The 144,179-nt window shown below is 39.8% G+C and overlaps 4 protein-coding genes across 4 annotated transcripts; 2 read left to right on the top strand and 2 right to left on the bottom strand.

Annotated features, from left to right (window-relative positions):
• The first annotated feature begins 40,186 nt into the window (after window positions 1–40,186).
• LOC128734095 (uncharacterized) lies at window positions 40,187–99,129 on the top strand. Its single transcript, XM_053828109.1, has 8 exons — window positions 40,187–41,081; window positions 87,394–87,504; window positions 87,571–87,671; window positions 87,735–87,956; window positions 88,022–88,113; window positions 88,265–88,375; window positions 88,455–88,620; window positions 98,829–99,129. Exons 1-7 carry the CDS (start codon window positions 40,549–40,551, stop codon window positions 88,500–88,502), a joined length of 1,218 nt encoding a protein of 405 aa, XP_053684084.1. The 5' UTR covers window positions 40,187–40,548; the 3' UTR covers window positions 88,503–88,620; window positions 98,829–99,129.
• LOC128734094 (uncharacterized) lies at window positions 99,018–101,080 on the bottom strand. The gene is made up of 2 exons (XM_053828108.1): window positions 100,794–101,080; window positions 99,018–100,347 (listed from the first exon to the last, which is right to left on the bottom strand). The coding sequence occupies exons 1-2, from the start codon at window positions 100,961–100,963 to the stop codon at window positions 99,198–99,200; spliced, it is 1,320 nt and encodes a 439-aa protein (XP_053684083.1). The 5' UTR covers window positions 100,964–101,080; the 3' UTR covers window positions 99,018–99,197.
• Window positions 101,081–123,474: 22,394 nt separating this feature from the next.
• On the top strand, window positions 123,475–125,082 carry LOC128734711 (syntaxin-17). The gene is made up of 2 exons (XM_053829025.1): window positions 123,475–124,018; window positions 124,101–125,082. Exons 1-2 carry the CDS (start codon window positions 123,697–123,699, stop codon window positions 124,706–124,708), a joined length of 930 nt encoding a protein of 309 aa, XP_053685000.1. The 5' UTR covers window positions 123,475–123,696; the 3' UTR covers window positions 124,709–125,082.
• On the bottom strand, window positions 125,020–125,764 carry LOC128734712 (protein LLP homolog). Its single transcript, XM_053829027.1, has 2 exons — window positions 125,485–125,764; window positions 125,020–125,418 (listed from the first exon to the last, which is right to left on the bottom strand). The coding sequence occupies exons 1-2, from the start codon at window positions 125,653–125,655 to the stop codon at window positions 125,125–125,127; spliced, it is 465 nt and encodes a 154-aa protein (XP_053685002.1). The 5' UTR covers window positions 125,656–125,764; the 3' UTR covers window positions 125,020–125,124.
• Between the last annotated feature and the right edge of the window lie 18,415 nt (window positions 125,765–144,179).

Below are 144,179 nucleotides of genomic sequence, written 5' to 3'. Positions count from 1 at the left end.
TTTTGTCGTAGTAATAATTGGAAGGGAGGAACACCAAAGAAAGTCTCTCACTGTCACTTACGTCCTTTTGAAAAAGTATCCTAAAATTTACATTTGATGATTTTTTGCATGATTCCTTGGAGTGTATATATTTTTCTAAAATACACTTAATTTCCAACAACTTTACGTTTAACGTCATATTGATCAAATAAGTCATTTTCAAGGTATCATTTTCTAAATAATCTTATTTTTATAAATACGCCATTTTGAAAAGTTACGCTTGACGCAAAAAAAAGTTTAATGGAAAATGAGTTCTTGTATAGTATCCAACATATCAGGAATATTACATTCCAATCAAAAATAGTCGAGTCAAAAAGGGCTTTTTCGGCGTTTGGGCTGGAATTACTCAATGGTGAAAGTTATGTCACTAAATGACCAAAATAATCAAAAAATAAAAAAATAATTAAAAACAAAATTAAAACTTAATATTTTTTCAGAAAAGATTTTCCTGGATATCCAGGGGATTTTTCTTGCATTTTTATGAAAACACTAGTTGAGTGCCCGATCATACTCGGGGCCCCTTTGTCTTTCAGTAGTTCGTTTGTACATCTCTTATTGTAACGAAGATTCTTATAATGCAAAACCCTTTTCTTCATTTGAATGTTTGAGTTGTTTGAGCAATATCCACATTGTCGAGTACAGTTATCTTTATTAGGTCTATTCAAACAAATTTACTCAAAGTGTTATCCCTCCTCCATTTTAATAAGACATCAGAGTCTTCACACTAGGGTGAGATGTTTTGCAGCTTGTGTTTCAATATACACCTAAATCGAATAATCCAACCGGTTAAGATCCGCACTGTTTGCACTGTTTGGACCGGGCCCGCAAATCTTTTAGCCAAAACGTCATGTTTTCCATCAGCTATCGTTGAGCCCGATTTGACGTGTGACATGGCGCTCCTTGTCCTGTTGTAGGACAACATGTTGATTCTCAGAGAAGTTGACCTTCACCCAGGGACGCACTTGGTCCTTCATAATACCAATATAAACTTCGGTTTTGATTTTAACACCAGCATCAATGAAAACGGGTGGCTCTTTTAAACCGTTGGACGCCACCGAGCCAAACATCATGGCAGCAGCCGAATCCCGGGTGTTCGGCTTGGAACTTAAACTTTACTTTCTCAGGAACATTCTCAAATTTTTTATCTCAGAGTATAACTAGAATAATTTTACTAGAAACTAAGATGGATTTTCTCTAAACAACTGGTTTTCAGAAATGGCAAAATTTTGATGGCGCCTTAATTTTAGCCACTTATTCCAATATACACGTAAAATTTAATGCGCATATGGTGTACAGTTAGGGAAACTGCTGAAAATTTACTAAATATTCGTTGGAATATATGATTATGGTCGCAGTAAATCAAATCGGTCCAGCGCCTCTGCGGGTGTTGTGGGTTCGAATCCGGTTATAATCTCAGATTATAGCTTGGTTTGACCCATGCACCTTCCAGCATTGGACAAAAGGTAGGAGTCATAACACCTAGTTGTTAAGCATAGCTACCACTAACCCTCTCCCCCCTCACCTTTCCTTTCACTCTTTCCTCTCCATTCCAAAATTTTTTTTATTACTTTTCCCTACTGTCCCTTCATCAATTGTAGAACCCCGTTTCAAAAAATATTACTATATATGCTTGACCGCATTTCAAGGTCAAGACTAAAAACACGAGGTTTGTCTAAATCAAATCGATCAGGATGATCTGATAATAAAACTTTACCTTTCCTGCTCACGGCTATATATTTTCAAGTTAATAAAGCTGCCTAGGTGATATAGCTTTTAACGCAGTAAGTTTCATGCTGTATAGCTTTGTCGAACAAAGCGAAAAACTTTATTAGATTATGGCGGTTGCCGTCAAGCAGCGAAAATCATAATCGGTTTTATTGCTGCTTTCAGCAGAGGAATGAAATTAATGGAATTTAATTGTGAAAATAGCACGCCTTTTAATTGTGAGATTGTTTTAACCTTTCTTTCGTACATAGGGGGACAACTTTGTGTATCAAAGTGGGTTCTACTATTTCCTACTGCTTCTCCAATCGTTCTGGAGATCCGCAAGGCAGCAACCTGGGCCCGCTTCTTTTCTTCATTTTTATTAATGACATTTCGCTTTTGCTACTGCTTGGCTGTCGACTGTTTTATGCTGACAATACGAAAATCTTTAAAGTCATCACGTGCCAAAGCGATTGTGTGGACCTACAGGAATACCTGAATACTTTTGTTGACTGGTGTGCCGCAAACTGCTTAACGTTAAGTATTGACAAGTGCAACATAATTTCATTCTGTCGAAAGCGTGTGCCAATTGAGTATAACTACACTATTTCCGGTCACAGCCTCGTCTACGAGGCGTTAGCGTAGGTGTAATATTCTTATAGAGGCTGTATCTTGCGCTGCTGACTATCTAGAAAGTTGCGGTCTTCGGGAAGGTTACTCAAATGACTGTCACCTTCAAGATAGAGTGATAAACAGCTTGAAATCGAATACTCAACCGTATCCCAAGTGATCAGAACGTTCAAAAAGCATCAGTCTAACAAGCGGAACAATGACAGCGGTAGGAAACCCGGAGAAAAAGTAAACGAGACATTCCAGCACATTCATCCTACTTCCTAAATCAGCTCCTTTTTCAACAAATCCCTAGGCTACAACTGCAAAACAAGGATCCCTTTTGTCACCTATCTTGCAAGCTATTTGCCAAAAGTTTAGTAAAACAGGAGCCAAGTCGCACATTATTTAAAAATGGTTGCTATATGAGTCCCGTAACGCTGGAATGTGTCAAACGCGTTGAGAACATTTCGTTTTAAAGGCTATTTCCTAAATTCAGCAACAAATCGATACTATTTTTGATAATATTTATCCGCACTTGGATTTCAGTGACTTTTTATACAAGCTAAAGCTCAAACTTTGAACCGTATGAAGATGGCGTTAAATTGCTGTATTAGATATATTTTCAATTTGAGCCGTTTCTCAAGTGTATCCAATTATCAAACTTCACTAATCGGTTGTTTGTTTGAAAATTTTATCAAATATTGTTCGATGCAACATTATTCATAAGAATACTACACCATATCTCCAACAAAAGTTTAATGCTCTAAGAAAACAAAGGGCAGACAATTGCAATTAAAGCGTTGTAGAATTTCATACTACCGAAACTCCACACTCAAAATAATTTTCTCGTCGAAATTACGGGAAAAGTTATGGAAATATTTTCCATCCAACTTTTCCCGTACTATTTACGTAAATTCCACGTAGTTTGCATTAGTATGCGTGCATTTACGAAGAAATCAGATAGATGTAATTGTATTTTCCAATAATGTTCAACTGAAAGTCACGTAACTCCCTGTAGAGAAATTTGCATGATTTTTCACGTGGAAAGAATGTGTGGATTATTTTGCGTGCATATTTGTAAGAGGCAGGGCCGGCGCTAGCCAATTTGTCGCTCCACGCAAATTCTCAAAATGGCGCCCCAAGAACAAACGAAAAACAGCCGGCGTTGCTGTGTTCAGACATTCTACTACCTACGCACTCACAGTCTCGTAGTCTAAAATTAAAAAAGAAGAAAACTTATCCAATTTAATTCTACTATGTATATTTTATTCACGACCAGGCTTGGCATACACTTTTCGCCTCGATTTTGCTCTTTTGATTGCTGCACCTCAGCGAAACAGAATTTGAAAAAGTGGTGTATGGGGCATTTGTAGAGCTGGTAATTATCTATAATATTGCTGAAGAAAGTAAAGCTTTATCTTTAGTATTTACGCAGCTGTAGGGCTGCAATGCCGTTGGTAGCCAAAAGAGCGCTCTTTTTGCTACCAACGGGGTAGTAGCCTTATAGCGTCACAAATACAAAAGATAGAGCTTTACTTTCTTTAGCAATATTATAGATAATTACCAGCTCTACAAATGCCCCATACACCACTTTTTCAAATTCTGCTTCGCTGAGGTGCAGTAATCAAAAGAGCAAAATCGAAGCGAAAAGTGTATGCCAAGCCTGTTCACGACAGATACGTATTTCGCCTACGACTTGCAGGCTTCCTCAGTGTCTGTTTTCGAACACAGACACTGAGGAAGCCTGCAAGTCGTAGGCGAAATACGTATCTGTCGTGAATAAAATATACATAGTAGAATTAAATTGGATAAGTTTTCTTCTTTTTTAATTTTGGGTTTCGTATTCTACTAAGACTCTCCAAAAACTTCAGTCTCGTAGTGTCTTTCTGCATAACCACTCGCGTGGCAAACAACTCGTGAGCAGCCAGCTACCTGTGAGGTCTAGCGGCACACTGGTATACAGATTTTGCATTAAATTTTGTTTTCTTCTTCATCTTACGCCCTCGATTCTACACGCGGGTGGGAGTGCGAGTCCTCGCGGGTGATCGGTATCAGTTGCTCAGGCTGTAATAACGTGCGAGAGTGACGACCATGGCTGTTAGCTAAATATACATTCACAAAAGTCGTTGCAGTGCATGAATAAACAAGAGCGGGAGTCCGAAAGGAATGCTCATGCCGGTGTGTTCATTAGAACGAGTACGCGTGTGAGAGAAAATTAACCCTCATAAGTGCGGGCGGGCTTCGTAACACTGGTCACAGTCAACCGCCATTTTTTTTTGAATAATTGTCGGTTTCTTGAAACCCATTATTAGAATGATGAACCTTCAAAAACGAAAAAGTTCGGTTCAACTTCCTGTTGATTCAGAAACTTCGTCCTCATATCTAGCTACTTCATCGAAGATGAATTTCTAAATAATTTAATATCACCAATGCCACTTTCCCACCACGCCTATCTGAGTGTTTTGATTGTTGTGTTTTATTGCGGATAGATTTTTATCAGGGGGAGGTGGAACGCAAACGGAAAACGAAGAATGGCGTAGGGGTATGAACGATGCACTTCCGGCAGTACTTGGAATGATTCTCAAAGTACACTTGTCGAAAGTTGGGAAAGTACAATGGGTCGCAAGAATACCGGATGACCGTGCAGTGAATCTGTTCTCTTCTAGACCTTCATCGGTCTTAAGGGCCTCATACATGTACGCATATGTTGGATTGAAAACAAATAAAATGGTGGCGGGTCATTCAGGTCGAGTGACAAGCCCAACAGCTTCTTTTGCCTGTTTGGTTCGTGGCGCTCATACACACGCGAGAGTGGTGACCGAACATGAATTCACCAAAATTTTCGGCCAACATGTTCGTACGCGTATGAGGGTGTTTAGAAAAAGAGAAACCCAACTTACTAGATGACTCGACCAGGTTGAAGCCGATTTGTTTGTGTCGAGATGCTCAACGAATTGGCGGAAAATAGCCCAGGACCCAATACAGCGGAGCGTAACTCTAATTACACCACTTACCATCCCGGCTTTATGCTACTAAAGGAGAAGAAAGTTTTTTATTAACCACTTATTTATTTAATGCTACAGTTTTACCTTTGTTATACTATAACAAAGGTTTAAAAATTGGTCGAAAAACATGAATTTGATGCCAAGTCACATACACCAATCGATAGGGTTCGACGATTTGAGCAATGTCTGTGTGTGTGTGTGTGTATGTATGTAATGATTTTTTCTATCGCCTGTTTCTCAGAGATGGCTGAACCGAATCGTTCGCTATTACTTTTGTTTGAAAGGTATTATTGTCTAGTAGATCACTATTGAGTTGTTTCGTGATACGACGTTCCGTTTAAAAGTTATAAGCAAAAATGTGAAAAATACGTGACGCGGGTTTCTCCGGAACTACTCGACCGATTTCAACGATCTTAGTATCAAATGAAAGCCCTTATTAAAACTAAATTGTTCAGAAATTTTTAATTGAAAACAAATAAGTAGTTTAAAAGTTATGCTTAAAAAACCTGTTTTGACAAGGTAATAATTATCGCCTGTTTCTTAGAGATGGCCAAACCGATTTATGCACTATTAGTCTCATTTGAAAGATAATATATCCTAATAGATCACTATTGAATTGGTTTTTGATTGGACGTTTAATTTGAAAGTTATGAGCAACTGTATATACCACACCAAAATTAACAATAATTTATAATGATTTTAATCAAGATAATTTACCTAATTTTAATTATTTTAATATCAAACGAGAGGTTTTGACACTACGAATATATAAAATTTCATAAGAATTGGTTTTATCGGTTAAAAGATATTAACACTCGCGCCAACTTTTATAACACAATTACTCGCACGCACAATAGCCCCAAACCAAAGAAAACGTGTGCACTAGAGTTTTAACTGGGAAAACTTGGTTTTGGGTTTATCGAACCTTTGGAAGAGTTTCTTTAAATTGAAAGCTCTATCGTCTGGTGGAATTTAAATTTTGATTAATCCCCCTAAAAGTGAAATAAAAAAATATTTTTCTTCAGTGTCAATATAACACATTGATGTGTTCTGCAAAGTTATAGAGCATACTATTACAAGAAATTTTGCTGAAGACAGTAACCTTCTATCTCTGCAGCGATGATAGAAAAATCTTATTTATTGTATATGAATTTGTAAAATCAGTTTTTCTATTTTTGCTCTTTTTGTAATTGTTGTATGACTTTTTCATGTACTACAAAATTGTACATTCACAGTAAAAATACACAACTTTGCTGAAAATAGTATACCTGTATGTTTGCTTGTTTAGGAACTGTAGAACTTTGATTATAAAGAATACCCTAATTTTGACTCCGAATTACTCGACTACCAGCAGACGGATACATTTTAAACATTTTACATTTGCTGATAGTTTTGCTGCATACATTTTCCTAACAATTAAAATTATTAATGCATTGAATAATTATGATATTTTGCTTACAATAAGTTTGTTGAAGAATATACGTTAGTTAAACAATGATTTGTAACTTTATAACAATATGGCGTTGAAAAACGTACACGTGTTGTATAAAATACAACAGCGTGAGTTAATAAAAATTGATGAAAATTATTCAAGAAAACACTATTGATGTGATTCAAATAGAATGGCATTACAAGAAACTATGCATAGTTCAAAAACCTATAAACTAGACCTTTACTAGACAATGTATATGTTAGGATAAAGGATAAAATTTCCTCTTACAACTTACTTTTATTTGAACTTACTCAGATTAATAACAACTTACTTATCCTTACTCAGCAATTTCATGAAAAAAGGATCTATCAAAATTTAAGTGTTCCTATTTTGTTCAAATTTTGTAAACTTATTCAATTTTCAAAAATTTCATGTAAACCAACGCACTACGCAACGATAACCAATAGATGAATTATGTTCCGAAGACGTGTCGATTTCTATCACAAATAGCAAGTAAGACTGTATAACAAAGGTTCTTTTCACCACTAGGTGGATTAAATCGGTTTTTTTTAACGTAGGCGAAATGGCGCCCCCACGAAGTGGCGCTTCAAACAGCTGCTTGTTCGGAACAGCTGCTTAACGGAAGCGCCGGCCCTGGTAAGGGGTATTGTATCGTGAAGGCACCTAATTGCGATTACCTAAGGCATCATTCAACTTTAAGCCCTTACTAAAAGTAATTACAAGTTATGCATTTTCGCTTAGTATTTTTGATTGCATTTCTTGGAAAAATATTATAATACATAAATTATTTACCGAAAGTAACTAATAGTGGATCGAAGTTTGATGTATCAGTGCACCTACTTCCGATCAATAATCATGGGGGTGATTCTAATTCCGATCATAAGTGTACTTAATTCCGATCATGCCATGAAATGCTTTTTAAGCATAAAATTATTATCCAACAGTACAAAATGGATCTAAAATGTTTTCCCCCTAGTCCTCTCGTTCAGCTTGCATTAAAGGCCATTATTTTTTGTTTCCTGTTTTTATCACATGCTTCTTCTTGATTTAGTAACCAGAACACAAAAGACTGATTTTTTTTAAAGGAAGAATTTGACTTTTAATTTTTTAAATATTAAGCATAAGCACAAGCATAGGATACCGCCCGTGTGCTTGACTTTTGATATTTAAAATATTGTGTAAAATGTATTCTAATTGAAGTAACTTAAATATGAATCTAATGCAATTAAAACACTTTTTGTTCCCATAAAAAAAGCTGTAAAAGTAATTTTGTAAGGCCGGCATGTTGATGCGTTAGCGTGATATCAACTTACAACAATTTTTTTTACAGTATTTATGCTCTTTTTCGAATTAGCTACGTGAGAATTAGTTTTTAGATGGACTAGTAGTTTTCCGGCTAAGATCGTAATAATCGTGAAAAATCCACCAATCATTCAGCTAATCCACAAACTAATCAAAATCAGTAGAGATGTGATTGTAACCATGGTATTCTGTTTTAATTTTAGTTAATCTCAAACAGCGTGAGAGGATTCAAGGTCTCAAAATAATTTTATTATTTTCCAGGTACTTACAATAAAAGTTATATCGTTCTACTTTTTCACCAGTTGATAATTTTCTCGTAATGGAAAACTCTTCCGAAGTCTAAGCACCGAGTAATATAATATTATTGCAAAACTAAACGAGCTGCCTTTCTGTTGGCCTTCGGCGGTGGGAAAATATCGCCATTCTAGCGGGATGCACTTCCCTTTCCACGTTCGGTTCAGTATAAACTGCACTGCTCCTAGTGCACACCTCCAGAATCTTCAGCCAAACAGTAGCGTAGTGACGCACTTGTTGACCTGGATAGTAGTGGTACGATACCATTCGACGCCACATACAGGATGGCATTCAACACTCGTTCCTCGGTCGGTGCTGCTTGCTACTGTTGCGGTCGGTCATGATATTCCAACCGATTTGAGGCAACATTCGCCTTCATGGGCGTCGCTTTATGCTCACATCACCGCTGATGCTGTATACAGTCAATGGAGTGGAAAGCATCACTCCCACAGAAATCTGCGCGGAAGTGTCCTTCGGGATAGTGACAAAGGGGACTCCCGGCCGAAGTGCGGGGACCATAATAATGAGCATCACTATCCTACGACGGTTGCATCATTTTTCGTTCGCCGGCTGCTGGGCAGTAGCTTTTGTCAAGCTTGTCGGAGGTTGGCTGGAGGCGTGCGAGCTGGGAGGATCGTGAAACTCCTGCAGTTTCACATTCGTTTTCATGCAATGTGGAGAAATGGGAATAGTCGTACCAATGGGGAAGAATATAAGTGTATAAATAAGAAAACGGTAACTGGCAACGTAATCGTTCTAAAGCGGAATGCCTTCGAAACTTATGAAGTTTGAATTTCACAGCATCCGGCAGTACGATGTGAAAACTATCAAAATCACATGACAATTGGGTAAAATAATCTAAAATCATAACATTTTCAAAAAATTCTATATAAATAAAAAACTTTTCATATATTCAAACTCTTATTTTACTGTTTCAAGTCCCTTTTTCCGCAACAGTTTGACAATGTATGCACCCCTTTTGAGTGGTGCATGAAGGACGATCCGGAAGTAAAACGCTTCCGTTAAAAACTAGAAAAGATACACTTGACAAAAGAGCGGCAGCAGCTAGAGGCAGTACCTACATCAAAAGTTCCTCCATCCACAATCAGTGACGTCATTCCGACCCGGGAAAACCAGCAGAGCATAAAGACAAATCGGCGGTCGAAAAGCTGCGAGCGCGAGAGCTTGCGACTTTTCCGTCGCCGTTACGTTCGTTGGGAGACGTATCAATGAGAGTGAGTTACGCCCTGGCACGCCTGCTCTCGGGAGGAAGAGTCCAGACAGGACCCGAGACTCCAGTTTTCCACGTGGTTTGAGTTGTTAACGTCGAGCGTGTGAGGGAAGGCTAACAAGCCAGCTAATCAATGGGGATCGTGTGAAAGTGAACGTCGCCGCCGTCGTCGTCGTCGTCGTCGTGAGTTCGCATGGGCGCTCCAATGGATTGTGTTAGGGTTAATCACAAACTATTAGAGAGCATTTCCACTGGTTTGTGCCTATGCGTGCGTGTAAAAGGGAATAATATAGAATATAGCTGTTATTATTTGCTAGGACTGTTGTTATAAGAAAACTGGTGGCGTTTACTGGATACATTGATTTTTCTTTAACACAATGATATAATTTTTTGTTTATGACATTTTAGAACTCATACTTACAATTTGTTTCCTTCATACTAAAGATTTACCGCCAATTTTTAGTATACAACACCATCGAAAGAGGAGTTCCACGACGCCACTGACACTGAAAAGTACGGACGACGGCTAACAATTTGTCATCATGTTGAAGCACAACAAAAAAGATAAATGGTTGTTTATTATTTTGCTGTGTTACTTTTATGACACATTACTCACATACAAAAAAACAATAGCAAGAACTTTGGCCGGGGTTGCGATTCTCGATAATGGTTTTATTGGTTAGTAGACCAAATGATGATTGTTTTTTTTCTATCTAATTTCTTTTTCGTAGAATAAATAAACGAGTATATTGACACGGTTCGAATGCAAAGGCTCAACGGAGCCATATTTTTTATTGGATTTAGGAAAGCACGCGAGAACGATAATTACAGCTCATATCTTCTCCTACTGGATAAAACCTTTTTAACCAGAAAATAGAATTTATTATACACAAGTTCTACGAACAGCTGTCTGTTCTACGGCAATATTTGCAATTTTGTAGACCGATACTGATTTTTAGTGAGGTGCCTTTAATAACATAGGTTGTTCTGAATCAAATTGCATCTGCACAAAAGATTCGACGAAATGCACCCTTTCAACCGTCCACTTTTAGTGAATAAAATAAAACATATTATCCATATTAATTAAATTTCATCGCTATAATCATCATCCATCCAAGTACATAAACCTTCCCCTTAGCACTACTCATAAGAAGTTGTACAACGTTTTCACTATCTCTTTTTGTTTGAAATCTATTTTTTCTTCATATCTTTCTCCGATTTCACTTCCTAAGGATGTTTCCGAAGTGTTTGCTTTATGATAACCCAATACTTTTCAATTGACCGCAGTTCCGGTGCGTTCGGGTGTTTAAGATCCTTCGGCATGAAATTAATCTCCTTTGCCTTGTACCACTCCAGAACATCTTTTGAGTTATGGCAGGAGGCTAAATTCGACCATAAAGGCCCAGGATCATTGTGTGATCTCAGAAGTGGTGAAAACATGTTTTTTTGACAAACTTTTGACATCTTCTGCTTTCTAACGTCCTCAGGAATGTCCCACTTATGATGAGCAGTGAAAAAATGGAGCCCTGGAAGCTGCCAGAACCTGCCTCCATCGGATGGCTCTTTTTTACTCCATTTCCCAGCACTATGAAATCGACCGCTGTACTGCTGCTACTGTAGTAGATGTGACACTTGAAGTAAATGTGATCCCTTTCTGTCCCTCCTCTCTTAGTAATTTGGCCATCGAATCAGCTGAATCGCTGCGATTTTCTTTCTTCCTTCTCATGGTTGCTCCTGAGCTAGCCTTAATTCGCTTCCGTGGTCTTTGTCGATTGACCTTTTCTGAATAATCATTATCGCTTTTTTCTGATGATTTGAAACTTCGGTTTGAAATCTAGGGTATAGTAGACTAGATACAGCAGTTGTTATTATTTAGGGGATTGCTCCAAGACAGGAACCACTTCTGAACTGTAGTACAGACACTCTGTTTTGTAGGCCAGGATGCAACGGGAGAAAGCGAACTTCCTTTCAATCGATTCTTTATAGGCTCTTTGATAGGTGATAGATATCACAAAAATTTTCACAAAAAATTAACAATAAATATTCTGAAAACTATTTATGTGAACAAACACAGAAGACATACTTTTACTTTTGTAATTCGATTTGATTGCAAATAAGCTTGGTGTACCGCAAGGTAGTCCGTCAGGACTAATTTTGTCCTTAGTATTATATAAATTAAATAGTACGAGCTGCTTGATTCTCGGAGCCACGTAACAAGCCCAAACGAAACGGTATTCTAGTGTGACAATCAACTGGCGATCGCCCATTCTGTGGTGGAATGAACAACCGACAAAGACCTGGATATCAAAGACCTACGCATATCTGTCTCATTTGGAGTGATGAAGTCACCACTGTCAAAATACCGTTTTATAGGCCGATGCAATCACCGGTCCATTTTTCTTTTGAAAATGGTGTCGACCAGACCACCACTACAGGGTCATGGTCACTAAATTTTTTGTATAACAATGCCCTTAATATGGATAAACTGCGGTTTCAAGTAGATGGTTCAACATGCAACACTGCGCTTGCCCTGACACAATTGATTTATTGAAACAAACGTTCGGCAAACGAATAACAACGAATAATTTTTCGTGAAATGGCGTCCAAGTTATTTAACACTGTTGAACTATTTTCTAACCCCACTATGTGAAGACTCTGCTGCACGCCGATCAGCCACATTGGTTCTTTAAAATATAAGATTCACCACGCTTTCAAAAACATACAAGCTCCATGGCTGCAAGCGAAACTTGCACTTCCCGTGTGCTGCTGGATACCGCGGATATGCCAGAAATTATGTACAAGCTCTAATCAGTCGCATTAGTTTCTCCGAAAAACCGTTCTCGTGCATTATCTACCGTAGCTGGTCTCGATCGATTGTATCGTATGCTGCTTCGAAGTCAGTAAAGATTGGCAAGTTGCATTCCTGACATTTCTGCAAGATCTGTCGAATGGTAAAAATTAGGTTAGTAGTTGCTCGAGGTCCCATGAAGTCCGCCTGGTAGCTCCCTACGAAACCTTGTGCTACCGGTGAAAGCCTGCGTAACAGTATCCGGGAGAGGAGTACCTTGTAGGTGGCGTTTACCAGCGTTATACCGCGATAGTTACATCAACCGAGCCGATCACCCTTTTTGTAGATGGCACAAACGACTACTTCAAATCCTCTGGTAGCTTGAGCTTCTCCTCTTCTCAAATATTGGAAATAATCTTAAAGCTGTTGCTAGCGTATATTTTTGTTGGTCTTCAGCAACCCGATTTCTCGTTTGATTTCTTGGAGGTTATATGCTGGGACATTATTATCTTCCATGCGCATTCCGCCTCCTTCTGCAACTTCACCATTGAGGCGCACATCATATAACTGCTTCCACATATCGACTGTTTCGCGTTCGTTTGTGATTAGATTCCCTGCCTCGTCCCTACACATGTCAAGTTCTGGTTTGCAGTCCTTTCCTTACTAGTTTGGTTCACTTTCTCGTAAAACTTGTGCGTGTCAGCTACTTAGAATACTTGTTCTAATTCTTCACGATCTCTGTCCTTCCTATGCTGCGTTTTACTTGTCAGGATCGTGGTCCACTGGCTCCTTTCTTGTCGGTATTAGGCCAAGTTCTCTCTAGTGGAAATGCTCAAATAATTTTTCCAACAAACAAACAAGACACAACACTTATGGTTCTTATAAAAAATTAAAAGTACCTTTTACGCTAACCAGTTTCGGGTTTGATCCAACCCAATTTTTTGTAAGAACCATAAGTGTTGTGTCTTGTTTGTCTGTTGTTCAGTTGTTCTTACGTTAAGCAAAGAAATCAGTTTATAAGTTAATTTTCCCAAGCCATTTTCTTTCTCTCCGCCGCTTGTTGGTATTCCTCATCAAACCAATAATTTTGGGGATGTTTTCGTAGTGTCTCGGTAGCGGCCACTCCGATGGCTGTGCATATTCTGCCGCAACCGTATTCGAGATTTGAAGCACTTAACTCCTCGAAAGAAGACTGTGCCTCGTCCAGTAGTTCTCGACAGAGTACGGGTTATCTAGCTGTCTGATGTTTAGCCGAGGAGGACAGCTATGACGTGTCTGGCATACTTAGATGTTTGAGAAGAATTGGCTATCTATGAGAACATGGTCAATCTGGTTCATTGTACGTAGGTCAGGTGATCTCCAGGTGGCTTTGTAGATATCATTGCGTAAGAAAAAGGTGCTACGGATCATCAGGTCTCGGAAAGCTGCAGAGTCCCAAGCAGCACACTTTTCGCAGTTATGGTTGCAGAATCTTCTTTATGACTGAATTTAGTTTCATATCGGTTGCCGCAACTGATTTGTAACAACTGTGCTAGTAGAGGTATATACATCGTTGGCCGTTATCGTTCGTGTTAGTGTGCAGGCAAGGCGAAACGAGAGGCACGATTTTCACCATGGCTATCCAACTTCTACGTATTGTAGATGACTTTGATATCATAGCCTGGAATTCTGCAACGCGGAGGCAATTTACGCCAGAAAACGGAGTCTAGGAGGATTGGGTTAAAAATAAATTCGTCGAAGCCCAAATACGTGAAAAGAAGAGGCTCAAAGGAAACAAACGCATGCCTCCCACGGACGGTAACCGTTGACGGCGACGAACTAGAAGTGGTAGATGAGTTCGTGTATTTGGGATCGCTGGTGACCATGGGCAACAACACTAGTAAGAAGATCCAGTGGCGTACTCAAGTGGAAGCCTGGCATACTTTGCCCTTCGCAAAACGCTACGATCGAGAAACGTACGCCGAAGTTGACAATGACAATGTACGAAACCCTTGTTAAACCGGTAGTTCGTTATGGACTTGTAGCTGTGACGCTGCTTACGGAGGACATAAGCGCCCTCCCGTGTTCGAGCTGTAGGCACTGCGATATTAGGCGGAGTATAAACTGAAAGCGGGCACCCACTGGCACCAAGACCAGGAGGGCTCAACGTGACAAATGGCCTGATCATGTCGAAAGTGATTTGCGACTGTTTTTCCTCTATGGGGCCGTGCACTAATTACGTAAAGCATAATGTGGGGAGGAGGGGTTCCGCGAAATCTTACAAAATCTTATTTGGGGGGAGGGGGGCTTAATCATTTCTTACGTAAGATTTTCACACACGAAAAAATTTATGTTTTTATTAGCAACTCATGTTACTTGTTACAAAAAATTTTAAATTGATGAGTCAAGTTGTGAAGTTTCGAAATCCTTCATGTTGCAAGGAAATGCGTAGCAACCTGCTGAGTATTTTAGCTCTGTCCCCCTGAGTGGGTAGCACTTGGCCTACTTGTTCCAGAGCAATCTGATGTCATCGGTTTATGCTATTAAGTATTCCTACATATTTTGTTGCAATTGCCTATCCAAATCCCGCAAGGCAGCCACAAAATCCCTTATGATATCATGGGAAACATTTATGTTTAAAAGCAGCTTATTCAACTAACGTATAGCTGCACCAATGGAACAAGTGGTTGATAAGCTACTATACAACAAAAATGTTTCTGGGGATGTATTGTTCTTCTATATCCAAAGATCATGCCTGCCGCATGTGACCAGAGTGGGGTCAGTATTTTGCGTCAAAGGACACCGCGGATGGGCATTATAGATCTGTACATTAAACGCAACGCTGTGACAATTCCAACTTAAGACCATGTCGCGTGTCATCTAGAAGAGGCAAAGAAGTTCTTTGTACGCTACTTGACAAGGACACGTGTTCAGACGATTTAGAGTGGATCAATGTGAATTAAGTGAACGCTAGTGAGTTTCTGAGCATACACCAACATTTATTGACAACCTCAATGCTGAAATACGTTCTGTTAGTGAGTGGGCCATAAAGGGATTTACAACAGATAATTGATATTGTTTGTTTTTTTTATGAATTTGTTTGAATTTTGGGTTTTATGAACTTGTTTGAACTTTATTGACTGTTTCAATATTTTTTCAAATTCAATGTCTTTTTAAATAAAACTTGAATTTTGATGTTTCCAAAATCTTACTAAGATTTTTTACGGGGGGGGGGGAGGAGGTGGTATTGGCCGAAATCCTACAAAATCTTATATAGGGGGAGGGGGGGGGGGGGGGTTCAAAAATGAGGAAAAAGCCCTTACGTAATTATTGCACGACCCCTATGGACTCATCACTGCGACCAGTATCGTTGATCTATTGCAATAACGCCCGGGTGTTTGCTGTATAACCCGCACTGCATTTATTTTTGCTATAATCGCTATTGATTGAGCGATATGCTTATTGAATTTTATGCATGTGTGTAATTGGGTACCCTTCCTTCAATGCTTTTCTCTACTTTACCCACCTCGTTCCATATGACAGCGCGCGGTCCCCTATTATTGCCATCCCTGGCGTGGCTAAACCACTACATTTTACTATAAGAGTCATTTTTTTGCACTCTCAATAGGCCATATGGGGATAATATAGAATTCAGCATGAAGGATGGGGGATGAGGGGCCTGAGAATAAACCCATGCTTAAGTCACTTTGACATCGAATGGCCTGATTCTACTAAGATTCCAACCCATGACCATTCGCCTGTCAAAACAGACTCGGTAAGCTTGCGGCTACAGAGGCCCCTCGATTTGCGACTTCTGAAATTGGTGACGAGTGGTCCAGAATGAATGGAGACGATTACTTGAAGCCTCCCCGGCTCTATACTGCTGATGACGACGACGTAACTGAATCAGTTAAGGTAACATCCGGGGTTCCACAGGGCTCTCATTTAGGTCCTTTGCATTTCATTTTATTTGTTCAAAATGTTACCCTTGTGTTGAATCGTCTCATAGTACACCCAATTCTTTTTTTACACGGGGGATGCGTTCCGTGTAAAAAAACCGTGCAAAAATAAACCGTGTTATTTCGAGAAACCGTGTAAAAAATCCGTGTTATTTCGAGAAACCGTGCAAAAAAAAGTCGTAAAAAAAAATTCCGCGTAAAGAAATCCGTGTAAAAAAAGAATGCAGGATGCACAACTGTTGTTGGCGAAATTTTAGAAAAACCGTGTTATTTCGAGAAACCGTGCAAAAAAAGTCGAGCAAAAAAATCCGTGTAAAAAAAATCCGTGCAAAAAAAAGAATTGGGTGTATTGATTTATACCAATGATATGGAATTATTCCAGCAAGAGATCGACAGTTTTTACTCCTGGTGCATCAAAAGTCTTCCTGTTTAGGGATGGCAAACATATCGATACTTATCGATAATATCAATATTTCCGAGGCATCGTCGATCATCGATAAAATTTTCGGATTAACGATAATTATCGATATTTTTAAACTCTTGGTTATATGACATACCCCCCCCCCCCTATTAAACACCCGCATTCACTTCTTCACCATGCGATTCACCCTTAAGGTAGGCTGACCGAACGTCCCGGATTATGCGGGACTGTCCCGGATTCGGATGGCACCTCGAATTCCTCATCTGACCAATGTCGCTGGTGACTGTTCTCTTCATCTTCAGCTTTTGCTGTCATCTTCAGTATTGCAGAACTGGACGAACCCGGGGACAATTTGGTGCACTCAGATCTTTTGAGATGAACTGAAGTCCAGTGTCCATTGTAGCATGCATGCTGAAACTGCGACAGGCTTCATGGGACTTAATGAAGGGCAAAATCCGCCTGGTAAGGTACCCAGTGTATCAGTGTACAGATCCCTTGCCAAGTCATGACCTTTTATCATGAACCCATCCCCAAAACCAATCTTGAATCTGCTAAAAATCCTAGCCAGAGCATGAAGAATTTAACCCGTGGGTTTGACTGAAATCAGCTTTATTCATCATCGAGTCAGACACATGCATCGCGTTTCGTCATCACTCGGCCGCACAGCTCACGAGACCGGATTTTATCCTTTGTTTATTGTTTGAGGTTTCTGTTATTCTTGCTCGGTAACACCTGTAGTCATTCCCAGACGGATTTGCAATACAGTCAGAATTCAGTTCTTTTGCCAAAGCACAATCCGTGATGCTGAGATCAGCCTTGACTTTTCAAATGTCCCTCAACCGCAGTTGCTAATCAAGAGTTCAACTCCAACGTCTGGCCTGCGCCTTGCCGCCAGCCTTGAGAGTTTACCTGCACCCCTCAATTACTCACACTACAGCTGTTTTAGGATAATCCGTCTGTCCCGCCAACTCCCGACCCGACGCTGGATTCTGCACATGACCGCACACAATGACTTTCATTTCTTCTCCTGCATGATGAATATCTCGAAACCACGGTACCTTTAAACTGCGAAAAAATATACCGAGTAGAACTGTTTACAAATAACTCAATATTACCAACCGATTTAGCAAATAACCCAATCAATATGTCCCGCATTCATAAAAAAAAATCCGGTCACTTTACCTTAAGGCCACCATTCGTGTACAAACTTAGAAAATTTTGTCTAGAATGTCGACGAGTTTAGGCTTTGCCAACATGTTCAACATGGCTGACAGAAATCGAACAAAAATTCGGCAGAAAAATCTGGGCAAAACCGCGCAAGGCAAAGTTTCTGCTAGGTTGTTGCCTTGCTGCTTGATTTCACGGGTAACAGCGGGAAAATATTTGTCAGAAAGTCTGAAAGAAAAAAGTTTTCGCTGCTAGACATTTGGGTGGATTTCGCATAAGCGGGGTTCAGCGCTCAACTAGAATAACCTAACCAATCAAGCTCAACATATTCATGTTGGTTACTGTCACACACATAGAGTATAAGGAACGCTGCCAGTGCCTTGGTTGGCCTCGCCTGTCAATATATGGTTTGTATTGAAAATTATCGATAATATCGATAAAATGACGGGAAATATCGATTGTTATCGATAACCATTTTTGGCGATAATTGCCATCCCTCTGTTCTGAATATTAAAATATGCAACATCATATCATATACAAGAAAATATGTACTAAATGACTTCAACTGTATTCTTGGAGAAGAATCTGTAAAGAGATGTGGTAAAGTAAGAAATTTTGGAATGATTTCTGACACGATTGTTAACAAGACCAATAACATGCTTAGATTTAATAAAAGATTTAGCAGCTTGGGGCGAACCAACCACCGCACTGTGGGCAAAAACGAGCGAAAAAACAGACGTAATTAATATACGGCCTGCAGGCTGATAAAATATAGGTGATCTTATGTAAAATATTCCGGAGAATCTCGTGGTGCCCCATTTTGCTCATTTTCCCCTATTTTTACCATATTTATACACTTATTGAGCTATACCAAGCAAAGTTTTGAGAAAACAAAACTGAAAAACCTTATAATTTTGTGTAAAGAAGTTCGCAGAATCGAATAGGGTTTAACCTATTTATTTAAGAGCACAATAATTTTTTTGGTTGAACTCGCGTTACCAAGCCGACCATGCCAAACGGGAACTCAACCAATAAAATTAATGTGCTCTAAACTGATTGGGGTAAACCTTATTCGATTCTGCGGATTTTCTTATACAAAATTATCAGGTTTTTAAATTTTATTTTCTCCAAGTTTAGCTTGGTATAGTCCAAAGTGTGAAAAAATGTTAAAGATAGGGTAAAATGAGCAAAATGAGGCATTTCCCGATGGCAAACAGAAAAGGGGTTGGCACCATAAGATTCTCCGGCTTTGCTTTTTAGAAAAAATTGTCAGTATTTTTTGCCGGGTTTAATTAAAAATGGGTTTATCATAGATGTATCTGCACATCTTTCGTTTAGAGTGTATTCAAATGTCAACACAGCTTGCAAGTTTGTTTTGAATTTTCATTCGTTTAAGAGTCGTGGTAATCATGGACGCAAAAAGGGAACTTGTGATAAGTCTGTTTTTGAAAAATGTTCGACCATGAGATATTTTAAAGAAGTTAAAGCCACTAGGAATAAACGAAAGTGTCGACTTTTGTACCATCAACCGATATAAGGAAACCGACTCTTGGAAAATACTTCCCAAGCCTGGCCGTAAACGTACTGTAAGCACACCGGAAGCCATCGAACGAGTTCGAGACCCCCAAGGTACTGAGAATTTTGAAGTCAACCTTGCAGAATATTTTGAAAGATGATCTTCGATTAATTCCATACATAAAACAACGGGTGTGAAATTGTGAAATTCTGTTTCCGGACGAAAAAATGTTTCTGCTAAGGCATCACTGCAACCAACAAAAGTATCGGAAATATGCTTTCTGAAACCCCTCGGCACAAACGGGTTGTTCAAAGGTTCCAGAATGTTTCCGGGGTGATGGTATGGGGATGTTTCTCAAAAAATTTGAAGGTTCCGTTGTTGTTCATTGAACCTGGTGTTGAAATCAACACTAAATATTCCATCGATAGTGTTTTGAAAAACCGTTTGCTTATGATATTATGATGGAGCGATTAAACTGAAACTGAAATTAATCGAAACTTGATGTTATTCCTTCCTACATCGCTGAAGCAGGCTCAAACATTTTCTGAACAAGAAAAGTAGAAAGATTTGCAACATTTCATTAGCTTACGCCACGCAGCGAAATAAAACCCGCGGGAGTGCATTATCTCACCTTGTTTATCAGTTATCTAACGCTATAGGCAACAGCTTTCGCACCAATGAATGCAGTTTGAGCGCACGACGCGACGTAACACCATAGTTTGAATTCTAATAACATTAATCTGCAAACATTTACCTCCCCCCAACAAGTTCGCACACTCTTCGTCGGTTGTGTTTTCCAGGTGAATGTTGTACAGCTATTATCAATTAGTATAGTATCGAACGAGTAGTTCCTGTCTTCTCCTAAAATGGACTGCTTGTTAAAAGCAAAATACAATTTGCACATTATCAAATCAATTTGTAAGTTATACGTCCGTTGCAAGTGGCACTTGCCACTGATAATTTTTAATCGACAGTTTAAATCATGTAAATTGATTGGCTCAAAATCGCTCGCATTCACTGTGATCAGCTCAAGCAAGACAAAACTACTTCCTCGACGCCCTGATCTAACGCAGTAGCTAACTTCCAAAACTACACTTCCTTAGACCATAAGTGGTCTTGACAATCCGACATCGATATACCGTAATTGAAAATGAATTCATCAGCAGCTCAAACCAGTTTCATACCGTCGTCGTCCACTGCCGGGCGGGCTGCAAAAAAAACCACTTGCCCAAACGGAAAAGAGGCCCAACTCTACTCGACACGGCTGTTCACGGTCTGTACAGGGGCCGATGGCTGTTATCAAATTATTTTCAATCGAATTATTTCCGTAAAAGGTCCGAACCACATCTTCGCTTGGCTTCGATGACCGTAGCAACGTCGTCGTCGTCGTCGTCGTCGTCGTCGTCGTCGTCGTCGTTCAGTTCACCAATGTCGTGGTCAGTCTCCTCAGCATAAACACACGGTAATTGCTGTCCATGCAGCTTGGCTACCGACATCGTGCGAGCACAATCGGTATTCGGAGGATTGCCGGCAGTTGAGACTCTGAGGACAAAAGAGATACATGCAAGATATCGGTTGGCTCCGCTAATGTAAGGGTTCCACCACCAAGCCATTGCATTGGGCATAAAATTGTTTGCCAACATGTGAGCAAGCAACGACTAATGTATGTATGCTTCAATTTAATTTTAGTAGGTATGCATTAGGACAGTATTGAGTGTGTCTGACAGCGCGTTGAGATTGAACTTCAGAGCTGGCAAAGGATACACCAGAACGAAGGTCAATGACATGCATTGAAATAATTTTCTTTCCTCTAGAATATCATCATTTAAGATGTCTTCATTTAAATTCTCGTTTAATTGCCACAAAACACCCAGTCACGAGATAATAAAATTCTGTTTAGACTTTATACAGTTTGAAACTACTCTGAAAAAATCAACATCACAGTCGTAACCAAGGTCTCCAGCCAGGTGCAATCTACGGCAAAGCAAACAAACAATCATCCCTGGCAAACTATAGACAAAAACAAAATAAAAACAAACTATAGATAGACAATCATCATAATAATCGCAACCTTCCTGTGCATCCAAGTGCGTCGTGTATGCAGAATTGCAGACGACAGTCAGTCAGTCGATTTGCAAACAGGAGACAATAAAGTGTAGTATTTTCGCGATCGAATGGAGCGATTAAACTGCCCACGGCGGCGGTGCACGGATGCCGTTCATTGTACTGCCGAGCCGCTGCTCTGTCCTGTCTGGAAGACAGTGCGAGTGTGTACACGCTGCTATTTACGAGCACGGAAGCTGCCTCGGGTTGACATGCACCGCAGTGCAATTGAAGTTTCGCCATAAAATTCAGTGTTATTGTTTTTTGATGAATTCTAGCAAAAGCTATTTTACGACTCATGAGCAGATTGGAGTGTTGAACAGCAAAATCGATTATTCCGCAGGATGCAAATCAATGGCAACAGATGAAATTTGCCATTACTGAATTATCGCTGCAGTGCTGCTGGCATTCAAATATTGAGTTAAGCGCTTTACAGGTATGAAATAGGATTAAAGTGTAATAAAAGTTTTATTAAATGCTCGCCTTTTGATTGCAGTACATCACTATTAAACTTACCGATGTTTTACAATCCTAAGTTATACGTTCTGATTTTTTCTTCGTTTGAGGATCGTCAAAAAATGTTCTCGGATCGAATCTTAACGAATTTACTCGCATTGTTAACCTTCTTAGGCGTGTTCTTTTATCCTTTTTTTGCTTTCTACTGTTGACCAGATAACAGCAAAATAAAAATCTCATTTACATATTACGGCCTGTTCCTTACAGGACGATATGTCTAACAGACTTTGTGAAGCACCACGAACAAACGGCATTCAGGCGAACATATATCATACATGAAAAAATATCAATAAAAGTTTATTACTTTTTCTGTCAAATCGGTTTGCGAAGTATTTCATTTAATTTATGAGGACGAGAAATCGAACTGATCATCGCATACATTACCTTATTTCAAATATAATGCGATTTGGCCCTAAAAAAATATTTTCCCACCAACTCTGATTTTTTTGATACCTGATTTTTAACGATCCGACCAGAGGGAAAAAATCACAAAACAAACAATAATAGTGGCTCATCTTACCAAGAAAATCTCCGTGGAATCAAGTCGTGCGCAATTAGTCCAGTGTTATTAGCCAGTAAATCACTATTCGTAATTGTTTTGACGTTTCGTCATAAAGTTATGAATAAAATGTAAAGACCTTACAACACGTTTTTCTTCGAATTACTCAACCGACTTTAACAATCTTGGTAATAACCGATTTCATTATCGCAGTTCGCAGAAGTATTTATGATAAATAAATAATTCAAAAGTTATGACTAATATTATGATCAGAGTATTAGCATTAACTAGTCGCAGGTTTATCACCATCATCAGACAGTCATACCACGATTCCTCAAGCAAGTGAGTGGTTGTACCCCAGGATAGGAGCGGCTCACGACAGCGTTTGATCCGCGGGCGGGCGGTTGAATTAGGAAACGGGTAATCCGGCATTAAACTGAGATGGTAGCCCCTTTGCGAGACCCGGGAGAGTGGCTCTAATAAGGACACCTACCTAAATAAAGTTACTACAAACAATAAAAAAAATCGACTCGGAACATTCGGCATGAACAAAGGCGACGCATTAGGTACATGGAATGGAAGCTTGATACTAGGAATCCCGACGGTTCGGCATTGTGGCACTGCAGAAGCTCTGTCGCCAAGGTGAGACAATATGCAGGATCCATGGAGGCAAGGCCCAATTTTACGCAGCGTGGCAGTGCAACCAACCATGTATTCCAAAGCCAGTTGGTTTTTACATAACGAAATTAATCATCATCATTACCTCGTTTTATTGTGGTATTAAGCAATACCAAGAGGATACGAGTCAAAACACACTTATAGCTAGTTATAAAACCATAATAAAACCGTTATTAGAGCAAATTTATTGTGGTTGCTTACATCTATACCTATAAAAATGGATTTCTGTCTGTCTATCTGTCCCTATGTTCCATATAGAATCGAAAACTACTGAGCCGATCGGCGTGAAAATTTGCATGTAGGAGTTTTTATGGCCAGGGAAGGTTCTCTCTATGGCAAAAGACCCCTCTCCCCACTAAGAGGGGGGGCTCCCATACAAATCTTCAATACCTATAAAAATGGATTTCTGTCTGCCGTATGTTCCTTATAGAATCGAAAACTACTGAACCGATCGGCGTGAAAATTTGCATGTAGGGGTTTTTGGGGCCAGGGAAGGTTCTCTCGATGGCAAAAGACCCCTCTCCCCACTAAGAGGGGGGGTGCTTCCATATAAATCTTCAATACCTATAAAAATGGATTTCTGTCTGCCCTATGTTCCTTATTGAATCGAAAACTACTGAACCGATCGGCGTGAAAATTTGCATGTAAGGGTTTTTGGTGCCAGGGAGGGTTCTCATGATGGTTAGAGATCCCTCCCCCCACTAAGAGGGGGGCTCCCATACAAATCTATACCTATAAAAATGGATTTCTGTCTGTCTGCCCGTTTGATCCTTATAGAATCGAAAACTACTCAACCGATCGGCATGAAAATTTGCAAGTAGGGGCTTTTGGGGCCAGGGAAGGTTCTTATGATGGTTAGAGACCCCTCCCCCAGCAAGAGGGGGGGGGGGGGGTTCCCATACAAATGAAACACAAATTTCTGCATAACTCGAGAACTAATCCAGCAAATGGAACCAAATTTAGCATGTGAGTGTTTTTGTAGGCAATCTTTTTTTCTATGGTGAATTGAGACTCCTCCCCTCTTTAGGAGGGGAATAATGACCCCTCTCCCTTTTAAGAGGGGGGGCTTCCATACAAATGAAATCCAAATTTCCTCATAACTTGAGAACTAATCAAGCAGATGGAACAAAATTTGACATGTGGGTGTTTTTTGGAGACAATAATTTTTTCTATGGCGAATTGAAACCTCTCCCCACTTTAGGAGGGGGGATCCTTTACAAATGAAATACAAATTTCCTCATAACGCGAGAACTAATTAATCAAATGGAGCCAAATTTAGCATGTGGGTGTTTTTGAAGACAATTTTTTTTCTATGGTGAATTGAGACCACTCTCCTCTTTAGGAGGGGAATAATGACCCCTCTCTCTTTTAAGAGGGGGGGCTTCCATACAAATGAAATACATATTTCCACATAACTCGAGAACTAATCAAGCAAATGAAACCAAATTTGGCATGTGGGGGGTTTTGGAGGCATGAATTTTTTTATGATGGTTTGAGACCCCTCATCCCTGTGGTAGGGGGATAAGGACTCTCATACAAATAAAACAGAAATTTTTGCGCAACTCAAAAACTAATCGAACTCGAGAAATTTTAGACTCTTTTATAAAACATTAATCAATAACAAGACCACTAAAAACTGTCAATAGTAACATTAGACCTGCCGTCGGAAGCGCCGGCCACTGCGAGGGGCACCCCTCCGTAGAGATCAGCTCTATCTAGGTTTATTTATTTTCCTAGATCTACTGACCTCTATTACTTTCCTTCAGTTGGGTCATCCCTGTGAAATGGTACTTTCTACGAGAAGATTTTCCGTGAAGTGGTACATCCCGCGTAAGGTATTTAGCGAAATGGTATTCTGCGAAACTCTATATTCCGCGTTAGGGTCAACCGAGAATTGGTGTTCCACAGAATGGTATTCGGCGAAATGGTTTGTAGTGATGGCAAATATTTAAATGCTATCCGCTTTATTTTATCAGACTGAGCGATGGGGGGAGTTGTTTTCTACTTTACTGTGAGAAAAGTTTGTATATTAAAATACGCATGAACTCTCCAGAAACTTGCAAGACTCCAGATTGTGACAAAGGTCATCCGAGATTCACGATTTATGTACAACACAGTTTAATTTGTGGCAATACGAAGTTTGTCGGGTCAGCTAGTACTATATATTTATCATAAGTGTGGCGTAGCAATACAAAATTGCGCACCAATCAAAATTGATCTTATCGCGGTTGCTTGTCAAACTGCCAGAAATCTGTTAGTTTTATAGAGCTATTATAACGGTAACACCTTGACAAAACGGATTTATTGTTGCTAGGTATTATGAAGAACACTAAAGTTCAACACCCAAATCATTTTTTTATGCGAGGCCATATTGCCATATTCCAGTTCGCAAAAAAAATTCATCAAAGCCAAGTGTTTTGCAGAAAGAAAGTTATTATCAATCGGTTTTCCTGCCACAGGAAGCAACTAAAATGATTTTGCTAGAAATTGAGGTTGACTAACTGAATATATTTATTTTGTTAAAACAACCAGTTTTCGAAAAATTTCAATGGCGCGTTGATTTTATCCACCTGTTGTATCAATATGCACGATAAAATTTAATGCGCATATGTTGCAAACGAACTAAGATTGCTCAAAATTTGTTAAGCCGACCCGACAAACTTCGTATTGCCACAACTTAAACTGTGTTGTTCATAAATCGTGAATCTCGGATGACCTTTGTCACAATCTCGAGTTTTGCAAGTTTCTGAGGAGCTCATGGGTGGTGAATTCATGGGAGGGAATTCTGATTACAAATGAACGCGATACAGATGGAAGCATTTCGTCGATGGGCACACTGAAGTCGCTTTTTATGCGGTTCGTTTTTTACGTGACTATTTTTATATATCTAAACGACTATTTTATATTTCGGAATTTACGCGTTTTTTACGCGGGACGTATCCTTCGCGTAAAAAGCGACTTGAGTGTATTTGAATGGCAATGTAACAAAAGGAAGTGGAACCGAAGTTAACCTATAAATTATTACAGTGCGCCTGCTCCCGATCTCGAACAGCTGAAGACTAATAGAGTCACAGGAGAGGATCGGTTCCCGACAAAACTGTATAAAAATAATAAGGAACCACTAGTAATGGCTCTTCACTAGATAATTCAAGGAATTTAGCAGAGGAGAAACTACCGATGGAATGGATGGATGGAAGTTGCGGTCTATCCCGACGACAAAAAGGGCGTTTGCTCGATTACTGTAATAATCGCGACATTACGCTGGTCAGCGCTGCATCTAAGGTGCTCTTCCAGATTTTGTTACGTCATCAATCCCCAATAGCAAAAGATTTCATAGGGCAGTATCAGGCGGGTTTTATGAGGGCCCTTGTTACTATTGATCAAATTTTACTCTTCGACAAACCCTCTAGAAATGTCGCGAGTATAACGTGACCACGCATAATATTTTCGTGGATTTCAGGGCAGCATACGATACAGTCGAGCATGAACAGCTATGGTGCGAAAATGGTTTTCCGGATAAAGTGATGCGGCTAATCAAAGCTGCACTAGAGTAAGTAACTACGTGTGTATTTCGGGGGTACTCTTGAGTTCGTTCGAATCACACTATTCTGATGATCGCTTTTTAAGGAATCGAAATGAGTATAACGATCCTCGGCAAAAGCAACCAACTTCCAGCGTCAAAAACCAACTATTTGGTAGAAAAGGGCTCTAGCCAGAGAAAATGGCGATATCTTACGAAATTGACGTAAGATAAAGCGAAGAAAAAACACCTTATGAATTCCAAAACTACGTGTAAAATTGAACGCCTAGGCCACAATCGTGAGAATTCCATTGCGAAAATAACGTAAAAATCCGCGTAAATTCCAGTGAAAAAAAAAAAATAACGTGAAAATTTCAAAATCGCGTAAAAAGTGACTTCAGTATATTCCAAATTCAACTCCATTTTCATTCAATCACAAGTACAATTTTAAGTCGAATTTCTGTCAGTTGGAAGTAAATTTAAATTTAAATGAATTTAAGTCCAATTACATTTCAATTTCAAGTCCCGCTTCAAATAAAATCTCAAGTTCAATTTAGTGGCCCATTGTAAGTCCAATTCCATATCTAATTTCATTCTGATTTCAAGCGCAATTTCACACCCAATTTTAGCACTAATTTGAAGTAGAACTTAAATCCAATCCAAATTGGGCCCAATTTTAAGTCCAATTCCATGACCAATTTAATGCCTCTCTTTAAGTTCAATGTCGTGTCTAATTCAATTCTTCAATTTTACCTTAAATCAAATTGAGGTCAAATTTAATGACTAATTTTAAGGACAAATGGTCGGTGTTAAGTCAGACCGAACCAAGTGACAAAACTCTAATTTCGTGAAAAACGCGTTCAAAGTTTGGTGCTCTGTACGGTTTATAGCTATCAATCGTTTGAAATCATCTCATAACTCTGGTTGTTTGCAACATTTATGTACTCTGATTAGAGTAAAACGTAGCTTAGAAAATTCTTGATCGTTTGGTGTCGTTAGCTTATTTTTTTAAATTTTGCGACTTAGTCCGGTCTGATTTAACACCGACCAAATTTAAGTCTAATATAATTCCTATTTTAACTCTGATGTTGGGAGTTCAATTGAAAGTGCATTTTGATGGCCCATTTCAACTTCGAATTCAAATATAATTTAATACCATTTTAATTCCGATTTGAGGTCCAATTTCAAGTGCAATTTTAAGTTCTAGTCTGATTTATGTCCCATTTTAAGTCCAATTTCAAGATTCTAATTTCAATTCCAATTTCGAGTGCTGTTTAAACTCCAATTTCATGTTTAACTAAGAAAAGTAGAATTTCGAAATTTAATTTTAAGTGCAAATTGAAGTCCAATTTCATGTTCGATTTCAAGTCCAATTTCAAGCTTAATTTAATCCCAATTTATGTCCCAATTGAATCCCAATTTCAAGTCCATTTATATTTTAATTTCCAGGTACAATTTTAAGTCTAATTTGAAGTCCAGTTTGAAGTCCCATTTTCAGTTCAATTCTGAGTCCAATCTGTAGTAAATCGTCAAGTCCATGTTCAAGTTCGAATTCAAACTAGAATTAAAATTTTTTTGCAAGTCAATTTTGTCTTCTCTATAAAATTTATTGTAAAAATATGTTTATGATGGAACACAGAAGTTCGGAGTTTTTAACCTAAACAATCGGTATTTTTTCCATAAGTAAATTAATTGCATTAGAAAATGCTGCCATCTTAGGATTACTTGATTGCTTTATGGCCAAAACATTAAAAGATCGGCAGCTAGTAAGTTGGACGGTTCCAATACTGACAAACAGTACTAGTCTCTCGATTTCATCTGTCAACTATCTAAAAGTGCCAAGAAAATGTGCTAAGTAGGTATACTTGAAGACTGTTGTGCAAAAACTTTTAAAATCGAATGTCATCGGCATCGCTAATTATTAGAAGTTAGTGGTGAATGGTGTGAAGTAGTATGAAGACAGTTTTTAAACAAAAAATAATAAATTTTCTCACTTAACCAGGAATTGAACGTTTTGCAACAGTAAAATCATTTTCAGAGAAGCTATTTTTGGTTACGGTAGTTGTGATTTCCAATTTTCAAACTGTTCGTAGGAACGAAAATTGAACCCGCACATACCATGGTTCAATAAATTATTGATTGGCTCCGTGGTCATGTGACTCGCCCCTGGAACAGAGGCTGGTTTCGCTGACTAATGTGGCGAACACAGCCCATAGATCAGGCTGGGCGTAACGTTCGGACATGCATTTTTGTCCCCGTATCTCGTGGCAGTAGCCCATTCCTGGGGTGTGACATGTGCCAATCTGATACCATCTATTGGCACGAAAAGAACACACCGTATATTTTCAGTGAACCGATCGAAGCGGGGACTACCGAAACTAACCTTCATTTTAACGGGACTGGAGATGTAGAGAAAATAATGCGCTGGAATGCAATGTTCCGACTATCTGAGTCGAATGGACTGTTGGTGCGCTGTCCAGCTTCTGGTGTGAATGTGCGTCAGTTTGTTTGTATGAACTTGTCAGTTCAGGGCTGCATGTCTAAAGAGCTCGAACTATCCTAAACTGGTTAGTCAGTCACAATAAATCTAATATTGGCTTTTCAATTTATTCCAGTACGTTATTCTCTCAACTCCCAAGTTCGTGATATGTATTTGTTGACTTTTCGTTCACACGAAGGCAGCATGCATTGCGTGCAATTCTGTGCATTGGAACAAAGAACTGTTATTTCTGTTTGGTTCGTGACTAATTGACGTCTTTTCTAGGAGTAAATTGAATTATTGCTCTTCAACGAACCCGTGTTTTTCGTTGCAGGAACTTCCCTTTCGATAATTCATCTACAACAATGTAAGTGAACATTCACTCCACAGCTACGGATATCGATTAAACATTGATGAGACAGTGACCTCCATTACAGCCTGTGTTTGCAGTAATATTCTCATCATTTTTATATTTTATCGTTCTAAAAGAATCATCTTGGCAGTGCATTGTCTTCTGTCTGTAAGAGAGATTGTAGAATAAAAAAAAACAAACACAGAGCGAATCAGCACAAACTAAATGCATGTTCAACAAGTGAAGGGAGCTGGTGTAAAATAATTCAAAATGAAATGAAAATTAAATTTGAGAAACATAAACGTTCAAGTTTGAATTTTAGACTTTAAAGGTGAAAAGTTCAAACTAATGAGGGAAAATGTGCTATCTGTAGGATGTATAACCCCGCTCTACTCTTTGCTGTTTTGTGATGAGCTTCAATCCTCGTACTGTAGTCATATGAGATCCGGAAATGCTGGCTAACATCAGTGCCGTTCAGTCTCATACGAACGAAAAAATAAAAGAACAACTCATTTATGGAACGAGTCTCGCAATTAGCATCCCTTTAGCTAGGATGGGATTATATGATTGCATGCAAAAATAATGCACGATGCACCAAACTCGTACGCTCGGAACGAACTTACGACAAAAAAGTTTGGTGCGAAAATTTGATAGTCCTAGTTGAAATGTCAATATCTTAGATTCTAAAATCGTTTTGCTCGCTCACTTCCAAAACATAATTTTTGGTTTATGTTTCCAACCGTAATCAAGCATGACTTTTCATGGAATGGTGTTTCACATGTTGAGCAATAAAGGTGCAAAATTTAAAAGGGGTCCACCTCGCCTCTCAGTGGGTGTGATCTTCGTGTAACGCAACCGGCATCGTGTCGGCCGTTGCAGCTTTGCCTTGGTTACAAATCATACTAGACTCTCCTCTCTGCTGCATGTTTACCGACAGATTAACAGAACTGCGGAAAAAATAGCTAATAAATATGTTACCTATATGTATGTCGCGATGTGGGCTCGGGCTTTTCAGCTATTCCGCGACAGTCATCATTTACAACCGCACGGTTTTGTTGAAGCTCACAGGATACTTTTGTTGGAGAGTGAATTAAGTTATTCTGATTGCAATTTGAACATTTTTTTGGGAGCAGTTATTTTTCTTCCTGTTTTCAGATCAATAGTTTTATTCCATCAGGAAAAGGAGCCTGCTTTAGCACATGCTGAAAATCACGTTCATCTTGTTCTTGAATAATATACCACACACCATTCTGTTCTGATCGGAAATTTTCGATTTTGCGCTCAGTTTGTTCGACATGTCTTTTATCACAAACGCTATCAGTAAAGGCGATCTTTTCCTTCACGCTTATTCACTGGAAATTTAATGTCTTCATCTGCAAAAGATCCATCTAAGGGTATTGAGGTATCTTGACCTGACTATTTTTGTGTACAGTTTTTGCCTCGAGTTTATAATTCGATCGGAATTTTTCCGATGAGAAATCATATTCTGAAATTCGATTGACGTGTGTTATAGCACACAATTTGATTCTGATTGGAACGGTTCTGATCAGTATGCAGAATTGAGTTGTATAATAGCTTTTTTTAACATAAAAACTGCGGAGGATATGCTCCGTTATCTCTTGCATTGTGACATTATTCCTCCAAGTGGACCTGGACATTTGGGATGAAAATTCATTATAAACCGAGTGTTAAAAGCGCGCTTGAGCTAAATTTGTATTTTCAAGATTATTATAAAATGGTTATTTTGCAAATATTTGGTCAACTCTTCGATTGCTGTGTAATAAGGGTATACCCCATTACCCAAGTAGCACACTTTAGGTCCATTTAGTTAAAGCAACCGGATTACGACTGAAATTAGTCATATTTCGGTTACCACAACAACTTTGTAACAACAGTGCTAGTAGGGTAGGCATAGGGATGATAGGCCTAATTGACGTTAGGCATAAATATATTAAAATTAAATGTAACGTGATTGGCATAATGGACGTTGGGCATAATATGCGGAAGGGATAATGTATGGTAGGCATAATTGATGATAGGTGTGTTTTGTGCTATCCTACCGTTACCTTGCAAGAGACTCAATCATCAGTTAAAGAAGTTCTTTCTTTTGCACATAGGATAAGACGATTCCAGAACTAGAGAAAACAACCTAGACAGGTGGCGCTTCAGACGGCTGGTCGCAGACAACACTCGCGGTTTGTGGCCCTCTTCCCCTCGTCTATGGAATGTCGTAAAATAATTTTTAAGGAATTCTGTCAAACGGTTGTTATTTTATTTTATTTTATTTTATTTTATTTTATTTTATTTTATTTAACATCGCCTTCGATAAAAAATCATACAGACTGAATATGCTTATAAACTATGTTTTACTGTGTAATTTCACTGATTCGTTTTTTAAAAAGTGATTTTGGCATGTCGAAGTCAAAAATTTCACCAACAGCGTTGAAGGCTTGAAGACATGAGTTTAAAGCGTTGTTCTGGCCAAAATGCGTCCGGTGGAAAGGTATTGCAAGTAACTGCGTATCGCGAAACCGACGAGGAGGTACGTTGATTGGCACCTGTTCTAATAATGCTGGACAGTCAATGTTTCCCTGCATTAGGTCAAAAACGAACATTCTTTGTTGATTGGTACGCCTACCCGATAGTAGATCGAGTTTGATCAGCTGACACCGAGCTTGATAATGAGGAAGATTGATCGGATCGTTCCAGGGCAAATTGCGCAGAGCAAAACGTAAAAAAATTTTCTGTACTCGTTCGATTGCAAGGGTTTGCGTTACCTGATGCGGGCACCAAACGACAGACGCGTACTCCAAGATGCTACGCACCAACGCGCAATACAACGTTTTGAGTGCGTAAATGTCACTAAAGCTGGAAGCATAACGTCGTATGAATCCTAGTGTGGTGAATGCCTTCGCGGTGATAATTCCGATGTGCTCGTTGAATCTGACTTTCGAGTCAATTGTGACGCCTAAGTCGCATATTGAATAAACGCGATCTACAATGTCTAACCCCAGTGAGTATTGATGGTGTAGAGCATTATTGCTTCGAGTGAATGTTACTATTTTGCATTTCTTGTAGTTGACGCGCATGCCATTGCTGTCGCACCAAATTAATAGTTTGTTTAAGTCCTCTTGCAGTGCCACGCAGTTATGCCAGATGGTGCGTACTGCGGCGTACTGCCAAAGATCATTATGCCAGCCCCTTTTTTCATTGTACTGTGACGGAGCGATGATTAGCTCAAGTGTGACATACGAAAGAGAAGTTTTGTAAATTATGCCTAACGTGCGTTATGCCTATCGTCCGTTATTTCCATTGTCCATTATACCTATCATTATTCCTAATGTTCATTATGCCTAAAGTGCGTAACGATATACAATACAACGAAGAAATAAGGTTAAAGCGATTGAGATGGCAGTTTTAGAATTTGTGTTTCCTGAATTCATAGCAATCAATAGCGTATTCAACTAACTGCACTTGAACAATTGTATGTTTACTCTAATATAGCGCCACCACAATAGATCAAAGAACTGATCGCAGTGGTCTTAGGTTCCCAACAAGGAAAAATAGCGTTATTTAATGATCTTTTACTTCTACACCATGGCACAGTGGACTTGTTCTGCAATATCTTTAAATGACGCTGAACTACATTCAATCTTTTGCTGTGAATAGAAAGATATTTTTACAGAGATTCCAATGGCGTGCTGCTTGCTCCAGGGACGTGTCTGTTTCTGTAGTTTTCGTGTCTGTAGCAGTTTTGGCCAAATTAAGAGCATTTTACTCTACTTTGTTCGCATTACAGAGATGTATTGATCAATATCTCGAGTACCCGCTGGGATTAAACCAATCTATTTTTGCCACAAGAAAGCTATCTTCATGTAGATTTCGATGGCAGGGTATTTGATTACGAAAAAATTAGTATTATTACCCTAATTTTCTCAGTTAAGGTCGCGAAAACTGTTGCATGACCTTCATTTAGCCAAAACTACGAAAAAGTTTTTAGCTGCCTTTTTCTCAGAAATCATTATATTTCGCCAACAGTAAGAGATAGATAGATACTGATTTCAACCATGTTGCTCATTTTAGTGAATTCTACAACTTTTGTGAAGGCACGTAACAAAACGAATGTTTGCATCACCCTAATAGGTGGATATACGGTTATCCTAATAATGTAAAAGGATTATCTATATTTTATTAATGGTTTTCCTTGAAGACACAATTCTTGAGAACTAGCGCATCTTTACGCTATAAAAAACTATTGTGATTTTGATAGATTCGTTCCACTCATTAGGATTGCAGTAAAGTTCCAATTTTGTCAGCTTTATGTTGAATTTTGGACTGACAAAATGGAGAAACTGACAAAAAAAAATTTCCAAATTTTTTCAAAATTCAAGACTTAAGACCTTGCAATATCGACCACTACTATTAAAAATTAAATTTTAGCCCTCAATTGATCAACCGATCAATCAATTGATCACTGCACAGTGGTCCAGAAGGGCGAAAAGCAGAACGTTTTTTTCTAGTGTCTTTTGCTTTCTTTTTATCATTTATGATCTTCAGCACTTTTGTTCGTATGAATATCCCCCTTAATCTAAAACTGTCAAAAGTTAGCCAATGTTTATTATAATGAAAATAAAAAAAAAATATTTTTTGTGTTAGGAAATAAAGACATAGTTTATTCGACAAACTTGTAAACATTGTAAGAATAAGCAACTTTGCTGAAGAAATAAAATTTCTATCTTTATCGAGTGCTGAACTATAGGATATATTCTTTGAAATTTGTTTAAAAATTAGTTTTTCATTCTTAGCTATCATTAGTTGCATTTTACAAGAATACAATATTCTTCGGCAAAGTTATAGAAACTATAAAGGTAAACAATTTTGCTGAAAAAATTACATTTCCATCTCTATCAAGGTCAGAGCTATAGAGCATTTTCTTTGGAAATTCTTTAAAAATAAGTTTTTTCATATTTAGCGTATGTTGGATGCATTTTACAAGAGTTTATGGTTCTGGGCGATTACTGAAAGATTCAAAACACATGTTTTTGCAGAAGGTTGCAAATCTCTAGGACCTTTCCTTAGAAAGTTATCGGTTATTTAAACTGTGTTTTTCCTTAACTTCACGTGCCAAAAGTGATAACTTTACATGAAAGGTCCTAGTGATTTGCAATCTTCTGCAAAAACGTGTATTTTGAGTCTTTAATTAATCGCCTAGAACCATATATTCCTGCAAAATGCAACCAACATAAGCTAAGTATGAAAAACTAATTTTTAAATAATTTCCAAGGAAAATGCTGAGCTATACTGCCTTCGATAGTGATAGAAATGTCATTTCTTTAACAAAGTTGTTTGCCTTTATATTTTACATAACTTTGCCGAAGAAACCATGTGTCTATCTACAAGCAAAGTTGCCACATGCACAGATTATTCTGTGTTTAACAGATATTTGAAAGAAATCGCCTGTACAGAATCTGTATGTATAGAATACAAATTTTCGCCAAATTACACAAATTAAACAGATTTTTGAGCTTTTACATGAGAGTGAAAGAGACGGAAACAGTCAGCAAAATGACTCTCTATCTCTCAGAGTTTTGCATTGGACAGATTTTTGCACAGCGATAAATATTTTAAAAGCTAGCGATAAATATTTGTTAGCTCGTATCACCATAAAAAACCAGAGGTAATCATTAATACCGTTGTAAAACCTTCATAAAAATCGAATGAAATCAAGCGGCTTTAGAATTGTTAATTGGGTTATTTAACGGGTGACAACGGCTTTCCGGGTAAGCTTACTAGACTTATCATGGCTACGATGGATGGGATCCAGTGCTGTGTGAGAATCTCGGGTGGATTGTCGGACCCATTCGAATCTCGCAGGGGACTTCGACAAGGAGATGGTCTTTCCTGCCTGCTATTCAACATTGCGCTTGAAGGTGTTATAAGGCGAGCGACGATCGAAATGCGGGGCACGATTTTCAATAAATCCAGTCAATTTATCTGCTTTGCTGACGACGTGGATGCTGTCGGCAGAACATTTGAGGCGGTGGAAGATCAGTACACCAGACTGAAACGCGAAGCAGAGAAGATTGGATTGCAGATAAATACGTCTAAAACGAAGTATATGCTGGCGGGCGGGACCGAGCGCGACAGGGCTCGCTTGGGCAGCACCGTGGTAATCGACGGGGATGAGTTCGAGGTAGTCGACGAGTTCGTATACCTTGGCTCGCTGGCAACAGAGGACAACAATACCAGCCGTGAGATTAAAAGACGTATTATCAGCGGAAGTCGGGCCTACTACGGACTCCACAAACACTTGCGGTCGAACAATCTGAGCCCCCGTACAAAGTGCACACTGTACAAAACGCTAATTAGACCGGTTGTCCTCTACGGGCACGAAACGTGGACATTGCTAGAAGAGGACCTACGAGCACTCGGAGTTTTCGAACGGCGAGTGCTAAGAACCATCTTTGGCGGAGTGCAAGAGAACGGTGTATGGAGGCGAAGAATGAACCACGAGCTCGCGCGTCTCTACGGCGAACCAAGTATTCAGAAAGTGGTTAAAGCTGGACGGATACGATGGGCAGGACATGTTGCTAGAATGCCGGACAACTATCCTGCAAAAATGGTTTTCGCATCAAATCCGGTAGGAACAAGACGAAGAGGGGCACAGCGAGCAAGGTGGCAAGACCAGGTGGAGCGAGATCTGGCGAGCACTGGGTGCCCGCGGAACTGGAGATCAGTTGCCATGGACCGAAACAGATAGAGAAATTATACTGCGCAGGCCTTGTCATAAGACGTTAGGCCAATTAAGTAAGTAACGGGTGACAAGCAAAATTTTGGAATTTAATTCTCAAACTGTCAAAAAAGACAAAAATACTTGAAGAAGATCTGATTTACTGAAATTGAAGATACATAGTTCATTGTTGAAAAAAGTGAACATTTGAGAACGGTCCGTAATCGGCTGTCGGAACTGGAGCGTTGTGCGGCCGTCATGTCAACTTTGCGAATGCATTTCTTGATTGTACCAATCAACTTTTTACCATTCATGGCTTTCCAGTTATTTTTGTACACCAAGGAACGCAAAATCCCGAAGAAATCTTCGATTGGGCGACACTGAGGCAGATTTGTCGGAGTGTGGTTTTTGGGTACAAATGAGATCGAATGGAATCTGGAACGATTGAGTTTTTTTGACGTAATACGATAACGTTGTATCCATCTGCATGATGTTTTTGCAGGTCAAAATTTTCTTCAAACATTCGTTCTGATAGTCATCTTGATTGATAGCCAAACCAGAGGACTTGAACCATGGCTTAGAAATACCTCTCTCGAAAATGGCAATATACAGCATCACTTTCTGTTCAAACTTATGTTTAAACTTGTATTTTATGTTCGAAGATGCAGTAGAACTATCGATAGCAGTAGTAGAATAGTATCGATCATTTCCGGGAACGTGCGTGCTCGAAAGAGGAATGTAATTTTGGCCACTAAAATAAATCATTTTCCGGAATATTTGTTTTATCAACCAACGGCATCGGAATTTTAGCGTCAAAATCTGTTCCTCAGTGTATTCCGGGGCTCTTGTCATCTTTCGACACTTTATTCCGACTCTTTTCAATGTTTTGAAGATGTACTGGTGGAAACAGTTTATTTTTTTTGTGGTATCCCATTAGCTCACGGAATCTTTGATGTTGAAGGCACGAGAAAGAGAATGAAGTCCATAATTTTGGCTTGTCCTCTACTGCCTTGCTTGCGAGTAGTTGTTGGGGATCTTAGGACATTGTAAAAAGTCCAAGCCGCAACATTTTCGCTTTTAAAATGTTGTACCTTATACGTTTTGCCGAGATTTCTGTGCAATTCGTAGAAGTATACAACGCGTTTGCGAAATGCTTCTTGTTTTGACACCATTTTGAGAAAAACTTGGCAAGTATAAACAAAACAAAAAATACTGTCAGAAAAAGGAGACAGAGAGCTAAGCTAACACATACGCACTCTCATTTCTCTCTGAGCTTGTTTGTTGTTTGTGTGTTGTTGTGCATAGTGGCCTTGAAAAAATTCCAAAATTTTAGTTGTCACCCGTTATTATAGTTAGTAGGATATAAAAATGTATTTTTAAGAACAATTTAACATGTGTTCCTTTTAGTTGAGTAATAAAATATATGTTATTTTTGTTACGTGCTCGTTAATTTATAGCCATTTCAAATTGAGTCGATATATGAGTCATTTTTTTTTTTCATTTACATTCGGGCAGCGGAAAAATGAGCCGTGGAGTCAACCATAAGAAAGTAGTGACTCCAAATTGCGATGATAAATAAAACAAGACAAACAAAACACGTTTCCGAATTGAACACGACGAAACCCGTGCCAAGACAGGCTTCAAACTGCTTTCTGATTAAATATGAGTTCTATACGACAACCATAAATGGAAATATGGCAGACTGTTTCAAGCATATGAAACAGTCGAAGTCCGTTAAAAGATATCCAGTTTAGAAGACTATCTGCAGCTTGAATATTGATATTTTCATTGCAATCGGGGCCGTCATGCATTTACATTCACAAATTTACATGATCGAATATTTGGAAAAACTGTCTGCTGGCTTTCTCAAAGCAGTACGATAGTTCGGTGCTGTTTTGGCCGGATTTGGCCTTCTGCTATTACGATACAAATGCCATAGAGTGGGCAAAGACAGGAACCATTCCCCACGGTAGAGCTCCACACAATCAAAAAATTTTGGGTCACCTTCAAGCGAAACTTAAAGAAGAGCCAATCAACTGGTGGAAGCCGAGAAGTAGTTTGAAGCAAACTGGGGTTTTGTAGCAAACAAAGTATACGAGGTGGCTGGAGAATCGAATGGTAGGAGTTTTATAGATGAAAGGCCCGGTAGTTTGGATTTGATCAATAGGAAGTTTAGCTGAATATACGCAACCTGGTATTCGGTAAACCCCCCTTAAATCAAAGAAGAGTCGTCTTGAGTGCTAGATATGGACTTAAATCAAAGAAGAGAACAGTCGAATCTATAAATTTATATTGAACGTATAAAACGTGACTTTTGGCATTCATTTCACACTTTTCTAATGCTGTGATAGCGAAAAAAGGGCTGCTTAATATTGTTTTATTGTATCCATTCTCAAGCAGCTGAGATTTATTCTTTCAGCTGGGGAAAAGGGTAATAAAAAAAATCCCGTGTGCAAACTGTGACCATGAACTATGCACATATTTTTGTAACACAAATCCTGCCAAAACACTAGCGCTCAGAAAAGAGAGGGTCAACAACAAAATAACAACTGACAGACAACCTCGAGTGCGGTCAGTAGCTTCCGATAAACTACTTGGGTCCACTTAACGTCCTTCCCGGAGATAAATGCAAGAAGCCGCTATGTACTGAGTCATTTCTCCGGGGGTCCGGGCTCCGGGGTAGTCGAAACGAAACGATGAAATATTGGAAATTTATGCATATCGAATATCGATTGTGGTGGTTCGTGGTTTGTTGTAAACGATGGGAATTGAAATACTAGAGGGTACAACAAGTCTGGCTGGCAGCTACGGTACGTGGCATGGATGCAAAATTGAATTCCCTTGTGGTATGCTTTGTAGTGGAAATGTAATATTGTTCGAAATTTGATTTTGAGGGACTCAATTATGTTTTACTTGGGAATATAACTAGATGTACTACCAAGAATACACGTGTCCAATTGTTCGAAATAAAATAGAATACGTCAAGTCGAATAGTAAGTTCAATGTTTAGCATTTTTGGCTCGAGCAGCACGTTCCTCATAATCAAAGTTCACTAAGTTCAATGTTAGTATTTTATGAGCAGCAAGGTTTGGAGCATAGGTATAACATTGTTATGATATATTCCATTTTTGTGCAAAACAAACAAAAATCCTTCTTAAAATAGTATGGTAACTCTCAACCTATCAACAACACTATTCTACGTAGTGTGTATATAAATCACAGTAGTGTATATAAATCACAGAAAAGGAAGCAAAGATGAATCCAATACTTGAAAAATCAGGGCAGCTTAATCAGACCATAAATTATACATCTTCCCAGTTCGTTTCGTACACAGGTCACACATTTCGGATCCACCACACGATGCTCCTCGCAATGTAATCCAGTTGTACGAGCAGCATGTAGCATTAGATGGCAAAAGCGGACATCGGAAACAAATCTCCGTCTCCCGAACGGAGCAGCAGCATCACTGAATGCAGCAGCATCGTGCGTCGCGGAGAGTAACCGTGAAGCTGACTGACTGACTGCGGAGATTCCTCCGTAACATAGTGCAGAACTTGCACCACATGGCCATAGGAGCGACCGCGCTCCGTAAAAAGGGACCAACAACAAAGCAACATGAAGGCTAAACAAGTCTTCTCACTCGCTGCTGCTCGCAGCATTGGAAAACCGCGTCCAGTCCAGTTCGCATCTCACACCGCAGCTCAGCCGGGGCGGGACAACGCAACGTAAGAAGGAGAAGAAAAAGGCAAAGAAGTCAAATTGCACACAGTTCATTATTAAATTCTCAGATTACGTCCCAGCGCGGCTTTAGTAAGGTAGAGACTGTCGGTCTGACCGGATAACAACAGAAGTGTGTGGCAGTCGCGATCCGAAGGGTTTCGCCGGAGATCAACACGCGTTAGTGCGATCGCATCGATTCGATAGTTGAACATTGAAAAGAAGTGAAGAGTTGGTGGAAACAAAAACGAAGTCTTCCGTGTTTTAACTTCGGTGCAGGAGTAAATGTTGGGCTTTCGCACTCGAAGGCAGCAAAATTGCTAAGCCGAGTGTTTTTTTTCTCATTCGAATAGTTTGTACGTCAAAGCACATTGAAAGGCGATTGCAGCGAGTGTTCAGTTTTAATTATACGCTGTTTCAAATTCAAACGGCGATCTTGAAAGTCCAGGCCAGGGGCAGCTTTCATTAGTGTTGCTATTGCAAAATGGGCAAATTGCAGAATAAATCGTTGCTAACAGTGATTGTGGTGATTAGTACGATTGGCTGTCACGCGTTTCAGCAGTCTCCTGCTAGTGATTATAGTGAAAACCAGAGTCAGCATCCTGAAAAACGACTTGTGCACCGTCATCATGGTCACCAACATCAGCATCGGCTGAACACGATATCCTTAGGCACTAGAAACTCCTCTCGATATTCGCTAATTGGACCCTTTGGCGCGGGAAACCATTATCAGCCACAACCAACAGACAGTTATCACCAGCATCATCACCATCACCGTCAGCCTGCTGCTGGCAGCACTGTTTCGCATCATCAGCATGCTGGATTTCCCAGTATATCGGAAGCTAATCAGGAAAATCGTCGATACCACAATCCGGGATTACGGTGGAATACCGTCCCAACGGAGCGTGCCACCACTACTGCGAGGGTGCCATCGAACCGGCCTGGAAACAATGCCGGTGGACGAAGTGTAAGGCGAATGCTGAAAAACAACAACCATCACCATAGGAACATTACCGGGTAATGAAGTAATTATAATCAAGCTTCGGCTGGTAAATATTGACCGATTATCTACAGGAAATAAGAAAGAGCTATTTGCAATGATTTGATTTTTTGGTATAAAGTTGACAATGATGTGATCTAGCTGTGAAACTGTTCTTGTCAAATGACACCAAATGAATCAACAAGTAGGTTTTGCAGGAAATGATAAAATGATAAAAAATCTCCAAGTTGGTTTAACAATCCAGTCGTAGTCGTCAATAGGATCGTAGCACTAGCCTCGCAATTGTACTATACTCTAACAACTGGTTGCGAATAAAAACAGAAGGTTAAGTTATGAAAACGAAATGTGGTGCCTGGAGATTGCCTTTTTTTGATAAAAAATTATCAATTTTTATTATGGAGTAATTCAAAAGTGCATGAAATTGACCGTAACAATTTTAATCATTTAACTTAAACTTAAAATCATTTTTGCCGTACCGTGAACGTACCATATTCTGCGCAGTTAAGACAGTTTTATGATTCTTTCGCTATTCTAAGTATTCTAGATTTAAATTAACAACGTGGATAGCCTCAACGTGTAGTACTACGATCTATAATATCTGGTAAAAAATATGGGAATTATAAGTCGACCAACAATTGAGTATATTTTTCGTTTTGTAAACTTATCCACGGTGCCTAATTCTGCGCACTTTCTTGCCCATGTTCCTAATTTTGCGCATGTTTGCTCCTAATTCTGCGCACCCAAAAAGTGAAAATAAATACTCCTGCCATGCTGTTTATGTCTTTATCCGCTGGAAGCACCTAAAAAAATCCGGCATTAGCCATTACCATAATTAAATCCATGATCCGGCCTTCTTGTGCTGTCCGGGTGGCAAAGGAATATTGTTGTCATTTTGATTGCCTCACTGTAAATATTTCATTCTCGATAACGTGAAGGGCGAATTGATTCGGGTTTTCTGCATACTGAACATTACACTGAAAACTAATACTAAAGATTGTGTTATCATGTAGAAACCACCTCCCCATTCTCTGACAGCCCCATGAGGTTGGACATTAAAAAATAGAAAACATGGTTTCATGAATTGGCGCTCGTAGGTTCGGACCCCGAGAGACAGCACAGGATACCAATCAATGCAAGTTAAAGATTCTACTTGAATTTTCTTGCCTCTATACCTCAGTCATTTGGGTGAGGTTGCGCATTCTTTCGCGATTTCTTCGTAACATACATTACTGCGCAGAATTTGGAACATGAATAAAAAATCTGTGCCTAAATCTGCGCATTATTGCATCGCATTTTTCCAAGGAAAGCAATGCATGCAATCACTCTTTTTGTCTAAAACATGACTAAAACTAATTATTCTTTCTAATTATGCTGGGTAATTTGATCATGCAAAGAATTTAGATCATAAATTTGTTAATTTTCTAGAAGGACAATCTTAGCATTGGTGCTAACGACGATGTTTTCTGTCATATAAAATACTTTCAATTTCACGTTAAATTATTTCGCTCTCAAATATTTTGGCCCGTTTGTAAATAATGGCGTAATATTCAACAGACATTTATAAAAAAATAACGCAATGATCATAGTTATGCACAATGTTAAAAAATACCTTTATAAAGAAAAATGCGCAGAATTAGGAGCGGTCACGGTATATAGGCTTAAATTCGCAAAATTTTCAAATGGCGAAGATATTGTTTGCACGCATTGTTTACGTTTACATACAATACCCAGGCGAAGAGAAACTTCTTGGGGTTGATTCAATGCTTCCCAAGGTTTGGGTTGATTCAATGCATTTTGATACTTAGGTGTGATTCAAAGGTACAGTTCAAAAAAATATTTCACTGGAAACTATAATAATTGTACTTCATACGAGGAATAAATAAGTTTTTGTGAAGAGCGAACATTGGAAAAATTGGAAAAATTATTTTTCACAGTTTGCAAATAATTTTTCCCAGTTCTACAAATGTTCATTCTTCACAAAAACGCATTTACTCCCTTATATGAAGTACACAATAACTTGACCTGATATCCAAACCAAACTTTCGCTTGAACTTCTCGTCGTATATAGCTCGACGCTTCTCTTTAAATTGGCTCCGTTTAACGTGGAACTTCGTCTTACGGCTGGGTTTGGCTAGGCTAGGAGTTCAATTTAAAAAAATCTTTCTCGAAAAGTGGTCAGGTTTTGAACGCTGATAACATAGTGGTTTTCGGTGTTCAATATTTATGCACCATCGATCGGAAAATCTTCTACGCCTTGACTCAAATGGAGAAAAATATTAATTCTTGAGGACGCATTATTGAAAAATTGAAAATAATGAAGTATTGTCAAACTAGAAATTCTCGCGTCGTGATTGGTTAGAAAAGACGTTATCAAAATTTCAACGTGTTTTTAGAGAATAAGTGACAAAATCTCCCCGTCCAACAGGTTGAAGATTCTTTACGACGATTAGGCCTAGACCGATTTGACGTCTCTGCTTGAGCTTTCTTGTCCCAACAGATCTAAAATTCTTTACGACGATTAATCCTAGGCCAATTTGAAATCTGTGTTGGGGAAGTGCGGCAGGGATGTGCTACTGGTATAAAGAAAACAACCTTTGATTTCTGTAAGATAACGTAAGATAGTTGTTTTGTTCTTGATTTTGTTGAATTGTTTCCAAATGCACATTGTCACCAGGGCAACTATGAGGGTTTTTTGGTTTAGTTTAAATAGCTTTATGCATTAAGACTCAAAGCGGCGTGATTGAAATCTACAAATTGCTATGATGCATGCTATGATCTTTTTCAGCAATGATTCGAAAAATATCAACTGGAGTCTGCTTATTGGGCTGTAAACAGCGAGTTTGGAAGGCATATTATACTGAGTAAATTTAATATTTTTATTCGAAATCAATAAAAAGGTCTCTAGTAGTAATTTTAAAGGGAGGGACGCGTATACGTGTAGGATAATGTCGCTAGCGTCGGGCCATCACGATTTTACAGTTTTAGAAACTCGTGCAATCTATACACAAGCATTGAAAATCTTCTTACAATGACTGGTAACTTTTCACAATGTTGTGAGTGTTGATTCCACTACGTCCAGGGATGAGTTGAGTTGTCAATCTCTTCCACCAGGAACAGACCGCAAAAGTGTCAAATGACAGACGTTCGGACTATACAGAAATTGAAATTACGGCCACAAACCTTTTTTGACGTAGGACTACGTCTTACGGCAAGTTTTGAGATAGGGTGTCATTCCAAAAAATCGAAAAATGCGAGCGTCACGAAAAATGAAAGGTTTTGAGCGCTAATAGCTCAGCGGTTTTCCAATCGATTTTCAATATTCTTACACCAATCGATTGGAAAATCTTCTAAGAATTGACCCAAATAAAGAAAAGTGTGGATTCTTGATGTTGAACTATTGAAAAATTGAAAGTAATGAACCTATGTTTTACCAGAATTCTCGCTTCGTGATTGGTTATTGGAAATGACTTCATCAAAGTAGAAACGCGTTTTCACGCTTCGGCTTATAATTCAGTCAATTTTCAATAGATTTCCAAAATATTTACACCAATTGATCGGGAAATCGATTGAAAATATTGAAAATATAGAAAACTATTGATTTTGTTTTTGAAAATGAATTTGAAAAATTGTTGTTTTTGAATTGATTTTGAAAATTTGAATTATTTTCATATTTTTGCCTTCCCTCGTCAGTGCTTCCCTAGCACGGATGACAGAAATATATACGATATAAGCTATGGGTTAAGCTTCCTTATGATTGTATTTAATTTACGCCCTATAGAATCCGATCGAAAATTGTTGAGCTTCAGCTGTTGCTGCTTCCCACGGATAAGGCAACGAAGACATGCAAATTCACCAAGCGAGGTGTTGGAGCTGGAGCACTCAATGATCGCTGCCGTGATGGAATATCTGGAATATCTGGAGTTCTGGAATTGGGAGAACAAATGCTGCTCGCGACAACGAAACGATCAGAATTATCGTCACTTGCAGCTGGCCATCCGCAACAACGAAGAGTTGAACAAATTGCTGTCCCGTGTCACCGCTGCTATGAGAAGTGTCTTTTCGAACATTCAAACTGTTTTGTTGCTGCCCAAGAAGACGGAAAAGAAGGCTTAAATTTCCAGAATATCACGTTGAAAAACCGTTCTTTTAAGAACGAAACATTTGTTCATGAAGATTTGAGGAATTTTCACTCACAGATTTAAATTCTACTTAACTTAGATTGATCTGATTATTCCCCAGGTAACCAATAAGCATTAAAATAAGCAGTAAATTAGTCGTTTATTAGCATCCCTGGCGTTTTATACTGCAGGTTGTTGTTTATCAGCTTTTTGGCTGCATAACTGTTGTAAATTGGCATCCACAATTCTATTTAAATTCTTCTTGTTGGTAACTAGCAGCAAATAAGCATTTTCAGCACTATAAGAGGTCTAGCAGTAAAGTAGCCGCATATTTTGCCAAAATAGCATTTAAGTAGCATTTAAGGCAACTTATTGCCCTTACAGCGGCCTTATTGGCTTGCTTTTAAATTGCACTGGAAATGCTTATTGGTTACCTGGGTCGCTTCTTTGCAATAATTTTCACCGATCACCTCGCGCTGCTGTTCGCTTGTTGCTGCTGGACGCTGGTTGCAGCCAACAAATATACTAGCTCCAAGTAAATGTGTTCGGTCAAGCGTCAAAATAAATGAAATTGGATTTAATCAAATGAAAGAGTTTTAGTAACATCTTTTGCATCTTAGCAACACAAATTTATCCATACAGTAATAATACGTTACGTAATTTTTTTTTGGCAGCAAAAGGCGAACGGTTCACTGGTAGCTTTGCTCTTTTGTTCAGACTGAAATTGAAATGCTCTATTTTTAATTTCACGTAGATGATAGAATGAAGAACCAAGAAAAATGGGCGTTGCTTGTCGCTTGCTCTGGTACATAACACGTGGTAAGCCGGTAAACAGCATTATTCAAACGCTAGCTAAGCTAGTGCCAACATCGTTTGCCAGGGCAAACGAGAGTCACGTTCGACTCGTGCACGTGTTCATTGGCGGCTGACCGTGTGACCGTGTGTTGGAGCTGAAGTTCCATTTCGCTGCCGTGATGGAATATCTGGCGACAGGAGTTCTGGAATTGGAACGACATATGCTGCTCGCGACAACAAAACGACCAGAAGCATGAAGCATCCCACGTCACTTGCAGCTGGCCACTTGGAGTGGTATTTCATCGTGATTCAGGACCATACACGAACGGTTTCGTTGATCTCATAGCTGCTGAGGCTTTCCGGTTGGTCCGTTGCAACAAGCCGTGCCTGGTTAGCGGTTATCGGTACTCCAATTTACCGAACAGAGAATTACGTTAAATGCGTTAGTGCAAGTTTCTTGCAAGCAGGAGTTATGATTATCAAACAATCGGTTCTTTTAAGGGCCACACAACGATTGAAGAGTTTATTATATTTTCTTGCCCAGTTAATACCATAATTAACACAGTCAACGAGGGAAAAGTTGAATTTTTCGCCATTGCGGACGACCAACCAATGACGGTAATAAGTTTTCTGGTCACAGGTGACATTTTCTGCGACTTCCAATACGTCTGCAGGTTGTAAATGCTTTATCCGTGTCCTTTTGTAAGCCGCAGCAGAAAAGTTGCGCAAAATTTTCAACTAACTTGGTTTCGTTTTAATAAAATAGATTCAATCAATTCATGGATATAACTCCAAAATCGGTTGAGGATTGAATGTATACAATGTTTCTACTTTGATGACCGTTACGGATGTAGCTTGTATACATGAAGAATCGTATTATTATATACACTCAAAATATTCTGCACATAACTAATAGTAAATTTCCATATGAAATCTCATATGATTATCATGAGCTGCATATAAATACAATCCTCCCAAAAATACACATAAAAATTATACGCGTATGAATAGTATGTGCAATTATACACATAAAAAATATACGCATATGAATAGTATGTGCTAATTTTTCGCTTGCACATAAATGATAACTGTTTGGCACATAAAGATCATTTACTGGGCACATTGCAAAAATCTATATGTAGGACACATAGAAACTATACGAAAAGTTTTCTCAGTTTTCTCAGCAGGATGGATACATCCTACTATCGCTACAAAGAGACTTACGTGGTCCTACGTCACCTATGCGGTCGTGTCTTGTGCACAACCCCTCTGATTTTTTTCGAGTACGGAAATTTGCTCAGCGCCTTAGAGGATACGATACTATCAGATATTGGGGCGAACCAACCAACCCATCAAATAGTTAATAAATAAATACTATCAGGCACCTGAGAAGACAACTCAGGGAGTGGGGTATGGTATCCCGACCCCCCTAATGGGGCGTGAGGATCCAGACCCACTAAAACCCTACTCGAGTCTCCAGCTTCAATCCCCCCTGGTACCAACTTATCGGTATTACTTCAGGGAGGGGCTATTGTGCTTAACGCACACTCTTAGATAACTGCAGGACTATGGCAGTTAGGCTATTTAGTCTCCGTTGATCGACTCTCCAGCGGTTCTGTAGCTCAAGTACAGTCACTGCCGCATTGACCGCTCCCCAGACGTCCGAGCTAGAACACAGTCTTTGGACTAAGTTATCCGGAGTAGTGTCCTGTCCGTTCACAGACCATGCCCGCTGCCATGTGATCGAGGCCGATCTTGTGGTACTCCGTATGCCTCTAGTTCCACGTTGGTTGAAGCACTCTACGTCCTCACTGATGATCATGCCAATAGGCATCATACACGCTAAGACGCAGATTGCGTCATATGAAACTGTTCGATACGCACTCGCCACACTCAAGCACATGAGACAATAGGCACTTTCCAGCTTACCTAGGTAGCTTTTGGTTCCTAACGCCGATGACCACATCGGTCCGCCATACCTAAGTATGGACTGGACCACGTTGGCTAAAAGCCTTCGCTTGCCATATACCGCAGAGCTATTAAACATCATACGAGACAATGCCGAAATAGCTGTGGAAGCCTTCTTGCAGACATAGTCGACGTGGCTCCCGAACTTGAGCTTGTCGTCGACCATGACTCCCAGGAGTTTTAAGGACCGCGTTGACGAAATAGTGCAATCTTCGACGCTGATATTTGCTTGCTGCACCGACTTGCGATTGTTCACCACGATAACCTCCGTTTTATGATGGGCTAGCTCAAGTTTCCTGGAGCGCATCCAGTCTTCGACAATGCCCTTAGAGTGGGCAGCCGTCAACTCAACCTCTCTGATAGATTCACCGTAGACTTCCAAGGTGATGTCGTCCGCAAAGCCGACAATCACAACCCCTACCGGGAACTTTCGCTTCAACACCTCATCATACATGACGTTCCACAACGCTGGGTCCAGTATGGAACCTTGCGGAACCCCTGCGGTGATTGGAACGCATTTCTGACCCTCCTCCGTGTTGTAGCATACCACACGATTCTGGAAATAATTTTCCAGAATTCTGTACAGCGACACCGGCACTTGGACGTTCCGAAGCGAATTGGCTATGGAGTACCAACTAGCGCAGTGGTGCCCAGGCATAAGCGTGGTGCGGGCCAAATCAGGTCGCCCCATGAGTCTGCGGGCCGCAATGACCTCTGGCCATTCTTTCGCATACCAAAATGTAAAATAGGCAGCAGCAAATCAGCAATCACAAGATTTAAACCGCAGAGCAATCAGATCTACAATATGCACGAAGTACTACGACTGAACTGAGTGACCCCGGTATTATCAAAAAAATTATTCATAAGTCTGCCATCCCTCAAATTAGCTCGCGGGCCGCACGAATTATTACGAAGGGCCGCATGCGGCCCGCGGGCCGCGCTTTGGCCATCACTGAACTAGCGCTATTAAATGCATTTCTCACGTCGAGCGTAACAATTGCGAATGTCCTCTTGCGTTGGATTGTCACCTCGGCTGTTTTAGTGACAGATAAGATGGCATCCACCGTAGATTTGCCTTTTCGGAAGTCGAATTGGTTTGTACCCTCCGTGTACTGTACGAATCTGTTAAGGATAACCCTCTCTAGCACCTTGCCGGCAGTACCGAGTAGACATATTGGCCTATATGACGAGGGGATACCGGGAAGTTTTCCCGGCTTCGGCAATAGGACCAGGTACTGTTGCTTCCATCTATTCGGAAAGTGGCCATCTTCCAGGCATCTACTCATTACTGCTCCGAATAATTCGGGAGCCTCTAAAATAACTGCTTAAATGGCCAAATTCAGGATTACGTCTGGTCCTGGTGCCTCGCTCACCTTTAGGGATCTAGCGATCGCAATGAGTTCCTCGTTCGTACCGTCGCTTCCTCCCCGACCTCTAAACCGCCGTCGCTCACGTTATTTTGGATGTTCCGCTGAGAGGACGACCATTTTACGCTGTGGACTGAGATACTGGAACGTCCGCCGGGAGACGACTCAGCGGCCTGAGGCCAGGGCCTTGGCTCGTGGCGTGGAAAGAGGCCCTCGATGATCCGCTCCAGCATCTCTGGCGATCGCTCTGCGGGCGCCATCACGCCCTTGGTCTTTGCCATTACGACCCTGTAGGCATCACCCCACGGGTTCGCATTGTTACTAGCACATAACCTTTCAAAAGAGGCTCGTTTACTAGCTTTTATCCCACTCTTAAGCACTGCGCGTGCAGCAATAAGTGCTACTCGACATTCAGCTCTGCCTTCATCTGAACGAGCTTTTTGCATAATTCTCCTCGCACAAAAGCACGCTCCGCGGAGTTCCCCAATTTCAGCTGTCCACCAGTAAGACGGTGAACTCCCATACCTAGGTCGCCTTTTCCTAGGCATGGTAGCGTCACACGCCCGCGACAGTACCTCAACCAAATGATCAGCGTTCGGATCGGACATACCGCGATCACCGCACTCTCTTCGGCTCGCTTCCACAAATACTTCGGGATCGAAGTATGATGTCTTCCACCCACGGGTGGTTGGGGTGTCGGCTCTACCCGCCGCCTGCGGCCTCATTATCTGACCGACACCATAGCGGACCGCCTGATGGCCACTGTGAGTGTAGCCATTTTCTACCCTTTAGTCTCCTATCAGTTCTTCTTCAGCAGCATAGAGCCGGGGTGGCTCGTGCTGTTTCAAGCACTCGTCTCCATTCAACTCGGTCTTGGGCCACTCGTCGCCAATTTCCTAGTCGTCTCAGAAGTCGCAAATCGCTTTCGACCTGGTCGAGCCATCGTGCACGTTGGGCCCCCCTGTTCCTGAAGAAGAAGAAGAAGAAGAAGAAGAAGAAGTCTCCTATCAGACCAGTACTGCCGAAAGTTACGTCGATGATAGACTCCGCACCCACCGTTCCTACTGAAGGTACTTCTGGTGCCGACGTTGGCCAGATCTACGTTAAGCTTTGCCACAGCCTCAAGCAGAATCCGACCCCTATGGTTCGTGCGACGACTTGCCCACTCTAGCGCCCAAGCGTTAAAGTCGCCCGCCACAACCACCGGCCTTAGTGGTTACGGCTTAACACATGCCTGTTAGTGTAGAAATGGAGGAAGAGACCATGAGGTTGGCACGTTACCGGAAACGCATCCACGCCAAGAGAGGATTTGAAATGGCGCAATTGGTTGACAAATTCATCGACTGTATAGGCATCTCGTCAGGAAGTTGCGACCGATGAGAAGAATCTGAACGTCGGAGAAGGAGACTGTTTTGGTTTTGAAATATCTCCACGATATCCACGGATCCAATCTTCGGGTGCCGTCGATCAACCAAACGTGAAGTGCTTGGAGCGCTTATTCGACCCACTGGGATTCATTTCGCATTTCCTAATGCACTGAAAGGTACTGCTGCAGGAAATCTAGAGAACATTGGTTGAATTGATTACGCCAATCGATGCGTCACAGTTCCTGAAGTGTCTGACGTGATTGAAGGCTCTGCCGAAAGTGACCAAGAAGCTTCAACACCTGACATTACAGGCTCTCTACGTTCCTAGTAACGTCCAAATGCACATTTGTTAACGCAAATGGCTTTACGGCGATCCTGTATCTCTGTTTCGAAGAAGGGTACCTGGTAGAAACCGCGCTTAGCACGGAAACGAGAGCTGCTCCGTTAAAATTCCTCTCCATTCCACGTTCAGAGCTACAAGCCAGCATCTTAGGAGTTCGCTTAGCAAACAGCGTTGCCCAATCGCTATCTACGGAAATATCAGAGCGCTACTTTTGAACCGACTTCAGAGATGTTTTATACTCTGCTCATCGCAGGTACAGTTCATTCGTGGCATTCCGAGCCGAAACCTTTCTTCCAGCCTTCGAATTCGCTGACGAAATTGCCATTCTCTACGGTAATCACCTGAGTGGAACTGAGGTGAATTCCTTCCCTAAGAGCAGTTCTGTCGACCAACTTCTATCCTTTTCTGAATGAAAATGACCAGTTGAGAGTCCATGGCCGGACCGATACTTGCCCATCGGTCGATTATGATACAGTTTATCCTATCACCCTTCCGCGCAGTCACCACATCACTCGTCTGATAGAGCTGTACTATCACCGCAAGCACCACCACCAGAAGCATAATACAGTCTTCAACGAGGTTCGATAGCAGTACAGGATTTTTCGCCTCAAGTCCGTCTACAATACGACCCGGAAAAAATGCTGTCAGAAAGGTATGAACGAAACGGTAACCTCACCTCCGTTAGCTATGAGTCACTTACCACCAGCACGTCTGGTCGCCTTTTCTCATCCGTTTACAGATATGGGAGTGGATTATTTCGGTCCGATCTTGATTTCAGTCAACCGTAAAGCAGAAAAACGCTGGGTACTGATAGTTAACTCTCTGACCTTCCGTGCCAGACACTTGCAAATTGCACACACACTCAGTACCGATTCCTGCATTCTGGCTTTGCGCAATGTCATAGGTAGAAGGGGTACATCGGCAGTCATCTATACTGACCAAGGGAACAATTTTCGTGGTGCTAGTAAGGAGCTGAAGGCTGCTCTTGAAAGTCTGGATCGGCAACGGCTGATGACAGAATTCAGAGTGAGTATTAGACACTAGCTGGAGTTTCAATTCACTAGCTTCCCGCATATGGGCGGAGCGTGGGAACGTCTTATACACACAGTTAAAAAAATCTCAGTAAGCTACTGTCGAATTGCCCGATCTCCTACGAAATCCTGTAACACACGCTGACAGAAGTGGAGAGCATTATTAATTATCAACCACTGATCAGTATACCGTTGGAAGACGACAAGTCACTCGTGCTCAACCCAAACGATTTCTTGCTAGGCTCTTCTAATGGATTTAAGCCCTGGGCACATCTCAACGACAATACTAAAGCAAAGCCATGGGTATAAACGTCCTTCAGAACTTGATCTTCTTTATCGACAGACTTCGCAGCCGGTCATTAGAGTACAGGAAACCTACAGGGCTAGTGTAAAGATCTTATTGACTCAATAGCGGCACCTCCCGGTTGAGATTCGAACCTACGTCGACTGGCTTGTTAGTCCAGCATCGTACCCCGGAGCTAACTGGGCGGGCGACAATTCTACAATGTGAAAATAACGCTCCAAAAACTTCAGTAAACGCTACATTGTTTCAAAACTGTTGGCGGCTCTCCCAAATTTTGGCTAACCAATTTTGGAGTCCAATGTCTCCGCGACTATCTACCATCGATCACTCTCCGAACCAAATGGCTGGAACCAGTGAGACCCATTAAGACAGGGATCATCGCCATAATTGTTGATCCGAACTTCTCCCGAAATTGCTGGCCGAAAGGACGTGTAATAGCCCCGAAGTCATGAGTTGACGGTCAAGTCAGGTGGGCAACAATTCAGACCACCAGCTGCATTTACGAGCCTGTGTAGTCCAGGCTACCTTTAGGCTGAGCGACCTAAATTTTAAGCGCAGATGCACAATATTCGCTGGAGAACGTCAGTCACGTGAATTGTGATGAAATAAAGCAACAATAATACCTGTTCTTGGGAAGTACACCAGAGCGCAAAACCACCCCTTTACTTCAACTGATTTTATCGTTTGAACATTGAACCTAGTAAAATTTGATGTCCTGAAAGTGAAACGTCATAGAAAAGTGAACGGTCAGCTTTTCCTGTTGCATCCATATACTACAAGAATTTGTTCGAAACTGTTGCCTTGCACGGAAACAGAGCTGAAGGGATATTTGTTCATATGACTCAAAGCGAGCGCGTATTCGTAATTCTACGTGAACCCCTCGTTCGTTCCCCTAGGCACAGAACTTCATACTTTTTTTCAACGCCTTCAAAAAACGTGCTCCGTAGAATCATTCCTCTCCTTTCACAGCAATTGTTATATAATTTGTATTTAATTCTTTCATCTTAACCATCCCATTAATATAAAAAAACAACTGTGCAATACATACGAGTGCGACCATAAACAAAAATAATCCACCTGATGAGACATGAGATCCAAACAAACGAAAGGCTGCGGCTGCCGGCCAAAATTGTTTTGGCATATTCATCAGAATTAATGAGGTTCGTTAGCAGTCATGAGATGTTTGAAGTTATCGAATCGAAACTGAATTCATTATAACTTTCTTCTTCGGTTTGCTACAGATCAAAGCTGTTTTAGAAAACCGAAATGCAAACATCATACATAACACGTGTTGTTTGTTGTTTTTAACGCATCATAACTTTCGGTAAGCTTTTATTGAACTATAATTATTACTTCCTTACTAGGGTACGAGTTGATAGTATCATACACCAACTTTAGATTCTAATCATGCTTCTCGTGACAACTTAAGTTACCGATCGCTCAGCTTCCCTAAGTTTCATCGCCTGGACACCTGGTTGTCATTAGCAAAATATATTTAAAGTCTGCGGCGGCGGCGGCGGCAAATGAGGAAGGCAGACCGGTTGAACCTAGAGTGTTGCTAGTATGATACTTCTCGATTTCTATATTCACCCATAATGGGCAACGTGTGAAGTGAAGTGGCGCGTGATTCACCATCATCACCGGCCTATCGAAACATACGACGATCGCGCAGCACGTTTCGGCTAGCCAGCCAGCCAGCCAGCCGGCATGGCTTCAATCTCGTTCACGCTGCCGCCGCCGACTTGGCAGGCGACGTTCAGAGATCTGCGACGCATCAACCATAACCCTGAATAGGGATGTTATTAATGTCTGATTGTCTAAAAGATATGACAGAAACTTACCTATCCATGTAAAACATCAAGTTAATAAAGATAGCTAAATATTGAATTTAAACTTTTAACAATGTGTGATTGATACAGGGAACTAAATTACAACAAAATTACCAAAAGTAGAGTATTTGATAGGATGAATCGCATAATCCAATATGCAGAGTGCATTATTTGTTAAACTACAATGTGAGAGTAAAAAGTTCAACAAACTTTGATAAGCATCTGCGGTTCCCGGTTCAGTAAAGCCTCTGCAACTGCACCTTACCCAGGTTGCGGCAAAGATAACGGAAGATTAAGTTGCAAATATAATGCTCTTCAGTTTCCTACTCAGTTGAGACGCGTGATAACAATTGTCTCCGCGATGATGCAAACAGGTCAGTTTACACTGGGTTAAGTATACTGGGTATAAAGTAGTCACATAGTAAACAAATCTGCATGTGATGCGGACGAACCATGCTCAACGGAATGACCTTTATGGGCATCCCTAGTCGGCGTCGATTGAGCATAGAATATTTTACTTTCAGCGGAAGCGTAACAACATACATCTGATCCCTGATGTTCTCACCCGATGTAAGCTGCTAACTAATTTAAGTTGTTTGCGCGCCAAAACGAAGTCAACGAATGCCTCACGGTTGATTAAAAATAACATATTTCATTTAGGTATAATTAGTGACTTTGAAAGAGTACCTTTTATGAGCAACCAAACTGCTTATACATATTTTTTTGTCTTCCTGTAAACAGTTTTTTACTGTTGTACTAGCACGCGGAGGATTTGATTCCCGTCCAATCGAAGGTTTAGTTCAGGTTTCTTCAAACAAAAGAGTGTTGAGGAAGTTGAGAACCAGATAATTTAAAATTTAATTCATTTTTTTTACTAAACTTAGTTGAAGTGATGTGATGGCACAAGAAGTGTGTAGAAACCTGTTATATGGTTAGATTTCAAGAGTGAATATAATGAGAAATTTTCAACGCCAAAATTATACGGAATTTCACATATTTTGCAGCTTGTAAATGTCAAAATTTCTAACAATACCATCAGAAAAACAAGATCGTATTCTTCACGCTACAATCGATTCTTGACATTTTCTGCTTCGCTTTGAAGCTACATATTTCAGATGCCATTACCGTCCAAGCACAGAACAGAAGTGGAAGTTAAAATCAAAACTCGTAACTCTAACCTTTTACAGATACTAGCGAACCTGGCGGTGGAAAGTGGCTTTTTACACGGAAAATTTACTACATTGTTTTCCAACTTTAGACTAGCTGACCTAAAGCAAAGTTGCCAGAACTATTCTATGGAATTCCTGTACGGAAATGACAAAAAGGTGTTAATAATTAATTTATGCTCACGCGACCAAACCAACAAAAACTCAATCATGCATGTATCAATTTAGTTATATAGAAGTGAAGAATTTTCTAGGAATCTCAATAACAGTGCATTGGTAACAATAATTTACATTCGTTTAACATAAAACTTCACTTTTCGGGCGAGAAACAGATGATGCCGCAACAAAAGTTAAGTTTGCTGCTGCGGAAACATCGTATTAATCGTTCTTTTACACGCACACTAACCGCACACTGGCATAAAAGTGATCCAGTGATCCAAATGTGTTGGCTTCACCTATTTTGTTCGAAAACGTCAAACTTGCCACCGTGTGATCAAAACTAGCATATGTGTTTTTTCATTTCTCAAACATGCTAATATAGTTGCCGCTAACCGCAGGTGATCAATAATAAAAATCAAAATCTATACCTACGCGACTTTTGATTTTACTCCTGTTTTATACGTTACACCAGTTACGCATATCGTTGGAAGTTTAGCATAGAGATTGTTGACAAGAATCTTACGCACACATCGCCGCGTATACGTATACGCGATTTGTTTGCATCTGGAGTTTTTTTGTTGCAAAGTGTTTCCCAATGCATACAAACCACCAATACAGTCGCACATCAACAATTCTTATATAAAATTTGTTTAAGATCACTAGCCGCATGTTGATTTTGATTCTCGTCTCGATGATACAATTTGAAAATTCAAAACACTTTTCTTTCTGGCATTCCTGCCAACTCGTCTAAATGCTCCAGTCTTGTCACTAGGGATTGGTGAGGCTGTCAAATTCTACATATTGTCCGTATAGCATTTATCAGTTTTGGTTTTGTTACCCACTTGCTGGTTAGAAGTATTAAACAGGAAGCAATTAAACACTGTATTGTTATTACAATTTTACTATTATTAGCTGTTGTCTCCGTTATGAAATTCAACTAGTCGAACCAATTGAATCTGTCAGTTCGCTCAGTCAAACCAAAACAAAAACAAAAGTTGGCAATTTTAATCCCCCTGTGTCTGGTCTAATCTGCCTGGACAGTGGGTAAAGTGATGAAATATGTAGTTATGAATTCTTTTTTTTACGATATTCCTAATTTAAAAAGTTTTTGTATAGTTGTCTTCTGTAAGTTATTTCAAATTATTGCTTCTTATACATTCAAATAATTTGCTCCCGTTGTACAATGCGTGTTGTTTGATTCCCCAATTGATTTGTATCGGTCCATCTACACGAAAGTATCATCAAATTTGAGCTTGCTCTTTTTCATTCATTTTCAATCCGAACTTCGTTTTCTTTGCCTCGTTTGAAAGGTATGACCCAAAACTGACACCCAAGGAAAATTTCGGAGTATTTTGTTGACTAATGGCCGCTTCAGCGTCGTTTCCGGAACATCAACCACCTGTCTCCGGGGACATTTTTGTATTTTGAGATAATTCATTTTGCGGCACATCAAATCACATCGGCTTGGCAAAATAAGACTAATGGAAACCCGTGTACTTGTACTTGTACCCGGTACGGGGCTAGTGCAACGATCCTACTGACTCTATAGCAGCACCTCCCAGCCGAGATTCGAATATACGACGACTGGCTTGTTAGGTTAGCATCTTACCCCGATGCTAACTGGGTGGATTATGATTCAGCACATATGGGGTTATTCGGGACAAAAATGTATAATACCTTAGAAGCTATGATACACGATATGCCTTCAACACATAAGATGGTTTTCATTCCAATGGTAATGGCTGCTTCTAAAACACATTATTAGTTTGATATATGTATTGTAGTTTTCAGAGCCATACGATTTTGTTTCAAACCGCCCCAATATAACCAGAATTACCCCGTTAACCGGTTCATTATAAGTTAAATAGCTTATATAGCCTAAAATTATCAATTGACCCCAAACCCGGTTACTGAAGTGGCTATTTGGTTCCAAAATGTCTCCATTGTGCTTCCATCAATGTCTTTTGATCAAAGCGATATGATTTGATGTGCCTCATGATGCATTATCTTAAAATCCAAAGAATTCCCCTGAACCAGGTACCGGATGTTCCGGATCCGATAGTGATGTGGTCATTTGCTTTCAAAATGTCTTTATTATACTTTCAATAGTCTCATTTTATCAAGATAATCTCCAGTTGCTGCGATCGGATACGCTTCAGAAGTCGCTGATGTGTCGTCGAATAATGTTACGCGCATATCCACATCCTTGACATCCATCCAGCACCCACTCAAATTCGTCTGATCTAGTTGAAAGAATCAGGACTTCCTGCTGACGTTTTGCATCAACATGCTTTGGAAGAACTTTTCTGACAGATTCTGTCATTTTGTGATTTTTTTTGCAATCATTTAATATTACTTTAGATACGAAATTTAATCCACCAGTGGCACAAACTCTATCAGTGAGATTTTGAGTGAGGGGCAGTATAGGTTATAGGAAAGAACCTTAAAACCAGCCGTGGAACTTCGGTATGAGTTTATGTTTATCGATTGATTTCAGCACGAATATCAAGAGGATACATTGCCATTGGTCTCTGGTCCCCGTAGCCCTTCAGAAGTTTGTGCGACTGCTATTTGCGGTTGCAAAAATCTTTTAGGCAGGACGGTACTCAAGGAGCTCTTCACTGGTGTACCGCATATTATGTAAAGCCTTAATGGAGAGATCATACTAGAGGAATAAATGAGTCCTGTTCACACAGATATGTTGAAAAAAGTTATCATTCTAAAAAATTTAAAAATTTAATTCCCCGAATAAATTTGTCATTTCCATTTGTCATTTTTTTCATGTGACGTCACATAACTTCATACCCCCCCTCCCCCCTACGTCACAAATCGTCACGATTAGCTCAACCCCCCCCCCTCTCCCCCCTATAAGCGTGACGTACTTTATGGATGGCCCCTTAGTCTTATTTCACCAAGCTGATGTGATTCGAAGTTTGCGGTACATCAATTGATACTTGCGGCAATGAATTATATTAAAATACAAAACGAAATTCGAATTAAAATGAGAATGAGAGCAAGCTCAAATCTTTTTTCTAATGCATTAGGAAGGGTAAGAGGTTATTTACACACAGTTGAGAGGACTAAACCTTTTAACTGATTAAAATGGAAATTTGTATTCATGTTACGGTAACAAACCAAAAAAAAAAGAAAAATAATTTTAACCTTCGATTAATCACTAGAAAATATTTCCAGAAAACTTGTATTAAATCAACAAATCGAAAATATAACTTGTTTAAAAGTTTCAAGTGGATCAGTTTAGGGTTTTTCGAGAAATCATGCTCATCGACTTTGGAAACACAGTTTTGAGAAACTTTCGCGATTTACGCTCTCACACGTACAATCAGCCAAAAAAGTATCCGGACAGCAGCGCACAAATTTTTCTCTTGATAATATTGTAACAGTATTTTTGCAAAGAATGGCAACGCATTTTTTAAACAATGTTTACCTGAAACATATTTAGTTGCATAGCAACAATCCATATAGTTTAAATTTCCCAAAAATGCAGATAAAAAGTATTTAGATAGTTAACTACTAGTTGAAATAAATATTTTTTCTCGCTTAACTGCTACTTTGTAGGACCATCTACATTCCTGAAAACCTGTTCCAATCTGTTTGGGATAAAATTAACGTATTTCTAAATATTCCCGTGGGATATTGCTGGTCATTTTTTACAAGACTTCAGTCATTTTGATTAAAAATCAAATGATTTCTTATTTTAGTTTTGAATGATCTCAAGAGATGTTCAAACAGGTTCAAAGCTGGACTAAGTGCTAGTGCTGATGTTTTGATAATGCTAGGACAATTGTATTTATGGTACTGACCGCTTACAATGCATATCTAGATTATTTAAATTCATCATCCCGGTACAATATGAATGTATCACAGAAGACAGAACTATAAGTTTACTTTAATATGTTATCCCAGGCAACCAAAAGTTCGGATTTTACTTTACAAGCGAACCTGTAAGTTCACAATTAGTTCGAATTTAGTTCCCTGGAACTTTCTTGCTGATTAGTAGTGTGTATCAAGTATAAGTAGAATTAAGAAGTGCTGTGAATACTTCATGGATACTTCAAAGCTATTAGGATGCTACATGAAGTTCTGAAGTAACATAAGTTGCTAGCAAGTTCTGTATGTATCTTTCTAAGTAGCCGCGAAATGATTATGTTCATTTTTCTTGTACTAACTTCTGAACATCAGACAAGCAGAACTGAAAGCTTGACTCAAATAAATAAAAATACATTGTTCATTTGTAGTTACGAACATAAATAAAAATGCAATGATGATTTTTATATTCATACTATGCGCATATCAATAACATGCTAGTTACTTACATCTCACTACCCCGCAATTGCTCCGAACGCCGACTCCGAACGTAAATATTCTATAATTGACCCGCGCGTCATAAAGCTACCGTAATTTACAAAACTTAAGCTCAGAACAACTGAAGAATAGCAAAATTCACATCACTTGCATACGCCTGAAATGACGTAATGGATCAGGATAGGCTTATCACGCAGAACGCCCGGGCTCAAATCCAACTGTAGGTATGTACTGATTTGAGTTTTTATATAGGAAGAATGTATAATTGGATATGTAGATGTTAGATAGATGAAAGGTGGTCGACAGCTAAAAATAGAATTTCAAGTGTTGCTAGTCAATAGCTTTTTTAATTTTTGACAAGTTTCTTTCGAAGCTGCTTAGAGTTCTATGCAGCGAACTCAAGGCAACATCAAAGTTCGGTTAATTAATTAAAAATGGAGCCGCTTAGCAAGCTAAAGGTCTATGTACATAAAGCTTAATAACCTTTCTTCGGCACGGTTTCTTTTTCGGTGAGAAAAAGTTTATTTCAGTTTCGCTTAAGGTTGTTCAGATAATCGAATTCACACTTAGTTCTACCCAAAAATATATAAACCTGTTACCTCAGAGCTTTCCATAAAATTTATTGCAGTCGAATCCATTGAATCCAAATTGGTTTGTGTAAAAAGTCAAAGCCATGGGTTTATACCGTCTTTAGACATTACCCTTCTTTATCGACAGACTTCACAGCCGGCTGTTAGAATACAGGAAAATTACGGGGCCAGTGCAACTACTGGCTCTAATTAGCAAGCCCCGCCTAGCCGAGGTTTGAACATACGACGACTGGCTTGTTAGACCAGCATCGTACATCGAAGCGGTGCTAACGTTTGTGTATGTACATGCGTGCATACATATATACGTAAACATTATGACAAATATATTTTGTTCCTGTCGAAATGAGTCGAATGACAGTCGCCATTATGGTTCGAAGAAGCTGGATACATAAATGCATATCCAGCTTTTTACATGCCATAATGGCGGATGGCGTTCGTAATATTTGGATAGCATTTTTGACATTTCCTAAATACATCGCACGTTTTCTTTCCGCATATTCCTTTAGTTTTAACGTGAACGTGCGGAAAGAAAACGTGCGTTCTAATTATGAAATGTCAAAAATGCTGTCCAAATATTACGAACACACTAACACAGATTATACGGTTCGCCATTACGGCTCGTAAAAAGCTGGATAAAATTATTGAAAAATATTCTTCTTTACGGAGAAAATGCTCACTCATGTAAACAAATAATATTTTATTCAGATTTTCAGGTTTATATACCCACGAGCGATAGGATGGTTCTAGAAAACTGCTGTCCATGCTCTGTGAAAAAAATATCAATCAATCCGGCATAGAACAATACTAACGTGACTAGTAGGCCCTATTGTGATAATAGATACGATATTTAGATAAAATCATGCATTTTCCATTTTGGAATTATGGCCAACATTTTGCTTCAAATACTCCTATGTGCGAAATAAAGCTGAAATATTTAGACGAGTGGAGGAATTTCGTTTAGACGAGATTTTGAATGACAAGTGCACTCAAAACAAAAAGTCCTCAAAGTTCTTACTTATTGGTAGAGTTTTAGACCAGAGCGTAGATGCCAGGTTTTGCTCGAACGATTGTTCGAACTTCCACTTCTGTTCTGTGCTTTAATGTTCAATCTAATCTAATTTAATCTAATCTGATCTAATACCAATAAATAATTACTCGAATTCTTAGCGAAATTTTTTTTATACAACAAAAATAGTTACTTCCAAACAAAGAAACACTGTACTCGGAAAAAGTATTATAAAAGTCCCATTTTAAATCTTTTATGATACTTTTCCATCAGTTTGATCTACAACTCCTTAGGTATTTAACGAAGATTTCATTGCGGCACAAAACTTTTTTCAAGCCGGCAGGGTTCCGACGAGTTCGGTAGTTCTTTTGAAATGAAACCTAGCACTTGTTGGCGAATTTGTTCACGTTTTTCTTCCTTACCTACTCAGGAATGATGAAGCATCTGTTCTCATGTCAGGGACGACTCTTGATGGGCTGAGGATTCCTCAACTTCGCGTGAGTGGTTGTAATCCAGGCTTGGAGCGGCTTACGACAGCGTCTGATTCGAAGTGTTCGGTTTAAACGTAGTGTTTCGGCACTAAACGTATGATGGTAGGCCCATTACGAGACTCGGTAGCGTTTAGTAGGGCAACATACTTAAACCAAATAGCTCTTCGCTTCGGGATATCAAATCAAGATCGTTATCGGGGATATGAACACCCAGGTCGGTAGGAAAAAAAATGTATTGGTCTAGGTGAAAGGACCTCATGGGCTGAACAGCGATACGAACGATAACGGCCAACGACGTATAAACTTTGCATATCTTCGTGGCCTGGTGATCCGAGGCACTTTGTAAGGATGTAAAGCTATTCACTGGCGAAGATCTGGCGAAAGTCGGTAGGCTACGGTGGACCGGACACGTCGTAAGGATGCTGTAAGACAGTAGTACGACGAAAACGGTTCTCTTCAACAACCCCACCTGCATCAGGAACAGAGGGGCTCAATGTGGAGGTCACTGTATTTTGTTTGTCTATCCGATTCTGTGCCTTCCGGACTTTAAAGCGGCGGAGGCCGTCGTGATATCAGCCGTATTCGCCGCATCGTGAATCAAAAGTTTCGGCTGACTCTTGAACAAACTCAACACCCTGCTACCCTTTACCAGGTTTGAAGTTTTCGACTGCTGGATCGTCTGGGTCTCAATGAATGACTTTAATATCTGGGACACTGTCGAATGATGGTTTGATTTGAAGCATAATTGTCTTGCAACTAACATGTGGATGGCTAGTTAGAATATCAGTTAGCTAACGTCCTCTGCACTAACGTTCTCCTCACTACTTCTTTTCAACATTCTACTTTACAGCTATTTGCATACTTGACAGAAATACAATTGAAACTACGTAAAGATTTGCAAGCAACTAACTGACGCACAGCAGCATATGAAACGCTCAAACACTATTCTCGGATGCCGCTGATTGTCCTCGCTATGAGAATTGCTGCGTCCCGTCACATGTACAAATATCCCTTCTGCCCTGTTTCCGTGCAAGATAACAAATTCCTGCAGTATATGGATGTAACCTGGCAAAAAGAAACGATGACCACTCACTTTTCTATGATGTTTCACTTTCAGGACATCAAATTAGACTAGGTTAAATATTCAAACGATAAAATCGGTTCAAGAAGAGGAGTGGTTTTGTACTCTGCTGTACTTACCAAGCACAGATATCAAATTGGTATAGGTTTAAATATCGTAAAAAATCTTCGACGTTTTGGGACGGCGGGTTTAATTACTTTTTTTGTAAAAGGAAACCACACCAAACAGTTGGTGTGTTAACTGTCATCCCTGCCTGTGAAGCAAGGTAATCACGAAGAAAATGCATGGAGAAATTTAATCTTGAAACTTATTGTTAATTTAGGGATTGAAAATGAAAATTATAATACAAACCACATAATTGCTACATCTATTATGAATCGATTGGTATTCACACCACCAAATTCATTCATAATTGGCAGAGCTATTAACGTTCAAAATCTTTCATTTTTTCGTGACCCTCGCCTTTTTTGGTTTTTTTGGAATTACTCCCTGTATCTTCCTGAGAGACGCAGTCCTGCGTCAAAAGGGGCTCCTGGCGCATATCCTCCAAAATTTCTTGTGAGAAACATGCACGTAACACATTACATGACTCAATCGCGGATGTTCATCTGGAAAGATATTCTCATTGTTATGCATGAACTGTTACAGCATTTGTCAATTGACTGTATAGTACGCTGCTTTGAAGTCGATGAAATTGTGTGCATAAGATTTTGAATAGTATCTAACGGGCGACGATTGATATATTCATTATTATTCAATATAAATCCGTTGATTGAAAAGATTAACACGTTTAAATATCATTTGTCACATTCTTACTAAAGTCAGGCGTTAGGCTCAGGTTAACATTTTTTTAACCTAAGTCTATGTCTACGGGGTGTCATTCCAAAAAATCCAAAAAGACGAGCATCACGCTGTGTTCGTATGTGGAATGGTTAGACTGGAGGGACAAAATTAGATATGAGACTATGTAGTATATGAGTGTGGTATTAGTTTAATTGCCTAAAACACTCGGGTACCAGCCGAGAAAGTGCGGATAAGAGTTCCACTTAACGTGTGGCAACTAAAATTTTGGAACAACAAATGAGCTCAGAGAGACATGAGGGTGTGTATGTGTGAGCTCTCTCTCTCCCCTTTCTACCAGTATTTTTTGTTTAGTTTTTGTGGACTTCGTTATCTCTCTCGTGCCTTCAACAATTGATATTGATATTGGTCTAAATGAAATGCTGGCAACAACATAAGGATTCCATGAGCCAACGAAATGCAGCAAAAAAAGTTCAACTGTTCTCACCAGTACATCTGCAAAACATTGAAAAGAGTCGAAATAAAGTGCCGAAAGAAGCCAATAGCCCCGGAATACACTGAGGAACAATTTTTGACTCGAGAATCCCAATGCCTCTGGTTTATTAAAAATTATTCCGGAAAAGACTTTGTTTTGGGTGATGAACGTCACTTCCCTCTTTCGAAGACACACATTCCCGAAAATGTTCGATACTATTCCATGTTCTACTGCATCTTCGAACAAGAAATACAAGTGTAAACATTAGTTGTTCAAACAAGTGTTCAACAAAGTGATGTTGTACATTGTCATTTCCGAGAGAGGTATTTCTAAGCCATGGTTCAAACTCTCTGGTTGGGCTAACAATCAAGATGTGTACCAGAACGAACGTTTGAAGAAAATTTTGATCCCGTTTCTACAAAAACATCATACAGATGGACAATACGCCAAAACACACAATCATTCCAGAAGAGCTACGAATCGCAGACAGTTGATTGATAGAATCAAGCGATGCATTCGCAAAGTTGACATGACGACCGTACAACTCTCTTGTTCCAACATCAAACGGAAACTTCGCTGAACAGCCGTTTACGGACCGTTTTCGAAAGTTCATTAGTTTTTTCAATGATGGACAATATATCTTTAATTGCAACAAATTAGATCTTCTTCAAGCATGTTTGTCTTTTTTTGACAGCTTTAGAAATAAATTTCAAAATTTTAGTTGCCGCCCGTTACCATTGAAATTGCCCAGTATATTTTTGACCTCATATCGAAATTTCCTACACTCTTAAATGATTCTACCTGTAAATTGGTCGGATTTAGTTAAAGCTAGGTTGAAACTACTCAAAATGCCCCTAAAGTGTACAAACTCAAACTTTGGGTAAAAATTTCAACCAATTTTGGCTACTTGCTACCGATAATTGAATTATTCTCTATGACAAATAACGCAATTTTAAGTTCCTGCTACCAATTTTTTGGTTGAAAAACTACTCAAAATCTGAGTTTGTACACTTTAAGGGCATTTTGAGTAGTTTCAACCTAACTTTAACTAAATCCGACCAATTTACAGGTAGAATCATTAAAGAGTGTAGTTTCATCCAGTCGACCATTCTTCTCACCAAGGGGTTTCCAACAGCAATGATTACTACGCACCTTCGAAAAAAGTTACTTTTGATTACTTTACTGATTACCTCTGATTACCAGTAATCAATCTCGCGTGATTACTATAAATTAATCATGATTACCAATGATTACTTAAGATTATCATTGATTACTCTACTGATTACCATTGATTACCTAACTAATTCGTAAATGATTACAAAAGTAATCTCTGATTACTACGCACTTATACGCCTTACTGGAAACCCCTAGCTTCTCACCAAACGCTCTTTCACTTCACTAAAAAAAATGTACGTCAGAGACATGTAAAACAGAAAAAGATACTAAATATGATTTTATAACTAAATATTATTCAATTGAAAAGCTGAGATATGAAGCCAAAATTAGCAACACATTCTAGTCGTTTCGTAAGTACCATGATAAACAGCCTACAAAAAAGTAATGCACCTCGTAAATAATCCGGTATGAGTATCGGTTCCATTAACATAAATCATAATAACATCAGTTTCGATAACGTTCATGTTAATAGCATATCGGAAGCGCACATAAAACGAAATCGATTATTTTCTGCATATCTATAATCTATATAAAAGCAGCTGGATTTGATTGAAAGAGCATAATCTTTCAGTTTCATGCAATAAAATAAAAAAAAAATAATTTAATAGCGAAGTCGCAATGAAACTTCCGGGTAATTATATTGTTTTATTCGAACAGCGTTAATTTGACCTTAATACGTTCATATATGTATTTTGCCTATCGCAAATTTAATAACTGCAAAAGTATCAGCTCTTCCTGTAGTCTGTTCAGTTATAAAAACTAGACAGAAAGACTCCTTTGGTAGCACTGTTTTGTGTGTTCATTCCTTTACAGCTTTCATCGCTGTGAATTCGTCGATGTTGTTTTTATTGTTTTTGTCATGCCATTCAAAATACTAGCGAGCCTGTTACAGGTAGATTTTCTTTTGATGCCACATTAGATTCGATTAGAGGAAGAGATGTCTATGTAACCTCAGCAAAATGGGAAAGCAATAGAGCCAGATTCTTCTTTTGGCCGAATAAACAACTGTTACGGGAGTGACTGCTGCCAAATAAAAAAGATGGGAGCAGATGAATTGTGTAATTAATTATTAAACGGATTATTAAGCGGGTAAACTGTGTAATTAGAGCAATTAAATTAAACTATTTTTCATCAATTTTTTTCTATTTTTATGCGATGATTTGATGAAAATCATCATATAAATAAGTGAAATAAACAACTTCTGCCAACTTTCCTGAACTGATCAATGTTACCCCCAATGATCAATGTTACCCCGTTTTACGGTAATAGGATACCGCTTCTAGTTTCTGGTAATAAAGAACAGAAGTTGGCGCTAGTGTTTCATCATGCGCCGTGCGTTAGAGTATGCTCGAAACTATCAATGTTTGCCTGTTGAACACAACAGATGTCGTTACTTTGTAACGCATATTGTACATTTCGGAAACAGCTCAGTTTTGCGCGACAATAGATTTACTTAGCCAGCAACAGTACTCTCTCATGCATCTCAGTTTCTTTTGTGTTTATCGTTAATTGCAATATAACGTTTGACACCTGAACCAATAAATAGTTGGTAAACATTGTTTTTATTTATCGCGTTCATGTTGCGAAATTTAATTTTTTCGAATTGAAATGTCGCAAACTTATTCAGCTCTTGGCTCTCGTACCGTATCAAATCACTTTTCCGGGTCTCTCGGATGAATGGTAGTAAGATGCTTCACGCTATATCTGAAGGCACTTATTATTTAACTTACATGCACCTCAGATTTCTCTTCACAGGATGTTAGTATTAATCAAAACTATTAATTTAGAGCAGGTCTTAAAATATTCTATCGTGGGTTTTTTGAAAAATTCAATTTTCAAGGTTATTTAGGGGTCATTTCCTCTCAAGTGATCATATCCGTTGTAGTTGACCACATCCGATTTCAACCAAATTTGGTATAATTGCTCATTCCGACCTCACCTTCATTTTCCCAAAGTTTTGTACGGGTTGATCAATCCCCTTTACAGTGACGCTTCTCCATTTTTCCCAGATTTTCGAAAATACTCATTTTTCACTGCATGTCACTGCAAGGAGGATTGTTCAACCCATACAAAACTTAGAGAAATTAAATGTGGGGTCGGAATAGGCAATTATACCGAATTTGGTTGAAATCGGAGGTGGTCGATTACAACGAATATGATCTCTTGAGAGGGGATGACCCCTAAATAACCTTGAAAATTGAATTTTTCAAAAAACCCAAGATAGGATATTTTAAGACCTTCGTTAAATTAATTGTTTTGATTAATACTAACATCCTGTGAAGAAAAATCTGAGGTGCATGTGAGTTAACTAATAAGTACCTTCGGACATACCGTGTGCTATGGAGAGGTAGAGGAAAAGATTGTTTTGACGTAGGACTATGTCTTTGTTTACTATACTGGGACTGGGTAGCACTTTGTGAAAACGAAAATAGAAGTGTAACGTTTGAATGAAAGATTTCAAATGGTTATAACTACTAAACTACTGAACGAAACTGAACAATTTATATGTCGTTGGATAGATAAAATGACCAGCAATTTTTAAGGGGGGTGTAAGAGGGTGGGCTCCTATACAAATGAAACACAAAATTCCTCAAAACTCAAAAACTAATCAAGAAAATGGAACCAAATTTGGCGTTTGGGGGTTCTGGAAAGCAGCAATTTTTTCTATGTTGTACTGAGACCCCTTCCTTTTCTAAGAAGGGGGCTCCCATACAAATGAAACTCAAATTTCCTCCAAACTCGAAAACTAATCAAGTAAATGGAACCAAATTTGGCATTTGGGGGTTCTAGAAGGCAGGATTTTTTTCTATGCTGTACTGGGATCCCTTCCTTTTCTAAGATGGGGGGCTCCCATACAATTGAAATACAAATTTCCTCATAACTCTACAACTATTTAAGCAAATGGAATTAAATTTGGCATATGGGGATTTCAGAAGGCAAGAATTTTTTTATGGTGAATTGAGACCCCTTTCCTCGCTAGGAGAGGGGGGTTCCCATACAAATGAAATACAAATTTCCTCATTACTCAAGAACTAATCAAGCAAAAGGAACCAAATTTGGCAGGTGGGGATTTTTGGAGGCATGGATTTATTTTATGTTGGTTTGAGAACCCTCACCCCTGTGGTAGGAGGATAAGGACTCTCATACAAATAAAACTAGTAAAACCTTCTCAGAGCAAGAGACAGTGAATCGATGACGCTAACTTACGTGACTGTTGCCATTCATGTCAAAAGAGAATGACATTCGAATGGCACGTCATATTTGCAATGAACATGCAAGATTATTGAAACATGTCAAGCTACGCCTAATCATTTTTAATACAATAATCTGTGGGCTGTTCATTCATTAGTATTTCGACCTTTATGATGCACACAAGTGATTTTTAAAAGAAATCTCTATGTCTCAATGGTTGCAGGTGTTGTACTTAGTTGATCTAATGATCTAATATACTGCCGTGAATCGCATAACTGTCCCATTTATATAGGAAGCTGCATAGAAAATGGGAAAATGGGAAAATGGGACTGATATGCGATTCACGGCAATATAGTCCTACGTCACCCTTTTGTACAACCCTTAGGGTTGTATACCTTGTAGTTTTTTATCAAAGTTAGGCAGAAGTTATGAAAATTAAGCATAACAGAGTAACTGTGCCACCAATAAAATGTGATTAGTGATTGTTTTTCAGGTAGGTAAACATAGATAAGTGAGAAATTACGATTTTACTACCACTAGAAAAGCGCCATCTCTTGAAAAGCAACGGTTTGTGTGGTGTCCTATTAATTTTCTTATCGCATATTATTCAATGCCGGGCTATTAAATTGACAACTCCGACATGTTCGGTTGCACATTGAGAAATCATTTTGTTGTACGTTAAATTTGTTATAGAAGGTGGGACATGTGTCCCAGTATGCCCTAGCCTGGACACGCCAATATCTACAACTGAATACGAATCTTCGAATCATGAATGTTGAACGTTCTAATACTCGCGCAACACGACCCTATGACACTCTTAAATGCTTCTGTCGATCATTACAATCACTCACCGAAGTTGAATGGCACTTCTACCGACTCTTCAAGTACTTACTTATTTTTTCTCAAGATCAAGTTCTTGACATATCCCTTACACTGCACTGCAGTCGGTGGAAATAGACAGCACAACATGTGAGATTGAAGTGTTACGTCTAGAGTAGCGATTACTCTACTCTCACTCATAGAGTTATTTTACAACTATAAACCATCACGATCGTTACCTTTTGCAAGCCAAGAAAGCATTGCTTGCCAACTTGGACAAGGATTAAATTTCCACCGCCTGCAGTCGTGGAATTATGATGTGATAAATTGCCAATAACGGATGAATCGTTTGTATTGCTTTTGCTCCGTACGGAGCTGCTGTGCACTCGAGTCATAAATAACCCTTCCTGAGGCTGATGTGCGAAAAATAAAAAGTAGTAATAAAACCGAGCAGACACATATGACCCCGCTAGACATGCTCGCTCACACGCTGGGTAGAGTGTTGAACGAAATTCTCCTCATTATATTATTACATCCTAATTTCGCTGTCGGGAAAGCAACCGCAGCCACGCGTGTGTCGGGTTGGAAAAACGAAACGTGCCGGACATGTGCGGTACCTACCCTACATGATTTACACGGTTGTTTTAACATTTCGCGCCAGCCAGGACCGACAAGCTGGCTAGTAATGGTTAAACGCCGTGGTCAGGTGGTGATGGTGTAAGATGGTCCACCTGCCTTTCCGGAAGCTGCACATTTTTTCTTGGAGTCATTTTTAAAGCTAGCAGAATGAGGGGTGGAATCGGAGTAAGTTGGAAAAGCATGATAGAATACACAATTAATCGATGAAAGCAACTTACTTGTTGTTGCCTGTTCTACGGTTTGTAAACATGCGGATGCAAATCAGTTTCCAGTTCGTCACGATCTCGGTCTCTGATCCAATCTGTTAACAACACACAGGCGAACCCGCGTTTGCTGTATGAATAGTGCATCTACGACCGATTAACTATAAATAATTTCCAACACTTCATATGCATGCATTGCTCACTTTGCCCGTTACGAAACTCTAATGTCTAGTGCTATTATTGGCAATGAGTCTATTTCACGGTACTGGCGTTCGAAAGAAAACATCATCTAGCGGCACGAGCTGTACACACTAGTAGCGACATTCCAAATTTTTTGTTTGTTACCGAAACAAGCATCGTCTGTTGGAATGATGCTGTAAGCATTCTGTAAGTTCCAACGATAAGATGATTTCTTACTTTCAGTTGTATAATACGGTATTTATACTTAAGAGTGACTCAGAACTGATCGCATTTCTCCGGGATTTTTTTCTATAACGACCATCGTTCACTGCAACACTTCATTTCAACGATATCAATAAATTTCCATCACGCAAACGCAACGCTGCATCAGAACGATTCCCATGTCGTTCTGCATCGAACACAGCAAATCGACAAGATCTTGTTTGCACATTAAATTTATAGCCCTTCAGCAAAAAATGGCACCCATCGTCTTCCAGTTGGGTTAGAACAAGACCTCCGGCGGATTAATCACGGGCCGTAACTGTTTTAATGGGTTGTCAGTTTTCATGGGGCATCATCCTGATGCAATCGGCTGAACACGATTTAATCATGATTTTTTTTCTCTGATCACACGCGCCACCAAAAACAAATGCCCTTTCAAGCATTGCATGCTGCAATGCACACCCACCGAACATAGACGTCGGCTATCGCGCCCGTGTCCATCGCATTCAACCAGACGGAAGCTACCTTAGGTACCTAACAGATTCTTTCGATTTGCGAATAAAGTTTACGATTGCAACCGTAACAACAAATCGCGGCGTGTCGCGACATACTGCTGATCCGGACGGCGAACGTCAACGAGCTGCCTCGGGTATACTGTCGATTTGGACACATCGCATCGACAGGGAAGCTGCAGTCTTGGTTACATGAAGAAAAGGAGAAAAAAAACGGAAACCGCACGGGAGATGACAGCCAAAACTCGACGAAATTGAACAAATCTGTGACAAACAAGAGAATGTGCTACCCGAGCGAGCACATGACTGTCCTCTCTAAAATTTTATGATCACACTTTATTGAGACTGACGAAAGGATTAATTGGGTAGGATGCCAAGCCGACGCGACGCGATACTTTCGATGATCCACGCTGTCTGCACGGTTACGATCATATGGGAATTTTGTTTTTAGAAAAAATATTGTTGTTTTACATATGTAATTGAATGAATAGGTATAAAGAATACCTAAAAGAAGTTATTTTCCCTAGATAATTAGTGACATCTTTTTCAAGAAATTTGAGAACTATTTTCCGAAGCAAATATAATCTTCGCTGCAGACAAAATGCCCTAAAATAGTTACTTAAGTCATTCCGTCTAGAATTTGACTGTAAAAAATGGGTCATTTCTCCCACAAAAATTAACGTACAGCACAGCGTATCATTTTGTTAGTTTTTGATAAAGCTTTAAAAGAGAAAAACGAAAAAATATTCGTCAACTTTTCGTACATATTTTTCACCTTTTTGCTGAATACTTTTTGTCATCTCGACCATAACTGCCATTTGTCGTTGCTTCTTTAAATCAGATACTATTTTGATTGTTTTGTAACATTTCTTCAATTCACGCTTAATAATTGCTCAAAATTTGCTGGGAATCTAGACAATTTGCAAATTTTCAAAAATATCGAAATTATTTTGCCTACACCATTTTATCCCAATATCCCAGCTGTTACGGCATTTGACTAATCCGCGCAGGTGCTCTGCGGGACAAACCTCGGATTGAATGAATGGCAATTTTCTCTTCTGCAGAGACATTTAGGTAAATTTATACCTTTCATTAAACGCTGCAGGCGAATTTATTTGCAAAGACAAACTCGAACCTCCTCGGTGCATCGCATTCACGTTTAGCAAGTCTAAATTTTTAACTAAGATTTTGAACAGAAGTCCATTTTTCCCGTAACTTTCATCATTCATGGAATTTCAGGGTGTTTAATGTGGCGTGTTAGTAAAATAAGCTCATTTAGGATCGAAAAAGTTTTCCCCAAAAATGATTTCCTAACTGTGAGCTGTGCACAATTGTGTATCCCATTGACTTATTATGCTCCAGGTGTCACCTCTCTCATTAAACAGCAGCGCTGAGAATATTTATTGACGTCTTCTTCTTCTTCTTCAGCATAGAGCCGGGGTGGCTCGTGCTGTTTCAAGCCCTCGTCTACATTCAACTCGGTCTTGGGTCACTCGTCGCCAATTTCCTAGTCGTCTCAGAAGTCGCAAATCGCTTTCGACCTGGTCGAGCCATCGTGCACGTTGGGCTCCCCTGTTCATGGTGCCGATGGGTTTGTTGAAGAGGACTATTTTCGTCGCACTGTCGTCCGGCATCCTTACGACGTGTCCGGCCCACCGTAGCCTGCTAACTTTCGCTAGATGTACGATGGGAGTCTCCCCAAGCAGTGCCTGTAGCTCGTGATTCAAACGCCTCCGTCACTCTCCGCTTTCAGTTTGTGCTCCGCCAAATATCGTCCGCAGTACTTTCCGCTCGAATACGGCAAGGAAGCGTATATCTTCCGTGGGGAGCGTCACGGCTTCAAGTCCATAAAGAACTACCGATCTAATAAGAGTTTGGTTCATTGTTAGCTTCGTGCGACGGCGTATGCTTCCTGATCGTAGCATTTTACGAAGGGCAAAGTAGGCCCGATGTTGTTATCCGCAGTCACCAGCGATCCCAAATACACGAACTACCACTTCTAGTTCGTCGCCGTCAACGGTTACCGTCCGTGGGAGACGCGCATTTGTTTCCTTTGAGCCTCTTCCTTTCATGTATTTGGTTTTCGACGCATTTATTTTTAGCCTGACTCTCCTAGACTCCGCTTTCAGTCTGGCGTAGATTGCTTCCGCCGTCGCAAAGTTCCTGGCTATGATATCGGAGTCATCTGCAAAGCCTAGAACCCTTGGTTACCCTTGGTAAAAATCGTCCCTCTCGTTTCGATGCCCGCTCGTCGGATTACCCCCTCAAGAGCGATGTTGAACAGTATGCAGGATAAACCGTCACCTTGTCTCAACCCTCGCCGCGTCTTGAAGGGACTCGAGAGTGTCCCAGAGTTGCGTACGAAACACATCACTCTCTCCAATGTAGCTCTGATCAGTCGCGTCAGCTTGTCCGGAAAACCGTGTTCGTGCATTATCTGCCATAGCTTGTCTCGATCGACTGTATCGTATGCTGCTTTGAAATCAATAAAGATGTGATGCGTGGGCACGTTGTACTCCCGACATTTCTGCAAGATCTGTCGGATAGTAAAAATTTGGTCCGTAGTTGCGCGAGCCCTCATGAAACCCGCCTGATAATTCCCTACGAAACCTAGTGATATCGGTGACAACCGGCGTAACAGGATCTGGGAGAGTACCTTCTAGGCAGTGTTTATCAGCGTAATACCGCGATGGTTGCAGCAGTCTAGCCCATCACTCTTTTTGTAGATGGGAAAAATCACTCCTTCCATCCATTCCTCCGGTAGCTTTTCCTCCTCCCAAATTCTCGAAATTACCCAGTGTAGAGCCTTTGCTAGCATTTCTCCACAATGTTTATAAAGCTCTGCCGGTAGGCGGTCCTTCCCAGCGGCCCGATTTCTCGTTTGACTTCTTGGAGATCAGGTGCTAGGACATTTCTATCTTCCATGGGCGCTTCTAGGTTAATTTCCGTACCGCCTCCTTCTGCGACTTCGCCATTGAGGTGTTTATCGAAGAACTGCTTCCATCTGTCGACCACCTCGCGCTCGTTTGTGACAAGATTCCCTTCCTCGTCCCTGCACATGTCAGATTTCGGTGTATAGCTCTTCCGAGTTTGGTTCACCTTCTCATAAAACTTGCGCGTGTCATGAGCTCGGAATAGTTGCTCCAATTCTTCACGATCTCTGTCCTCCTTTTGACGCTTTTTCCTTCTCAGGATCGTGGTCAACTGGTTTCTAGCGCGTCGGTATTTGGCCAGGTTCTCTCTAGTGGCAAAACTTAGATAATTTTTCCAAGCAATTTTTTTCCCTCCACCGCTTGTTGGCATCTCCCAACAAACCAATCATTTTGTGTACTCTGAGGCTCAATACCTAGTGCCTCTCCGATAGCTCAGCGTATTCTGCCCCAACCGTCTTCGAGGAAGAAGGCAGTGCCTCATTCAGTATTCGCGCGTAGTTCTCGGCAGCTTGCGGGTTATCTAGTTGCCTGATGTTCAGCCGAGGAGGGCGGCTTTGACGTGTCCGGTAAACGGTGGACAGCTTTGAGCGCACAGGTACTGCTACTAGGTAATGGTCAGAATCAATATCCGCACCCCGTCGGGAGCGTACGTTCGTGATGTTAGAGAAAAACCGGCCCTCTATGAGAACGTGGTTAATTTGGTTCATTGTACGTTGGTCAAGTGATCTCCAGGTGGCTATGTGGATATCCTTGCGCGGGAAATAGGGGCTTCGGAATACCAGGTCTCGGGAAGCTGCGAAGTTTATGCATCATTGGCCGTTATCGTTCATGTCGGTGTGCAGGCCATGGGGTCCTACCACCGGTCTATACATTTCTTCCCTTCCGACCTGTGCGTTCATATCCCCGATGACGATCTTGATGATCCGTGACGTTGTCTTCAGCCTCGTGTAGAACATTTCTTTCTCATCGTCGGGTCTACCTTCGTGCGGGCAGTGCACGTTAATGATGCTATAATTGAAGAAACGGCCCTTTATCCTCAATACACACATTCTCTCGTTGATCGCCTTCCAATCTATCACGCGATCCTGTATTCCGCCCAACACTACAAAGCCCGTTCCCAGTTCGTTGGTAGTGCCACCGCTTCACAGTAGTCCAAAAGGTCGAAAAGTGGATCTTTTTTCCTAGAGTGTTTTGTTTCCATTTTATCGTATATGATTTTCAACACTTTTGTTCGTCCTTAATCTAAAACTGTCGAAAGTTAGTCATCGCTTACTATAATGAAAATAAAAAAAATAACAAAGGCAAAGTTGTAAACAATATAAGTACAAGCAACTTTGCTATCTTTATTGAGTGCTGAACTATAGGGCATATTCTTCAAAACTTCTTCAAAAATTGGTTGTTCATACTTAGCTTTTCTTAGTTGCATTTTACAAGATAACAATGTTCTAGGAAATTATCGAAGCACTCAAAATACACGCTTTTGCTGAAGACCGCAAATCTCTTGGACCTTTGCTTACTAAGTTATCGCATATTCAAGCTCTAAGTTACCATAGCTTAACGAGCCCATGGGGTAAAATGGAACAAGCGGATTTATCAAATCAGCGCTTCATCTTAAAGCTTAAGTCAAGTACTATAAACTTGTATGTGTTCCGCTTGTCTCCAGCCACCAAAATGAGAGTACGGCAAGCATACGTTTTATGTCTTTCGCGTTCGCTGAAGGCTCGTTACACGGCCGTTTTTGGTGTTAGTAGATAGACACATGGTTTCTTCGGCAAAGTTGTAGAAAATACAAAGAAAAACAACTTTGCTAAAGAAATAGCATTTCTATCTCTATCGAGTGCAGAGCTATAGAACATGAAGCTCTTTAAAAATAAGTTTTTCATATTTAGCGTATGTTGGTTGCATTTTACAAGAATATATGGTTCTAGGCGATTATTGAAAGACAAAAAACATGTTTTTGCAGATGGTTCCAAATCTCTAGGACCTTTCCTTAAAAAGTTATCGCTTATTTTAGCTTTGTTTTTCCTTAACGTCACGAGCCAAAAGCGATAACTTTGTAAGGAAAGGTCCTAGAGATTTGTAATCTTCTGCAAACACGTGTATTTTGAGTCATTCAATTATCGCCTAGAACCATATATTCTGCAAAAACGTGTAATTTGAGTGCTTTGATAATTTCCTAGAACAATGTGTTCTAGGAAATCAACAATGCAACTAACAAAGCTCAAAGAATGGAAAATTAATTTTTAAAGAAATTTCAAAGAATATGTCCTATAGTTCAGCACTCGATAAATATATATATATATATATATATATATATATATATATATATATATATATATATATATATATATATATATATATATATATATATATATATATATATATATATATATATATATATATATATATATATATATTATTTCTTTAGCAAAGTTGCTTGTTTTTACATTATTTACAACTTTGCCGAAGAAGCTATATCTATATTTCGTAACACAAAAAAGTTATTTTTTTTATTTTCATAATAGTGAGCAATAACTAACTTTTAACAGTTTTACATTAAGCGGGATATTCACACGAACAAACGTGCTGAAGACTATAAATGATAAGATGAAAGCAAAAGACGCTAGGAAAAAAATTCCACTTTTCGCCCTTTTGGACCACTGTGTGTTCTGGTAAAACTGGGCCTTTCTACCACGGATCTTCCATACCTTCTCTCCTTTGCGACAGATTTTCTGCAAAGCTACGATGCCGAGTTTGCGGGGTTCAAGCTGTTCAATCAGCACCCGCTCGCAAAATGCGAAATTTAGCGATCTGCAGTTCCAAGTACCGAGTCTCCATTCGTCGTCCTTGTTACGTCGCCTAGGTCGATGCCGAATATTCCGCTCCGAATTTGCTTGAATTTTGTGAGTGTGATTTAATTTAGGTGTATAGCTGTACTGGGGCAACACTACCGAGTCTCGCGATGGGGCTGCCATCTTATAGTGCCGAGACTCACTGTACCCCTTCCCGGTTAGTATACGACCTTAGTTTCCACCGGGGTTGGTTACCCGATCTCCGCTAAGGTTGCTCGTATTCCGCCTGGTACCACGAGGAGGTCGGGCTAACGACCACTATGGGGTCTATATTCCGCATTATCTAGTCATTTACCATATTTATTGACGTATCATAGTGTTATACCTGCTATTGCACCAATCGTTTCCACTGGTGCTGATTATTGCCCTTAAATAATCGTTCAGCAGTAGCCTTTGAAAGCTCCGATTCCCATGTTTGATGGGAAGTATGGAAACTAGTCTCGTTATAAATCTGCATTTTCGGACGTAATCGATTGATGTACAAATTCCAATGCAATTAAATTGCAGCGTCACGATAAAATAGATTGATGCAGTCGTTGGCATAGAGCAGTTCCGCGTGAACTAGGTAAATGGAAAAATTTGAACATTTATGGTTTCGATGAAACTTCACCTACGAATGGACGTGTAAGCATGTTGGCTACAAATGTAACATGCCAGAGTGGGGAAAGATATCTAAAAGTTAGAGCTACCGAAAAAAGACTCCACCGCCGCAGGAAACACCAGTGCTGGGATCGCGTTTTGGCGAAGGCGAAGAATTGCTTTGACAGATACGATGCAAGGAGCTGCTTTGAAATGACTAACCGAAGCATCAGAAACTGATCGACTCGAAACAAGTTTTCAAGAAACCATTACCTAGTGACAGATCCTCCACAAATCTTGAGAAACCAATTTGCAAAATCGCCATTCATTCATAGACTTTAAGGCGGTATACGATTCAGTTAAGCAAAATGAGTTGTAGCGTTTTATGCTTGAATGTTCTAACTGCTCTGGATATTCACAGCCAAGTTAACAATTTGGGTTTCATTTCACTTATATGATGGCATTTATCATGGACGAGATCAGCTTCCCCAGGAAGTTCATCAAACTGATTAAATCTACGATGGATGGTACTCAACCGAGTTACATGGAGAAACTTTGTTCAACAGGCTTTGTCTTAGGACGGCAAGCCACCTAAGTAAGTAATAGCGAATTCATAAATTAACCTGGCTCAGGTCGATTAGCACTCAGTTGTGCTCGAAGTGCTGTCAATGTCAATGTTCATAAATTAACCGAGATTGCCTTTTGGTTAAACTGACAGCATTCAGTTCGAAGCGCAGGTTAAAACTGTCTAGCATTACGGTTTACGGGTCGATCTGTCAAACTGCCCGTCTCGTTCATAAATTTCGGGTTCGAGTTAGCACGAACCCAGGTTAATTTATGAAGTATGATGGCATTTAAAACCAAAATTGGTCATAAAAACCGCCATAAGAGTACAACAAAACTTACATTGTTGCTTGGGAAGGCAGCAACCTTGGGTCTGTGTGAAGTCAACAGGATGATCCACAGAATAGAGAAGTGCGTCGTTAAATCTTTTCATCATAAAAACAGCTGGAAAGACTTCATTTTTAACTATGTATTCGGATATCTTGTAGTGAAGTTGTGAAAGACTTAGGAGTGTGCTTAGACTCGAAGATTACGTTCAGATTACAGCAAGCGTTAAAGGTCAACAAAGTCAATCGGCAGCTTGGGATTACACTCAAGATAGCTCAGGAGCTCTATGACCTCCTGTGCCTCTGGTCAGTTCTTCCCTTATAATTTGATCCCCGTATCACCTGAATTTGATCCGTTGCATCGAAAATATTCAACGGAAATTCGCGTGGTACGTCCCAAGAAACCTACGCTGGATCAATCCTGACCACTTGCCGTTGTCGGTTGCTTGGTATTATTTAACTCGAGAATAGGAAGCAAATGGTTAAAGCTGTTTTTACTGTTAAAATTATTTGCTTGGTGGCCCAGGCATTAAGTGATTTCGTGATGGCTTTTTTCGCTAAAACTGGGTTTCTATGCAATTCTTCGTTGTGCTTCTCATGTGCTCAGTATTCAACGAGTATTTTCATCTTTTTAAATTCGGAGTTAAGAATTCTTTAATTTCAATAGAATGTCAGTGTCAGCATCGGTTTTGTTTTAGGTTGGGCTGACTAAACACTGCATTTGCAGCCAAACAGCGCAGAAAAAATAAATGTTTGGCAATATATAATTCAGCAATATTGTAGATAATAACTGACTCTACAAGTATGCCATTACTTTTTTTTAAATCGGCAATGCTGAGGCGGTGCAATCAAATGAGCAAAAAAGAATGAAAATAACCATCCCAAGAAACAATTTGAAGTCATAAATAAACATGCCTATTGAACAAGTGCTTAACACAAGCGTTGGTAGCTGAACAACGCTTGTGTTGAAAAACTTACTGGTTAAAAGTTCCATATATCAAAACTAGCGCTTTTTTCCACAGTCTGTATATTTTTTAATAAATCATCGAATAAAAGTTTAATTAAAAAATTTAACAAAATTCTTTTGATTAGTTAACAGTCTCTTAATAGTTAGCTGAAGATAAGCCGCCTCTTTTAAATTAGAAGCTGTTTTGCAATATCAAATTCATTGTTGAATAACAAGCTCAAATGACGTCCCAAGGGACAAACCGGTAGCACTTAAAAGAGTAGATGTGGAATAACTGCTGTGTTGTAGCATCCGGTGCTGAATAAGCGAAATTGCTGAAGAACATGTTGTATAAAAGTCGTATCCAATATTTTTCTAGCTTCTAATCAACTTGCGTAACTGTCTTTTAAGAGAGTATTCGAAGCACTACTATGAAGTGTGGAATAAGAGTCAAACAAATGATGTGCAAATGCATCAGCAGCACCGCTAAGTGCAGGTGTGGAATACCGGTTGCTTAAAGGCAACCAAGGAAACCAATTGGAATAAGAGTGAAATGAACGTTGCGCAAACATAGCAGTATTATTGAGAGAAAGTATGGAATAAAAGTGAACTGCACGTTGCGCAAGCGAATCAGCGCCATTACAGAGAGCAAGTGTGGAATAAAAGTGGATTGAACGTTGTGCAAACGAGTCACCAGCTTTACAAAGAGCAAGTGTGGAAAAGTTGTAGAATAAGAGTTAAACGAATTTTGCGCAAACGTATCAGCAGCATTACTGATAGCAAGTATAGAATGAGCGTAGAATAAAACTGGAATGAACGTTGCGCAAGCAAATCAGCGCCATTACAGAGAGCAAGTATGGAATAAAAGTTGATTGAACGTTGTGCAAACGAATCAGCAGCATTACCGAGAACAAGTGTGAAAAAAGAGTTTAATGAACGTTGCGCAAACGAATTAGCAGCAGTGCTGAGAGCAAGTGTGGAATTAGAGTGTAAAAATTGCTTAGAGCAGATTTAGAATTACAACCGCCTGATGGCAACTAATAACACCAATAACGTTATGAACACTATGAAATTAGACCCATTTTATTTCACTTTATGCCGATGACATAGACATTCCGAAGGACTTTTAACTTGCATCAACACTAAACAATCAATAAGCAACCGTACTCAGATATTTACTGAGAGCAAGTGTGGGATGAGAGTGGAATAAAAGTTGCGCAAACGAATCAGCAGCATTGCTAAAAGGAGTCGAATAATTGTCTTATAAACGTATCAGTAGCACCAGTAAAACAGGCGTGGAATAAAAGAGGATTGATGGGTTTGACACCAATAACTTGAATGACACTTTATGCCTTACACTTTATATTTTACACTTTAAATTTTTATTTTTATATTATACCATTTTATTTCACATCATGTCGACGACATTCCGATGAACTTACATCAACATTAAATAATCAATTAGCAACCATACTCAGATTGAGCTGCCAAATTTGTTATGTGCACGATTGTTCAAAAATGAATAGATGTGACAAAGCGAAATACATTGCATTAGTACAAATAGTTGATTAAATGTTTAACATGTGCAGAATAAATGCTTCTCAAGTAATCTTGTACAGCAGATGTGTAACATGATTTAAGAAACTGCTCTTCAGCGCTTAAATGTATTTTAGCCCGTTTTTGTTCCACGCTTGACAAATTTAAACTGGAAAATCTACATAGGCTAAAAACTCGGCGCCTATCATATGTAAGATTGTCAGAGATGTGTTCGTCGACGGCTTCCGACCGACAGGATGTAAGTTCGAATCCGGGTGAGTGAAAAAAGTATAATATCGCCCTTGATGAATTTTGAGTCAATCAGTGATTTCCTACTAAGTCTCTCATTAAATTATAATAACACGAATATAAAAATGGACATGAAAGTAACGAAACCTAAAAAATAAAATAAGTACTTTCTACATATTTTTTCTTTTTGCTTATCTAAATGTTGAAATACGTTCAATAAGCAAAAATTGTTCCTTAGGTAATGCTTGTCGCAAATCCTAATAATCATAAGCTAAAATATCATCTTCCACCTTTGTACAGCGGTTAAACCACAATATATTATACAACATTGTTAAAAACATTTAACAAGTACTTTTGGATTATTTAATTACACCTTCTGGGTACAAAGATTTGAGAAGCGTTGCAGATGCATTGGCAAATGCTGCTTAAAAAGGTTCTAATTTTGATTAGTTGAACAGTTGTGGCATAATAATTTTATTGACGCTTATTTTTTGAAGCTATATGTAACTACTGCAGCATTCTGATGTTGAATAAATTCTCCACTTTTGAGCGAACAAGGCTTGAACAAATGTTTTGATTTTTAATAAATCGATTTTTCATCAATATATAGCTTAATTATATTGCTTTTAGTGACATTTCTTAAATCAAGAATTGTTTCTTGGGATGTCATGCCTGGTTAAGCATCAGGCTATTTATTCGACATATTTTCCGCAATTAATTTTCTAATTTTCATTTTCATCTAATCAATTTGTTTTTTTTTTTATTTCATGTTTATCGCTCCATAAACAAATAGTAAAATTAGACTTCTAATCTTTCAAATCAGGTATCCGATTGAGTATTGTTGGTAAACTTATACGATAATAATTTTTCGATAAAATAAAAACAGCTCTTGCTGTTTAATGTTCAAACTCAAGTGGCTCATATGACCCGACGTAGGTACTACGTTCAACGTAGTAGAGGTAGTACCTACTAGACTGCTTGCTGCTGGTGCTAATATCTTAGAGCTATCCCGAACGAAAACTGATTTGCATTGCGAGTGATCGTAAAGCAAGGAACTGATTGGGTTTCGGCGCTGAACGGTTTCTATAATAAAACCCAATATGTGCGCCTGCCATAGTTGACAGCTCTGGCAGTCTATTGTAAAGGTCTGTTGTAAAGTACCATTTGTCAGACTTAATATTAATGTTACTGTCACACTGCGGCAAGTCGAGGTTGCGCCTTTTCTTCATCCAGATGTTGTAGTTGGTACGATTTATTATTCCCATGCAAACAAATGTGTACAACATTTGTCAATGAGCGGTGAATTGTTGTTTGGATATCAAAGATTTTATTTGCATTTAAAGAGATCTGTCAATCACAAAACTATTGAAAAATATACCTACGTAATTGTTTGACTAGTTTGAATGTGTAAAACCCAGCAAATAGCACTCACTGAATTCTAAGATTAAGTTTTTGTCACAATTTCAATAAGATGGTTTTTTGTCCTTACAAAACAAAAACAATTCGCGAATATGCCTATACCTACCTTCTCTCTAGTAAACTGCATGACTCTTCGATTATTGTGTCGCCGATAAACGCGAACACAAGCGTGGGCAAAAGTATTTCACTGGTGCATTTTCGCTTACTAAGTGATTCCGCATCGCACTGCATCAGCGACGAGAGGACCGATATTGGAAAATTATAATTAGACCGTTTGGTGTTGTTTAGATTTTGGCACAGCTGTTGTCCTACGGTCGGACACTGCATGTCGAGCGTCCACATGAATTCCATACAGGCCGGCCTGTGGCGTGTTCGATGCGATATTAAGATTAATGTCGCCGAATTAAAACGGAACGCATCTTCGAGACGTCGGTTGGGTCGACCTTCTCCGATGACGGTGCACTGTCAGCTGTTCAAGCGGGGCCTGTTTTAGGGTACAGAAGAAAGTTCCGGTTTAATTTTGGTCGCCAGGTTTCCTGCGGTCTGATAGTTGGATTATTTGCGGTAATGGTCTTATGAATTGCCACCTCATCTAGAGTCAATATGCAAAATCAAAATAAAGAGAGGGGAGATTTTGGAACGCGCCTGCTTTTACAAGTTGTTTATGCCAGAACACGATATTGTATTAATGTGCATTTGATTACATCTTGCTAGAGACTAGAGCCAAAAACTACAGTTTATTGTTTAGTTTATAAATACGATGCATAGAGTAGAGCGAATCTTACCTGCAGCCCTGCAGGGTAATATTTGGAAGTTTGCAGGATAATTTTGAATTGTCCTGGTAGGGTAGACCGAATCCGCATTGACGGGCCTTTACGGTAACTCCTGTCATCAAATTCCGTACTCTCACATCATCCATTTTATTCAACGCAGAACACCAGCTTGCCTTAAAGAGAAGTAAAGCAAAGCCATGGGTATAAACGTCCTGTTGAGAACTTGACCCTTCTTTATCGACGGACTTCGCAGCCAGCTATTATAGTACAGGACAATAACGTGGCTAGTGCAGCGATGCTACTGACTCCATAGCAGCACCTTCCAGCCAGTGTGTGAGATAATCGGTCAGTTTTTGTCATTTCATCTGTGCAAAGTTTTGATAAATGGAAGAAAAAAAGTTAAAAAATGGCGAAAAATTGTCTCCAAAATGCATGAAAATGTCTGCATTTTGTGCTGAAACATTACCTGAGGTGTAAAATAGAACAACATATGTAAAGTCTATCACAAAATTCGATAAAAATATGTAAATAACTTGGTAATTTAAATGGTAAATGGTAAATTGTGCGTATGATATAAAACCTGCGATATTTTAACCTTGAAGCTATTCCTAATGACGATTTTGAGTTTCCAGACACATTCGAGCCATAATATGATGGATTACACAGTTCCACTTCAATTGGTGCAAATTTAGGTATATCCGGGTCATTATTGGTTATTGACCACCCTATTCCCCCTTTCGGGAATCCAGCCACTTTAATAACTGCTATCGTTCCAATTGCAAGAGTAACGCACCCCTTAACCCATTTTAACCTTCCTAACCCTTGTAAGAGACCGTGTCTTTCGTCAACTCCCCTGCGCTGATTCTTTTATGTCAAAAAACATGTGTTTGACAAACGAAGATTGGACCCATTCCAGCATTACGGGACACTATCCCTACTATGCAGATCGGTTCCTGTTTCATCAAATCGCTGGCATTCTAGTGGAAGATAAAGTACTCTTTAAACAATTATTTTACATTTTTAATGCTGGAATGTGTCATTGAACCATCCTCACGTTCCGGAGTTATGGTAGAACCAGGGTTGCCACATGCACAGATTATTCTGTGTTTAAGAGATATTTGAAAGAAATCGCCTGTACAGAATCTGTATGCATAGAATACAGATTTTCGCCAAATTACACGGATTAAACCGATTTTTGAGCTTTTACATGAGCGTGAAAGAGACGGAAATAGTCAGCAAAATGACTCTCTATCTCTTTCACTCTCATTGTTTTGCATAGGACAGATTTTTGCACAGATATTTTTCCTTGCCGTACAGATTGTCAGATTTTTCCAACAAAAAACACAGAATTATATGTGTCATCCCTGCTCCTGAATTCGACATGGATTGTCGCCGAAAAAGTAAAGTAAAAGTAAGTAAAGTAAGTTCCAGTAAATGATAACCCAGATTATTTATTTATTTTTTCCGTTCAACCACAGATAAACAGACATAGCTCTTGGATGAATAATCAACAAATATTATCGTACCTCACATTTAGCCTGAACACTAACACCATCTATGATCGACATTCCCAAATATCAAATATCAATATGGGCATCCCTCGAAGTAGCAAGTATTTTTTATGAGAATTCCCCTTCTTTCGTCAAAAAGCGCCACTTTAACCAAAATGGAGGCATTCCCAACTAAGCCCAAATTTAAAAAGACGGTATAATCGGTACGATGAATGGAACACGAGTGTTATGTCTGTTTGTCTGTGGTTCAACCATAAGTTGTGTGTCAAATGACAATTACCTAAAATTGACTAGTGCTACAAATCAACATAAAATAACATAAAAATCTTCAAAATGCGATATCGTCGCCAATCACCAAAAGAAGTATCATTGTCTTTTTTTACACGGTTTGTTTTTTTTCGATAACTCAACAGCGGTACAACTTAGGGACCATTTACAAACTACGTGACAAATTAAAGCATGTAAAAAAGTACCTGTGTGTATAGTAAATTAAAAATTTGCGTGACAAACATTTGCTAAATGTCAAGGTTTGTCGAATTGAACCTGCATTCGTAGTCCTATGTGAGCCCCTCGTTCGTGCTCCCAGGCACAGACCTTTTTATACAAGACTTCAGTTTCGATTGAATGCTTGTATCATGTCGATATAATCGGTTGGAAGTAGGGGAACGTTGCTCTTTTGTTACGGAAATATTTCACTTTCAGGACATCAATTTAGACTAGGTACAGTGTTTAAACGATAACATCGATTGAACAAAAGGGGTGATTTTCCACTTTTACACAAATTGTTTACTTTCAGGACATCAACTTGGTCTATCTGCAATCGAAACGAATAATCGCGGATGTGTTAAACAAGGCGACTGTTACTTTTTTTTTATATAAAATCTGTCGTCACGGTCCTGGGAAGCAAAAGCGTACTTACATGTGAATGGTTTATTGACAATGCTTGATACTCATGCTTATAGTGACTAGTTGTATAGCATTTTTGCCTCATAGCATAGTAGAAACCAAAAGTTTTACTTACTGTGTAATTGTTCCATCCACTTTCATCGGACTAAAAACAGATATGTTACCAGATTCGTTTTAGCTAGCAACTGAATATGGAGCAATTTCAACGTCACTGAGCACATCTTTGTTGTATGCCCTAATACCACATTTACGAAAACCGTTTGTTAAATTCGGACACATCTTAGAGACCAATAATTCGTCCACAGTGGTGACGCATGAAATTCTTAGAAGAGTTTGCATACAATGTGGAAGCACGAGTACAGTAATAAAATTAGCACGAGCATTTTAAGCTAATACCAAAATATGGGAGCCGTAACCGTCAATGATTAAGAGAGCTAGCTTTCCCTTTGTAGGATTAAAGTTCTTCAGGAAGTGGTCGAACCAATCGATAATGATTCCAAGGGTCTTGTATCCGGAAAGATGACAGTGGAACTTCGTGCCTTTTCATGTTAGTGTCAAACAATCTCGACTCTAAATCAAACAAATGCTTTACTAGTTCTGCTTTTTGTTCTGAATAGAACACACAGGTTGTTTCAATCCCAGGATTTTTTCTTCTACGATGAGGCTATCCACCTAGCTGGCGTGATTCTTGTGATCTGGAACCTAGTAGATGCAACGTTTACATACATTTCGTAGCCAATAGCAATGTTTTACCAATGTTGTTGTTGCGACTGTGCTCGTTTGTCTCTGGCTTTTTTTTTATTTATATAGGCTCTCAAAACATCTAGAAAACAAAGGGTTATTATGTACACTATTCATTCTATTTTCATTGTTCCTGGTTTACACCGAGTTTACACCTAAAAGATAGGATATTTCCAATTGTTTATTATAAACGAATAATTGATGTACATAATTACACTTTCCACCAGATCCATAGATCCACTTTAATAAATTTTGTACGGAATGTTGCATCTAATTTAAATTCGACTTTTCACGTTAAAAACGCTAATTTATTGGGAGTGAAATTTGGAATTGCATTGAACAGATATTTTTGTATTTTTTTATTTTCCCTCGCATTTGACAGTTCCAGCAAAACATAGGGTGCCACTAACAGTTCAAAATACTCTCAGGAGATGGTGACCGTTAACTATAGTTTGTAGGGTGACTGTATAATCGAAAACTGTTTTAATTATTTTTAAAAATTTTTTCGGTAATTAGGCTGCCTCTTTATTTAACCCACAATTTCTGTTTTCGCATTTCGGATTGTTTGTTTATTAGCCTGAGTCTCCAACTTGGAGTTAACAAGTAATTGACACACAAACCCGTGAACCCTACCATAATTTTCGGCCATCATCCCATATTTGGTAATACACGATCCGTCATAAACTGGCATTGTTCCGTAGAATTCGAAGCGCATTCAACATTCGCTGCTATCTAATTTGGCTTTCAGGAAGTGCAGCGCCCCAGTCGTGTCCGAAGTTTTTTTTCTTTGCGCTATTACTGACATTTGGTTTTGTCTGTCCCGCTTGTCAATTTCAGCAAAAACATCTGCACCGAAAAGCGGATCGTCCATGTACCCGTCTACAAGAAATCGACCGTGAAGCATTTTGTTCAACCTTGTCCGGATCAGACGCTGTGCAGCGGTTTTCGGTAATGCAGCATGATCCTAATCGATTTGACTAATCACTAATCACTACTGTGGAACATGTTTTACAGTGCCAATTATGAGCCAACGTATCACACGGTTAAGAAGGAGGTCTACGTTTGCTGTCAGGGATGGGAAACAGCAACCACCATTTCTGAAGGTTGTTTCAAGCGTAAGTTATCCAACATCTAGTACCAAGCGTGCCTATCAGATTTATGAGGTTTACCTTTAACAGCCGTTTGTAAGAGTCAGTGCCGCAACGGAGGTACTTGTACTGCTCCAGACACCTGTACGTGTACCGTTGGATTCACAGGAGCGCAGTGCGAGCAGGACATCAATGAGTGTAAGATTGAAAAACCATGCGACCAAACGTGCTACAATACAGACGGATCGTACTACTGCACGTGTCGAGATGGGTTCATGCTGCAACCCGATCGCCAGAGTTGTAAGCGAATCGGTAAGAGAATGCATTAAAGGAAGCAAATTGTCGAAAATTTAACTATCTACTGTGTATAATCGCAGAAACGGCGAACGACGTCGCCACCGAAGCCAGAGATATGGAAAACGATGTCGATTACGACAGCCTGGATACGCGGTTATCCAAGCTGGAGAAGGTATAATTGACCTACCTTTTTCTACTGCATGAAGGCAAAATTGATCGGCAATTCAAAATAATGCAAATTAGTAACAACGATTTTATTTTCCCATTTACTTACGTGCTTCTCATTTCCTTTGCTGGTTCACCTATATGCATACTTTTTATAGATTATCTACAGCGAAGATCGCAGATCACAATCGGAGAACCACGAGCTCAACAAGAAGGTCCAGTATGCGCTGGATGCTGTTTCTTCGCTGCGATCGCAAATTTCTCGATTGGTACGTCTAGTCTAATTCCACTCGGGAACCTGGTTGGTTGCAACTTAATATATCTATTTGCATTTCTTTCATTTTGCAGTCCCAAAGGCTTTATCCGAGTGTAGACTACGGGAATCGGATCAACTAGTGAACGACCAACTGTGTGTGTGTGTGTGGGTGGGTTGTTAGACTCGAGCTCCGATTCTCTCTCTCCGACGTAGGATGTATTTATTGTAATTAATTCTAGGCCGTGTTTTTAAAATAAGGTAAGTCTAGATGTATCCCAGTTGATTTACATCATTATTATGAATCATCATAAATTATTAATATTGTCACTTTCACTTCGTCGTCAACTCAACCTTACCCATTTTCGTCGTCAGGAAAGTTATTTTATTGAATTTTCTCACGAACACGATTACAGGGAACAATATTGTTGTATTATTCTGGAATGAGAAACGACTGATATTTCTGAAAGCTAATTTATTCCTACTAGCTTCTTTAGTGGTTGTTTAACGATGGACGGTTCGTTTTATTTTTATTTATTGTCATGATTCTATGAAGCCTTGACAGCAAGTCAACTCGGTTTTGATCCTCCCACGCATAGCCCCCTTCAAAAGAAATTGCAGGGTACTTGCGACTATATATCTCAATGAATTATTGGACTGTAAAATACCGTCTTATTGAGTAAGCCACCTATTCTTACCCAAAACGGCCCCTGAAACCCAATACAAATCTGAATAAGTTCCAGATGCGATTGGAAGAGCTTACTGATTTGCAGGAACAGCCAGTTCGTCCAGAACCTTAGGAACAGCGGGAACTGTTGATTGGAGGTTGAATTAATCCAGCAGCATGAACAGTGGCAGTACCTCCAGTTAATTTCGAGATACTGTTGGTTTTACAAGCCAGTCGTATGTTCGAATCTCGGCTGGGAGGTGTTATGAAAAAGTCAGTAGGATCGTAGCACTAGCTCTGCTATTGTCCTGTACAATGAGAGCGGGCTGCAAGGTCTGCCAATAAAAATGATCAAGTCTTTGAAGATGTTTAAGTCTAAGGCTTTGTTTTGCCGATAGTAAAGGGTTCCCACATCAAATTGCACCACGGAAGAAACGTTGTAGAAAACTACCCATTGGGTATTTTCACTAGAAAATTTGACCAGAAGTAGTTTAGAGTGTATTGTTTACACTTTATTTTAATCGCGGTCAGTTTTTCGAAAATTGGAAAAAATGGCGTCACCCAAAAAGCAACGTCGCGACTTTATTTTGCGCAGGCATCTGGAAAATCCTCAACTCTCTCATCATAAATGACGGGACTTACGTCAAGGCGGACTTCCGGCAGCTTCCGGGGCTACTATACTTCACCGCCCAGCACAAGTTTTATGTTCCGGTGAAAGTAAGGATGCAGAAATTTTCATAGTTTGCCAAGAAATACATTATTTGGCCAAGAAACACATCATGTGGAAAACGGAGTGCACCGTTCGTGACTACTGGGACTGTAAACGGGCAGATCTACCTCAAGGAGTCTGCTAAAAGGAGGATCTACCTCAAGGAGTCTGTACAGAAGCGTCTGCTGCCTCTGTCAAAGCAACATGAGGGCCCTACGATCATCTGGCCGGATCTACCTTCGTGCCAATATTCAAAGGATGCATTGGAGTGGTGCGAAGCCAACGGAGTCACTTTCGTACCCAAGGACATGAACGCCTCCAACGCACCGCAACTATAGCCCATCGAAAAATACTAGGCTATTACGAAGCAGGCACTATGGAAGCATCCCAAGGAGATCAAGTCTGAGGAAGACATGAAGAAAAAGTAGATTTCCGTACAGATGAAGCTGCAGCCAGGTTGTACAACACTTTTTGAGTGGAGTTAAGCATAAGGTGCGAGCATACGGTTGTGGTATTGAAGTTGAATGAAATAAATATGCCAAAAGCTTACTATAATAGGCTATATTTTGTTGTCTGAAAGTTTGAAAAGGATCGGTCAATTGGGTAATTTTCTACAGCGTTTCTTCCGTGGTGCAATTTGATGTGGGACACCCTTTAGCAGCTTTGGAGAATCTATTGAAACTTGTCGATGTCGTTTTTCTAAATGATTGCGAGGGAATGAGTCTTTTTGCTTTGTGTTCGCTTCAGTGTGTGTCGGAATGTGTGACTTGACATGATCAAGAAAGGTGCGAATCGACCTTCTTAGGAACAGCTCAGCGCGTATCACTATCACGCTCTCATGATCCCAAGTTGAGCGGTAAGTGCACAGGAGGATGTGTTGCTGAAGTTGCTGAAAAAAGCCATGACTTATCCTAAGAAGCTTCTTGAATTCTTTATTGAGTATATCAATAAACCTTTCTGCCTGGCCATTGACTACGGATGGTGCAGAGCAACTGGCAGATGGCAAATTCCATTCCATTTACTTTTCAATCCAGCAGCGGGTGCTAGGGGCTATTGGAAAGTGGCAGCCCAAGACCGAGAAAATGAAGACGGCTCTTGAATTCGGCACGGATTCGATAAACGGATTGTCGCCCAAAAAGTAAAGCAAGGGAAGAAAGATTCAATTTACTTCTGGCACCAGTGCAAAGGATCGGAACTAGCGGACGGCTGGATCCTTTAATATATTTTGATCCTTTAGCTGATTTGCAGTCTGCGACCAACCCTTATTTGATACGTTAGATAACCTCTGATTGTGAGAACTACCGAGCGATCACTATCCTGAATACCGCCTACAAAGTGCTGTCCCAAGTCATCTTCCATCGACTATCGCCAATAGCCAAAAGATTTGTGGGAAGTTACCAGGAGTAGTTACCGGCTTCATGGAGGGTCGGACTACAATGGGTCAAATCTTCACCCTGCGGCAGATCCTCCAGAAGTTCCGCGAATTCCGAGTCCCCACGCATCACCTATTCACCAATTTCAAAGCCGCATATAATAGCGTAAAACGATAAGAGTTATGGAAAATTTTGGATGAAAACGGTTTTCCGGGTAAGCTTACAAGACTTATCATGGCTACGATGGATGGGATCCAGTGCTGTGTGAGAATCTCGGGTGGATTGTCGGACCCATTCGAATCTCGCAGCGTACTTCGACAAGGAGATGGTCTTTCCGGCCTGCTATTCAACATTGCGCTTGAAGGTAAGGCGAGCGGCGATCGAAATGCGGGGCACGATTTTCAATAAATCCAGTCAATTTATCTGCTTTGCTGACGACGTGGATGCTGTCGGCAGAACATTTGAGGCGATGGAAGATCAGTACACCAGACTGAAACGCGAAGCAGAGAAGATTGGATTGAAGATAAATATGTCTAAAACGAAGTATATGCTGACGGGCGGGACCGAGCGCGACAGGGCCCGCTTGGGCAGTACCGTGGTAATCGACGGGGATAAGTTCGAGGTAGTCGACGAGTTCGTATGATATTAAAAGGCCGTGAGATTAAAAGGCGTATTATCAGCGGAAGTCGGGCCTACTACGGACTGTACAAACACTTGCGGTCGAAGAATCTGAGCCCCCGTACAAAGTGCACACTGTACAAAACGCTAATTAGACCGGATGTCCTCTACGTGCATGAAACGTCGACAGTGCTAGAAGAGGACCTACGAGCACTCGGAGTTTTTAAACGGCGGGCGCTAAGAACCATCTTTGGCGGAGTGCAAGAGAACGGTGTGTGAAGGCGAAGAATGAACCACGGGCTCGCGCGAACCAAGTATTCAGAAAGTGGTTAAAGCTGGACGGATACTTTGGGCAGGACATGGTGCTAGAATGCCGGACAACTATCCTACAAAAATGGTTTTCGCAGCGGATCCGGTAGGAACAAGACGAAGAAGGGCACAGTGAGCGAGGTGGCAAGACCAGGTGGAGCGACATCTGGCGAGCACTGGGTGCCCGCGAAACTGGAGATCAGTTGCCATGGACCGAAACAGATGGAGAAATTATACTGCGCAGCCCTTGTCGTAAGACGTTAGGCCAATTAAGTAAGTTGATAACCTCTTGTAATACTAGACCACGATTCACATTCGATTCGATTTGTATGGTCTACTGAGGAAATTCATCAAGCACGACAGCAGTTCAGCATGATCGAAGCTTGAGGGCAACACGAATTGGATATCGAAGTCGTAGAGAGGAGGAGTATAAGGGCCCAATTTGATACTTGAAGCGACCTTGAATATCCTGTGATATCCTTTTCTGCGTCGTTCCGGAGCTGACGCATTATTACTGTTCCCAGACCATTCTTGCAAGTGTCACCTACAACAATGATTTCTTCTTTGGGATAGTATTGTGTCAACAATTAATCAAATAGATGGGCAGCGTTGGAAGTCAATCGGCAGTCCAGTTCCAGCGAGCTTTCTCCTTAGCAGACGATCTGAAGGCCTCCTCCTCCTCATCTAACAGGTTTAGAGCCGGGGCGGCTCGTGCTGCATCAGGAACTGCCTCCGTTGCACTCGGCCTTGGGCTATTCGTCGCTAATTCATTGAACGTCTCGGCACTCGTAAATTAACTTAAACCTGTTCGAGTATTGTGAGTGCAATTGTGTTCAGATTAAGCGAGTTCATTTTTAATTCGAATATTTGGTAACTCTATTGAAATACGCAAGTTGCGCCTCCAAATAGATCGTTTGTTGGATAGGAGTTGAGCGTTTCCCTTCGCTTGTATTGATGGTCAGGAAGTTGCTGGAGGTCCGGAAAAATGATGTCTAGCGGCTGTAAGTAGTACTCTATCCAGGGGAAGATGATTTCGATGATTGCTGATATCAGTGTTGCGAAGCGCACACTCGTGTGGCCTGATTTTCTCACACACGCATACTCATTCTAACGAACACGCCACCATAAAACATCCCTTTCGAACTCCCGCTTTTATTTCTTCACGCATTGCAATGAGTTTTTACGAGTGGGTGTTTAGCTAACAGCTACAGTCGTCGCTTGTCGTTCGTCGTTGCAGCCCGATCTGCTGATACCGATTATTACTCGCGATGGCTCGCATTCCCGCCCGTGAGTAGAATCGAGGGCGAAGATAAAGAAGAAAAGGAAAAGTAATGCAAAATTTCTATCCTAGTGCGCCACCTGCCTCACGGGCAGCTGATTCCTCACGAGCTTTTTGACACGCGAATGTGAGGATGTGCGTGCACGAGTGTGTGTGTGTGTGTAGCAGAATGTCTGCACACAGCACCGGTGGCTGTTTCTTTTACGCCTGCGTGTTTCTCATACTCTTTCGCGTGTGCTTAGGCATGGTTGACTTCTTGCTCGATTCGCAACATTGGCTGATATTATTATTATGTAAATGGCTGTATTCGTTCCAATTATTATTACTTCTTAGTGGTATGCGTCTGACAGATCGACGTGCGAGAAAAAGTGGAAGCCTGTTAGCTCGGCAAACATTTCGTTCGGATGGGACAAAGGACAGCAACCCATTACAGCTTGGTTCAATCAGCGTTTCCCCCAGCTTGGTAGAAGGGAGGAACTACGAAACTGGTAAGCGTTACTTCAACGACCCTCTCTTATCTAATTTTCCGCTCTTTCCCGTGAGGTCTTGTCCCATTCTGTTTGGATACTATGAACTTCATTACTTTCTTTCATTACTTTCTTCTTTCTTCCTGTCCTTAGGGGCAGGCAGCTCATGACGGCGATCCCACTATGCAGCGGATTTCCCTTATTCGTTTCCACCCCATCGGCAGGCAACCATGTTTTGGCCGCCAACATCTCGTGTGTGTGAAAATGAGATAGTATTTCACCACTGCGTTTCACTCAACTTAAATTTTGAGCTCGCGGAGCATCCTCACGCTGTCACTCATTGCAGCTCGATATAGAGATGCCATTAGGGTGTTCGTTTCCCTACCAGGTACGCGGCGGTAGTACAGCGACGGATGTGGAGCGGGAGCCTGACTTATGAAACGCTGTGTCTTGACAGCTATATGCAAGACGGCAGAATGATCTGCGAGACTAGGCATCGCAGTCCTATTAAGAAGGCATACTTAAAAAAGTTATACTACGAATAATTTAGGAAATGAACCACAACGGAATTATAGTATGGACGCCGGCGATCGAAAAAGGACAACGTTTATTGAAAACGCGATATCTGTAATGTCAAGATTCTATTTGAACCGATACTTGCAGGTATCCTTGCAAAGTGCACCAGTTGCGAACAGACTTGTGGGAACTTATCAAGCCGGCTTCATCGAAGGTCGGTCTACAACGCATGAAATATTTAGATTGCGGTAGATCTTTCAAAAGAGCCGTGAATACAGAGTTCCCACGCACCATTTGTTAGTTGACTTCAAAGCCGCATATGATACCATCGACCGGAAAGAGCTATGTGTCGTGGCGCTTTAGTATTAACTGCATTCTTCCATACTATGAGAAATCATGGACGAGAACAGCTTTCCCATGAAGCTCCTCAAACTGATTAAATCGACGATGGATGGTACACAGTGCAGTGTTCGGTTTTCGAGTGGATTGTCAAGTCAGGACCGATACCTCTTGACCATCAGTAGTATAATGATCGACGGCGATGACTTTGAGGTAGTCGACGAATTTGTACCAGCCGACGAGATTCAGAGGCGTATTATCAGCGAAAGTCGAGCTGACGACGGGCTTCATAAGCAATTGCGGTCAAGCAGACTAAGCCCTCGTACAAAGTGTACCCTGTACAAGACACTAATAAGACCGGTTGTTCTCAACGGGTATGAAACATGGACAATGCTCGAAGAGGACCTACAAGTGCTCGGAGTTTTCGATACGTTTTTGGAGCGTCTTACTAGAATACGAAACAATTTAATTCTACTATTTATATTTTATTCACGACAAATAGGTATTTCGCCTACGGCTTGCAAGCTTCCTCAGTGTCTGTTTTCGAACTAAATTAACCAAAGCAATTTTACAGTTTTTATAGGAGCTTAAGGGTACATAATATATGTGTGGGTACACAAAATTAGTGTAGGTGAACGGATGTAATGTTTGCTTAAGACCACCTGTGTAGGTATACGCAGTTGGCGTAGATAAACTAATTCTATTGTAAACCTGTATTGTATTGACCTCGGCGACAGTTGGTGAACTAATTCTATTGTAAGCTACCCCGTAACAAAGTGACAGTTATTAACAGTTTCCCATAACACCCGCCAGTGTCAAAAATGTCGCGACGATCGTTTTTACGTGCCGGTCAAAATTGACGCACCTTCGATTTCCAAAGGAAATGTTAATTTTTGTTACGTTAAATGTGAACGCAAAAAGCTGACTGGACAACGATTTGAAAAGTGCGTATTGATTATTTCAGCATTGTTTCATGTTTTCGGTAAAACTGTTTGAATTCTCGGTGGGTTGCGGTATTTATTACAAGATTGTCACTCTTGTGTACGAGTTGCCTGCTCTAAAGTATTTAAATATTGCGTGTTTCATTGAAAGTTATCCGCTGCGCAATTCAAAATGAAATGCTCTTTCATGATTGCTGGATCGATTTTGTCGTTAACAGAACAAGTTAAGCAAAATTCAAGAGTAAATCCAAGCAATAGACATCGTTGCAGTTGTACAAAAAACACTCTGTTACATGACAGAACCAAATAGAGCATGTTATTATGACAGAAGAACCAGTTATGCTGCTATTGTCATTACCACGGAAACGTTTTAATACTTGACATAATCTTGTCAGTTCGTAAAATACTCTATTGAAATAATAAACCAATTCAGATCTTATATGCACAAGGGATTTTTTGCCAAAAACAAATGATAATAAACTCTTTCTTCGATATTTACGCCGCTTTCAAACATCTGTCGTGAATCATGAACCAGCAGTTTTAGGTACGTTCGATTAGTATGGGAGCTGTCACATTGTTACCGGGTTGATTGTAAGAGTCTGAAATCTAAAAAATCAATCTGAAAAACCTTATGGGATTATGCAAATAATGTGAAACCGGAACCTGAGAAAGGAGAGAGAGCGAAGTTTTTAACCAGAAGTTGTCTCGTCTGAGTGTGTTCCTGTATGTCCGTGTTTTGGCACATACTTAAAAAGCAAAGAATAACCGTTTCCAAGGTCTCTGTTTAGTAAAGCGGAGGAGCACCTCTTGTAAATCTCTAAACTCTCCGTAACATCCATCCTTCACGCAGAGCAGTTGTTAATTAGTTTTGCGTTGTCAATGGTGAGCGGATAGTTGCCGTTGAAGACATGTTCAGCCACTTTTGATCTAAAATGATGTGTCGATGATAATCGATCGATTATGCCGGATTTTTTAAAATTTTACTATTCAACAATTTCTAACAAATTTAATTTATTACAGTGGCTGGCGCTTAGCTACTAAATTAACCACACGTGATTAGCCAGTTAGTTGGTTTCGAGGTACGATGCTGATCTAACAAACTGGTCGTCGTATTCGTATGTTCAAATCTCGACTAGGCGATGCTCCTAGATAGAATCAGTAGAGTTGTTGCACTAGCTACGTAATTGTCCTAATAGCCCTTTAATAATACTGATGTGAAGTCTGTCGATAAATAGGGGTCAAGTCTTAAGCCTGGTATCCAGTTGAAAAGAAAACAGCTCAAGAAAAAAACCTGCTATTTACCAACGGTGTGGCACGCTAGAATTTTAGCATAACAAACATCTATTTTCATTCCGCTTTCACCAAAACAGGATAAACTGTTGTCGTATTTTCACTCATTCAACAGAAAAATGTTATATGATGTATAATATATTACAAAACCGCAATCCGCAAGAATATTCATAAACTGCATAAATAATCTTAAACTGCCATCATTTGGTACAGCCAGCAACAAGTTTTGTTACCCGATTTAACATTGCCTTAGGGTGAACAGGCCATTTTTCGTATGCCAGTGCCAGTGATGTCGGTTACGCACCAAATATATAGGAGATGACAACCTTGCCATCCCGTTGCTATTTACCGACCAATCTGATGGAGTTCTTTTAACGTTAGTTGCATATGAATCAATTGAACAACAATGGAGATAGAGCCGAAAGTGTAACTGCAAGTATCCTTATTTTTGGTATCGGGACGTAAAGGTTATAACCAATCGATTATTTCGACTAATCGATTATATAGCGCCGATTGATCGATGTCGATTATTGGCCGCCCAAAAAGTAATCGATTATTAACTAATCGATTAACTGGAAAAATCGGACATCACTAGATGTGTCAGGCCTTTCTCGGCATCTCTTGATGCTTTTGTTACCTCTGCCAAGTGTTCTTTAGTTCGTGTTTCCAGATTCCTTCTAGTCTGGCCGATGTAAACCTTCTCGCAATGTGGGCAACTGATTTCATAAATCCCGGATTTCCTGTGTTCTTCAATCGGGTCTTTTTGATCCCAATTTATTTTTGAGCTGGTTGTTTCGGCTCGTGTAGACTAGGTCAATTCCAAATTTTCTCATTTTTCGACGGAGAGGGCGTGTAATGTTTCCGTCATATTCTACTGCCACTCTCTTAAGTTCTGATGTTATTGGTGTAAGCGTTGTGAGTGATTTTTTGTATGCGTCTCTTCTTTCCTTGGAAATGTTCTGGATTGTCGTGTCTTTATATCCTTTCAGTTTTGCAATTACAATAAGAATGTGAGTTAATTCTTTTCGTTTCCCTAGCTCACTTAACGATAATGTTTCCATCTTATGTATCATGTGATGGAAAGCTTCCATTTTATGTTGGTGGGAGTGGTTAGATGAGCTAGGTATAACTCGTTTGGTGTTCGTCGGTTTCCTGTAAATTTCAATTTCTGTGCTTTCGATTTGTCTGATTACAACGATATCCAAAAAAGGAAGTTTTCCATCTTTTTCTATTTCGTGTGTGTGTGTGAAGTGTATGTTCCTGTGCGTGTCATTCATCGCCGCTAGAATGGTTTCCAGTTCTCCCTTTTTGACTGCGCTGAAAACGTCGTCGACGTATCGCCACCATCTTTTGGGAGCACCCTGTTTTGTCCCAGCTTACTTTCAATGTTAGCCATCGATGCTCACACAGGAACGGTGATAACGGGTTGCCCATCGATGCACCTTTTAATTGTTTGTAATAATTGTCTCTGAATGTAAAGTAGTTCTCCTCCATACACAAACGTGTCAACTTCAAGTATCCTCCCACATTTTTCTCCATGCGTTGTCCTCATGCTTTTTCAATAACCAGTCTTCCAAGAGACTTATCGATTCTTTCACCGGGACGCTGGAATAAGGCATCGTAACATCGAAAGAGACCATTATGTCATTGAGACCATTGCATTAAAACTTTGGAATGCTACCACCTCCTTCAAAAACTGGCGCAAGAATACCACCACAGCTTCCCACTGTTCCTAATAAAAGTACTAATCGTCACGAAGTGTGAATCCGAGGAAAAGGAAGATAGGCGAGAGGAAATTTCAACTACTACTCTAACGCAACAACAACACACGACAAGAATAGCCCAGTTGTTCAGTTCAGTTCAGCTGTTGTTTAACGAAACTTAATTTCCAGTTATTTATATAGCTTTGCCTCCATAGTAAATCCAACTGAACGTAACAAGGTCTTTGCTTATCATTTCAGACTTCAAACCAAATGTGTTTCGTCTATAAAGGTCCCACCGTGTGAGATACGACAAAGCTGCCAACTTAATACGAGGCAGCATACCAAAACCCCGCGCAGGCTGATTCTAGGTTAGAAGACGAAAGCCGGGCAGTGATCAGTCCAGCAGCTGGATAATTTGGAAAATAAAACTAGAAAGCCATTCGTTTCGATACATTTTAATACCCAAGAAAAAAAATCTATATTTATTGTCCTTACAGAGCTAAGAGACAATACACAAATAGGAGGAAGATTAAATGTAATGATTTTAATAAAATAAAAGTAACCAATCTGAAGAATTGCTAACCTTTACTTGCGTTTACTTGCTAGTGCGTCGACGGCAGGGCTGGTTTACTCAGACCAGCTATTGTAAAGCTCGGGATAGACAATATTTTTCCAATAGTCCATTGCTTTGTTCAACTTGTTAACGGCAAAGTTGCGGTTCAGATTAAACGAGTGCATGTAAATCTCATTGTTGGTCTCGAAATTAGGATCCGCCACGCACACGACACCGGCCGATTTGCCGTGCATGTACATGTGAATCTGAATTTCCATGTAGTATTTTTCGCAGATGGATCCATTTTCCGTAACATACTTCTGCATATGATCCTTCGATTTGGGACATTTGATTTCGATTACGTGCGATTGGCAGATACCATCCGGAACGTCGAAGATGATCGGATAGTTTGCACTTAGTGAAAGTTTGCAGTTTTCGTACTTGGTTTTTGTGTATTTTTCCAGCCGTTGCCGGACGGCTAGCTTCTTGCGTTGAATGACCGGATCAATTTCCTTGTGACATCCCAGAATGGTTTCGTACAGTACTGCTTGAGTGACATTTAGATTGATACAATCTGAAACTTTTGCACTAGTAATCCGAGCGTAACGCAGTTCTAAGTACCACGGGTTGAATTTCGGTATGAACTTTGTTTTGTCGGCCAAAACCGTTCCCGAAGACGAGATAACTGAGTGGGCATGCTCAAAGAACTGAGCTGTGTCGTACTTATTCTTAACAGCCGTAATAATCATCTCATGAATCGACAGATTGGCAAACTTTTTGTTAGTCGATGAAAAGTTCCACCGAAGTGGACAGTCGATATCTTCAGTCTGTAGAATGCGAACAATTTCCCGGATGAAGTTTTTCGCCTTGGTTTTGTTTAGTGGCGGTTTTGCAGGAATGTTTTCAAGCTCAGCGGAAAGCGGTGGGCGAAAATAGCAAATTACCTCACTGCTATCGTCGCACTCACCTTTCCGGTGCAACCAGCTAAGAAAGCTGATGGCATGTCGACAGTCACCTCCTTCGCTACACTCGCTGCAATCGATCGATACGATCCGATCGTCCTCCTCGTTGACGGTCGCCATCAGATGATAGGTCTTTGCTTCGTCATCGTTATAGCCGGTTGTTATTTGGCCCTTAACGACACAAATACGATCCTCACGTTTCAACTGAACATAGCAGATACCATCGTCTGAAAATTCCGGCTTGTTGGCTGCAATCGAGTGACTGCAAAAGAAATGAATTAGCGTTGACACTTACAAGAGTAAACATTAAAAGTAAAATCAATGTTTCTTACGACGCATTCTTGTAAGCTCTACCGAATAATGTTAGGTTTGAAGATATTATTTAAGTAAATCATTTTTCCATAATGTCAAGTCGTGTCACTGTAACTTTCAGGGATAGATGAGGGAGACAAATACAGTCATTCTGCACCCGTTTCCGTCAGCAGAGCCCGTAAACTGACTTGCCCTGTCAATAATTGTCCGTCAGTCATTCGAAAGAAGAAAAAAATTCGCAAAAATGGCATCCTTCAATGTCTAATGTCCTCCTCTCGGTAGCCGAGAAGAGGTGTCATTTTTTGGATTGACGTCTTGCTTGACACATTCGGAAAAAGTTCGTTGGAACTCGTTGACGCACAAATCGCGAGCACCGGTTTCACTACCGCTACTTACAGGATTTTCATTACATCCGGATTCTCCGCAGCGGACCTCATCAGCTGGACCATGTAGGCCCATATCGTTTCGCTGCTAATGCACGGCAGATTGTGCGAGCAGGCTTTGGTGAAGCCACTGCCCAGCACCGCGCTGTTGTCGTTCATTTCGAGACCGGTGTCCACTTCCATTCTTCACTTTTATTTTATGCGGTGCACCTTTAGAAACACTGAAGCCCAGGGAAGATATAAAAGTGTAGAACAAGAGCTTTTAGCTGATAAATTTTAATACTTTTGTTATTGTTTACCAACGCGTTCACCCGATTAATGATGGCTTGAATTTTCACTTGCCGATCGGTTTGTGCCTGGGCGGTTGGTCGTCCAGAAATAACGTATCACTTCCGAAAGGCTAACTTCAACTCCTGGTGAAATATTTCAGCACGATTTTCTTTAGCACGGGGTTGCCAACCAGCCGAGGTATCGGGAGCTTTGCGCCTATAAGTTTGCGCCCAAAGTTAAACGCGGGCTACACGGAAACAAATCTGTATGTTGACGTTAATATTACTTGACATTTCTAAAGCTTTCGATACGATGTCCCACAACATACTCTGCATGAAGCTTCAAACCAATTTCAATTTTGCAAACCACGCTACGGGACTTATTCATTCATATGTCACTGAAAGATGTCAAAAGCTTTTTAGCGATGGCTCATTTTCAAATAATATCCATATAACATCTGGTGTGCCCTACTGTTTTACCTGACTCACTGCGAATATGCGTGTTATTGAAATAAAACGTCACCATGCGTTTTATTCGTTTATAACGCATATGCAGCTAATATCGATAACAACCGATTTTTTATAAGTTGTGCTTTTATTATTGCATTTAACTTGTAAAAAGTTGCATAAATAACCATTCAGTTTCACAATACAATTATTGCGTACTACTAGCACAGTATAATCAATATATATAGAATGCCAGTGTCGCTGCAGTGCGCGTGGTAAACATCACACATGTTCAGATAATGTATTTACATTATATATGCAAATGTATGTGTGCCTGAGATTTATTAAAAGGGGAATCTCATTGTCAAACTTTGACAACCAGTTTGAAATTTCATACATGGCTGCCAAGTAATGTGATTGGAAGCTTCGCTTGCTTCAAATTTCTGAAAAAATCGGTGTAAAAGGGCGTAGTTGAGAGATTCTATTCATCCGGACGAAAAGAAAAAGAACGTTTAAAACCATTTCATTGGCATAAAAACGCAGCGGAGAACGCACTGATGACAGCACCAATAAGCGCACAGATAAAGAACAGATAAATAACAATGAGCAACTTTGACAATGAAGTTCCCGATTCACAGACTTGATACAGATTGTTAGCATCATGTTTACCACAATGAGTCCTATAGAAAAACAGCGACACTGGCATTCTATATATATTGATTCTACTACTAGCACCTGCAATATAACGTTTAAGTACGTTATTTTTAGTGATCAAAATCAACGATATTTTCGATACAAGGGCGATATTTTTCGAAACCTTTCGAACCAACACGATACCGCGAATACAACGCTATGCGCAGTGAGTCAGGTAACACAGTAGGGGCGTCTCACTATATTTATATTAAATATATTCACTGCAAATGATGCAATCACTGTAAATATCGCTTTGCATCCACGGTTGCAGCCAATAAAAAAAATTGCAGTAAAAAAATCTCGCTTGCATTTTTGCAATGAATGCAAATGATGTAAAAAGCTAATGCAAAATTGCGACACTAGATTTATATTAAATATATTCACTGCAAATGCTGCAAATATCGCTTTGCATCCACGGTTGCAGCCAATAAAAAAAATTGCAGCAAAAACATCTCGCTTGCATTTTTGCAATGAATGCAAATGATGTAAAAAGCTAATGCAAAATTGCAAAGTGAGACACCCCTTGGGTGTGCCACAAGGATCCATATTAGGACCCATTTTATTTACTATGTATATCAATGACCTCCCAGATATACTAAAGTAATACTGCAAAATGCACATTTTTGCGGATGATGTACAATTGTACACGCTTAAATGATTCTACCTGTAAATTGGTCGGATTTAGTTAAAGTTAGGTTGAAACTACTCAAAATGCCCTTAAAGTGTACAAACTCAGATTTTGAGTAGTTTTTCAACCAAAAAATTGGTAGAAGGAACTTAAAATTACGTTATTTGTCATAGAGAATAATTCAATTATCGGTAGCAAGTAGCCAAAATTGGTTGAAATTTTTACCCAAAGTTTGAGTTTGTACACTTTAAGGGCATTTTGAGTAGTTTCAACCTAGCTTTAACTAAATCCGACCTATTTACAGGTAGAATCATTTAAGAGTGTACTTCAGTTGCGAATCCATGTCTTCCCGCAATATTGACGCCAAAGTGAATTTTGATCTCGCTAGTGTAAATGAGTGGTGTACTGCAAACAGGCTATCACTACACTGAAAAAAACTTTTCGTATCCAGCTTTCCACGAGCGATAATGGTGGCTTTTGAGCACAATCTTTTGACATTTATTGCAGGAGCGTCGAGTTCACCCTGACGGAATTACTATATATGGAAACATCCATGATTGTTTGTTGTTCGAGTGTAAAAATGTAAACATTGTTTAATTTTGCAGATCAGCTGAAGAGGAATATAGCTGAACGGATTCAAACTTGTCTAGTGGTTTGCGACCAAAATTTGCTGAAGGCGCCGACTCAGAATACTTTTTACAATTGTGCGAATTAATCATTCGAGTGCACTCAGAGGCAAACATTAACTTCATATTGGTCGAACCATTGCCAAGTTTGCTCTCGAGTCTCGAACAGTGTCTCGACTTGATAAGAAACTTTCCGTTGCGTATTAAGACAATCGCGAAAACTGCTAAGCCACAATCCATAAACCTTCTAATCCGTTCAATTATGTCCCTCTTCAGCTGATCTGCAAAATTGAACAATGTTTATATTTTCACTCTCGAACAACAAACAATCATGGATGTTTCCATGGTAACTCCGTTAGGGCGAACTCGACGCTCCTGCAATGAAAGTCAAAAGATTGTGACCACTTGTGCCCAACATCTGCCATTATCGCTCGTGGAAAGCTGGATAGTTTCTATCTAGGACAGGACATGACACGTTGTATCGCAAAAGAACCAATTTGCTGTCAAAAAAGAGCCAGCTTCCTGATTGGCTGATTTCATGCGTGCAACTGTAGAAACAAAAATTCGCTAGGGAAGCGCAAACGTGTTGCTGGAAACCACAGCAAACCCTGAAACAATAAAGTTTTTCACGTTACTAGGTTTTTAAGAGTTTGTTTATCGTGGCTTGTTAACATAAAACAGACTAAATCGAAATGTAAGTATTATTCGATCAGATTCGATCTATTTTTGTGTAATTAGTGATCAACTAGGACAAGTGGCTTCTATCATAAACTGCAGCTGCATTCTTGGAAACACTTTTCGCTTGCCGTAGTAAATTTTGAATGGGAATCGCCAAAACAAAAACAAGAAGAAGAAGAAGTCACATGTCATGTCCTGTCCTAGGTTTCTATGTGTTTCACACATAGATTTTTTCCATGTACCCAGTAAATGAACTTTATGTGCCAAACAGTTACCATTTATGTGTTTTTAAAATTTACCTTTAATTTATAAGTTAGCACATACTATTCATATGCATATAATTTTCATGTGTATATCTGGGCGGATTGTGTTTATATGTGGCACATAATAATCATAAGGATTTTCATATGGAAATTTTCCATTAGTTATGTGCGGATTATATTTTGAGTGTAAATACTACTAAAACCAACGCTGTATACATCACAAGAAACACACTTTCTAACAATTTAATGCCAACACTAGAACTGCACATTAATTTTGTAGGCAGTGCTAACAGTCTAGGTTTTACTGTCCAGAATAACTTGGAATGGGACAAATACTTACTGAAGCAATGTGGCAGGATACATGCCTCTTTACGATCACTTCACAAAACTGCCACAGATTGCAGTCCTGCAATCAAATTGAACCTATTCAAAAGTTTAATTCTTCCACACTTTGTAGCATGCTATTTTCTACTGCTTGAAGCATCCGCTCCTATTTTATCAAAGCTAAAAATGACTTTAAATACGTGCGCGCGTTTCATTTTAGGCCTCAGTCGATTCTCAAGCGTGTCTCATTGGTTGCCCTTTTGAAAACTATGCGCGAATGAGATGTTCTCTGTTTTGCACATGCTAATCAACACTAGAGAACCGGGTTATTTATTTAACAAGCTTCAACCTTTTAGGAGTTCCAGATGCCGAAAATTTATTCTACGTCGCTATAAACTTCTAAATCTGGCAACACTTTCTTCGTACGAGGTGTGTCTTTCTGGAATTGTCTACCTAACGATTTAACTTTAGAAACAACCTTTAACTCATTCAGGAGAAAATGTATTGAGCACTTCAACCAATAGTTTTAAATGAGTACTTAAATTAGTAAATTTTTAACGAATATTTATATTTATTGTAAAATTACGTGACGCTTATTTTACCATTCAACACAATGTGACATTATAAGACTTGTTTTAAGTCGCACATAATAAAGATAAACTAAAAAACTTAAAAAAAATCTGTATGTTACTATAATTTGTTTTGCACATGAATCTATTTTTAGCAAGTCTTTGAAATTTTAAGCACTCTTTCACCAAATTTGATTATCTTTGTTACTAAATTTATTTAGTACCTGAAGAGAGTTTCAGTGAGAAAATGGGAGAATCCCCTCGAAAAAGAATTTTTTTTTGTCATGCAAATATTTATATCGGAAACAATTGAAGATTTTTCCCCAAATCACCTTAAATATGAGTTCTTATAAGTTTAAATCATTTCTTTTGTAACAAATATTATCTAGAATCAATTTGAAACTAAAAAATAATTTTGGCCAAAAATCGCAATTTTCCGACTATTGTGCGTTGAAGGGATTTTACCAATTCAATCCTATTTTATCAACAGTACATCTTTTCATAACACTTCTAATGAAACGGCAAGCATGCGTATTCATACAGAGTCGTATTATAACCGAACAGTACAGCTGTAGCACATTTTTCCAACACAGACATCAAATTCGCCAAGGTCTAATCGTCTCGCAGTAAAGGATTTGAGATCTGTTGGGACAACGAACTTTTTTTCTGGCACACTTCCCTAACACAGACATCAAATTGGACTAGGTTTAATCGCGTTCGTTAGAAATCTGTTGGCACGAGGAGCTTTGTCACTCTTTCTGGCGTACTTCCCAAGCAAGGACATCAAAATGGTCTAGGTTTAACCGCGGTGTTAAGACATCTTGTTGAAATGAGGAAACTTTGTCACTTGTTTTGGCTTACTTCCCAAGCACAGATATCAAATTGGTATAGGTTTAGATCATCGCAAAGAATCCTCCAACCAATCACGAAGCGAGAATTCTGGTAAAACAGGTTCATTGTTTTCAATTTTTCAATAGTTCAACATCAAGAATCCATACTTTTCTTCATTTGGGTCAATTCTTAGAAGATTTTCCGATCGATTGGCGTAAGAATATTGAAAATCGATCGGAAAACCGCTGAGCTATTTGCGCTCAAAACCTATCATTTTTCGTGACACTCGCATTTTTCAATTTTTTGGAATGACACCCTATCACAAAACTTACCGTAAAGGCCCAAACAGAAATGCAGCGTTAACGCATCCGTCAGCGTCAATTTGACAGTATACCCATGGGAAAACTGTCAGAATAACGCTGACGGACGCGTTGACGCAGCATTCTGTTTGGGCCTTAAGACGTAGTCGTACGTCAAAAAAGAGAAGGAAGTATTTTTGCTTTTGTCTTCACGCAAGTTCTGACAGTTCGGCATGGGTTTTCGTGTAAAAGCGAACAGGCTTTCTTTATCTTGACATGATGATGATGATAATGATGACAATCTTTATCATTCGTAGTCGCGAATGATCCATTGTCATCGATTACGTAATCAAAATGTAAAAGAATACACGCACATATACGCCTTACCGGGAACCCCTTGTATTTTTGCTACAGTGCGTTGTAATCAAAGCAGCTGGAAACCCCCTTTACTAAGGTTAGTAAAATCTGTCCTCACCTCACCTGGCAGGACTGATCGCTGCATCCGGTGCCGTACGGCCCAAGAAATGCTATACTGATTAGACGTGTTACGTTTGTGTATTATAACAAAATTTAATAGTTGGTTCCATTACCAACTTTTTTGTGTTTAACGATTCTAAAGCCTCATTTCGAAAAAGGATTGAATAAAGGCGTTCAGGTGAGTATATTTTTCCATTGTTTTAAATAGGTTTTTGCATATTTTTGCGTGATACGGGCCCGGTATTTGGTAAACCAATGAGAAAAATAACCACAAGTTTTGCGTGCTACAGGCCGATTTTTATCTAGCACCAAGCTATACAGATTCTCCGATGTAACTCGAGATCTACCATTAAATAACAGGATTATTCATTAAACGCAATGGTATATTTTGCTAGGTGAGTGATAAGAGAAGTTAAATTTCGCTGCGCTGCCACGTCGAACGAAAGTGATAGCAAATTAAAAAAATTGCGTCACGTCACCCGCCTCGCAGAATAAAGGGTCAAACGAATGCTGCGTGTCTACAGCATCCTCTTCAAATTCCGACATAGTGAAATTATCATCGATTTCAAATTCATTCGCTTTTAAAATCGGTTCATTAACGAGATCAGATGTATTTGTATCCGCAATTTGGTTAAGTAAGTCAGCCGTTATCAAAATATCATCCACTTCTTCAGATCCTTCCTTTACATTGCTCCAGTCGCTAACTTGTTGCGTGTTATCGGAACAACCTGAGAAGCAGGAGCATTTTTAAATATGTATATTGAACGAAAATAAATCGATCTATCTAAGGCTGTGAACCATTTCGTGAAATTTTCAACTTTTTGGTTAAAATTTGACAGTACGATGGTTTTTCGAAAATAACCCTGCTCGGGAGCATGGTTAGTTTTAACCAAGTTCTGAGAGCCAATGAGATATGCACAGTAGGGATGTGCGATATTTTATCGATACCGGAGGTATCGATATTTTCATTCGATATATCGAGTATCCGGCATCGATATTTTACCATGCGATATTATCGTTTATGTCGTCGGCATCTCCGCACCTCCAAGATACCGTATACGTTCCACTCGACAATGTTCGCTGCAGATTTATCGGTCAGGCGGGCGCTTTTTAACTAGAAGCACCAGGACTAGAACTGATCAGTTTCAAACAATTTTTCAATAGATTGGTCTAAAATGCAACAAAATATCCTGGCAAGATTTTATTTTGAAAACCCCGCTGATTTGCTGCATAGTTTGTTATATTTCAACAGAAGTAGTATCATAAATGCTTACATTAACTCCTATAATCAGAAAAGTGTTGGATGTAAATTAGATTCGCATAAGTTTACCTTCTCACATTATTTATTCACATTGTGTTATTCTAGGGAGGAAAATATTAAAGATAATCCACATTTCAAGAAATAAAATTCCAAATTAGAATCAGACTTTGGCAAAACACCGAACGTAGCTTAAACGGTCGTTACCGTTTCCTAAAACGACGCAATCAAGTTCATCTCTTTTTCATACATGCAAACAAACACGAAGTGTGGCTAGGAATTTATCGGTGGTATTGAATTTGTCATACTTTTAGGACCAGTTAACACATTTCCGAGTTATCTGATATCGGCCAACGCGAGTTAACTGATTTCGGCAAGACTACCATCTGCATATAATTTGAGTGAAGCCGAAATGTTTGGTCCTGGGGTCCAAGTTGAAAGCTCTCCTTTTAGTTAATTTCGGTAAAGCCCTATATATCCGGAAGCATCTAATAAACTAATGTTAAGTAATAAAAAAGTTTTTCGATTTTCTAAAATATTTTGAGTGATACAAGGCATGGCTGGATTATGAGATTCGCATTTTTAGACAGAAAATATAAATAACTGATCAGGAGCAGGATCGGTTTAAAGCAATCATACGTAGCTCGCTTCACAGTTCACAGTATAAATGGTTCTTGCAAATCAATCCGCGCTTGCAACGATACGATATTCGGTGGTGGCTTCAGGAAACAATTAACCTAACAATTCCCTGATATCGGCATCCACCGTAGAAGAGTATTCTCAAGTTTGCAAAAACACACATGGAGGTGCTTCATATTTATCTCAGTTGGCCGTGTGAGTCAATGAAATAGATAAGGGAATACGAAAACCTAACGCTAGCAAAAAGACACACATCCAGCATATATCCGAGGATCTTTTACAAAGCTAGCACACGTAATCCCGAGTGATACCGAAATGCTAAAAACCGGCGTTTGAAGACAACACCGAAACGGGTTGCGGTTGCTTTTTTGAGCGTGCAATTCATTTTATCAGGCACGGCAGCAGCGTACCGTCTCAAATAAACTTTGTAGCATTTTTCAAATGCGGCATGCAATATGGTTCAGCTTTTAGACACACCTGTTTGGAAGCTTGAGAACTGAAAAACGCGAGTTCGATAATTTGGCAAAAAGTTATGCGTGAAGAACTGGTCTTTTTGTAGCTTTCGATACCTCTAATATCGGATGAAAAGGTATCGATATCCGATAATATCGCATGGTAAAATATCGATGCCGGATACTCGATATATCGAATGAAAATATCGATACCTCCGGTATCGATAAAATATCGCACATCCCTAATCGCAAGCCCGTGACGGATCGTATCTGAAAACTTTCTGAATATTTCGGGTTTCGATATCAGTGAATATCGAAGTATCGATATTTTGGTTGCGATATACTCATTACTCAGTATCGGATCGGTCCGATATATTGCGATACCAGATATCGATACTTTGGCTTTCGATTCCCATCCCTAATGCACAGGTGAGGATCCCAACTAACAATGGTAGCTGAATTGCAAGAGCAATGGCTGTTTACGAGTTGGTTTAAGGCGATCAAAGCTGCATAAAGTAAGCACTCAAATGGTGTTTAAATAAGCGATGATTAAGCCACTTTAAGTTTTTCAAACCTGTTCTCTTCCATAAGCTGATAAATACGCTTAATAGCGGATTTTTCTGCTAAACAATCTGCTACTAAACAGCCATAAACATCAAACCGTTTTAAGGCTGCTTAAAGGTGTTAAAGTGTAGAGTGGTAGCTTTCATTAGACTCACAGCTTTCAAACTACTTGAAGGTTGCTTAAGGGTGTTAAAGTGGCTTTACAAACTTCTACCAAGTTTTCTTTCAGCTCACAGCATACATAGTGTCAGATCATAGAATTTCGCAATTCGGCTGACAGCAAAAGTTTATCAGTTATCGACATTATCGACTGCTTCACGCTAGGCGGGCTAGGCTTCAGGTGTAAAGATATTCTCACTGTCTGTTCTGCGGATGCAAATGGGGCGGATCATACGGTGAGTGCTTATGGATCAAAAGATGGCGGGTTCAATTCCCGGAAAAAAAGATGCATTTTTAATTAGTTAGTTAGCTTACTTATACGAATTAAAGTTATTCGAAATTAAAAATATCGCGCTCCAACAATGTTCAAGGCAAAATAAAAATGACGCGTTCCATTTTTTTAAATTTAAAAATAGATTTTTTTTGGCTGCATAAAGGTTGATGAATCGTTGATTAAGCGGCTGGAAGAGCATATTGCAAAACTATTTCTCGTTCTAAAAATAGAATTGACAGCATTGCGCAAATTGGCTATTTAAAAGCGCGCAAAATCCTCCATTAAGCTTCATCGCAGCTTTGAAAGCTGCTTCCCAAGTAACAATTTCAGGCTGATCAAACGCTTTTATAGCTGATTTTATTCAACCTGTGGCTGAACTATGGTTTAGGTTTAGAAATAAAAACCTTTCTTCATCCCTTAAACATCTAAATCTGGTGATTTTATCAAGCTTCAGACTTGTTAAAAGCAGCTTTCAAAGCTGCGATGAAGCTTAATGGAGGATTTTGCGCGCTTTTAAATAGCCAATTTGCGCAATGCTGTCAATTCTATTTTTAGAACGAGAAATAGTTTTGCAATATGCTCTTCCAGCCGCTTAATCAACGATTCATCAACCTTTATGCAGCCAAAAAAAATCTATTTTTAAATTTAAAAAAATGGAACGCGTCATTTTTATTTTGCCTTGAACATTGTTGGAGCGCGATATTTTTAATTTCGAATAACTTTAATTCGTATAAGTAAGCTAACTAACTAATTAAAAATGCATCTTTTTTTCCGGGAATTGAACCCGCCATCTTTTGATCCATAAGCACTCACCGTATGATCCGCCCCATTTGCATCCGCAGAACAGACAGTGAGAATATCTTTACACCTGAAGCCTAGCCCGCCTAGCGTGAAGCAGTCGATAATGTCGATAACTGATAAACTTTTGCTGTCAGCCGAATTGCGAAATTCTATGATCTGACACTATGTATGCTGTGAGCTGAAAGAAAACTTGGTAGAAGTTTGTAAAGCCACTTTAACACCCTTAAGCAACCTTCAAGTAGTTTGAAAGCTGTGAGTCTAATGAAAGCTACCACTCTACACTTTAACACCTTTAAGCAGCCTTAAAACGGTTTGATGTTTATGGCTGTTTAGTAGCAGATTGTTTAGCAGAAAAATCCGCTATTAAGCGTATTTATCAGCTTATGGAAGAGAACAGGTTTGAAAAACTTAAAGTGGCTTAATCATCGCTTATTTAAACACCATTTGAGTGCTTACTTTATGCAGCTTTGATCGCCTTAAACCAACTCGTAAACAGCCATTGCTCTTGCAATTCAGCTACCATTGTTAGTTGGGTTTTAACAAGTCTGAAGCTTGATAAAATCACCAGATTTAGATGTTTAAGGGATGAAGAAAGGTTTTTATTTCTAAACCTAAACCATAGTTCAGCCACAGGTTGAATAAAATCAGCTATAAAAGCGTTTGATCAGCCTGAAATTGTTACTTGGGGAAGAGAGCTTCGATGTGTTTCATTGATTTTTCGTTGCATTTTTTTACATTGGTATGGATGCTTATCGCATAATAAATTTGTTCAAACAACCCGGGTTGAAATGAGATGAATTTTATCTATAAAATAAAAGCAAATGAACACCAAAAATTCATCCAATTTTAACTCGGACAGAATAAATAATATTTTCATCCTCACCTTATATGCTCTCATTGAGCAAAAAAACTATCAATCCGTCAAATATGAAATGGTTCACATTCTGAACTGATTTTAACAACTCAAGGAGAAATAACCATCGAACTGTCAAATTTTAACCAAAAATTTGAAAATTTCGCGAAATAGTTCACAGCCTAACTAGACTTAAAAGCACTATGGAAAAATGTAAAATCATATTTTTACCTAAAATGCACAATCTCAGTCGGTACATAAATTCTATTGCTGTTGGATGGTCATACAGTCCTCCTTTGGTGTGTATAGTACCGAAGAAGCACTCTAAGTCATCTTGCTGCAACCTTCTCGTTAAAACGTAGTAATTTCCGTAGTCATTTTTCAGTTTCTTAGCCAGTTGTATAATTGACGCATTGTTGATGAGAATTCCTTTTTGGAATGGAAGCATGGCTTTTCTGTTCGGTACTCGCAAGCTCTCAACAGCTTTAGACGTTCTTTGAATTATTTTTGTATGAGTTTCATTGGAGTAATCGAATGCTGCCATTCTTTCTCTGTGGCCTGCACATATTTCCAAATAATTGTACAGGTGCGAATGTTCCAGAATTTCATGAAATTTCGTAGTCGTGCATAGTAAATGGACTTACGAATGAAAACAATCATTAAAGAATTTAAATTGGTATTCTATCTTCCTAGTAAAACGAATTTTCTTTTGTTTTGTGGTCTTGGCCCAAGAGTTATGATTTTTGTTGCAAAGTGATATTCGACAAAATTGAAACATTTCCTTTACAGATTCTAGGAAAATAGAAGACCACAAATTTGAGAAATTTTGAAAAATACGCCCCTCTTACAGCGGATGAGGAGTTAAACAAATCAAACCAATCATTAATAAGTTTAATGAAATCACTCGTCTCCAAAGCGTTTGGCGTTTTAAGCTTTCCTAGTACAACTCCTAGCTATTAAGCTAGCGACACGGTGTTTGACAAAAGTTGCACGGCGTATTTGATTTTCTGTCGTCCAGCATTTTTGACATCCAAATGTGTGCTCGTTATTTTATGAGCAATTTTTAACTCATGGTGTTGTTGCAGATTCATGAGATCCAGAATAGGTCTGGAATTAATAATCTTTTCGTCTAGCGTAAAGCCGGAGTCCAGAAAGTGATTCCTCACGAGTTTGATGAGATGAGGTACGTCGGCAAAAATGAATATTTGTTGATCTTTGTCCGTATAAAAATACGGTTTCTCAACGGCTATATTTAGTTCCTTCCACAAACCCATGTTAGTTGGCCCCATATCACAAACCATACCAACTTGGGTAACCAACCTATTTGGGACCCCATCAGCAGCTGTACATAATTTGGACACTTGCATTTGATTTTGCTATAAGTGTCCAAATTGTGTACAGCTGCTAAGGGGGTCCAACGTTGGTTACCCTACTGTGAAATTGATGTTTTTCAATGCTGCGATATTTTGAACAGTATTTGCGGACGAAGCGCTATCGAAATCGTAGTAAATGGTTTGCTTCCAGTTCTTATATAAACCACGGATCATTGCCACCTTTTTCTCATGTTCTCATGTATTCATATGGTTCTCAAACACTATCTATTGCATTTACTCTACAAGAATTTTGGAAAACTCACTCTATCATCAATCCTAGTAACCCAATTAACCATAGTTGTTATGTGTCAGTTCATATGTGACACTACACTCCCTCCACAATTATGGATCACCCACAATTATGGATCACTTTTGTGTTTCAAGTTAAATTACTCAGTTAAACAAACTGTTTGAAGGTATGAAGCACTTTTGCAACAAAATATACCCTATTAACTAGCTTTTAACACATGAAACATCCTTTAAATCTCGACATTGAAGCTTTTGAAGTAGGACTACTTCTTTGATTTCTATATTGGGGTGCACTTTAGAAAAACGAAAAGGGAACATGTAACGAAAAGTGGTTATGGTTTGCACGCTTATAACTCAGTCATCCGTCAACAGATTCTAGAGATATTGGTATCAATCGATTGGAAATTTTTCAAAAAATCCATAACAATACAATAGATTCCATGTTTCCCAAACAGACGTTTAATAATTGAGAAAATATTAGACTATATTCATTATTTCATTATTTTTATGTTTTTGCCTTCCCACGCCAATGCTTCCCTAGCACAGATGACAGAAATATATACGAGATGAGCTATGGGTTAAGCTGACCTTTGATTGTATTTAATTTACGCTCTATAGAATCCGCGCGAAAATTGTTGAGCTTCAGTGGGTGCTGCTTGCTCGGAATAAGGCATCGAAGACATTCAAATTCACCAAGCAAGACGCCAACAAACCGAAGAAGTAACCGACTCGCCCGCCAGCGAACGGTAGGTTTTTTGCTGCTATCATTACCCAGTAAAATCAATGGATCCTCGCTGCAAACCGTTAGAAGTAAATCGCCGCTAGCCACAATTGTGACGTTCCAAGGTTGGACACATTTGTGAAAAAGGTTTTGAAATTAGCTGTCGAAAAGCTGGTCCAAACAAAAAGAACAGGCGCTTCCGATTTGTTCAAGGTTGATAAAACGGACGAAAACAATATCTTTGCTAACTGCTGCAAAGGCGGCTCCGATTAAAGCATATTTACTACTGGAGTAAATATGCGGGTGCCCCCGAACAAAAATCTACTAAGCCAATGAAAACCGTAGCAAAGGCACCGAAATCCCAAGTCAAACGAAGTCGTTCCAGCGGAGAAGGTGCCCGAAAAAAACTGTTGCCTAGATGTAAATTTCCTTGATTTGCATTACTAATATCTGGTAGAAAACAATCAGTTCTTTTAAGAACTACTGAATAAAAGTATACGAAGCAGTTAAATTGATTTTTCTCACATTTTAAGTGATGTTGGCAGTTTAGTATGAGCGTTCGAAGTATGAGCCCGTCAGAAATTACATGTTTAAACTGTATTAAGACAAACTTTCCGAAGAATATTTCTGAACAAAATTGTTCATATACCTACACATGCAAAATAATACGAATTTAAGATTCTTTCTAAAAGCATAAAACGAGTAAGCCACATTATCTGGCAAAAGAAAACTGCGCCACTTCGTAATTCGAGACTAAGCGTTTAGTGAGAAAATCGAATTGCATCTTCATTTATATATTAGGCCCTAAAAAGGGCTAATTGTTGTATAGTTACAGAAGCCTGACCTTCCGAGACGGCGCGCTTGGCAAACTCACCCGGCACAATCACACACAACTGTGAGTGCACGTCTGCCATGCCCGTTGCTGTGCCATCCCTGTCGGCAATAAATGAAAGAAAACAGCGTTGCTCTCGTGGCGTGGCTTCTTCTTCTTTTTCCTATCGCGCTTTGCGGCCTTTCCACTGGTTTTCGGTGGCATGAAGACTATGCTTCATATTAGGTTGCTCTGCAGAAACTGGTAGCTCTTTATTAAGGAAGCACCGGACACCGGTTTTGTTCAAACAATGTACGGAGTACGGTTTCGTTGTACCGCCTTTCTTTCGTGTCTATGATTCTCTGCCCTACGTTGATCCGCCTTTGTTACAACTTGCTGCCGTTTGCTCTGGTATATAATCAGAAGTAAGCCGGCGAACGGCATCATTTTCGCATTGGCATCGGTACGGTACAGTGCAGACATCAGAGAGTTGCGGTTATATCTCCCTCACTGGACTCGGCAAACTGGTAAAACGCAGCGCAGCGGCAGCAGCAGCAGCAGCGGATCATTGTTTGGTGTAGAGTGCGCCGAACGCGTTGGTACAGGAGCATTGATCTATCATCTATTATCAGCTGTATTAGAATATTTGGTTGCGGGAGCGGAAGAGCTTGAATCAATGGAAAATGCTCTGTTCGGTAACCATTGTCACCATTGCCCTGGGAGGTGTTGTTTCAAACATTCAAGCCCTGCTGGCCGGATTTTCAACCACATAATTTACCACAACCCGTCCTTTTTAGAACGAACGCATTTGTTTATGAAGAGATGAAAATTTTCTGTGGTTTTAAATTAAATTTCTTTAATTAAATTTCCAAATGTCGCTGATTCTTTAAATCATGAAGAATTTTTTCTGATTTGATCTATAAAACGGTTAAATATGTGGTGACTCACCATGCGATCTTCTAACTCATGACGTTGCTTTAATTTTATTTTTGCTAAAAATTTTTGCCTTCTCACGCCAGTGCTTCCCTAACACGGATGACAGAAATATATAGGAGAAGAGCTATGGATTAAATTCCCTTTGAATCAAAGGGATCAAAGTTTGATTGTATGTAATTTACGCTCTATAGAATCCGCTCGAAAATCGTTGAGCTTCAGCTGTTGCTACTTCCCCGGAATAAGGCAACGAAGACATCCAAATTCACTGAGCGAGACGCCAATAAACCGAAGAGTCAACGGACCCTCGTTGCGAGCCGTCTAGAAGTATATCGCCGCCAGCTACAATTGTGACGTTTCAAGGTTGGACACATTCGTGAAAAAGGCTTTGAAGTTAGTTTTCAACAAGAGAAAGCTGGTCCAAACAAAGAACTGGCGCTTCCGGATCCTTCACCTACCAATCTTGCTAGCGAGAAGCAAGATTACTAAGTCAAAGAAGACCATAACAAAGGCACCGAAAACTCCAAAGCCAAAAGAAGTTGTTTTAACGGAGAATGCGGTTCGAAAAAAGCTGCTGCCAAGCAGTAAATTTCTTCGATTTGTATTATTAACAGCTGGTAGAAAACAATCAGTTCTTTTAAGAACTACTGAATAAGTATATGAAGCAGTTGAATTGATTTTGTGAACGGCATCATTTTCGCGTTGTTTGGGTTACAAATAATGATGAGAGTTACGATTTTATCTCCCTGTCCGGATCCGGACGCGGCAAAGGTGATAAAACTCGGCAGCAACCAATTATTGTTTGGTGTGGAGTGGAAATTACGCCGACCGTGTTGGATTCGAAACATCGATCTATTATTGTCAATTGCAAGGAAAATTGTTCAATGAATAAGTACGCAATTGCTCATAAAAGTGCTATTTTAGCTTAAACCGTTTCGGTCTCTTCGGCGCACTTATTGCTTGGCAGATAACGAAAACATTATGCTGACATTATTCGATTAAAAATTATTCGAATATTCCTTGTGTTATTCGATTAGTTGAATTAATCGAACGATTAACGGACATCACTAAGCCCATCTGAAGGACGAAAGTTGACAATGGACACTACGAGTCAGAAATTTGAGAATTAGAGATTAACAAACGGACCTTTTCAGGTCCACCATATAAATTAGCTGAAGAGTTGAAATTATGAATTTCTCACATGTAAGAACACAATTTTTTAATGCGCAACATGAGCATCTATATATGAAATTCATACAAAAATCACCGGCTTTAGCATTGGGAGACGAATTGCGCTACATTCTTAGTCCTACTTCAAGCCTGCGCCCGTGCCACTAGGCATGGACCTTTGTACTTTTTCAATGAGCGTACAAAGTTGTTATCGAGGATCTATCAAAACGTCTGTCGTTTTTTCAATCAGCATAAGCAGTACGTTCCTCATTCATAAGGTTGCTATGTGACATAATCACCAATTTTCGAGCAAAAAATGACTCGTACATAAAGATCAAGCTAAGTTCTTTACGATTCAGCGAAATATTGGTGGTTGCCAATGATGTTCCTGTAAAAATAAATAATTTTCCAAGTGATCCATAATAGGGACCAAAACAAGGTAATTTTTCACAATTATGGATCACTTTGATTCCAATGTAATTTTTACAAATTCAAACATTTTAGCACCTATTAAAAACATTTTTTAAGCAGAATCGAAAGCTGCACAGAGCTGAGTTTTTGGAAAATGCTGTTTCTGAATTACGCAGGACAGGAAAGCTTCGTAAGGCAGTAAAACGCTATGATGGTACCTATGCAACGGCTCATCGCAAAAGTTAAGCGAATGTTAGCTCTCATGCAACAATCTAAAACGTTAATTTTTTCCTTAACTTTTTAGAGTTTGAATTTACTGGTTTTTCATTTTTTTGGTTTATTGTCGCCTTTCCAATGTTTCATACAGAGTCGCATCATAGCAGCGATTAAATTAAACTCTTGCTTCGATTAACTTTTCCGAGATCCACTGTACCTACTTCGTTAATAACAATTCGGAAAAAAGAATACTTAATCCTATACTAGTCTTTTTGGGGCTAACGCAGCTGGTGAACCTAAGACTTTTTTCCAGGAAAAATCAGTCGTGAAATCGCGAAAAGCATTCCCAAAGGCTGATCAGTAGGTGTCTACGAAGAAGGACGGCAGGCATCTAAAGACAGACCAAAAGTCACAAAAGGTCTTTCATACAATTTGAAACATGTTATTTTTATGTTATTACATGATTTGAATAAAGTTCATTGAGAGAATTCGCTGCAAAAAGTGTATTTTTATTTTGATCCATAATATGATGAAAATTGTTTCATAATTGTGACCGCTTCCAAAAGTGATCCATAATTGTGTATTTGATCAGTCATAATATAAGCTTAATTTCCGTGGAAAACTTGCACTTAATGGGTTTAATAACTGAATCAACTGAAAGATTATATATTTCTGTAACTAAAAGCATTTACAAACTGTTTTTAAACAATAGTATGCGCTACAATTGATTGATTTAAAATCATACTTTTGCTTAAATGGTCCATAATTGTGAGGGAACTGTATTATTTTCAGATGGACGAGATAGTAATAATAATTTCGTCTATATTTATCATACGAATTATTCAAAAAAAACTAGCAGGTGATTATTGTTATTCGTACTACAGTGGACCCCGTTCGTTTGAACGATTCCTCATGCAAACTAACGGGGTTAGTTTTTAATTTGAACAACTGGTGACCAGGGTTGCCACATGCACAGATTATTCTGTGTTTAACAGATATTTGAACGAAATCGCCTGTACAGAATCTGCATGCATAGAATACAGATTTTCGCCAAATTACACAGATTAAACAGATTTTTGAACTTTTACATGAGAGTGAAAGAGACGGAAATAGTCAGCAAAATGACTCTCTATCTCTTTCACTCTCATTGTTTTGCATTGGACAGATTTTTGCAGATATTTTTCCTCGCCGTACAGATTGTCAGATTTTTCCAACAAAAAACACAGAATTATATGTGGCATCCCTGCTGGTGACCCTAAATATGCTGGAACTTGTGTGAACTGGCTGCCCTGCTCTTTGTTATTGTTTTGGTGGTTTGATTCAGTTGACAGTTGCAAGCAGCGAATATTCATTCTCCGATCGGATTTTTACCATAATCGTTGGGAAAACGCAATGTGAAACAGATTAAACACGCTAGATCAGCACAAACAAATCGTGTTTATGTGCATTGTCTGCATAAGCAAATGATGTCATATTGAGTATGACGTTTGAACCATTTTTAATTTGCACGTCGTGCAAACCAACGGGGTTCAAATTAAAAAGTGTTCAGATTAAAAGCGGTCAAACGAACGGGGGTCCACGGTACTTCTAGGTCTAGCCAATGAAAAGTAGATAATAATTCTGTTAAAAGGGCTTTAAGTTGTAAAGCGCAAAGCAGCAACGCTACGCCATCAACAGCCGATTACTCGTTTACGTATACGAGTTAATTTCATTCGGGTATGATTAACTATCATTGATTTCAAACCTCCGGTACTGACTATGTACATAACACTCGCAAATCAATTCAAATATATGTGGTGATTTTTTTTTTTTTTGTATGCCAGAAGGGCATTGGGTTAAAAGGCCACTGCGACAGTTTTAATGATCGTCTTTTGTGGCAGGCCCCGATTGCTGTACACAGTTTACGGATCGCTCATACCCATTGATGGAGTTGAGCGGAATAGTTGTAATCCTGTGCCATATGTGGTGATACGAGGAAAAGAATTAACTGACGATTCGGATGCAGAACTCGCTTTTGATCCGGAAAACAACTATTTTCAATTTAATGGGCAACTTAAATGTCACTGGAATAGTGCTATTTCTGTGAGCAGATAACTTGTACAATACTCGAACATTACTTTCGGTTATGATTTGGTTTGCCTAATACAATTATTATGAAAAGCACAAGAGCCGGCTTTGGATTTTCGAATTTTTACAAAAAAACATGCTTTATTTGTTTTTGTTACCTGTTTCTTAAGTTGGCAAGGGAGACTGCATTTTTACCTGGTTACCAAAACAGTTTGTTTTGCGTTGCTAGCTAGGTAGCTATATTAATCTATTAATGAACTGACTCCCAATTGAATAGTGAGAAAAATGAGTGCTTGTGAAGGGACCGTGAGTGACTTTCTCACGTCCCTTATGATACCTGAAAAAATCATTCGCGTGTTGTCTGTATAGTTTGTGGTATTACTCTACAGTATCCAGCTTTTTACGCGCTATAATGGTGGACGCTATAGACCAAATCATCATACCGTCAATTGACAGATACTGGCGCCCTTGTTTACGTTTTGGAAAATTTTCTTTTTCGTTTATAGCGAATATAGCGTGTGTTTTAACAGTTTACAGGCATATTGGCTTTTAAATTTAGTCCTAATGCTGGTTAAACTCGGTTTAAACAACAAACTTGCCGTTTAAACAGGTGAAACTTTTTTGGACTCTGCGGTCTGTTTGTAAACAAGGGCGCCAGTATCTGCCAGATGACGTCACCTTGATTTGGTCTATAAATTGTGTTCGTAATATCGTGTACCCCCGCTGGAATGACCTTCCTTAATCTGAACATTTTTAATCTGAACCCCGTTGGTATGAATGCATTCACATTAAAAACTGATCAAGCGTCATACTTAGTTGTTTCAAGTTGACCGGGCAAATTGAAAAAAAGCTAAAAAACTTAATACGTTTCCTCTTGCTCAGCAGCTTTGGCAATATCCAGCTTTTTACGCGCTATAATGGCGGACGTTATAAATTGTGTTCGTAATATACGAACAATCTTTTTGACAACTCTGCGTCCATCAAAACTGGCCACTCTTCTTCAGTACCGCAGTGTTGCCCTTTCTTTCGTTTACGCAAAAGAAGGAGAGCAATAGTGTTGTTTACATTTCGCACATTTTTGCTCTCCTTCTTTGGCGCAAACGAAAGAAAGAGCACGGTAGTGTTGCAAGAGAAGAGTGCCAGATTTGATGTATGCAGAGTTGTCAAAAAGATTGTTCGCATATTACGAACACAATTTATAGCGGCTACCATTAAGCGCGTAAAAAGCTGATGGATAGCTCATATGCAACTTATTTCTCTCCAGCACTCAAAGACTATTTTAGTTGATACTGTCGAGTCAATTTCCACTTCAACAATCTGGATGTTGAGAATTCGAGAATATTCGACATGTTTTCAAAACGTTTGTTTTCGTCAAATCAAAACAACAAGGTCATAGGGTGCCCGCCTTGCGCGTATGTGAAAGTGAATAGAGTTACCAAATATTCAGATTAAGGCTGTGAACCATTTCGCGAAATTTTTAACTTTTTTGTTAAAATTTGACAGTTCGATGGTTATTTCTCCTTGAGTGGTTAAAATCAGTTCAGAATGTGAACCATTTCATATTTGACGGATTGATAGTTTTTTTGCTCAATGAGAGCATATAAGGTGAGGATGAAAATATTGTTTTTTTTTGTCCGAGTTAAAATCGGAGGAATTTTTGATGTTCACTTGCTTTTATTTGATAGATAAAATTCATCTTATTTCAACCCGGGTTGTTTGAACAAATTTATAATGCGATAAGCATCCTTACCAATGTAAAAAAAATCTAACGAAAAATCAGTGAAACTTGTCGAAGCTCTCTTCCTCACCTGTGCATATCTCATTGGCTCTCAGAACTTGGTTAAAACCACCCCATCGACATCTCTATATCGAGCTGCAGTGAACGTCAGCGACATCATGTCCTGGGCTCAAAATTTGACAGCGGGCTCAAATCAGACTGCTGCCAGTTGAGTGAAACGCAGTGCTGACATGCTATCTCATTTTCACACACACGAGATGTTGGCGGCGAAAACATGGTTGCATGCCGATGGGGTGGTTAAAACTAACCATGCTCCCGAGCAGGGTTAGTTTCGGAAAACCATCGAACTGTCAAATTTTAACCAAAAAGTTAAAAATTTCGCGAAATGGTTCACAGCCTAAAAATGAATTCGCCTGATCTGAACGAGGTGTTTTTCATATTAGCGGGGGTTGAATGTACGCGAATAATCTTTTTGACAACTCTGCATACATCAAATCTGGCACTTTTCTCTTGCAACTCTACCGTGCTCTTTCTTTCGTTTACGCCAAAGAAGGAGAGCAAAAATGTGCGAAATGTAAACAAAACTATTGCTCTCCTTCTTTTGCGTAAACGAAAGAAAGAGCAACACTGCCGTATAGGAGAAGAGTGTCCAGTTTTGATGGATGCAGAGTTATCAAAAGATTGTTCGCATATTACGAACACAATTTATAGCGTCCGCCATTATAGCGCGTAAAAAGCTGGATAGTCAAAAATTATGTGTTCTTGTACATACTTTTAATGGGGCTTTAAATGTTATTCATGGCGATACAAATGATTTTTATGAGCCTCACACATAAATGTTCTTTGTCAGATCAAATTGCAAAAAATTATGTAGTTTCACCACGAGTTTCACACATGAAGAATACAGCACTCGTGCGCTAATTGCACGTCCTCTAACTGCACCGTCTTTTAATTGCACATTCGCTAGTTGCACGATCGTGCAACTAAAAAACAGTTATCTGTCAAACTACACGTGGTTTTCCAGGTGGTTGCTATAAACAATAATGCAGCGTTGCCGAATGCAAACTCTCTATCTCTGCATTACGTAGATACTTTACAAACAAATTCATGCAAATTTGACTAAACTTTGACTAATTGAACACATATTCATTAAGCTTTTAGTTCGTTTGTAAAAATTTAGATGTTCTTCCCAAAATTTAGCGTACGTGTGAATGCATGTGAACAGTTCTTTACAGTGATAACGCATCACGTTTTACAATAAATATTGGCAACTATCGTGCAATTAAAAAACAAAATTCGCTAATCGCATCGCCTCATTCGTGCAATTAGCGAACGAGTGCTGTATCCAGCTTTTTACGCGCTATAATGGCGGACGCTATAAATTGTGTTCGTAATATGTGAACAATCTTTTTGACAACTCTGCATACATCAAAACTGGGCACTCTTCTCCTGTACGGCAGTGTTGCTCTTTCTTTCGTTTACGCAAAAGAAGGAAGGCAATAGTTTTGTTTACATTTCGCACAGTTTTGCTTTCCTTCTTTGACGTAAACGAAAGAAAGAGCACGGTAGTGTTGCAAGAGAAGAGTGTCAGATTTGATGTATGCAGAGTTGTCAAAAAGATTGTTCGCATATTACGAACACAATTTATAGCGGCCACCATTATAGCGCGTAAAAAGCTGGATACGGAAATTTGCCTCAGTGACCCGTGAGTTCCACCCTGCATTTGATTTCAATTCAACGAAATATTTCAGCAGCTTGAACTGAACATCTCGTGAAGTCAGCCCTTTTTGACCCCTTCAATTTAAAGTCACTCGCAGTCGCACGGCGCTCATGGAATATGCAGTCGTCATTCGTCATTCTCTTTAAACTTTATTTACAAATAAAAATACAAGAACAAAAGAGAACTTTAGATTGCAAGCAAAACGCCATTCGAAGGACACGAAAATTAGTTCAGGTCTCTCCGTAAACATCTCTTTCGTCATCGTGATAATTTGCTGCGTATAACTGACTGCTTTGTGTGATAGAAAACGTAAACGCGATTTTATCAATCAATTGATTTACGGTGTGTGTAGCCAGCTGTTTGTGTAACAAGGAACAACTATTTTGCGATCTGCAATAAAACAATGGGTGACGTTCAGCAGGATGATAAAATTTCTCTCAAATTAGCGGAAATATCGATTCAGAAGTTCAACCAGTCCGTTCCGAAGCATTTGAGTTTACTGAAGAACCACAAGTGTAATATCGAGAAGGCAGGTTCGCTCAAGGACTGGGATCGGATCAAGCGAGAGCAAATCAATGCTACCAGGGTGATCAAGCAGATGAAGTATTTGATACTGGAGATCGATAAAGTGCGCAGCCGAGTTCAGGAATCGGATCTGGAACGGTTCGACGAGGGAATAGATGCTGCGAAAAAGCTGGCATTCGCTGGAATGGGAGAGTATTTAGGTGAGTAGTAGATGAAGATTGATTTGATTTATTCCTACTTGGTTTACTCTGTTTAATAATTAAAATTGGTTGATTGGTTTAGAAATGCAGCATAAGTTTGCCTCGCGATCGCAATCTTCCTACAGTTTGCAAGATGATGATCGTAGAAGTTTGTCTGAAGACGGAGATAACCGTTATGGGAACCAATTGGCCCAGGTGACAGAAATAACTAGCAATTACAATCGAGAAGAGGTCGAACTTCGCCAAAGAGCAGAGTGCCTAAAAGAGATGGATAAACTACAACAAGAAATTGTCGATATTCAGGAACTGTTCCAGGCTGTTCACACAATGACACACGATCAGGCTGAGTCGATCAATGCAGTAGAAGAAAACGTTGAGGTGACCCAGGTGCATGTGGAAGCTGGTGAAACGGCGCTGCGTAAAGCTCTCCGCTATAAGAAGGCCATCTATCCGATGTGTGGTGCTCTACTAGGATCGTGTATAGGTGGACCGATCGGATTGATTGTTGGATTGAAAGCCGGAGGATTGGCAGCTATTGGAGGGGGCCTCGTTGGATTTGCTGGAGGAAAGTTTGTAAAGAACGATGATGAGATCGATGCCGTGGATGGTGGTGACAAGGCGGTGGAAGTAGAGGCTAACGGTCTAGCTGCTGCTGAACGGGAACTTTCTTTGTGTGACGGAAAGGAATGACGGCTAGGATACTTTTGTACCATTCAGTAGAGACGATCAGTTCCAAAGCAAATGTAGCTGTTATGTGCTTGAGTTAAGTGAACAATTGTTGATAATTGCCGATATAAGCAATTCCGGCTTAGATATTACTAGACTACTATTGAAGTTTTTTTTAAATCAATTTTTTATATATCCATTTCTCAGCGTATCTAATCTAGATACAAAAGATTTCGTCGAAATATTTGCAGAAATAATAGAATTTCCGCAACTAAACAATAACTAACAATTAAGGATACATCATAACTACTAAATGTTACACACATTAGTCATTGTTTTAAAGAGATATTTATTAATTTCCCATCTTACTTCGACAACAGAAATATAAGTGAAGTATCTTATCCCAAAAACATAGCTTCAATCAATGAGTGGCCCTTCTATCAAGCGATATTTTTCCAGTTGGATGTTTCGTCGATGAAATGCATTTTACGTCCTGGAATACGGCGCTTCTTTTTAATCTTGCCTTCCTTTATCATCTGTTTCCTGCGTTCCTTTTTGGCGTTATACCACACTGGATATTGCCCGAACTGATCACGTTTCGTTCTAGCATTGTAGCGATGTGTTACGTTTGATTTTTCGTGCTTTATTTCGATGTAATCTTCCGTATCACGAAGCTCCTGTGTTTCCTGTTTGATGATGTCCTGCATAGCTTCTTCCTTAATCTTTTCTTCTTCCTACGGATCCAAACGTTCAATTAGTTCAACATTGATATTCTTCCAGTTTAAAAGCAAAACTCTTACCTCCTGTCGTTTCTGCTGTTCGGTAATTTCCTTGACCTTCTCCATCAGATCCTTTCCATCTTCATCGATTAGTCCCAAGGTTTTCTTCAGTTTCTTCAATTCTTTCTGCTTGTTCTTGGCCCGCCGAATACGGTTATTCTGGTCCCTTCGTCCCTTGGATCGGGCCGTCATCTTGGCTGGATGGGATTGGCACACGTAAAATCAGTAGAAAATGTAAAATATTTTGAACAAATTCTACTCGAACACAAAAACGTGTTTTGATTTTACTGATGGCCGATGCGAAAAGAATGACAGCAAGGGTGGACTGACAGATTGAAACGAACACAGGGTGTTGCAGTGGTGTTATAGTGGTGAATTTATGATAGGATGCGGTGCAATGAGGGGTGTTCGAATTTTGTATTCGTACAATAGTGGTGAGTTGTGGTGACATAATTTTGAAGTGATCGTTAAAGATTTGGGATAATGGAGCTATTTTGGACCATGCGTTACGCGGTCTATATTTGAACTGTTAGACGAGTTTGTAGGCGGGACAAGAGATCATGGACTAACTCCCTAGCCGAACAAGGGGAACCAGGGGGCTGCCCTACAAAAAAAATTTTTGATTAGTAGTTACCCAAGTAACCAAGTAAGCACTAAACATTAATCCATTAACAACATTGTATTTAAATATAGAACTCTGATTAAAAGTTTATTTCGCTTCATATACGTCTGTAGAACTCATATAATGCTAAAAAGGCGAAATAGCGGGTTATTAAAATGCTATGCCACAAGCGTTTCATAAACATTACTGTGGACCCCCGTTCGTTTGAACGATTCCTCATGCAAACTAACGGGGTTACTTTTTAATTTGAACAACTGACCACCCTAAATATGCTGAAACTCGTATGAACTGGCTGCCCTGTTCTTTGTTATTGTTTTGATGGTTTGATTTAGTTGGCAGTTGCAAGCAGCGAATATTTCATTCTCCGATCGGATTTCTATTTCGTTGGGAAAATGAAATGTGAAACAGATTAAACACGCTTGGTCAGTGCAAACAAATCGTGTTTATGTGTATTGTGTGCATAAGCAAATGATGTCATATTAAGAATGACATTTGAACCATTTTTAATTTGCACGTCGTGCATACCAACGGGGTTCAAATTAAAAAGTGTTCAGATTAAAAACGGTCAAACGAACGGGGGTCCACGGTATGAGTGTTTATTTAAAAAGCTTCATCAAAACGTCATTTTGTCTACTTTATCGACGTATCGAAAAAATATCGACGGCATATCGTTCGCTTGTCAAAGAAAACTAAAAATAGAACTCGGTCGGTGTCTTGAAGACGAAAAAATATTTTTCTCGCATTTATTTTTAAAGTATTTAGATGAATTACTTTTGCTGCTTCTCAAGGGGAGAATTTATTTATTTGAATGAAGACGTTTTTTTGAAATGCTTATTATAAATGTTACCTCTCCTATATAGGACTGGGCCTCGAACCTGGGTTAAGTGTCATGTAGCCTTATTCATTTTCCTTGCACATTTGCTACCTCAACCACAGCTGATACAATTGAGCAGGTTGAAATTAGTCGCATTTAAATCTTGGTGGCATACGCTCTTGGGCAGACTTGGGCAGACTGCTTCAACTATCGCGGTATTACGCTGGTAAATGCCGTCTACAAGGTATTTTCCCATATCCTGTTACGCCGGTAGTCACTGATAGCACAAGGTTTTGTAGGGAATTACCAGGCGGGTTTCATGGGGGCTCGCGCAACTACGGATCAAATTTTTACTATCCGACAGATCTTGCAGAAATGCCGGGAGTAAAACGTACCCACGCATCACATCTTTATTGATTTCAAAGCAGCATACGATACAGTCGATCGAGACAAGCTATGGCAGATAATGCATGAACACGGTTTTCCGGACAAACTGACGCGACTGATCAGAACTACATTGGATCGAGTGATGTGTTTCGTACGCATCTCTGGGACACTTTCGAGCCCCATCGAGACGCGGCGAGGGCTGAGACAAGGTGACGGGTTATCCTGCATGCTGTTTAACATCGCTCTTGAGGGGGGTGATCCGACGAATGGGCATTGAAACGAGAGTCACGGGTAGCCAACTTCTAGGCTTTGCAGATGACTTCAATATCAGCCAGGAACTTTGCGATAGCGGAGGAAATTTACGCCAGACTGAAAGCGGAGTCTAGGAGAATTGGGCTAAAAATAAATGGGTCGAAGACCAAATACATGAAAGGAAGAGGCACAAAGGAAACAAACGCGCGTCTCCCACGGACGGTCACCGTTGACGGCGACGAACTAGAAGTGGTAGAGGAGTTCGTGTATCTAGGATCGCTGGTATCCACGGACAACAGCACTAGTAAGGAGATCCAGCGGCGCATCCAAGTGGGAAATCGGGCCTACTTTGCCCTTCGCTACGCTACGATCAGGAAGCATACGCCGCCACACGACGCTAACAATGTACAAACCCCTTATTAGACCGGTAGTTCTTTATGGACTTGAAGCCGTGACGCTGCTCACGGAGCACATACGCGCCCTTGCCGTGTTTGAGCGGAAAGTGCTGCGGACGATATTTGGCGGAGTACAAACTGAAAGCGGAGAGTGGCGAAGGCGTATGAATCACGAGCTACAGGCACTGCTTGGGAAGACTCCCATCGTACATCTAGCGAAAGTTAGCAGGCTACGGTGGGCCGGACACGTCTTAAGGATACCGGACGACAGTGCGACGAAAATAATCCTTTTCAACAACTCCTCCGGCACCAGAAACAGGGGGCCCAACGTGCACGATGGTTCGACCGCGTCGAAAGCGATTTGCGATTTCTGAGAAGACTAGGAAATTGGCGACGAGTGGCCCAAGTTCGAGTTGAATGGCGACGAGTGCTTGAAACAGCACGAGCTACTCCGGCTCTATGCTGAAGAAGAAGAAGGGAAACCGTCAACAGTGGAGATCTCTGATTTCATCCCTTTGTTCTGCCGGACCGGCGGACATGGACACCGTTGTCATTGCACTGTTGTCCGGCAGCCTTACGATGTGACCGGCCCACCGTACCCTACCAACTTTTGTCAGAAGTACGATGGGAATCTCTCCCAGCAGTGCCTGTAGCACGTGATTCATACGCCTTCGCCACTCTCCGCTTTCAGTTTCTACTCCGCCAAATATCGTCCGCAGCACCTTCCACTCGAATACGGCAACGTCACAGCTTATCCTCACAGTCCATAAAAAATTACTGATCTAATGAAGATTTGGTACATTGTCTGCTTCATACACACGAGCTGGGCACAGCTTTTATAGTGATGGGCGAGCGGGTGATCGGGTGGTGACCGATCATCCCCCGAATGTGCAGATTAAGAATCAAGGGCCGATTCTTTAATATTAGCATAATGAATGTGCCCAGCCGTCACCTCGGAAGTACCGATGATGACAAAGACGAATTCTACGCGCAGTTGGAGCGTGAATACGACCGCTGCCCAAGACATGATGTCAAAATTTTCTTCGGGGACTGTAATGCTCAGGTTGGTCAGGAGGAGGAATTCAAACCGGACGGTTCGGGGTTCACCCGCAAAAGAACGAAAACGGCCTAAACTTGTCGACTTCGCCACATCCAAGAAAATGGCCATACGTAGTACCTTCTTCCAGCATAACCTCTACCACCGGTACACCTGGAGATCACCTAACCAGACAGAATCACAAATTGACCACGTTCTGATAGATGGTAGGCACTATTCAGATTTTCATTATCGACGTCAGAACCTATCCGGGTGCTAACATCGATTCGGATCACTACCTAGTGATGGTAAGGATACGTTAAAAACTATCTGTTGTAAACAACTTACGATATCGGCGCCCGCCACGGTATAATCTAGCGCGACTGAAGCAACCGGATGTCGCCGAAAGCTACGCGTTATCGCTCGAAAGAGGATGAGCTGGATGAAGCCCCTCTTGAGGACTGTTGGGACGCCGTGAAAACAGCCATTAATAGCGTAGCGGAGAACGTCCTAGGCCGTGTAGCACTGAATCGACGTAACGAATGGTTTGACGAGGAATACCAGCAGATATTGGCTGAGAAGAACACATCGCGGGTACAAATGCTGCGAAGAACCACCCGTCAGAATGTGGAGCGATACAAACAGAAGCGGAGGCAGCAAGCCCGATTCTTCAAGGAAAAGAAGCGCCACCAAGAGGAGAAGGAGTGCGAAGAACTCGAACAGCTGTACCGCTTTCACGACACACGGAAGTTCTATCAGAGACTCAACGGATCTCGCAAAGGCTTTGCACTGCGGGCCGAAATGTGCAGAGATAAAGATGGAGGTATCTTGACTGACGATAGTGCGGTGATCGAAAGGTGGAAGCATCACTACGATGAACACCTAAATGGCGTGCAGGCGAAAGACCATGATAGCGGAGGAAGTGACCACATTGGTGTAGCAAGCAATGAAGATGTACCATCCCCATCGATAAGAGAAGTTAAAGAAGCCATCTAGTGGCTGAAGAACAACAAAGCAGTGGGAAAGGATGGCATTAAAGGAACTTATTAAAATGGGCCCGGACAAATTGGCCGGCTGTCTGCATCAACTGATTGTCAAGATTTGGGATACGGAACGGTTACCGGAGGAGTGGAAAGACGGGGTCTACCCTACCCTATCTACCCTATCTACAAGAAAGGTGATAAGCTGGATTGTGAGGACTACCGAGCGATCACTATCCTGAATACCGCCTCCAAAGTGCTGTCCCAAGTCATCTTCCATCGACTATCGCCAATAGCCAATACATTTCTGGGAAGTTACCAGGCCGGCTTCATGGAGGGTCGGTCTACAACGGACCAAATCTTCACCCTGCGGCAGATCCTCCAGAAGTGCCGCGAATTTCGAGTCCCCACGCACCACCTGTTCATCTATTTCAAAGCAGCATATGATAGCGTAAACCGACAAGAGCTATGGAAAATTTTGGACGAAAACGGCTTTCCGGGTAAGCTTACTAGACTTATCATGGCTACGATGGATGGGATCCAATGCTGTGTGAGAATTTCGGGTGGACTGTCGGACCCATTCGAATCTTGCAGGGGACTTCAACAAGGAGATGGTCTTTCCTGCCTGCTATTCAACATTACGCTTGAAGCTTGAACATTACGCGGGGCACGATTTACAATAAATCCAGTCAATTTATCTGCTTTGCTGATGACGTGGATGCTGTTGGCAGAACATTTGAGGCGGTGGAAGATCAGTACACTAGACTAAAACGCGAAGCAGAGATGATTGGCTTGAAGATAAATACGTCTAAAACAAAGTATATGTTGGCGGGGGGGGGGGGGCGAGCGCGACAGGGCTTGAGCAGTACCGTGGTAATCGACGGGGATGAGTTCGAGGAAGTCGACGAGTTCGTATACCTTGGCTCACTGGCAACAGAGGACAACAACAATACCAGCCGTGAGATTAAAAGACGTATTAGCAGTGGAAGTCGGACCTACCACGGACTCCAGAAAAACTTGTGATCGTACAATCTGAGCCCCCGTACAAAGTGCACAGTGTACAAAACGCTAATTCGACCGGTTCTCTTCTACGGGCACGAAACGTAGACACTGCTAGAAGAGGACCTACGAGCACTCGGAGTTTTCGAACGGCGGGTGCTAAGAACCATCTTTGGCGTAGTGCAAGAGAACGGTGTATAGAGGCGAAGAATGAACCACGAGCTCGCGCGTCTCTACGGCGAACCAAGTATTCAGAAAGTGGTTAAAACTGGAAGGATACGTTGGGCAGGACATGTTGCTAGAATGCCGGACAACATTGATGATTTTCTGCCATTGATGAACTCTATTGACTGTATCGCATACTTTACTTATTCAGCCGAGAGCCGGGGTGGCTCTTGCCGTTTCAAGAATTCCTCTCCATTGTACTCGGTCCTGGGCTACTCGTCGCCAATTCGTTGCGCGTCTCGACAAACGCAAGTCGGCTTTCACCTGGTCGAGCCATCTAGCACATTGAGCCCCTCTTTTCCTGGTGCCAGTGGGGTTCTTGAAGAGAACGGATTTCACACCACAGTCGTCCGGCATCCTTGCGACGTGGTCGACCCACCGTAGTCTCCCAACTTTTGCCAGGTATACGATGGGAGTCCAAGCAGTGCCTGCCTCCCAACTTTTGCCAGGTATACGATGGGAGTCCAAGCAGTGCCTGTAGCTCGTGATTCATACGTCTCCGCCACTCTCCTCTTTCCGTCTGTACTCCGCCAAAAATAGTCCGCAGCACCTTTCGTTCAAAAACGGCAAGAGCACGTATGTCTTCCGTAAGTAAAGTTACTGTCTCAAGTCCGTAGAGGACTACCGGTCTGATTAGCGTTTTGTACATCGTCAGCTTTGTGCGGCGGCGTATGCTCCTTGATCGAAACGTCTTGCGAAGGGAAGAGTAGGCTCGATTTCCAGCTTGAATGCGTCGTTGGTTCCCCTTACTATTGTCGGCGGTGACCAGAGATCCCAAATATACGAACTCATCAACCACTTCCAGTTCATCGCCGTCAATAGTCACTGTCCGTGGGAGGCAAACGTTACTTTCTCGGGAGCCTCTTCCTACCATATATTTGGTTTTCAACGCATTAATTTGTAACCCTATCCTCCTAGCCTCCGTTTTTAGTCTGGTGTAGATTACCTCCGCCGTCCCACGGTTTCTAGTAATGATGTCGGGGTCGTCTGCAAAGGCTAGGAGTTGGCTACTCTTACTGAAGATCGTTCACCTCGTTTCGATGCCCGCTCGCCGGATCACACCTTCAATAGCGATATTGAATAACATACAGGACAGTCCATGCCCTTGCCGTAACGCTCTGCGCGATTCGAAGGGGCTTGAGAGTGTCCCCGAAACGCGCACGTAGCACATCACTCGTTCCAGAGCCGTAGTCCGGAAAACCGTAGTCCTGCATTATCTGCCATAGCTGTTTGCGTTCAATGGTATCGTATGCTGCTCTGAAATCCACGAAAATATGATGCGTGGGCATGTTGTACTCTCGACATTTCTGAAGGATTTGTCGGAGAGTAAAAATTTGATCCGTAGTAGCACGGGCCCCCATAAAGCCCGCCTGATACTGCCCTACGAATTCTCTTGCTGTTGGGGATAGACGACGCAACAAAATCTGGGAGAGCACCTTGTAGGCGGCGTTGACCAGCATAATGCCGCGGTAGTTACAGCAGTCTAGCCGGTCGCCCTTTTTGTGGATGGGACAGACTACGCCTTCCATCCACTCCTCCGGTAGTTTCTCTTCTTCCTAAATCCTCAGCCAGTGAAGTGCCGTTACTAGCGGTTCTTGGCCGTTTTTGAAGAGTTCTGCCGGGAGTCGGTCCTTCCCGGCGGCTCTATTATTCTTCAGCAGATCGATTTCTCATCGGATCTCTTCGAGATCGGGAGCCGGTACGCTGTTGTCGTTTGTAGGTACTCCGAGGTTAACTTCCATTGCGTCTCCTGCTGCTATATCGCCGTTGAGGTGTTAATCGAAGAACTGCTTCCACCTGTCGACCACCTCGCGCTCGTTTGTGATTAGATCCCCTCCCTCGTCCCTACACATGTCAGGATTAGGTTTGCGAGTTTGTGGTGTGGATTTGGTGTGCGGGCTTTGCGAGTTTGGTTCACCTTCTCGTGAAACTTGCGGGTATCATTAGCCCGGGATATTTGTTCAAACTCCTCACGATCTCTGTCCTCCTTCTGGCGCTTTTTCCTTCTCAGGATCGTGGTCAACTCATTCCTCGCTCGTCGATACTTGGCCGAATTCTCTCTCGTGGATCTGCTCAGATAGTTTTCCCAAGCTCTTTTTTCCTCTCTATCGCTTCTTGGCATTCCCCGTCAAACCAATCATTTCGTGCACTCGAGGTTTCCACACCTAGCATCGCGGTTGCGGCCTCTTGACGGCCGAGCGTATCCTACTCCATCCGTTTTCGAGGGTCGAAGCATCTAGCTCCACAGAAGAAGGCAGAGCTTCATCCAGTACGCGCGCGTAGTTTTCGGCAGTTCACGGGTTGTCTAGTTGCCTAATGTTTAGCCGAGGAGGACGACTTTGTCGCGAGGTATAAACCGTCGATAGTTTTGAGCGCACATGTACTACTACTAGGTAGTGGTCCGAGTCAATATCCGTACTCCGTAGGGAGCGTACGTTGGTGATGTTCGAGAAAAACCGGCCCTCGATGAGAATATGGTCGATTTGGTTCGAGGTTCGTTGGTCAGGTGATCTCCAGGTGGCCTTGTGGATATCTTTGTGAGGAAATAAGGTGCTTTTGATCAGCAAGCGTCGGGAAGCCGCAAAATTGATGCATCGCTGGCCGTTATCGTTCGTGTCGGTGTACAGGCTATGGGGCCCGATCACCGGTCTATACATTGCTTCCTTGCCGATTTGGGCGTTCATATCCCCGATGACGATCTTGATGTCCCGTGGTGAGCAGCTGTCGTACGTTGCCTCCAGCTGCGCAAAGAACTCTTCCTTCTCGTCGTCGGGTTTACCGTTGTGTGGGCAATGCACGTTTATGATGGCGTAGTTGGAGAAACGGCCTTTTATCCTCAACACGCACATCCTCTCGTTGATCGCTTTCCAATCCATTACGCGCTCCTGCATTTTGCCCAGCACTACGAAGCCCGTTCCCAGCTCGTTGGTCGCTTCACCACTCTGGAAAAATCGGGCTGTGCCGCCATGGATACTCCACACCTTCTCGCCCTTGCGACAGATCTCCTGCAGTGCCACGATGCCAAACTTTCGGGGTTCTAGCTGATCGAGCGGCACCCTGTCGCCACCAACGAAATTTAGCGATCTGCAGTTCCAGGTACCAAGTCTCCATTCCATGTTCTTATTTCGTCGCCTTGGTCCATGCCGAATATTCCGAGAAAATATTTCTTGACTCTTGTAAGTTTTTTTTTGGTTTAGATAGGTAGCCGTACTAGGGATTACGCTATCGAGTCTCGTGATGGCGCTGCCATCTTGCAGTGTCGAGACACACTGTGCCTCCCCCCTGTTGGTATATGACCTTAGTTTCCACCGGGGTTGGTTACCCGATCTCTCATAGATAAGAGGCTAGGGACTACAATGGGGTCTGTTTTACGCGTTATCCAATCATTTACCAACCATCGCATACTGCTTTGAAGTTAACAAAGATGTGATGTGTAGGCAAGTTGTACAACCGGCATTTGTGCAAGATCTCTCGGATGATCCGTAGTGGCAATCTTTTTGTAGATGGGACAAACAACTCCTTCCAAACATTCCTCCGGTAGCTTCTCCTCCTCCCCTATATTCCAATGTTGAACCGTTGCCTGCCAGCGTTTCTCGGTCATGTTTATATAACTTTGCTGGTAGGTGGTTCTTACCCGGTGGTTTTGTTGGTCTTCAGTAACCCGATTTCTCGTTTCACTGCTTAAAGATCAGGTGCTATGACATTACTATTATCCATGGGCGTTCCTAAGTTAGTATCCGTTCCGTTTTCTTCTGCAACTTCGCTATTGAGGTCGTGTTCATCGAAGAACTGCTTCCACCTAAGGCATTTCCCATAAAGCTGTCCATCAGATCTGGTGACTTTCCAAAGATATCTGATCTTTGTGCGGAAAAAAGGTGCTTCGGATCACCAGATCTCGGGAAGCTGCGAAGTTTATATATCGTTGGCCGTTATCTCCGGTTTATACACTTTCACCTACTGACCTGGGTGTTTATACCTCGATGATCATCTTGACGTCCCGTGGCAAACAGTCGAACGTTACCTCCAACCACGCGTAGAACGCTTCGTACTCATCGTCGAGTCTACCTTCGTACGGGCAGGGCATGACAGGACATATTTATGTTGAAAACAAATGTAAGTGTAACTGCACCCGGCGCTGGGATGTATACGTGAGCAGCTCCAAAAGTACCCGAACTGACTTGCACCGAAAACTGTCGGACTTTGAATGAAATTTCCTAATTGAAATTGATAAAGATTATGTATGGGACTTTTCAACCAAATCGTATGGTTTTCTTGTTTAGTCTGTTGACGTGGACTTAACATAGCAGCGTAGCTTTATAACCGTGGGGAACACTTCAAGCTGTGGATTTACCAGCTTGCTTCTCGCTTGCTTAGCCTACATTTAGCTTGCATTAACAAGTCGAGGAAAAATTAATCACTTGATTTGGCGAACAAGTTATTTACAGTCTAAAACCCATACGAAGCGAACACGTAAAGCTATGTTCTCCACTGTGTATCGAAGTAAACACCAATTTTATTCAAATTACTTGTAAAGGCAAACCTTGTTGCCCAAACAGTGCCCTGGCCGGATAGTACAGGTATAATCGTATTATGGAGGATGCAGCAGCCGTCGTTTGCCACCCAACAATTTATAATAAAGTGGTAGATTGAAAAACGTCATGTGCCACTCCTTCTCTGCGCGTAGTAAACAGTCTTTCGGCTAGATCGGCTTCATGGATGGTGGTTAACTATGTTTGGCCCGCGGCAACCGTAACGGGCAAACGACACCCCCATCGACTGTTGCAAACAAATTGCAACGTTGTTGGGTTGGTTGGTTGGCTGGCTGGCTGGCTGGCTGCGAGAGTGCCAGGAAGATATCAGCATCATATTCAATTATATTCAGCAACCGACACCGACGTTCTTATGCTTGCTTACTCCGTACATATTCACGATTGCCGGGCTCGGTAGGAAAATGGGATGCAGCGCGCAATAATCATAGCTATTGCAAATTACTGGGCACACCACGATCTCGAATGTATGCACAGTTTGCAGCTGCGTGCGCGAGGGATGCTGCGATCAGGTGGATTGATCTTAACGACCTATTAAGGTTGTGCAATATTTCAGCAAACTCCCCCCCTCCCCGATGGTCCCTATCCTCTATGATGCCATCGCCATCGAGGGTCGTCGAATATTTTCGCGAAAATTTTAAAATGAAAACTGTGCACAATGATTGATTTGTATTTGAACGACTGATTTGTAGACGTAATCAAAACGGCACTCATCGATTGACAATGTTTGATAGAGTTATTACAATGATGCGATTAAGTGTAATTACACGTGCCTTGCTACGATGATTTTCTACGGCTCATGCATGACGGGCACTGCCGAACGGGTTGGATTTAATATGCACATCAAACATGGTAATTGCATTATTTTCGCTGCCAGTTATGATAGATTTCGTTCGTCGTCGTTTATTGCTAAGTCATGTTTTTCTTTATTGGCCGTTTTAAATAATTGTTCTCGATGGTTTTCGTTTTTTAGCTGGTTTAGTGTTCAGAAAGCGAAAGCAACAGAAACTATGTAATTCTTCAAAGTAAGTACAGAGTTTTATCTAAAAGTTTGGAGCCGACTTCAGTCAACAATCGAATGATTTATTCGTAAGAATTTATCAACACGCCGCTTATGACTCATTATGGAACGCATAGATGTTTAGCAAAACTGAAAACTGCATAAATCAAAATAATCACACCATTCTTAACATTTAGCAACGCATTTGAGCGCCCTGCCCCACCCTTAAGAGCGTCAATCTAAACTTCATACAATAAAAAAGACAGGTAACGTACAATTTATCAATCGGTTGGCTGTTCTGGGTGGTTCGGCAAATTCATGCATACCCTCCAGCACCAGCAGCAGCAGCAGCAGCAGCATCGATTTGCCCCGTGTGCGGTTGCGGGCACCCCTTGCCAAAGGGTGCCGGTGACCACAGGAAAACTAATATGGTCATTTTCGATCGTTATGTACTAAAAAGCCACTCTTGCGGTTACGGAATACCACCACTCAAGCTGTGGCGGACGGTTTCCGACCGATTGGACCTACGATACCGGAGCGGAGAGATACTGTGCTTAGAGCCCATAAACATCAACCATCAAGCATACATTATATGCTCGTATCGCAGTCTGAGTGGCGGCGCTATTTTTTGCAAACATATCTAATAAAAGTAATTATAATTTGCAAACATTTATTATAAACGGCTTAATTACAATGTTCGAAAGTTGGGATGTTCAACAGCCATTACCGCTCGGCACTTCAGTCCGAGGTGTTTTAGAGCCTTTGCCGAGCCGTGGCAAGGATCGGTCAGGCGATTACAGGTACTTGAACAAACGTGCCGTAGTTTTCGTTCAGCAAAAAATAGTTTCCAAGTGGAAACACCTGGAACGATACTTTTTTTCTTGTTTATGCGATTGTAAGAATTCAGCTTAGGCAGTTGAAGAAACATCATATTCAGGCAGTTTGGAGGGAAACAATCATTCTCTTAAGAGGCCATCGAAATGAGATTGCCAATCGAAGGGCGACGAGAGAAACAGTTTAACCATAATTTAAAAATTCAGAATGTTTTACGGTAACTTCAAGTAAGTTTTACATTTCTTTATAGGGCTTTTTTCTAATTCCCGCCGTAATAAGTAAAGCCATTCTAATTTTCATCATTTGTTGGATGGATTTTATGAATACTCCAAAAGTTCTTGTGCTGATTTGACTAAAACACACTTACCTTCCGATCCGTGAACTTTGAAATCACTGAAAAGCGACTATTAAAGCATATTATTGAAATTACGCAACTGACTTTATTTCTAAAATTCGTCGTACCGTTTTAGAATCCGTCCATCAAAATTTTTCATCGTCCGAACTAAAAATCACAACAATGTTTACAAAGCTAACGCGCATGTATTTGTATAGGACGGCATGACAAATGTTATTCTACAAAATTTCTGCAGGTCAGGCAAGTTTTCCTGGCTGTAGAATAACGACAATGCCTCGCGTGAGTTATTTTCATTCATGAATGACGGAAATTAAAACGATTAGTCGATATTGTCTTCTACGTCGCAAGAAAAAAACGTAGGAAATTTGGCTGGTAGGACTTCTTTAATGATAAAAAGCATTTACCTAAATAGATCTCAGCTCACTTTGATTGATCGCGTATGATAGACAACTAAATAAAATATTAGACAATAACTAGTTTTGCATTGTGTGTCATAAAAATGCTGATATTTTTAATAATTTGTGTTGGATAGGACGGGAATTACGACAATGTAGCAACATACCTTAGTTAAAAGTTGGTTGAACACAAAAATGTGGGAACTAATCAGCATAATACAACCATCCCAAGTAACAATTAGAGTTTTATTACACTCTTATGACAGCATTTAAGATCAAAATTAGTCATGAAAACCGCCTTCAGAGTGCAATAAAACTCACATTGTTGCTTGGTTTTATCAAAGAATCGATTAAAGAAATTGATCTAAATTAGAAACAACAAAAGGACGATAAGTAACGAGGAAACAAAGTTGAATTCCGCGAAATAACGAATCCATAACCAGAAGCAGGAAAAGTAAACGAAAACTGAAATGAAGAGAACAAACAAGAATAATACCCTACGAAAAAATAAGAAAAAGAAAATGATGCAAAAGAAAATTAGAGAGAAACAAGGTAGAGAAAACAGGAAGAAAGAGACAAAAAACAAATAGAAAAAAAGTAATGTAAAAGAAAAAGGAATATGAGGTATACATATAAGTGTAAAGAAAAGAAAAAAATGAACAAGAGAGTAAAATGAAAAATAGGTTAAAACCGGAGAATAAAAATCCTGTAAATTTGTCGAAGAGAAGAGTAAAAGGGGTAAAAATAAAACAAAATAAAATAAAACAATATGAGTATAGATTGAAATCAAATATAGGGAAGGAACAATTATACAGAACATAAAAACAGGCAATGAAAGGAGAAAAATTAGAAATTAAAGGAGCACAGTAATATAAGCAAGCAGAAAACTAAAAAGAAAACGAAGCAGGAAAATAAAATGACCATTCATTATAGAAAAATAGAAAAATGGAAAAAGGAATAAAAAAATTTGAACAAATTTTAGAAAAAACACGAGGGTAAAGAATGAAGAAGGTGAAAGAAAAAAGGAAAAGAATAAAAATGAACTCTTGAGAATAAAGATGTCCAAAAGTGGTTTCAATGATACAAAGAAATAGCAGAATAGAAACAAGAGCAAGGACACGAAAAAGGTTAAATATAAAGATAAAGAAGCGAAAGGTGAAGCGAGCAAAGAATTAAAAGTAACAGTGAAAAAAATAAGGAAAAAATCGTTGAATGAAAATGATAAAATGAAAGCGATACATGTAAGGAAGGATGACAGAAGCAAAATTAGGAAGTATAAAGAAGAAATAGGTAGAAAAGTAAGAATACTTATCAAAATTAAAAAGAATTAAAAATTGCAACCGCAAAATAAAACAGAAAAATAAAAGATGAAAACGGAGAAGGAAGAAAAGAATACAATAAAAAGACACCGCAGAAACGGACGAGAACGAATATAAGAAACAAGCGAAATAACAAACAACAAGAAAAAAGAATTGACAAAACTTAAAAGCTGTCGATCTTCAGTTAAGGTTAAAAATTAAAGAAAAGAAAAAAGAGAAACGAGAGTAAGAAAGATGGAAAGAACAGGAATAAAACATAAAATAGAGCAAGATAAGAAGAAAAAGAGTGAAGGAAGAAAGATAAATAAGATAACAGAATAAGGCTTATACAAATTTGGAAAAAAGTTTATGTCCTGGTCTCGAAATATTGTTCAAGGGGGAGCAAGAAAAAAATAATAACATCAAACCTTCAAAACCGAAACAAAGGAGTAGAAACCAGTGTTTATTTTTCCATATTAATGCATATTTAATACAAAAATGTTGTACAGTACTTAAATTTTAGTTCAAATCGAACCAGTCATTGAAATGTTTGGAGAGATAAACCGTTACGACTGCCTAGCAATGAAAATGTTATTCCAATTTAATTCCAGTTTCGCACATTGCCATAATCCATACTAAAACTCCATTTTTAAAGCAGAAGAAGATGCACAGTACAAAAGCAATATAACTTAACATGACTTGATTTGAAGTTAATGTCACAAAGTCCGAAAAGTTTCGAACAATTCAGTAACATCCTTTCTGCATGCAATCAATGTATGGTAAAATATTGTATTTGTAAGGTAAAATTGTAAGCTTTATGTCCCCAACATCCAAAATTAGGGTAAGTTCCTGGACACTACGGAATAAAACGACCAATTGGAGCCCCGAAAACGCTGAAAGCTGATATTCCGGAGTGTCTAATTTGTTGTATTTCTATTTTAATCTATCTGCTACCTATGACAGCATAAAATAATCCTACTGCAATTCGGAATATATCCGTCAAAAGCGGTACCAAATTTCACTAATATATTGTTTAGTTTATTGATGCCTCAATCTAATTCGGTGTTTTGAAACAAGTGAAAATAAAATGGAATAAGATTTAAAGTAGATGGAGCCAAAAGTCTGATTTCAAACACATCCAATTTTCGGCTTTGGGACCGCCTGCGACCTGTAGCAGGAATCAATAAACTTAGTTGGTGAAGGAAAGTTGATCGAGACTAAGCGGATAATTACTTTAACTTTGCACATATTGGGTAATTTAGAGATGTAAACTCGGTGAACTGTAAAAAATCTGCTTATCACTATAGAATGCAACATAATATGTATTACACTTTATTTTTTTGCCCCTTCAATTTTCTAAAATTTTGGAAGAGGGGGCCACATAAACTTTTTTTCAAATTTGTATAAGCCTAAATAAAAAGAAAAAAAAGAAAAAAAAGAAGAAAAAGAAAAAAAATTGAATAGTGCATAAAAAGTGAGAGAAGAGAGAATCGGAAAAGGAAATAGATCAACATAAAAAAGGAAAAAAAGAATAGAAAAGAAAAAGAAAAATGGGGAATGAAAAAAAGCACTTAGGACAGAGGAAAAAGACAAAATAACAAAGAAATAAGTAGGCGAATAAAAGCAAGAAGTTAAAAAGGTAAAAGGAAAAAGGTAAAAGGTAAAAACCAATCTGAAAAAGGAAGGAGGAAAAAGTAAATGAAGAGGAGAACAAAAAATGAAAAGAAGGCAAAAGAAAAAAAAATATACTTGGAAAAAGGAAGAACGAAGATAGAAAGAAGGAAAAAGTGGTGACGAACAAAGTTAAAATAACAAAGATATAAACGAATAAGGCCATTGTAAATTATTTTTAAAGATTTTGTTTCCCCGCCCTTCAAAATTGGCTCTAAAAATTGGGGGCAAAAAAAATTTGTTAAACATGAGTAAAATTTTTTTGTATAAAATCTATTATTTGTGAGTCTAACGAACTCGAAAAACGAGTTTACGGAGTTTACGCTTCTAGTACGAAACAAAAGTGGAAGTACAAATAATGTAATTTTCGAAAATCGGCAAAATTTTTTTTTTCGATTTAGCTCTATTTTGGAAGGTTTTGGCAACGTTGCGAACGTATGTATGAAGTGCAAGAATAGATTCGGGTTTCCCGATTAAACTTCGAGTAAAAATTGCTAAAAATCTTAATTTTTTTTTGCGTGATTAAAAAAATTTCTGTTTTTTTCACCCTCCCCCTTCAGTTATCCAGCATCCGAAGAACAAAAACTTTAAAAAATATTTGTATTGGCCTAATCGATATAATGAAAAAAAGAAAGAATAGTAAATTCAGAGTAAGGGAAACGAAAATTACAAAGTAATGAAAATAAAAAGGAAAAAAAGAAAAAGGAGAAAGGAAAAAAGAAAAAAGAAAACAGAAAAAAGAATAAGGAAAAAGAAAAAAAGGAAAAAGGAAAAAGTAAAAAGGTAAAAGGAAGAAGGGAAAAGGAAAAAGGGAAAACGAAAAAGGGAAAAGGAAAAAGGAAGAAGAAAAGATTTCCCAATGGAAGAATGAAAAGGAAAAGAGATAAGCGAAAAAATATAAATAAAAGAAGAGTGTTAAAGCAGAATGGGAAATGTTCGGTAGCAAAAAAGGGAATGGAAAAGGTTATTTATATGAAAAAAAAGATTGTAATCAAAAGAGATTCATGAAATAGGAAGTGAAAGATAAACGAAACAGAAGACACGAGAACTTTGGAATAGAAGATGAAGACGGTAATTATTAAAAAGAAAAGTGTAACTTAAAAATAATGATGATAAAATGATAGAAAGCATAAAACAAGGGAAAAACAAAAAGAAAATATGACTACTAATTATATAAAGGAGATAGAAAGATAAATAATAAAAATAAAACTTAATAGACTTAAATGGAAATAAAGTGGCCGCGAAAAAAGTTATGATAAGTAAAATGTCCGTCAGTCAAAAGAAGTCAGAATTAATAAATATTAGGACAAATATTAGGACAGGACAAATATTAGGTAACGGAATGGAAAATAAAGCCTGATAAAGAAAGTAAATTAAGAAAACTTTAAAAGAAAAAAAGAAAATAAGTAGGCAAAGAGGGAAAGAAAAAACGGAAAAGCAAATAGGATAGGTGGAAAAGAAAAAACTAAAATAGAAAAATAAAAAGGAAAAGGTAATATGGAGAAGGAAACAAGCAAGACAACAAGAAGGCAAGTAGGCAAGTATGCAAGAAGACAAGAAGGCAAGAAGGCAAGAAGGCAAGAAGGCAAGAAGGCAAGAAGGCAAGAAGGCAAGAAGGCAAGAAGGCAAGAAGGAAATATGACTACTAATTATATTAAGGAAAGGAGAAGAAGGCAAGAAGGCAAGAAACCGAAAAGGCAAGAAAGCAAGACGGCAAGAAAGCATGAAGACAAGAAAACACGAAGACTGAAAACAAAAAACAACGTGTAATAAAGTAGCAGGGAATGAAAATTAAAATGCTTTAGGAACTAAAATGAGAGGAATAGAAAAAGTAGTAAAAATAGCGAAATGAAAACTAAAAACAAAAATGAAAAGGAGAAGAAAAAGACGGAAAAGTATAAAAATAAATACTCTTAAACTGAAATGATAAAAAGAAATAGAAAGCGCCAGCGAAGGCCTTCGTGCCTTCTTTTCTTGCCTTCTTGGCTTCTTGCATTTTTGCCATCTTGCATTCTTGCCTTCCAGCGCCTCTATGATTCAAAGGTAGATGAGTACCAGCGAGCCACATGCCATGGCGGGTGTTGTGGGTTCGAATCCGGTTATAATTTCGATTATTGCTTGGTTCGACCCATGCACCTTCCAGCATTAAACAAAAGGTAGGAGTCACAACGATTATTTGTTAAGCGTAGCTACTAATAACCCCCTTCCTCTTACCTTTCCGCTCTTTCCCCTTCACACTAAAAAAATTTTCATTTCTTTCCTCTACCGTCCCTTCATCAATTGTAAAAAGAACTACCGTTTCAAAAAATATTAATCTTTTTTGTCGATTTTCGCAAATTCGATTGTTTAAATTTCCATTTCTGTTTTGTGTTAGAAGCGTTTCGTACACTCCGTACACTCACTTTTCGAGTTATTTAGGCTGTAGAACCCACAGACAATTTAATATTGTATAAAAAAAAGTTGAATTGTATCCCAAAATTTTTTTTTGCCCCCCGATTTTTAAAGCCATTTTCAAAGGGGGGGGGGGGACAAAAACATTAAAAATAATTTGCAATGGCCCCAAAGACAAGAAAAGTAAAACAAGAATTTTAAAATACATAAGAAATAAGAAAGGAAGGAAAAGAGAAAAAAGAGGCAAAACGAAAAATATAAATAAAAGAAACAGAAAAAACAGGACATTGAGAAACGAAAAAGAAAAATGAAAAAAGAAGGAAACGAAAAAGGAACAGGGACAAAGAAAAAGTATAGAAGGTGACGGAAAAGGGCACAGAAAAAGGAAAAAACAAACCGGTAATAGGAGAAAAAAAGGAAACTAAAATTTTTGAAGTTATTTAAGTTTACTTAGATAACTTAAAAAGGAAAAGGAAAAAGGAAAGAAGAAAAAGAAAAAAAAGAACAGGAAAAAG

Source organism: Sabethes cyaneus, chromosome 2 (genome assembly GCF_943734655.1).
Source record: "Sabethes cyaneus chromosome 2, idSabCyanKW18_F2, whole genome shotgun sequence".
Classification (NCBI taxonomy): Eukaryota; Metazoa; Arthropoda; class Insecta; order Diptera; family Culicidae; genus Sabethes; species Sabethes cyaneus.
Note: the sequence above shows the minus strand (reverse complement) of the source record. Positions and strands in the feature narration are given on the sequence as shown.

Coding starts and splice junctions, on each gene's coding strand:
- LOC128734711 (XM_053829025.1), top strand. CDS start 123,697: ATGGGTGACGTTCAGCAGGATGATAAAATTTCTCTCAAATTAGCGGAA. Junction 124,019..124,100: donor TGGAATGGGAGAGTATTTAG/GTGAGTAGTAGA, acceptor TGATTGGTTTAG/AAATGCAGCATAAGTTTGCC.
- LOC128734095 (XM_053828109.1), top strand. CDS start 40,549: ATGGGCAAATTGCAGAATAAATCGTTGCTAACAGTGATTGTGGTGATT. Junction 87,505..87,570: donor ACGCTGTGCAGCGGTTTTCG/GTAATGCAGCAT, acceptor CATGTTTTACAG/TGCCAATTATGAGCCAACGT. Junction 88,376..88,454: donor GATCGCAAATTTCTCGATTG/GTACGTCTAGTC, acceptor TTCATTTTGCAG/TCCCAAAGGCTTTATCCGAG.
- LOC128734712 (XM_053829027.1), bottom strand. CDS start 125,655: ATGACGGCCCGATCCAAGGGACGAAGGGACCAGAATAACCGTATTCGG. Junction 125,419..125,484: donor AACAGCAGAAACGACAGGAG/GTAAGAGTTTTG, acceptor TTGGATCCGTAG/GAAGAAGAAAAGATTAAGGA.
- LOC128734094 (XM_053828108.1), bottom strand. CDS start 100,963: ATGGAAGTGGACACCGGTCTCGAAATGAACGACAACAGCGCGGTGCTG. Junction 100,348..100,793: donor CCGGATGTAATGAAAATCCT/GTAAGTAGCGGT, acceptor TTTCTTTTGCAG/TCACTCGATTGCAGCCAACA.